Source organism: Cyprinus carpio, chromosome A2 (genome assembly GCF_018340385.1).
Source record: "Cyprinus carpio isolate SPL01 chromosome A2, ASM1834038v1, whole genome shotgun sequence".
Lineage (NCBI taxonomy): Eukaryota > Metazoa > Chordata > Actinopteri > Cypriniformes > Cyprinidae > Cyprinus > Cyprinus carpio.
In genome coordinates, this window is record NC_056573.1 from 20213857 (window position 1) to 20344908 (window position 131052).

General features: G+C 36.6%; 1 protein-coding gene across 1 annotated transcript; it reads left to right on the forward strand.

Moving 5' to 3' along the window:
• The first annotated feature begins 5804 nt into the window (after positions 1-5804).
• Positions 5805-115307, forward strand: LOC109112126 (ephrin type-A receptor 3-like). Its single transcript, XM_042777815.1, has 17 exons — positions 5805-5980; positions 17139-17203; positions 22315-22975; positions 61881-62036; positions 67906-68241; positions 71655-71767; positions 74182-74344; positions 75320-75428; positions 89978-90045; positions 90340-90465; positions 92850-93035; positions 103567-103628; positions 106298-106507; positions 108562-108711; positions 109685-109878; positions 111274-111411; positions 112381-115307. The coding sequence occupies exons 1-17, from the start codon at positions 5887-5889 to the stop codon at positions 112478-112480; spliced, it is 2931 nt and encodes a 976-aa protein (XP_042633749.1). The 5' UTR covers positions 5805-5886; the 3' UTR covers positions 112481-115307.
• The last annotated feature ends 15745 nt before the right edge of the window (positions 115308-131052 follow it).

The following is a 131052-nucleotide window of genomic DNA, read 5'->3' on the forward strand; positions in this document are numbered from 1 at the left end:
CTAAAATCACATTGTCTCGTAGCTGCTGTGGTGAATATTTTCTTAGAAGAAGCAGTGTCGAGACAGTAAAGTGACACAGAACTACAATAGAGCTTGTCTAGAAAAAAGATCAACAGATCAACCTTTAAAAGGAGGGCGCCATTTAAGGGGTTTTTGTCTTTAAATCTTATCAAATAATCACAGACTTGACAGCAACATCAGGTGCACAAAGAGAGAAATAGAAAGAAATAGTGAGAAATAGTGACTGGCAACTAGAGTGCACAAAGTTTTTCTTTATACCCTTTCTCTTGTTACTTGTTGGATGGGGATGAATGGCTGTCTGCTCTACAGTGTGGCAGGCGAAGTTCTGGACTCAGGGAGGGATTCCTTAGACATGGGAGAGGAGAACAGGGGGTGTTTATGGGGGGGGGGGATCTTGTAAGCTTTCATTGTTGTCCTGGGCTTTCCCACACACTCACTTTTGTGTGTGCAGTCTCTTGCAAACTCTAACATGATGAATTACCTGCTGCATGCTGCATTCCATGTGGTTCAGTTGCACGGTAGTTCCTAAAGTACCAAAGCCCTGCTCCCTTACTCTGTTATGTACAACTCCTCCCCCAACCCCACGCTCATCTCTCAGTTTGCTTCCTTCTGTTCATGAGCAGACTATCACTCTCCCTCCCTCCATTATGTTCCTCACACTCATACTATCTATCTTGGAAACCGAGGCACACGGCCACAGGCTGTTCAACTTTCTCTCTCTTTCTTTGCCCATTAGCCTCGTCCAGCCCTCCTCTCATTGGCACCCAATGATGTCTGGAGGGTCTCTGGATCAGTGCCCCACCTCCTCATAAAAAGCCTTTCTTTGCTTCTAAATGCGAGCACCAAACTACCAGCCATTAAATGTTTGGCCTGTCACAATAGAGACATTAGCACACGAGTGAGTGGCTCTGAAAAGCCTGTGAGAGTGTTAGGTGGATTCAGCATGGCAGACGACCCTTTCAGCGAGCCCTGTAGTACCACAAGCCCAGTGGTTTCAGCTAAAGATTCAAGATTGAAACCTAGGCTGAACTGTTTTGGAACAGGTGTAACTTGCTCTTAAGAGAATAGAGCTACAAGTGGAGTATACATACACACTACTGTTCAGAAGTTTAGAGTTTATTTATTTGATTGAAAATACAGTAAAACAGTAATATGTGAAATATTACAATTTAAAATAACTGTTTTGTATTATAATATATTTTATGTAATTTATTCCAGTAATAGGCAAGGCTGGATTTTCAGCAGCCATTACCTCAGTCTTTTATGTCACACGATCCTTCAGAAATCACTGTAAATCTGTGAGTTGAAAACAGTTGTGCTGCCTAATATTTTTGTGGAAACCGTGATAGATTATATATTATTTTCCAGATTCTCTGCTGAACTGAAAGTTCAAATTAACAGCAGTTTGAAATTGTAAACTTTTGTAACACTATAAATGTCTTTACTATCACTTTTGATCAATTAAGTACACCCTTGCTGGATAAATTTCTTATATACACACACACTCAAAATGTTACTGATCCCTAACTTTTGAACGATACCTCAGATTAAATTAATTTCAAATATAAATGTACATTTTATGAGTAAGGTAATAGGCAAAATGCACTTGCATTCCTCGCTGTGTTTTCGAGGTTTCAACAGATTACTTTTTTTTTTTTTTTGTGGTCCATGTGCATGTGGTTTCCAGCAGTGAACTTGCACAGTAGTGCAACCTGCCAAATAGAACAATCTGCAGTATGAGGAGTTGGATTTGGCCCTCAATCCAAGCCATTATAACTGACTGACCTTTCACAGGGTGAAGGGGGGAGAGAGCAGGTGACCAGAGTTCAATCCTTTTAGAAATGGGCTGAAAAAAAAGGGTAGAGACTGAAGCATTTCCTTTGGATTAAAAACAACCATTAAGCTTCGATGTGACTCAAAATGACACAGAATGGCAGAAATGCACAAATGGCATATGAATTAGTCTGAGAAAAAAGGTTATGTGTTTGTGTGTGTCTTAAGCACTGGCTAAAGCTAAATGTACACTGGACAGTGATTCTATGAAGGACTCTTTAACAGTAGCTCACTATCCTCCTCTAATGGACATTTGTGTTATGAAAGCGAAATGAATATCGCAGGCATATTCCATACACTCTGTCCTGACTTCCATGGTTTCTCTTGAAGAGCAGAAGCTGACACTGCTTTTTACTGTAGCAATCAGAGACAATCCACAGTGACGACAGTGAGGAGTTTGAGAGCCTTGTCATGTCATTAATAGTGTTGCAATGACAGAGGGTTGTTACTGGATGAATAAAGCCTTTTAAAAACCTTTTCTTATGTAACCCCACGGGGAAATTAGTTCATTGACATGCGGCCTGTACGGGGTGTAAATTGCTTAATTGTCTTAATTGGACACTTAGAAAATCCCAGTTGGAACAGAGAGAAAGTGGATAAAGTGATGCTGGATTCACTGGTCGGTGTTCAGCTGCGAATTCCAAATCTAGCAAAGATTACAAATCATATCTTGTAATTTTAATTCTACTGTAGTTCATTTAGCGTACCTTATTTCTAAAAGAATAGTTCCAGATCTAAAATCTTATTGGATAAGCTATGTTCAAGTCCACTAAAGAATAGCAGATAAATGGATATGTATGGGCACACTTAATCTGAATTCTGCATTAATGTGCCTACAAGCACTTTCTTGCGATTTTGTGTTTTTGTGTGTGTATGATTACTGCAAATGTGTTAAATGGGATAGTTCACCTAAAAAAGTTCTGTTATCATTTACTTGCCATCATGTGGGTCAAAAAAAGGGTGTTTTAAAAAATGTTGCTAACAACATTCTTTAAAAATAAGAACATTTTTGATTTGCTGTCCATTAACAGTTTTGCTAGTAACTGACTTTTATTGTAGACATTTCTTTAAAATATTATCTTGTATGTTTCACAGAAGACAGAAAAAGTTTGGGGCAACATGAGGGTGAGTAAAAGATGAGTTACCGTTATTTTTTGCTGTTATAAAAGCAGTAAGATGCTTATTGCTGTGTGTTACCGTAATTACTTATTCCATACTAATATGAGACATTTTCTTTTCTCTGCCTAATAATAGCTAATTTTGAAACGGTGGGTCACTACTGATAAGAATTAAGCAATAGGATTTCAAATGAGTTGTTTATTTAAATAATATTATAACATCTGCATGACAAACTACTTTTTGCTGTAACTGTTCCCACAAGTTACTCTGATTGTTTTTTTTTTGTTTGTTTGTTTGTTTTTTTGATCAGTTGTATCAGCAAGAATTGGAAGATAAAGCAAGAACTGCGCAAAAGCAGCAGCTCTTCTGGTGCACTTAATTGTCTGAAGTGGCTCACTCATTTTCATTCACTACTCTGGTCTATATTTGTCGACTTATGTAGGGAAGAGTGAATGAGGATATAGGGCGATTTTGGATACAGCCACAAATGTGAAAGAGAAAGCTGACCATAGAAAAAGAGTTCTTGCTTGTACTTGATATAGCGCCCTTTGGCAATGCTAAGAATTTAAGCAATAACATGTGCAACTTTACAAAATCGAACTTGCGTAGCTACTAAGGCTATAGATAAAAAAAAAAAAAAAAAGATGGTACACTCCTGTTATTTATAATTGGGAGAAATTGCAACGTGCAATATGGTAGAATATGTCCCGCCTTCAAAATGAAAGAGCCAGTCTTTGATTGGTAAAGTCATTGCATTACTGCATGCCCTATTAGCGGCTGTTTCTCTGAACTGCTATATGTAAGCCGTCCGCCATATTGGAACAATCAAAGCAGGTACGTGAACACTCAAGAGCAAGATGACTGTAGGTCTGCAACCATAGTTACCATCTGTATGTGAAATAGACTTCAGCAGATGATTTTGCTAAGCTAACACAAGAAGAAGCCGTTAGGTAACGTGATGTTTAAAAGGTATTATAGTTTTAAAAGCCTGTAATATTGAGTTAATACAGTACATATTAAAAACACAAACCAACACATTCTGAAAGATTATTCAGTTTCTTGAGGAATTAAAATTTCGGTGTCTTTTTTTACAACTGGAGGCTGTGCAATGTTGTGGCATCCTAAAACTGATTTTTATTGTGAGTGATGACACATTGACTCTTCCAAGATGGTGGACTCGTTGATGTGTCTGGAGTGGTCTAATGTCATTTTGGTCTAATGTCAATTTTTTTTTTTTTTGCTGATTTGAGATATGTAATTTAATTGTGAGTTCAGCAAGCAGTTTTTGAGATTTCAGGACACCCCCGTTTATTTAGATTGGACTTGGTCTTGGATGCCCAAAATAGCTGCCTGGAGGCGTTGCAAATATGGCCAGCCAAGTGAACAGACTTACCCAGGGCTGGAATTGAGTGGGGATGAAGGCCTGGTGGAAAAAAATGACAAAAAGCATCCACCCTGTGAAACCAACATCCCCCCAACCATCCCCTTTAGATTAATAATGTTGTGTATGTAAAATTAATCGTGCAAATTAAATGTTACAATTCTCTATTTATGATAATTCACAAACTGAATAACTGTGATTGGCCAATCAGAACGCATTACTGTAACAAGCTGCCACAAGCTGAATCCAATTTCCGTCATTTTTCATGCAAAATGGTTCAAGCTCAATTTTTGAAGTTCTTTAAAAAGAAGACAACAGAAGGTATGATTTTTCCTTGATTAGAATTAAAAAACATTCCCCTGACATAATGTCACTGTGCTGTATGTGTGACTCTGAGGGACTGAGAGATGATAGGAGAGCTGACGAGTATGTCACCAACTTTGCAAAAAAACAAACAAAAACACATCTTGAGAGTCCAGAAGCATTCACTATGGGATGAAGCCCATTAGAATGCAGTTAGAATGCCCTTATAGTTCAAGCAATGAAAGAAAAAATACCCATGTATGATTTTTTTAGGTTTTTATATTCATTGCACAAGCAATGTACTTTTCTGAATATCAGCACCATAAATATGCTAATAATTTTATACAACAGTGTAGAGCAACTTGGTGTTTCTTTCTTTGAATGAATCTGTTTATGAACGAATCATGTGAGCCAGTGATTCAACTGTTCATTCACTTGTTTCGTTTCTAATTGAATCAGCCGTTTCGAACGGATCGTTTGATTTGAATGATTCAATAAATCATTTATTAAAATGGGGACTTTCTGTCACCGACTAGTGGTTTTATTGTCATCTTTATTTATCCATGACAGTCCTAAACCAGCCAGGTGCCAGCACAAAAACACTTTCAGCAAAATATTGTTTAATTAGCAGTACTGACCACTGGACTTACCTTGAAAGTGACTTTGGTAGCTAGAAACATTAACATACCTTACACTGTACACTGCATGTTTTGTGAACATTAGTCCATTTTTTGACAGACCTAAACAGTATGTAAACGAAGAGCAAATTTACGGCTAAAATGAGAATGACTTAAATTATTGCAAGTTTGTTCATTTCGTCCTAATACAAGACGTTTTGACCCGCCTAATATAGCTTACTTCAGAAACTTATACCATCAAGCAAAGTGTCACTATCACTGAGGCCCTGTCCACATGAACGTGGGTATTTTTAAATTAGAAAATTAGAATTAAGCAGTATAAATCCAGTCTAAAATACATTTTGGCAACTGTTATCCTCCGCGCATCCTTCAGTTTCTGTGTGGCGGTTCGCGCCTTTTAAAGCACCCGCGCGCCTCCCGCCGTCCTCCGTTTCCCTGGCAACCCGGGATGATTGACACACCAGTCTATTCCCGGACCCTCCCTCTCCTCTGCTCTGCTCTCCTCTCCTCTCCTCACTTGAGCTCTGATCGCGAGCCTCAGTAACTTTCTACAGCGAGAGGGATGCAGCGCGCGCTCAGCGCAGCCTGAAAATGGCAACCCTTTGGATTTATCCGTCCCTTCTTTTCTTTCTTTTCCCCTCCCTCACACCGAGTCAAGCCTTACGGAATTATCCAGAGAATGAAGGTAAGAGGGTTTTGTGTTTAAAAACTAAAGAATAGGATTAATTAATTTCTATGGTTTGCGGGAGACACAGTTTTCTGAAGTGCGCTCTGGATACTGTGTTTCATATAAATCATGCATAAGGTGAATGAAGCAGGCAGAGAAAAAAATATGCATGTGCAAAGTGAATGTGTTTTTAACTAAGGTTTATTGAAATATTAGGGTACAACATGCTTGTCCTGTAGAACTCAGTGTCCGTCAAAAATCAGTTTACGAAGCTTTTATACTCTATTCGAAAGTCACTGTACAATAGTAAAGCAATATTTATTCTTTTTTTTTTTTTCTAAAAGTTAACTGGAAGAAACTTAAAAAATTTGGGTATCTATTAGAAAGTTATTTAATAATTTATTATTTAATAATGTGTAAAGTGTTAAAGTTATTTGAAAGTACATATATTTGCTAAGGATTAAAAATTGATCAAACAAAATTAAGAACTTGATGTGAGCAAGTAAAACTATTATATTTCCAGAAATCATGCAGTGTGTTGTGACCAGCTGGAACCAGAGAGAAGTCTCTATAAGCCTGATGATTTATCAGTGACCATAAGGTGATTTGTTAATGGTGACTGCATCTTGTCTATATAGCAGTCTCAATGCATAAAAATCTGTTCCACGGTCTGTTAAAAAAAAAAAAAAAAAAAAAAAATACTGAAATAGCTTACCAGTTCCCTGCCACAAGGATGAGAACACATGAAACTGACCAAGTGGTTTATCACTTTATTTTAAAATAAATCAATTTAGAATAGTAATTAATGCTTATATTAGTTAAGGTTTATATTTATCATCTCAAAAGTGCATGTTTTTCTGTGTGTGCCAGAGCTGTGAGTTGTCCAGTAAATATTTCGATATGGTTCGTTTTGAATTGTGAACTGTTTTTTAAATGATAAAGATAGTCAGACCATATGAATGAGTTTTTTTTTTTTTTTTTTTAATCAGTACAGACTAGTTCAAATGTTGGAATTTGAGTTGAGCAAAATGCGTCCTAGATAGACAATGAAGATGATGCTTCCATCAAGGCAGATAGCTTTTATAGTAATTTCCTATCCTGAGCAGAAAACTGAAATAACTTTTTTTCTTGTTACTTTTAGTGATTTCAGTCACATAATTTAAAAAAAAATAAAAATAAAAAATGAGTCACAGAAGCATTTAGATTACACCAATGCCAACCCTTAAAACCTGAGCAAAATTAATTTTGTTGAATGAAAAAATGCATCTGAGAGGATGATGAAACTGTGTTTAACCCGTGGAAATGGGAGACAAATCATTTTGTACCCAATAGAAGGACTAAACAGTGCTTTTCTGGTTGGTGCCTGCCATCTGGTTACTAGAAATTGCTTTTGCTCTCGATCGTTTTCCTGTGTTCCCTCCCAGCCGGGCTTGTTCTTCTAGCCTCTTCTTTATAATGTTTTCTGCTTTCTTCTGAACCTTCCATTCTGTTATCTGTCTAATTGGCTGACTTTAGTTGACTGCCCCTTGTCTTTGTATTTTTGCAGTAGCATGTACTTTTGTGCTTATGTGAGCAGAGTGCATAACATCTCATCCAGTGGCTTCCAACGGCAAAGCACAGTCTCTTCTGCTTTGTCTCTGCTATGTTCTCCCGTGCTCTATATGTGACTGTAAATAACGTCTTCTCATCTGGAGGACGCCCGCTGTGCTTGCTCACCGAGCCGTAGGACTGACCAGCGTTTGTTATTTTAAGCCGCAGTGGGAGTGCTGGTGCCATGTTACACTAGAGCAATGTGAACACAATGACACAGAGTCATTTGCCACATATGGACCAAAATGTGGAAGTTATCTAAGGAGGACTGAATTCAGAGGTCAGGGGACAGTGCAGTAGCTGATGTGAACAGCAGAGGGCGCATTGTTGCACCAGAATTCATTTGTCAAGGTTTTGGTTTGCGGTGGATCTCACAGTTTTGTGAATTTATGGTATGAAAAATTTGGGGCAGAAACTAAAATCTAGTTTTTGTTTTGACCAGGGTTGAGATTTTTAGCCCCACTCATGGAGATCTGAACACAATTATGCCAAGACATCACAAGCATGTTTTTCAGGCTCTTGCAGTTTCAACAAGCACACGACTAGATATTGATTCAAAACTAATTTTACAGTGAAATGAAGAAGAGTTCTGTTTAGTCTCTTGCAGTCTAACAGCAGAGGTTTCATACCACCTGCTTGAGAAAAGATTAGACTGAGTCTGATCCGGGTTGGTGAGCTTAATTCGGTTTAATGGCTTAAAAAGAACATTTAATCTTTTTGCTGAACCCCTGGCATGGTCATCGATTTTTAAGTTTTTTTTTTTGTTTGTTGGTTTTTGCTTTTCTTTTGCTCCAGATTAGTATTCTACCTCCACCATGGGCTGTTTTCACTGCTCTGACATTCCTCTCTCTTTTTCCTTCCTTCTAGCAAGTTGGTGACCTGTCCCTGTTGAATGCTTTCATTTACTGGGCAGTAGGATTAGTGGCTCAGCTTCCCCCCAGGGGAAGAGGGTCTGTTTTTAAAGGAGCCTCTGTTCTCTGCCTTTTCTCCAGGTTTAAACAGTCTGGATTAGGGTGCCCTCACATCCAAATGCCTAAGCTAAAACAAGCAAAAGAGTAGGACACACACACACACACACACACACACACACACACACACACACACACACACACTCTCTCTCTCAAAATCAGGTATTCATGCTCTTATGATATATTTGATTGTCAAGCTTACTGTAAGTCAAGGTATACTAAAATTTATCAGTCTGTCTGTCTGTCTAGGAACCTCTGCCGTGTATATAGATATATAGCTAGATAAATAGACATCAGTTGTATTTCTTGGAGTTTGCATTAACGTTTAGAAGACATAGTGAAGTTTTCAGTAATGTTTTAGGAGAAATAATAATAGAAACAAATGAGACATTGTGTGTGGATGGAATACCTTAATTTGGTCCTGGATAAAAATTTGATGGGCTAATATTCAAATGTTTGACTTTTGGTCATCATGTACTCTCGTTTTGTTGAAACAGTTTCTGTGGAACATAAAAGAATAATTATTTTAAAAATCATGTTTTTTTCTTCTTCTTCTGTTTGTTTCTTCATTGGTTGGACCCAGTGTTCTTTGGGACCCCATTTACTTTTAATGTTTGAACAGTTTTTGTCCAAACATTCTTTAAAGTATCATCTTTTATGTTCTGCAGTAGAAAGCCAGGCATATAAGTTTGGAACAATGTGGGGGTTTGTCATCATTTACTGCTGACAGAATATTCTTGATGAACTATAGCTTTGAGATCTCTTTGAAACTCGTGAGTAGATATTTGAGATTGCTCATCTTTCTTTTAGGAGAATAACTCTAGATCTATTTATTGATTACACTTGTTTAACTATCCTAATGAGAACAGGAATCATAATATAATTTTATGATTAATCACATCAGTGTAATTGGATTGCTTTTATCACAGTCATTATTTTGGTCATGACCTTGAGCTGATGTGGACATCGATTGGCTGCCTCACCGTACTGATTCACCTCTATTATTGGGATAACTGATGGCTTTGTGCTGTGGGTCGCACACCGATGTGCAATCATAAAAAAGACCTTAATTTCTCACCGTACACACCATTATTATTACTGCAGATAACCAAAGGCTGAGGGCAAATGATTTTCTGGACACATAGTGGCTCAAGCCAGATAACTGATTGCCAATATTATTTGCAATGAAATTAAAACAGGTGAAAGAGGGAAGGGTAGACATATAGCTATTGATTTTAGGACATCATCAGCCTTGAATGGTGCACAATGGTCTACAAACAGTGTGAATTGGCAGACTGCTGTAGTTTCTTTGTGAAAAAGGATCATTTTACATGATCGGTTATTTGTTTTGGTTGAGCTTGGGTCGTTGTTTGGGCTCTATCTATTGGTTTTGTAAAGGAATCCTTCCTGTGACATGCTGGGCTGGTGACCTGTATTCACTTGGATGCCCTCTGTTCTGTGGACCCAAAGCATTGCCCTGTCAGCTACAACTACTTCTGTCTTCAACAAATGAGCTGCTCTGTCCTCCCTTTTTAACTCTCTTACACTCTGGATTCTGTTTCTACAAATTAACGCCTCTGACACTCATATTTGGCTACCGGTTCTCTCACTGGAAGCTCATTAGCAGGCTAGTCAACACAATGGAGCCTGACTCTAAACGTCACGCTGTGCGCTCCGCTCTCCCTGCGGTCTTGCTGTGTCCCAGTCTTGACCTTTTATTTGTTTTAATTGAATTCATCTGTCTGCCTCCAGCCTTAGCTTCTCTCTTTTTTGCGTGGTTTGGAGAGGCGATTGTGCTCGGAGAATCGCCGCCTTACCGCAGTGCTAAACAAACAGCAGGGTTTTTCAATTTGCCCGGCTCTGTGTTATTGACTGGGTGAAATCTCTCAGTGCCTCCGTCCCACATGCTTAGAGTCTCTGTTTTCTGTTTGTCAGAGCTGATGGTGGGCTGTTTGCTCAGCTCATCTGCGCTGGCGCCTCCTGCGTGGTGGGTCAAACGACGGTTGGATTTACATTTCGACCTTGCCACTCGATGATCATCTCTTTTTCAAAAGCCAAAACCAACATCCTGCTCCGGATGGCCTGTCTCCTGGGTCACTCTGATATCATATGCTGTCTTTGTGACCTGATCCAGTCTTATGCGGTTCTTGAGATGGCACTTTAGATGGTCAACACACAGGGATAAAAGAGGTGTAATTTAAGTAATGCACCTCTTAACTGGAAAATAATACAGCCTGGTCATGTTATAAAGATCGGGCAGCATTTTTGGTTGGGAAAATAGTTAAAGTGATACAATAATGCACCACAAAACTATTGGTGGTCACAAGTAAGTGCACTGAAAATGGATGGAATGATGGTCTGTGAGATGATGATGATGATAATTAATTCTCGTTTTCCTTTGCAGATTTAGATTTCTGGTGTCATACAACCCACTTCTACAACCACAATGTGACAGAACTTCAGTGACACTGGTCAACTAAAAAATTTTATTTTAGTAACAGTGTTTCTAAAGTGAAGTAATATTTCTCAGTTTAATTTTTAATATTTCAATCATTTAATTATTTAACTTTATTTTTTAATTATCAATTGAGTTGATTTATTATTATTATTTAATTAAATACTTTTTAACAATTTTGGCTACATCAGTCATGTTAAATATTTATCTGAAATATTTATGAAATATTTACCTCACATGATTCACAAATCAGATATACTATTACTCAGGTTTGCGAACGGAATTAAACCATTTCCATCTAGCAGTCAAGAGATTGTTTTTTTTTTTTTTTGTGATCTTATTGTTCAGTCCATGTACAGTAGAGCCTGATGGCCAGTGGGAAATGGCAGAGGAAAATGAGAATGAAATACATGAAAAGAAGAGGAAAAGAGTGGTCATTGTCTGAGGGCTTCATTCTCCATGCACTCTCCAGACCGGGCTTGATGTTTTCACAACAAAATAACAGCGACACCTCACATCATATGGAAAAAAAAAAAACAGAAAGAATATATATTTGTTTGTGGGAAGGATTTGTATGCCAATGAGCTTTAGCCTGGACTGACTGAAAATCTCTCTTTTTCTCTCTTAGTCAATCACACTCTTTTCTTTTCCAGCTTTCTCTCATTCTTTCCCTCCTGTGGCCAATTTGGTGCCGAGGGACTTGAGGATGCTGTCATTCAAATATCTTGTCTTCTAAAGCTTTGTGTTCCCATGACTCCAAGCTTTGTCCTCCTGTGTGATTGTCAGAGTGCATGTGTGTGCGTAAGTGAGTGTATTCAGTTTTCCTTCTCTTCTGTCCTCAGTTTTGTGTGTGTCAGTGCTCTTCTGGCTTTGCAGTGCTCCAGATAAATTCTACTGTACTTTCACGGGGTTATCAAACACCACTATTTCAATTTATATTATTTTTCCTTAGTATTTAATAGAGCAAGACTGAGGAGATCCTATTTAAAATAAGAAAATTTATATTGAAAATATATATCTGACTGTTGCTGGTGGCTATATTTTCTGAATACAGCTAATATGTAAAAAAAAAAAAATATTGGAGTATGTTTTACAGGAAAATACTATTTCAGCCTTTCTACATAAAATGCCATGTTTAATTTAGTGTTACTTGCGGTTTCTTTGTAAATAATTGTAAAATTTACTTGCTATTTCTTTTTACAACATACATTGTTTCAAGTGAGCTTATGTAAAATAGAAAATTATATATTACATTGTATATAATTATGCACCGATTTTCTATTTTTATTTTATATATACACTAGATTTCCAAAGTTGATAATCTGCATTAAAAAAAAAAAATTGGTATAAATTAATAGCCAAGATTGCATTACATACAGTAGACCAAAACTGACAGTAAAGGCATTTGTAATGGTACAAAAGATTTCTGTTTCAAATAAATTCAGTTCTGTTAAGCTTTCTATTCATCAAAAATCCTAAAAACATATTAAGCAGCACAACTGTTTAATAAGAAATGAGCATAGAATTTGATGGCCAATATTATTTATTTTGATCTTCATACTAAAACACTGAACACATTTTATATGCGATTAATGTACAGTAATATGTGAAATCGGGAATCAGAATTATAAGTAGAAACTATGGGTTCTTATGAAAACTGTCATAGAAAAAAATAAATATATTTAATCAGAGAGATTTAAAAAAACACTAATAGTGATGTAGTCACTGAAATATGGCATCTCTATCTTATATGCTTTTATATACCTCATTCCGAGCAAGCTGTGAGTTTGGAAGAGGAAACCGTCTCTTCCATATGCTTTTTCTGATTACTTTGGCTTGTTATGGATGCAGCCCATGATGCTGGTAGCTGCCCGCAGGTACACTGACTCGGTCCTCAGCAGTGATTATGTGCTCACTAATGTGCCATTGGCTGCCAATTGACCCAGCGTGGAGAGGGCTGACCGAACTGCACTGGCTCCAGCGTTCCTTAATGTCTTACTGGATCGAGATCCACAAATCTTCAGTTTCCCCCTTGCCGTATCCCTGTACCTCCCTGTTACCACGACAACTCTCTGGCCCCTGCCACTGAGAGCGTAACGAAAGACCCTACGCACCATTGATGTCCTCATTCAGATGGAGAAATGCATCAGAGAAAATGAGAGGTGTGTGTGTGCATTTGTGTGCTTTATTATAAACTTTATGTTTTTAGACCTAATGTGTTTCATAGGTAGGCTGGTACAATACACCTTTTAATCTTCATTATCGATTCTGCTTTTCAGTAGGAAGTCTGTATATTCACACCTGTGACAAAGCGTGTGTTTTTTGGCTGCCGCTCTCATTGTGAAGTCGTGCAGCTCTGCCTAGGTATGGGAATTGCTGGCGGGGCATTTGATTGCTGGCAGGTAGATTAAAGCAGCTCTTCCGCCGTGATTAGAGAGCAAAAGGGGATGGAAGTGGAGATCACAGCCAGAGGAACACTGAGCTCTCCCCACTCAAAGTGTACGTAATCACCCCTGGCCTGGACTCAAGCTTCAACAGCAGGCGAGAGAGGGAGAGATAGCATCATGGGGGATCAAAAAAAAAAAAAAAAAGAACAGTTTTGATGTTGGTCTCAATTTCTGGATGTGTGGTGCTATGCTAGTGATTGAGTGAGTGAAATTGTGAAATTGCCAGAAGAATTTTCTTAGAAAGCATGTACTGTAGATTAATGAAGAATTCAAAGATATTGATTTTTTTTTTATTTATTTATATTCAAAAGTTTCAAAAGAGGTGTTTATCAAGGCTGCATTTACTTTATCAAGATACAGGAAAAATGGTAATATTAATTAAAGATTACAGTTTAAAAAATTTTTTTGTCTATTTTAATAAACATTTTATTTCTATGATGGAAAAGATGAATTTTTTAGCAGCCATTATTCTAGTTTTTAGTGTCACATGATCTGTCAGAAGTTGTTCTAATATGCTGATTTGGGGTTCAAGAAACGTTTCCTTTATTATTAACGTTGAAAAAAGTGTGCCTAAATTTTTTGTTGAAGTGTTTTTACTGTCATTTGATTACTTGAATGTATCCTTGCTGAATAAAATTTAGATGCTTTAGATGGCAGCCTTCACATTTATTAAAATGAACCATACTAATAGAGCAATCACACCAGACTCTGTTTTATTCTAAGGAAGCCTGCCCAAATGCCAGCTAGTTTGTCAGCCTGGCCACTAAAACTAATTTCATGTATGTCAGACAATAACAAACATTTTCCTCTGCTTATGCTTCCCGTAGAGATTCACTAATGCAAGAAACTGAAAGTGCAAAAGATCAATGGATTATGATAAAAGTCTCGTATTTAATGATTTATCACAATAAAATCCTGGAGTGGACTCTAGCTTGTCTCTGGGGCGGCCTGTTCCAGTAACACGGTCCCATAGTCTCTCTGCTTTTCTTGCCCATGTAAAATGCTGCCCGCTGATGATAATCGATACATGAGCATGTCTGTTTGAAACCAAACCCTGTGAAAAACCCATGCAGTCTGCTCCAGCAGACAACAGAGGCCATCATGGGAAAATCATTCTCATGTTATGTTGAGAGAAACTTTTATGTCTGCAGCAAATATGAATCCTCTACTTAAAGGACAGTGTAAAAATCCCTATGGTAAATTATCAGATCGGTTTTATGTAAGCTAGTGATAACAGGAAGTGTGAGATCAGGCAGTGTTGAATTTGTCATAAGTATGAGATAAGGCGAGATATGAATCTCACTGTAAAGTGTTTTGCTTGGTTTGATCTGGTATTGGTTGATTTGTGTCTGGTTTTATTGGATGATGAGCACTGTTGGGACACATCTATCTATCTATCTATCTATCTATCTATCTATCTATTGTTTTATCTTTTTTTAAAGAGTTTCTTTAAATTTCACTTCATGCTAATTCTAATTCCTTACATTTAAATTTGCAAGTGGTTTTCACTTAAAGCCTCTTTAGACATGAAGTTATGTTTGTGAAGCCTCAGAGTTGAAGTGTGATGTGTGGTGTTTAGTTAAAGTATCTCTTTTGTTTCACCACCACAGGCTTTATCAGCAGCTATGTGAGTAATTGATATAATCCTCTGTTATATGCATTATTGCTGGCTTCCTCTTTCCTCTGCCATTTCTGAATTGTTTATCTTGATTTAACGCATCTAAATTAGTGGTTCTCATCCGATACCGCAGTTGTATTGGGTCAGCTCCCTCCCTGCATTAGACGGTATGTTATTAAAGACATCAGTAATCACTAGGTTTAACCAAACAGAGACCACAGAAATGCTTTTTATCTGTTGTGTGCAGTTTTAAAGAGCGACCTTTCCTCGGCTAAAAGGGTACTTGTTCACTGAGCAAATGGCCTCAGCAAACACTCTGACACACTTTTTCCTGCAACTTTATTTATTTACAAATGTAGCCGTCACTGGGGCGTAATGTGTTGCATCAGGCGTAGAGCTCTTTGGAAAAGCACTCCTCATCAATCCAGAGGATTTAGATGGGGACAGAAGAGAGGAGGAGGAGGGGAGATGAATCTGGCTTCACTGAATCACTACATAAAAACACTTTTTGTTTAATTTTGTTATTTATATACATGTAATATTAGGCTGTATAGACAAATTAATTTTTATTAAAATACATTGTATTTAAATGGCCTCTTTTATGATTGGCTAACCACTTTAAATGTAAAATGAGCAATTGATATTCATAGCTCTGTGTCGCTGTAGTAGTTTGACAATTTTCTGTAGTGCACATGTGAGGTAGAGCAGATCCCTCTCACCGCTTAAGGATTACAGTCAGTCTGCGGGAAAATATTTATGAAACATGACTCCATTAATCTTACACCAACACTGCACTGTCACTATAAATCAAACACACATCCCACTACGCTCCATACATAACAGCTAAAGATACTGTGGTCATACACTCATTCTCTACTTTTTCTTTTTTTTTCTTTTTCCAGTTAAAACATTGACTTCCAAGAGGGTGAAAGACAAACAAGGCTATTAAACCACTTAAGATCTGCATGCCAATAACTTGCATTTGTGCCAATATATCAAACATGCTGTACTCAGCATTTCTTTATGTGGAGATCCCGAGTATTGACTAGAAGTTGTGATTGTCTCTCTGTGTGTGTGTGTAAGTGTATCAGTTAGTTCAGATTTGAGTTCAGTTTTAAGCCTGCATTATTTTTTCTAAAAATAATAATATAATGCTTGATAATTATGTGATAGTTTTATTTGAATTATAATTTAACACTATTTAATAACAGCATTAATATGTCATGTATTATTCAAATGTCTAATATATATAACATTTTAATAAAGATGTTTTAAGTTGATTTTGTTCAATTCATTTCTGAAATGTCACTGTGACGGCTGGTTACACCAAAAACAGTACCACCATATTTCTATGGTAATCAAATACATGTGAATCAGTGTTTTGATAATTTTGTCTTTTAATTCTGTTCATGAAATGTACATTAGTATTGAAATGTAGAACATGGTTTCCAACACTTTATCAAATAAGTGGTATGTGTATGTTTTCCTCAATGTGAAAGCACAACATCAAGGTGATTAAAAATTAATAGCTGTCGATGCCAAGACCTTATTTACCCTGGAATGTAGATCATAGCAGAAAAACAGTTTGCAACCTTCTATGCGAGGAAGATAAGAGAGACTAGCCTGAGAAATTAAATAGCCATTTAGATGTTTTTTTGACCCATTCCCCTTGGCATACACACACATACTCATGCATACTCCAGAAATGAAAATGAAAACCATCAATACTGCAATAGAGGACAAACTTTGTTTTGCCTGTAATGTCATGTAAGACATGATTGTGTTTTTATTGATATATCTGATTTACAAAACAGTCTTTCTCTCATAATGGGTTCCCAGCATTGGGTTTCGCCGCTGGATGAACGAGGGCATTGTTGGAATGATTTAAACCATGGGGCTAGACTCTCGTCCCTCAGGCTACAGACCTGATTGTCTTCAACTTCTCTGTGATTTACTCACCAAATATGCAATCTCATCAAACCAGCTTGTTTTGCTCACAATATGTCACGAGGTTGAGTGAACTTTAACAAATCATTACTTTTTTTTCTCTCTCCCCTGTGTGCTCTTTCTCTTTCTCTACCCCTTTTATTCTCTCTAGTTACATTGCTGGACACTATGTCTGCTCTGGGAGACCTTGGCTGGGAGGCCTACCCAGCTGAAGGGGTGAGTAACACGACCAATCAAAATCAAGACAAAAACACACAAGCCCCCCAAACGTCTTTAATCAATTCTGACTCTTGCAACCTGCCAAAATTATGGTGCGTTTTGTCTGTGCCTGTTTTACACACAATGATTTGAACCGCGCAGGGACAAACTTTTTAAAATGAAAATGAATCTATGCTCCTGGGCTTCGACACACTTTTGAACCCCTCTAGCAGATTTTTCCTTGCAAACAATCATCTGTAATCATGCCGTCGTGTTTCAGATGTGCTGGAATCGCATATGGTTAGACATGACCTGCACATGTATATTCATAAGAGTGGATACAGCATACATCGGGCTCATGGGAAAGGAAGCTGTAAGCGCTTTTTCAAGTTCTTATAAATAGTAGCCAATGTTTTTTTGCATGTGTAAATTGTAGGATGTGGTGTCAAGGTCATATGGAGTCTATTGAGCTTAGACCTGTTTCCAGCCAAGAGGGGTTCATGTTCGGCTTAACACCAACTTCCCCGGTCGCTTACTTCCAATTTATCTGAGGAAGATGTCAAGATTAAGTGTCTCTAAAGCTGGAACACAATCCCCTGTGCCAGAGAGCAAAAGAAGGAGCCTTTATTTTGAGTAGAGAAGGCCTGTTCTGTCTTTTTTGAGGCACCCAAAGTGGTCTAAAAATAATTGTATTTGCAAAAACCATGGTGAGCTTAAAAGAAAATCAATCTTTGGGATTTCACAGCTGCCTTTTAAATGATTTAATAGAGCTGTCAGAAGCTAGATCAGATTGTCTGTGCCCCACACGCATGTCTATGAGAAGTGTCGTTTAGCAGCTAAATCTGGAGACGAGCAGAATTTACAAATGATTTTTTGCTGAAAATAGTACGACAGACATGAAGTCTGTACCCCTTCTAAAACCGAGAAAAATTAGACTTGCATAACTGAGTATGGCATTGCATAACAGGCTGATATGTTGTCAATAACCCAAACTCGCTACTTCTCCAGAGGAGAGCGCATGCATGCTCAGTGACATTTAAAGGGGTCATATGACGTTGCTAAAAAATAACATTATTTTGTGTATGTGTAATGAAATGTGTTTATGCGGTTTAAGGTATATATATATAATGCACATACTGTACATTATTGTTTCTCCTCTATGCCCCGCCTTTCTTAAAGGCATCGATTTTTACAAAGCTCATCGGTCTGAAAAGCAAGGTGTATGCTGATTGGCCAGCTATCCAGTGTGTTGTGATTGGCCGAATACCTCAAACATGTGACAGAAATGTTGTAGATGTCCCAGTGCTGTTTTATTCAAAAGAGTGTAGTAGACATCAACAGCTTTTAAATAGATAGTATTCCCTTTTTACAGCAAACCACTGACCAAATATAACCATCAGTTTAAGAATTCAAACTAAGAGATTTTCGTTACTGGATTGGGTGACTCCCACATACTGTGAGAGTCTCTTCCAATTGGCCTGTTTCCACATGACGTCTGTTAAACTCTTCAGAGAACATTCCTCCCTGTCCTCGTGCTGTGTTTACCTTAGATTTAGTGATAGTAGGAGTCTCTTTGTTTTGCTGGTATGGCAGTTATTTAATGGGAGTGAACTGTAAGGCTAAATCAGATCTCACAGCTGCGGCTTGCATTTCATACTTGAGGATTATCGCAGCGACCTGTGACCCGCTAAACCCACAAATGGTGCACCGTTGTGGAGCAGCTCACAGGAAAGTCGGCGTGTTCCCAAAGTGGCTGCTTCACCTCCGCTGGATATTTACCTTACTGACTCAATCGACTGCCACTTGACCTTCGCAGGTCAAGACTAATAAAGCTTTCCCTGTCCCATATGTGGAAGGTTTGTTTTGGATCAGCTATCAAATGGCCACAGTCATTTAGGGTATGTGTGTGTGTCTGTTACTAAAATAGAAGGGAGTAATTCACCTGGAGTGATAGAAAACAGGTAACTCTAATAACATGTCCTCCAAAAGAGGCCTTCTGCCCAAAAAAACAGTGATTCTTTTAGGGATTTAAAGTCAATTGCACTTAAGTATCTTAAACTACCAGATGATTGTGGGCCAGCAATTAAATTAAGCCAATGAAGGGCTAAGCAGACCCCCTGAATTGACATATTTGCTTGGCTTCAAAGCGGTCAGACCCTGTGAAGGGTGACTGGGGAATGGAGTTAAGGTATTTCAGACGAGACTCTAGGGGAAGCGGCCAGCTGGAGACGCTAATTAGACGCCCACGTCACACTTGTGACTGCTACATTGATTGAGAGTGGCTAAGCTTTACCTCCTGTCCAAATAACCTGTTTTTCGCTTAACAATTGTGAATGTGTGTTGAACTGGCTTGCACGTAGGAGGATTTATGAACGTTTCAGTGTGTGCTTTTGCTAGAGGTTAGCTAGCTCCGTTCACAAATATATCAACTGCACATGGCCAATTTCCTTTCAGATGCCTGTGCCCTATCATGGCATACTAAAATGTGTAAATAAATTGTATTTACACATCTGGAGTGTGTAACACAACCCTCTAGACTTTTGTGTAACCACCCATCTGTGGTAAAATACTTCATGAATTCAGACAATGCATTCCCAAAGAAACTGTCCGTAGTGGTTGGGTTCAGACCAACTTTTGAAAATAAATAAACAGAATAGCATAAACTTGCCTTTATCCCTGTATAAATATTCCTTCAAATGTCATAATTATTGCACTCAAAGGGAAAGAACATACCCAAGACATTCAGTGGATGTGTCACTTTGATGTGTAATGCTTGCCCATTCCCACCAGTCAGCATCTGGCTCAGTTTAAAGCCAAACTGCACTAGCAATTGACCCCCGTGCCTCAATCACTTTTTTAAAGCTATAAGCTAATGGCAATGTGTCATAAATGCTCTCTGTGTTGCTATGACATCATAGCTAGAAAGTGATGTGCACTCCAGACTGTGCTGTGCATGGTATAAAATACTTCAAACGCTTGATTGCGCTGATGTGGAAAATGGCTCTTTTGGAGACATTCTGATGTACTCTGTCTCTTTGACCATTTGCTTAAATGTGCACCCATATTCAGCTGCCAATCATTTTAAGGGTTGTTAAAGGATTAGTTAAAATGCTATCATCTTTTTCTACCCTTGTTTCTTTCTAAACCCATTTGACTTTGCTTTTTCCTTGGAACACGAAGGGAGATATTTCATGTATTGGTTGCTCTTTGCCATTCCATTATAATTATTGAGGACTGGAGCTTTAAAGCTTCATAAAGGAAACAAAAGCACTATAAATCATACATGTCTAAATGATTTGCATGCTGTTTTTCAAGCCTTATGATAGTGATGTATGATGAACAGACTGATAGTTGTTATTTACTCCAGGGATCTGTTCACTGTGGTAAGTGGATCATTTAGTCAGTGGGTTTGATTTATGAACAAATCATTCAGATTAATTGTAAAAACCTATTCATTGAAAAGATTTGAATGAAAAGAAACATTTGTAGATGATTCTAACATTAGCTACTTCCCGTTTCTCAGACAAAGCTGTTGTATGGCTTCAAAAAAATTGCACTAGTCATTATTGATCACTTTTATTATACTTTTATGGTGTTTTTGCATCCTTTTTGAGGCTTGAAAGCTCCAGGCTACATTTACCTTAATTGGAAATTAATGAAAAAAAACAAGTCTTACAGGTTTGGAACAGCATGAGGTTGAGTAGAAAGATGACAGACTTTTTATTTTTGTGTGAACTAGTCCTTCAAAAGAACACAGTGCTCTTTAAAAGAACCAAATATAACTTTCCCTGTCTTCTTGCAGTCACAGTGGATTGCTCCCATCATGCACTGTTCAAGAAATCTTGAGCGAAAGTGATGAGGAATGTCTTCAAGGGGGAACTCAAGTGGTCAAGCAACAATTTCTGAGCTCTTAGTATTTGAAGTCTAGTATTTTACTCACTGATTGATCAGAAGCTCGAATGAATCCCTAAAATCACTTAGAACTGAGCCGGTGGTCCTTCAGCTCATTTCTGTTGCAAATTATACAGAGAAGGAATAGAATTTATTAAAGCAAATCAGAATCTTTTTTGAGAAGCAGCCGTTAAAAAAATTGCCCACCCCTCTAAGACTCCCTGGATGGTTTATTTTCTCTCCCTTTAAGGAGTGAAATGTTACTTATGCATGAAGTGTTCCAAGTGAAGGAACCTTAGACAAGTGGAAGCAGATGGCAAGAGATGATGGGAGACGAGTCCCTTAAACATACTCTTTCTACTGCTGTCTATACTAGAGACACACACACACACACACACACACACACACACACACACACACACACACACACACACACACACACAAGCAGCACTAGCTGAGGCTCACTATGTGTTCCATAAATGTACATGCGGTAGAAATAAGATATAACAAATATTTACATAATATGCATGCAATATTTAAGCCTTGAGTTCAGAATTGATTTTAAAAAAATGATTATGCTCATCAAGGCTGCATTTATTTAATAAAAAATATAGTAAAAAGGCAATATTGTGAAATTAGTTTAGTAATTATTAGTTTAAAGGAATTGTTTTTAATTTTAAATAATTTTCAAAAAGTAATTTATTCCTTTTGAAGACTTAATATTTGGCATTCATTACTCCAGTCTTCAGTGTCTTATGGTCCTTCAGAAATCATTCTAATATGCTGATTTAGTGCTCCAGAAACATTTCTTCTTATCAGTGTTGAAAACAGTTGTGCTGGTTAATATTTTTGTTAAAGCGTTAATGCATTGCATTTTTTTTAGGCTGCTTTGATGAATAGAAAGTTTAAAAGGTATAACACATCTGTAACACTAAAAAATCTTTGCTGTTTCTTTTAATCAATTTTTAAAAAATACATTTGAAAATAATTATAAAAAGCTATGTGTATATATAATACTCTCTCTCTCTCTCTCTCTCTCTCTCTCACACACACACACACACACACACACACACACACACACACACAAAAACAGAAAATAACACAAAAACATATACTCAACAAAAACAAAAATAAGTTTATACCACAAAACAAACATGAGACAGAAATGTCACAGTTCATAGTAAAATTGTGAAAAACTGCACATTTTTGCAACCATAACAGTTGTCTGTCTGTTGCAGTGGGAGGAAATCAGTGTGATGGATGAGAGGAACACCCCCATGCGCTCCTACCAGGTGTGTAATGTGATGGAGGCTAATCAGAACAACTGGCTACGCACACGCCACATCCCACGAGATGGAGCGCAGCGCATTTACATCGAGATTAAGTTCACCCTGCGTGACTGCAACAGTCTGCCTGGAGTCCCTGGCACCTGCAAAGAAACTTTCAATATGTACTACTATGAGTCCAACAACCCCAACCTATGGCTTATTAAGGAGAGCCAGTACATAAAGATCGACACTATTGCGGCCGACGAGAGCTTCACTCAGACTGACGTGGGTGATCGCGTTATGAAACTTAACACTGAAGTGAGGGACATCAGTAACTTGAGCAAGAAGGGTTTCTACTTGGCTTTCCAAGATGTTGGAGCCTGCATCGCCTTGGTGTCCCTGAGGGTCTTCTATAAGAAGTGTCCTCTTGCCGTTCTGAATTTGGCCCAGTTCCCCGACACGGTGACAGGAGGAGATTCAGCTTTGGTGGAGGTTAGGGGATCTTGTGTGAATAACTCAGAGGAGTTTGAGGCGCCGAGGATGTACTGCAGTGGAGATGGTGGATGGCTGGTGCCCATTGGACGCTGCGTCTGCAAGCCAGGCTTTGAGGAGAACAAGGACTACTGTCAGCGTGAGTTTTCTATGCAGCATTTTTTAATCCTGTATTGGCAACTTTTGATATACAGTGGACTTAATAATTATTTAGACACTTTATGTACTTTCAAGTTACACTTTTTATTGCTTGATATTATACTTAATATTTTATAAGATATTTAATTGTGCAAGCTCTTTCTGCATTTAACTCTCACAGAAAGTAGCCTTTAAAAACACTAATAATTTAAAAACAATGTTTAATGTAATCTGTAGCAAATCTCAAAACATATAGCCATTTTATATTATAATGTTGTGATGATTAAATTCACTTGCATTTAAAATAAATAACTTTAGTTTTAAGAATTTTTGTTTTTGATTTATTTAGACAAAATAGTATAGAATTTTAATATCTGCCATCAGCCATAATATGAAGACAATTTTCGCCTTATTGATATTGGACAGAATTTTAATATCACTGCATCCCTATTAAAAAGTCATTGCATTACATAGAAATATCATACCGAGTGGCATCTGCAAATGATGTTAGACCTATCAGAACTAACCTTTCTTTTCTTTTGCAAATACTTGCATGGTTTCAAGTTTTTTTTGTTTGTTTTTTTTTTTTTTTGAAAGTGTGAAGTCATCAAATGTGTGCCATCTTTCCTTGAAATTCATGCTGCTTGGCTTGATATTTTGTTACATAATGCAATGACATTTAATTGTGGCTAAAGTGTCCAAATGCTTTTTGGGGTCACAATATAATAAAATACATGTTTTTCTGGCTTTACTGGGCAATTTATTGGATAATATGACACATTCTGTAGTGATGAAACTCAGAAAATATGCGCAGTCTGTTTTTTAGCAGTTGCAGTCCCTTTGTTTGCTTCAGAAGTGAGCATGTATGTGTGTGTTTGTGAGCGAATGCAAATAAGTTTGCAATGAAAGTAGCTGAGGGCTTCAGTGACTCATTCAGATTCACTCTGTACCTCGTTTCCCTGTGTTGGGGAAGGTAGTTGTGCTCCAGGATACAAATTATTGAGACATAGCATTCCACAGACTTCAGCATCCCTTCAGCACACAATCTAACTTTTATTCAAGAGTGTGTGCTCATTGGATGAGTTTGTAAAAGTTGTCTGCAAAGAAGTCTAAGCCAGCTGTTGAATTCAATTATTTTTAAATCTGTTTGCTTTTTGCTTCATTTAAAGCTAGTGTAATAATACCTCAAACCTCAGATCTTTTTGATTTGTTGGGTTCATACTGAAGCAATAAGGTATGAGAGGCCATGCAGCTTAAGGGTGTTGTTTAGCACTGTATTCACAAGATAACCTTTTTTATGTTTACTACAAAATACAATAATACATTTTCAATAAAACATTATTTTATTAAGCAAATCCATTAATCAAATAGTTCTAGAGCCTTCAGTGTAGTCCCTGACGTAAGCTAATGTTAAAGGCCTTTTTGGTTAGGTGGCGAATAGATGTTTTGAGTCATAGCTGTTGCTAAGTTGCATACTGTTTTTATTTGATCTGCTGAGATCGTACTGGCTTCAATCGCTCCTAATTCATCTTATGTTGCTCTTTTGCTGTTTTGATTTGTGTGTTGTACCCTGCAAACATGTCGGAACATAAAAAAGGAAATATCTAGCAACCCACACAAGCTCTCACAGGCTCAAACCTCTTGTTGATTGAAACTACTACTTATTTTTATTTATTTGCATGTAGCATTGTTATGAAGTGCACATTTCTTTTATTAACTATGAGATCTCGGATGGCTGTGGAAGGTGGAGTGGAAGCGAGGAAAGCATGATGGGCTGAGTGTAATCGCAGGGCTGTTGTTCTCTTTCCTTGTGCATTTGGCTGTTTCTCATCTAATGGCTGCTGAGTGGCATCATGTTGTCTGCTAATGGGTAGGCTAGAGCGACACAGAGGGACCTGCTGAGGAGCTAATGACAGCACCTTCATGATGAAGCGTTAGCAGACTTCACACCACTTGCAAACAGATATCCTCACCATTTTTCTGTTAACTATATTGATTCTGTGTTTTTAGCTCTTTTGCTATGTATATTTTTTACGTTAGCTTGTGCTAATTTCATACTCTCAGTAGTTAGGTTGACTAGGGTGACCAAACGTGCCATTTACCCAGGACACATCATGGCCAGGATTTCTATATTGCCTAAAATATCCACGTTTTGGCTTTGTTTGTGCTGCGCAAAGTACCGTGATGCAAAGTACTTTAATGTCATACACCGATCGGTATGCTCAGTGCTGCTTCAAGTCGAACACTAATATGTACACATATTTGCATCGCTTTGACCATTCTCTGTAGATCCCACGATTGGTCGATTACGTACAATGTATGCATGTTATTGGTCAAACGATCATTACCTTCATTAAGTATGAAAACAGGAAACCAAAGCCAAAACATGGATATTTTAGGCAATGTAGAAATCCTGGCCAGGACGTGTCCTGGGAAAATGGCACGTTTGGTCACCCTAAGGTTGAGCATACTTCCTCTTTTACCAATACGTGTCCTGGCTGGGATTTCTAAAATAATTTTGGTTTTGTTTTCCTGTTGTTTTCATATTTGCTGAAGGTGATGACTGAAAAGTAATTTAACCAATGCAGACGTTGTAATTGACCGTGGCGTGCAAGAAAATGTGATATAAAAAAAAAATAAATAAATAATAATAAAAAAAATAATAATAATTTCACACCAATCTAATATAAAAAAAAATAAAAAAAATAAAAAAACAATCTCATTGGAAATCCAATAAAAAAAAAAAAAAAAAATAATAATAAAATAAATTTGAAATCACTGTTGATATTACATCCAGGGCATTTTTCACTCTAGAAATGGATGGTCAAATTGAGAACATTGTGAAATACAGTGTCTTACATAGCTTTTCTTTGTTGGATATTACAGAAATAGCAGTATGGTATTAAATTTCAAACCCTATCTATGCCTTTGAATTTCATGAAATGCGAGAAAACACAAAAATACTGTTTTGAAACCTTCCCTCTTTCACATGCAGCAGGTCGAGGAACGGTCACTCTTTGAGAAATAATCTTATCAGAACGTGCCAGTGTAATGAATTGCTCTCAGCCAGTCAATTAACCTTATTCAAGACAAAGCTAGCTGTATCTTTTCCGGTCCAATCACTCAATCAATCATGGGAGAGGTCAGTGGAAAAGAGAAATAAAACTCACTTGAAGGCCTTGCTAACAGAGTGCAAAACTCAATAAATAGCCTAGAGATTGACTGTGTTGAGCTATTTCTCAGTGTGGTGGTCCGCAGGCCAGCATGACAAAATGGCTAATCATGGAGGTCTATTGGCAGCGCAAGGCCAGAGGTCATCTAATATATAGCCTTGTCCTTCATCTCAGGCAGTGAATTATTGCTGTATGTGTGTGGGTATGTTTAAGCACAGGCTTTTTTTCGTTTTCACTATAACGACTGCATGACAAATAAGGCTGGCAGATGGTTTTTCATATTTAGTACATGAGTTATCCCTTTAAGCTCTGATTATATTGCGGATTTGCGAATGATCCTCCATCTGCATTAAGCTGACAGACTCTCTAGAAATGGATTTTGCTGGTAGTACAATAGCTGCCTTGGAGAGCAGCACATGGTTGTTTAATCGACAGGCAGACATCAAGCAGATATCGGAAAGCTTAGCGTGGTATTAGGAATCCTGGATCCATTGCTTTGTGCCGTAGTCCACTTTGGGTTAGCGTTGAGTCTTATCGTTGTGGTGGGAGATAGAAAAGCATTTCCAGTAATGAAGAAGTAAAGATGCTTCATAGCAACTACATTTAAGGCTTTAGTTCACTGAAAATGCAGTCATTGTTTACTCATTTTGATGTTGTTTAGCAAAAAGTAACAAAAGTAACTGATAAATTATGTGACAAAAGTAACTGATTAAGTGACTTTCGAACTCCAAAAATAAAAATGCACCAATAAAATAAAATAAAATAAAATAAAAAATAATAAAATAAAATAAAATAAACAAATAATTTATTAATAGTAGTCCCTATATTATTATAGTAGATATATTGGTATAAACTATGGTCAGCAAGATTTTTATTTCTTTTCTTTTTTTAGTTATAATAATTGCTATTTTAAATTGTAGTAATATTTCATAATTTTATTCCATTTTGATCAAATGAATGCAGCCTTCCTAAGCATAAGATACTTTTTTCAAAAACATAAAACAGTCTTGTAAATGTATAAATTCCCTCTGCAGCAGCTCTGAAATCTTCTTCAAAACTATTTTCAATTAGTGTATTTCACATGCATATCAGGTTTGAATATGCAGGTATTTAAATGGGATAAATTTAGACCATCATCTTATAATTTAATAACACTGTTAAATATATTTCAAAATGCGAATTTCAACCTGTATATCCATTGTTAACACTGTACATTATAATGCTGTGGTGCCTAAATTAACTTGTAACATTTAAAAAGATTGATTTTAGTTTTTAGTGTTGTATTTTTTAATTATTTTGCCAAATATAATTAGACATGAACGCCTCTCAAGTCGTATTTAATACTGGGAAATTCGAAAATAAGAGTTTCCGAGTTGGGCGGGTCATAATCTTTAAACATGGTTGAGGGGACAACAACTGTGCTGTCTATGCTATTCTTGCATATGGCGCATTGTTGGCGCGTAGCTATTTTGAGGAACTGAAAAAAGACTGCGCCATAGACCATCTCAAACCTTGTCTAAAGTCGGACACAATATTTTTTCTTTGTTATTTAAAGACCACGTTAGTAATATGCACCTATAAGCGCGTGCACAATGCGCGTACACTTTGCTTATTACACACACAGGGAAGCGCAGCAGCACACAAACATTTTTACAAATGAAAAATTACATTCTGCCATGTAAATAGCAATCCCGCCATTGCGCGAACACAACTGGCTTTTAAAGGGGATGGGAGATGAGACTTTGATTGGTTTATTGCACGTTACGCCCAAAAAACACCCATTACTCATTAGGCGAATAGGAACAACCCGTTTGGACCATGTGCCTGGGTGCACCGACTGTTTTCCCATCGTTAAATTAGCAAAAGTGGATTCGGACACGCCCTGAGTGCACCTGCGCCATGCGCTTTAGACCATGCGCTTAGATCATTAAAATAAGACCCTTAGAGTATTTAAAGAGAAGTGGGAGTGGAAGGAATTCTACATTTATCTGATGAAATTTCACAGCAGAGTGAAATTCAGGGGAATAAAAACAGCTTGTTGATTGAGAGCCAAGGTTAAATGAGTGTTCACTAAAATAGCAAGCTTTTCAAAGGTTTGGAGGACTTGAGTGCTGGCTAAATTTGGAAACATTGCTTGACTAATGCCCACATGGGCAGTTGTGTTACCTCTCCAGCACTGTTAATAACTAAAAAAAAAGCATCGAGCTGCTGACATTCTCAATGAGACAGTGAAGGCAAAAGGTGTTGGTTTCTCACACTTGCTCCAATGTTTATGCCCATGAGAGCTGAATCCACGCTCTCTTCGGAGCCCGTGCTCAGCAAACAAAAGGTCAGAGCCCTCGGAAAAGTGTGTCAGCTGCGCTGAATAGCCTCTGTGGTGAAACTATCAGCAGGCTAATATATTAAAATGAGGCATTTTTGCTTGTCTTCTTTATGCAAGGTAGGTGCTAATGGACTCATTAGCCAGGCCTGCTCTGACTCTGAAATGGCAGTCAGCTCTAATTACTGACATTTTCCATAGTGCTGTTTTTGTAATATCCGTGTTTTTCTTCAGCTGTTCCGTGGTCGAGTTTCGGTAATGGTCACCCCTCCTTCCCGACGAGGGCTCTAGCGACGCTCAGAGACCACTCAGGAGATGAGGCTGCTGGTCCCTGTTTAAATATTCATTAGGACTCATGAATCCAACTGTCTCTGAGAAACGTGAATAAAAAAGGATAAGTGCTTTCATTTAAAAAAAGGCAACAAATAATGGAAAATGACGACATTCAATTAGGCTTGGCTATGTATTGCCCATCAACACTTCTCATTTGGAAGTCAGCAAGGAAGTCCATTTGAATGCCGATCAGCGTATGTTTGTTCAAGACTGCGTTTTTTGACAGTCGTGCATAAATGTGTTGTCTTCTGTGCCGGGGCAGCGAGGCAGGGTAGAGTGCTGGTACATTTCCATAGGGACCTCTGGATGTAGCATGTTCTGTCTGTGGTTTTCTCAGATGACGCAGACGGTATCGTTCTGCTCATAAAATATTAAAATCCTCATAGTTACATCTTTTAAAGTTAGTTTTTCATTCACTTTTTGAGTATAACTGCATTTATCAGAAAGTTAACTTGTCTGTGTATGTGGCGGGTGAGTAGATTGTGATATAGTGCACTGCCAAACTTTCAACTTAACTACAAAGGACATCAAATTATACAGCCTTTTTTAGTTTTAAATAAAGATTAATATAATGGTTTATCACTTATACTGAACATATCTTTTTGTTTTAAAATTTCAGTTCACCCCAAAATTAAAATGTACACATTATTTTCTCACCCTGTTTTTAAACTGGTATAACTTACAGTTAGTAAGACTAACCAGTATGATACAATATTCCAAATATTCTGAAGTTATATGGTAGCTTTGAGTGATGGATAGAGCAAACTTTATGTTGTATAAATAAATAATGATCTTCCTCCTCAGATAAACTGTGACTGGATTTTTGAGTCAGTGAGTTGAACTGAATTAGTTTGATTTGTGAGCAGGTAGTTCAGACTGGTTTTGTGAAGTGGATCAGCTGATTAATTAAAAAGACTTGCTTTTTGCCCAATTTGTTTCCAGTTCATGATGAATGAAGTATGAAAGATTTTCAGTAAGTAATAAGTTTGCATTTTGTGCAAAGCTATAGAGTTGTTTGGACCACTTTCATGGTTTAAGGTGTTTTTTTGTTTTTTTTTGCTTGACAGCAGCGGTTATCATTCACTTTCATTGTATTGGAAAGGGTAGCCGGAATATTGTTCAGAAACTCACAAAAGGGTTATTTTGTATGACATAAGGTTGAATGAGAATTTAAACGTTTGGGTGAGCTATCCCTTTAAATAGGTGTTATGAGAATTCGTCAGCAGCTTCACAGCAATGCAACACAGAAGGCCATCATTTACTAAGTTTAGCTTAACACACATCTTGAATGCTGTTTTTATTATTGATTCCTTAATGTATATTTAATGCTGGATCGGATGTTGAATTTAGTGATTTGAATCGGTCTGAAACATACTAAGCTGCACTTAATGAGTTTACAGTAAATCTACAGTATCATCTGTCTTACCAGAATGGCCCATCTTCTGAAACTCTGATGAGTTCTTGTTAACCTCCATCGGCGGTGGTCCTTCCTGAGTGGTTCACCCTGCTGTGTGGCTTCTTTTTTTTAATTAACATGCTCAGGTTGTCTTCAATCTTAAGGGAGCTCTCATTAGCATAGTCCTCTTTCAGTGTTCTTTATTCACAGCGTTGGAGGCCTATCTGATAAGAGCCGTCTGTTCTCAGGTCAGTTATTGTGTTGCTGCGAGCTTCTCATATCAGCTGGATAAATAAGGCTGTTGCTCTCTTGGTTTGAAGTGTTCAGGACGGGTAAATAGAGCTTGTTTCTGTTGAGCTCATATCTCTTACCTGAATAGAAGAGTGCACATTTGTCTTTGCATATGTCATGTTGAAGGAAGTCTTGTAGAGCGAGACTTCTGAATATGAACAAAGCCTGGGCCTTCTGTCAGTACTAAATAGGTTGTAGCTGATTTTAATGTTTTACAATTTATTTGTATCAGTCAATATTGAATAATTAATTGTGCATTCTCGTGTCACCCAAAATTTACACATATATAACACCCTCCACAATTTAATAAAACTTAAAAACACATTTAAAAATATTTCAAAATGTGAATTTCAACATGAATATCCATTGTTTACACTGTACATTATAATGCTGTGTAAACTAAATTAAACCATACAAAATAAAAATTAAATTACCAAAACAAAATATAACAAATCAATTAATTAACAACCATACAAAAAAATAAAAGAAATAATAATAATAATAATAATAATAACAATAATAATAATAATAATAATAATAATAATTTTTGGCTTAACAGTAATGGCCAGAATTTTTAGTGATTCAATATTTAATTTAAACATAGAAATATATTTATAAATATTTATAGAACATTTGGATTAAAAATAGTAGTAAAAGAAAGATTATGATGCTAAAATTCTGCAGTGATTCCGTGCAACGAAGTTCCAGCAGAAAGATTTCAAGCTATACCGTGCAACAAACATCCAAAACAAATCACCCCAACTCCCAAAAATTGCATAAAACCAAAAACTCCTAACCAGGATTCCCAAAAATTGCATAAAACCAACAAGTCCGATTGAGGCTTGGCATTTTGAAAAACCTCTTGCTTCAGATGATCGGTGAAACTACTTTGCAGGAAACCACAATGATATGTTTTTAGGTGGGTAGATATTTATAATGAATGTTTTGGGTTGTTCCTGTACAATTTTTAGATTCTGCCAAATGTCACTTGTGTTGATTCTATTTTGACATGAGACTGTGTATTTATAAGATCCAGTCAGTGTGTTGTATTCAGACTTCCGTGGTACCCAAGGTACTGATGTTGGATAGTGTATGACTGATTAGACAGAATAACTGACTCTACGAGTCCCTGGGCGCTGTGTAGATTTCAGCCATCCTTTCTTTCTCTCTCAGAGTAACTCTACACGTCCATGGCAAAAAATAACCTGATGTGTACTGTCACAGGGATTATATCATTATGAAATTGAGATTTGCTGTCAAAACACACCACTGGATACATATCCTCAGTTGCACTCATTTCACAGTTTTGGGTCTGTCTCTTCCTCTCTTTCCATTTTCTATCACGGCTTTGAGTTGATGGATTTTTTTTTTCTTCGTCTTTCTCTATCTGACCCCTGGAGGCCTGAAGCAGACCATTCATGCTGTCTGCGTCTGCCACAACCAATTACAGTTCCAGCAGAGACCAGAGCAGCCCAGACACCTGTCATCTTCCACTCCTCTGTCCTGGAACCCAATATACTTTCTCTCTTGACTGACTCACTCTCACTCATCCTCTATGACATTGTCCGATCGCTCTACTTAGGTTCTTTCATTCCTTCTCTTCAGTTGGCGTATTTAATTTCTCTCTCTACCAGTCTTATGCCTTTCAGTAAGTCCTGCTGTCTTGCACTCTTTTGAACAGTATGGCATGCTTTATTTCTAGTGTAGGATCCAGGAAATTGTATAGGATCAGCGTGAAGGTTCAAATGGGTGAACGGGTTATACCGGTGAACAGGTCATTTTGTAATATCAGATTCAAAACACAATTTTTGTTTTTGATGTGATGATACAATGTGAAGTGTGACAAATAGTGTAATTCTCCCTTCATGTCATGTCAGAATAATCATATTTACAATATGTTTTATCTACCAGAGTTATGTTACCAAATAAGATGAATAAATTTAAATGTGTGATTATACAATTTTACTATACAATTTAGTTTGTGAGCATAGTGTGTACTTTTCGTGGAAAATAACTACTGTATAAAACCAGTCGTGTAACTGGTTTGCACATCCCATGCACTGCTAATGCACTCTTCTTTGTTTCAGTAGTGCTAAAAAGCCTTGTGTGTTTGATGTGATGAAAAAGAGAAAAATATGAAATTCCCTTGTGCATCCATCAATTTTATTCAGCGCGAAACCACTTGAACATGTGTCACATCATATTTACGATTTCTGAACTCAACTAGGCAGGATAAACTGTAAAAAAAAAAAAAAAAAAAAAAATGGAAATGTGGTACCTTCTAAAATACTGTAACTAGCCAAAATATTATTTAATATGATTAAATTAACTTTATTATGCCAATAAGCCATATTTAAGTGTCAGATTGGGCAGACCGTTTTAGTTTTTACAGTGTAGTGTTCCTCTGAGGTGGGCTCTTGGATATTTAGTGTCTAACATCTTTGGCTGGGTCCAGCAGCAGACACTGGGTCAGTTTGTTGAAGATGCCCAGAGCTTTCTGGGTCGTTGCAGTGACAGCAGAAAACAGATTCTGGCCACTGGTGAAAGTGCGTCCTGGCTGATTGCCTGTGGGTCCCTCTTAAAAGCGATTAAGACCAGGCTGATTTGATTCCACAATAGAGAAAGTGGGTCATGTCACCAATCAAAGAAATAGCAAATATGGCCAACCAACAACAATCATTTAACTAACTAAGTAATTCTATCTATCAAAAAAAAGATAAGAAAATCACAACACCAAACTAAAAAATATTGTTGTTCTTTTTATCATGGAGAAGAATGATTAATTCTTCAGCCTTCCCCCCCTTTTTTTTACACTTGTGTCACTGCTCTCTGTAGTGTATTTATACAGTGACCCCCAAAACTATTTGGACACTTTCTGGTTGTCAGACAGTAGTGGAACTGAGCATTCACTTAAAATTGTAGTTAGTTAAAAGTTAGAAATGACTGAGAAAGAGTTATGAGAAATACTTTAGGTCTAGAATAATTTGTTTGCAGATTGTTATGCTAAATCAATCAATCAATCAATCACAGACATCTTTTCACAAAAAAATGAAATAAATTAACAATTGCCGAAAAAGGTGTAATTCAATGACATTTATACTAATTTATACTTTTTTTTGTCCATGGCTAAGTGTCTAAACTTCTTGTACAAAAGTCTTAGACCACATTGACATTGACTGAATTTTAATCTAATTTAATCAAGGAAAAATGTAATGCAAACTGAATAAAAAAATAAAAGTTTTCACACTATTACTAAAATAAAAAAATACATATATATAATATATATTAACCAACAATTTATCCATCGTTTATTTTAAATGACCATAAAAATAATATATATTAACATATAACTTTATATATATATATATATATATATATATATATATATATATATATATTATCCAACAATTTATCCATCATTTATTTTAAATGACCTTAAAAAGAAATCAAATATAACTCAAAAAATCCATTAATCTATAACAAAAATAATATTCTAAAATGTCAAAATGGTTTATGGATTTTTTTTTCCTCCTGCAAAGAACTCAAATTTGTCTAATTAAATGTCTGTAGCTGTCTTAAAAGTAATACAGAGGCTTATCAAATCTTTGTCTCAGATATGTGCTCAATGAAGTTTTGACTGAATCTCTCAGAGGAGAATGACTCTTTGTAGCTCATAAGAAAACCAGACTTCATCTTTTAAAAGAGAGCTGTGTGTGATATATGAACTCATAGTGATATTTGAACGTGTTAGAAGTTAAAACAGATGTTATGAAAGGTTATTCTTTATTCCTGCAAAACGCATTTTAATCTTTTGGGGGGCATTTTTAATTGTCTTTTGGCAGATCATGTTCAAATAACCCCTCTTCCTCTCACCAGAGTGTCCTGTCATATATCAGAGGAGGTGTGTGTGTGTGTGTTAAACCTTTATGTGGCAGCAGTGTGAAGCTGCAGTCAGTCAAGACCCACCTGATCCCTGTTAAGTTCATCTGAAACAGCGGAGGATCTTTGAAGGTCAAGTGCTCCCTGAGCAGTTACATTATTCCTGAGCCTTTTCTCATTCTATCTTTCTTTCCTGCGGTAGAGGGTCAGTCAGAAGCTGAAGACCTCTGTCTGAAAGAGAGCTCTTGAAGCTCTGTGTGTGTAGGGGCAATTTTACCTCTTGCCAGATGTTTTGTGAGGGGGACTGATGGGTGATATGGAATGACTCTTTGAATAACAATCTGGGGCCGTTTCCAGCCCCCCTTTGCTCACTTTCTCACAAAGCTTCAGTGTTACTCACTGCTGGCCTCATATACACAGCTGCACCTCATTTTCAGACTACATCACCCTCTCGTCCTCCTCCTCCCTCCTCCTCTTTCACCTCCTCTCATTCTCTCAGACTCTGAGCAAGTGAAATGAATAACATTTATTCCCCAGTATTTCAAGTATAGCGGAAAAACCAGGCCAAAGAATGTGCGTAGCAATAAATGCATGTACAGTTTGAAAATCTAAGGTCCAAATATAGATCTTCTTTTCCCCCAGGGGACGATGCAGCCTTAATAGTTGTGCAGAACACCATGGTTATAATCATAGCTCAATACATATTTTTTGCTGTAATTGGGGACATCAGAGCTCATCTTTGCTTGGATGGTGTACTATTGCAGATTGTTATGATCCAGTGTTGTGCACCCACCTGAAGGTTGAAAAAAAACCTGAAAGGTGAAACAACACAGCAAATGTAAACTGTCATAATATGATGTATTTTCATATGAAACATGACATACATCAAGAAAAAAATGCAGGATGGGGCTTGATTTTATCCATTGGGAACAGATTGGATTTTGAATGTGGACGTTATTTACTGTTGGAGGAGGAGAAAAGTAAGAAGAAATCACCTGAACAGGAAAGTCATTTCAGAGGAGGAGCAAGTACATTTTGAGAGTACATTATAATTTTTTTTGAATAACTGATGAATCATCCACAATAAGATAAAGGCCTATTGCATAATTTTTTAAGGCTTTTCATCTATTTTTTTTTGAAAACCTTGGTACAATTTGAAAATGAAAATTAAGGCTGGTCCTTTAGCTAACTAGTTCTTAAGAAATATATTTATTTATTTTTACCTATTAACATTTAGATTACCCTAGCCATTACCCACACTTAAAATTATTATTTTAAAACACTAGTAATTAATAACACTGTTAAATTTACCTTTTTTGTGGGAAAATAAAATAAAATAAAATTACTTTCAGCCAGAATAACAGTCACTAAGTTAAGTGGTCTAAATGTATTTTTATGTATTTATATAATCTGTGGAAGGTGTAGGACTATAAAATATTTGTCCAATCATATTCCTCGGTCCGAGGGCTACGATAGGCTGTCCTACCGGCCTGTCAACATATGTATCTGCAAAACTCTGATATGCCATCAGCGGGTTCCATTATGTTATTGCAGACCAAGCGAGAATGGAAGGCTAAGTAACATTGTTACACGGCTCTGTGGAATACTTGATTCTGATTGGTCAGTTGCAACATTCTGAGGTATGTTATCCTTGGATAACAACCTGTAAAAGCTAATAACACAGGCTCATCCGGGTAACAGCAGTCGGCGCTGTACTCTTGCTTGAACTATTTTTGTTCTTGGTGAAAGCTTTGCATTTGTTTAGCTAATAAAATATTAAAACTCGATTCAAAATGGTGTACAGTTGTTTAATTATGTCATCCTGGTATCGCGGACTTGCTCTCATTTCATACAAACCCAGCTGCTGCCATTTTGCTATGATTGTTTTGTACGCTATAATGGATTATAAGAGAACTAACAAACTGTTAAGGTTTTAAAACATTTTCGTCTTAATTATTTTATTGCCTTAATTATTTTGTGGTGAAATGTTGTGTAATACGTGGTTTGACTGCACCGTTTCCCTTAAATGTCCGCTTAGTTTGAATCCGCTTCGCGTCCGGGTCCTGATCACCCTGTCTGGGTTTATTCTGCGAAAACAACCGGCTGGATGTACATTATCCCTTGCTTAACTAATGGGATGTTATTGTAAAGTGTGGGATATAGGAGAGCTGGAGTTATACATAAATTGGGTGGCATGTTGGGAGGCAGCTGTCTTATTCATGGAGGAAATGAAGAATTGACTCCTCTGATCCATGGCGATAAATTCCAGATGTGTTTGAATGTTGTCAGACCGACGGCCTTGTCTGCGTTGACCTCTGTGCTGACAACACCAATCACAGCTCTGAGAATTGGCGGCCGCTGTACGAACGAGGCCTGCTGTGTTGCTATGTTATCAATAATGCAAAAGCTCCGGTGCTTCCTCCTGCAGTCCATGTCTCTTATAACCCAATTTGCACCTCAGATCCCTGCTTTGCCTTCCTGGAGACTGCAGCCTGTAAAGTGTGGCTCCTCTCTGTCTGCTCAAACATCGTCACTTTGGCATTTGAGTTCAAGGACACAGTGTCACAAAAGGAAATGCTACTTTAAGCCACACATGCTGAGTTTAATGCCATTTTTGTCTTTCTTAGTCATCTTTAGACAGTTTTTCTGTGCTTTTGAGACTCTGACTGCTGGCGTGTAGTATTTTGAACAGACTGTAGGTCTGTTATCAGATCAACATCACATATATATATATAACACACGTGAAAAATTTTTTGTGTTTCCTTAATAAAAGGAAGGAACAGAGGGTGTGGTATGAGATATGTGCATGTGTGATGTATTGGCGAGTGCAAGCAGGTGATGAGTATCGCTCTGAATTGATTATTCTGTCAGAGGAGGTAAAGATCTGTGCCTGCTTCATCAAACAACACTTCACCCCCACAGATTTATTACAGCCAGCCCTCTGCCCACCACCACACTGCAGGATCCAGCTCAGCAACCCTGCTGGAAACAACAGCTTACATGACCATTTACTATATGAGAAGTATATTTTTGTATTTTTTCATGCTGGTCACCTAGTCTTACAGGGCCAGACTTTTGATTATTGGTACAAAGCCACTTTTCAGCTTGTTCTAGTCCGGAAACATCTGTTTTGAGACCTTCTGACCAGCATGTATATTGCCTTTTTTTTCTTTCAAAGCTGAGTTTTAAGCAGCCAATACTTTAGTAAACAGTGTCACATGATCCTTCAGAAATCATTCTAATATGCTGAATTAGTGCTTTAAGAAACATTATTTATTATTACCAGTGTTGAAAACAGAAAACATTTCTAGTTTATTGAAACTGAAATGAAGTGTTATGTTAGAGCAGTAATGTAACCAGCAGAAGAATTTAGAAGATATACACATGTACACACAAATGCAATGCGTGTGGACGCTTCAAACTCGTAATAAAGCAGCGAATGATCTATCCAGAAATGCTGCTGATTGGCAGGACAAGTTTGTATTTAGAATGGATTACAATCCCTCCAAAATAGATGATGACCACTCACACACCTGCATTAGGAGCTGTATTTTTTTGCGTGCATATTTAGCCTTTTGCTTCAGCACCTGAAGGATGTGTTCATTAAACCAAACATTCAGTAGGCAGCACCCGCTTTGAAACGGCAAAATTAATTGGTTTAATTGCAGGTGAGTGACAATTCAACTATATCTAATGAACAAAGAGTCTAGTATTTTGCCACCCTTCCTGACGGGTGGTGGACTAGCGTATAGCAGATGTTACATTAGGGAAGCCCCGCCTCAAAGCCCAAGGCCCTAGCCAATTGTCTGTTCTGCCTATAGTTAGCACCGGCCCTTAATTAGTTATTCATTAAAAATTATAATTGTGATAGTTGTAGAAGCCCATGTAGCTCATCCATGACTTTCCAAGTAGACTGGTAGAAACCTATTCACTCTGATTCTTGGGAGTTGTGTTTTAGACAATCTCTTTGGAGTTTGCAATCTTTTTATTCAGTAGGCCTTTAAACTAGCATCATGCTAGTATACAAATGATGCATATGCTAGTCAGTCAGCTCTACCTGAAGCAATACCAACTAAACCATTATATTACTAAATTTAAATTAAGTTAGACCATTTTCAGGATGATCTGAACTGGCGTAAGCTGTTTGTTTGTTTGTTTTCCCCAGCAAGAAAATCATCACAACCCAATCCCTTCTTACTAAGTGGAAAATATCACTAAACAATGTGACATTTGGGGCCTCTGTGATGAAATTGAGCTTTTCATGATGGACAAGTTCCAAATGTTAGAATCTGAAAGATTCGCTCTGAATCCCTGTGGGGAGATTCAGTTTTACGCCCTGGATGGAAAAAAAAGTGAAAACAAATCAATCCACCTAACCATTGTGAAATATCACCAAGCCAGCAGTTGTAACCAAAGCATTTAATGTCCTAAATCTGATGTACCCTTTTACTTCATTAGCCCAAAAATACCAGTTGTAACATCAAAGGGTGTTTTCTGTCATTACTGACTGCTAAGTGATTTGAGATCTCTGTAAACCGGGTTAGTATTAGCAGTTATAAGCGAGTGGCATTTGAGAATCATTGAGCTAATCAGTACTAATCGTAGCGGAGCAGCGTCTGTGCTCGCTGTTGCGATCTGTGGTCATACTGTGAGTGGAGCGTGTTAGCTGTAGTGTTGAACAGTTTCATTACACAAGCTTTGAGCTGGACATCGCTGTAATTATAGAGAGAGCGGTTTTATACGCCTAGCTTCATTATTTTGTCAGCCGAAGTAGACTATTACTGTTATTCTGCTGCTCTACACATGGGTTTCGAGTATCACCTTTTTGCCATTTTTACTGGAAATGATAGAGAAATGTTAAAACAGATGTTACTGCCTTCATTCACAGCGTTCTTTTCACCTCATTTGCCTCACGTATTTCTTAACGTTCTCATGCTCTTACCACTTTCTATGTGCCATTCAAATGGATGCATAAAGTTAAATAGAGGTGAGGTGGGAACGTGGCACAGAAAGAGTGAGAACATCTTTAGTTTTCAAGCCACCTCCAGTCCCGTTTTATTTTAAGTTCGTCTCTCTCAATAATTCATAACCTCTGTCCCAAGAGCGCACAGTAACACGTCCACAAGTCTCATAGCCCCTTTATCAACTGCACCAAGCTGTTCATTCTAATCACCCTCCGTCCTGTTGACCACTATTTACTTATCTAGTTACTGAGCTACAAGGTCACTGTGGTTGAAAATAGGACTGGGCCTATATATCTAAGTTATTTTATGTATTTGTGTCATTTTTTTTTTTTTTTTTCCATTTATCAGGTGACATTTCTTCACATTGTCGTTCATGAGTTTGTAGTCAATACAATTTTTTTGTTTCTGCATCTACATCTATATCTATATCTACATCAGCATCTATATATGGAGGCAAATATTAGCTTTGAAGAACCAGCTCCTGTTAAATATTAGTATGGTAAGCCCATTAGATGTGCTTAGATAGTGTGAAGACCATTTACAGTGGTTTTCATTTTTGAAGGTGTATTTATATATGTGTGAATCCCTGAATAACCTGGTATCAGAAGCCTAGCTAAATGAATTTGATTCCACCTTTTAACAAGTATTCAGATGGGAAGCCTGGACACTGTACAGTATATACTCCTTTATATTAATGTCTGTCTGCATAAGTGATCAGGATTCTCTGGAGGATCACTAGTACCCGCTAATACAGTACCATTGGCTAATTGGATGGGTTTGAAGGTTTCATGACATTTGAGTCAAGAGGAGACAGGCGTTTTTAGGCTTGACTTCTAGATCATTCCTAGCTTGTGATGATATGGCTAGACGGTTTGCCAGTAAGTATAGTAGTCGTATCAGACAGCATGACTGCTTTACATCATTTACATGTGATTTAAACTCTTATAAGGTGGTTTCTGTAGCTAATTGGACATAAATAGTCACTAACTAATGAATCAGTGTCACAAATTACTTTGCAGTTAATGATTGAACATCTGACTGGATGTTAATGGTGAAAAAAATTCAGATTTCTGTTATTTTGTTTAGATACTAAGTTTGCATATGAAGTTTTTGTCATTATTATTTTGGTTGTATTTAATTACTTTTTTGGTATTGAATCTCTGAATCATAAATTTCTCTAACTTACATAAAGGTTTTATAGAAATACCTATTCTTTTCTTGAAAATATGGATAGAAAGCACTGCCATTACAGCTCTTCTTATATCAGACACTGCCGAATAGTTAAACTCGATGACCAGTTTTATTTGTGCAATATAGTAACAGGACTCAAACAGGCTAGACATGACAAGCAGAGGTGTCATCTTTTTTTTTTCTGGAATTAGTGAACTGAGCTCATAAAGAATCCACCTGGAAAGCTTCCTGGAGAGTCCATGACTCAAATCAGTCAAGGACAATAGAAAGCAGCGGGCTGCCACGGAGGGCGAAACCCGGATATTACTGCGCTTATCAACGAGGAAGAGCTCATCAGGGTTCATTTTTACTCTCAAAGAAACGGACACTAAAATCCTTATCAGCCAGACTGAAAGGCGTGAGCTTTTCCTATTAATTCTGACAGAGGGAGCATATGCTTTATCTGAATCAGTATGCCGTTTTCAATCTGAAATCCATAACCTCCCATCTGAAGATGAAAGGAACAATGGCCCGCGGACAATCTGCCAGCTTTCTCGCAGGAGTTTGGCGGTGTGTAAATGAGTGAATAGGGATGAGATATTGTGTCAGGTCAGGCCTGTTGTCAGTGTTTGATAGTGTGTTCTCTCACACAGTGTGTGCATGTGTGTGTTTCTGTGTGCATGTTGGCAAGAGGAAGCATCACTTACCATGTGGGCCGGGGGTCAGGTGAACGGAGCCTGGATGTCATTTGCTAATTCAGTTCTATCGACTTTAATAAAACAATAAAGGGGAAAAAGGAAGGTCTAGTTTTAAATTTTAAATTAAATTAAATTTATGCATTTAGCAGACGCTTTTATCCAAAGCGACTTACAGTACACTCAGGCTATCATTTTTTACCTATCATGTGTTCCCGGGTAATCGAACCCCCAACCTTGCGCTTCGTAACGCAATGCTCTACCACTTGAGCTACAGGAGCACTGATTTCAGTTCTATCGACTTTAATAAAACAATAAAGGGGAAAAAGGAAGGTCTAGTTTCTCTCCCTTATATTTATTTCAGTAAACACCCTAGTTTGCAAATGCTTTCCTTTTGGAAATTAATCATCATTAAAAGGTATAGTAAAATAATAATAATAATAATAATAATAATACATAAATAAATAAAAACTGTCATCATTCATGTTGTTACAGACTCTTATGACTTTCTGTCCTAATGTAGTCCATATGGCATATGCTTTAAATAACATGTCTTCTGAAGCACATAATATTGTTTGAGGAACAGAATATATTTATTTATTATTAGAATTTTTTATTTATTAAGTATACTTGTGATTATTTATTATTGTTGCTATTTTAATTAAATTATTTCAATTTTTAAACATAATTAAACGTTAATAATTAATTCAAATATGAACAAATTTTGTCATATTTTTCATTCTTATGTCGTTCCAAACTCTTTCAAACGACTTTCTAACGAATAAGTATTATTCTGATTATTTCATTTATTACAAAGTTATAATAACTTTGACAACAATAGTCTTTGTTAATAGATAAATGTCATCATTTTAATTGTTATTGTTTATATATATATATATATATACACTGTGTGCAGAATTATTAGGCAAATGAGTATTTTTGACCACATCATCCTCTTTATGCATGTTGTCTTACTCCAAGCTGTATAGGCTCGAAAGCCTACTACCAATTAAGCATATTAGGTGATGTGCATCTCAGTAATGAGAAGGGGTGTGGTTTAATGACATCAACACCCTATATCAGGTGTGCATAATTATTAGGCAACTTCCTTTCCTTTGGCAAAATGGGTCAAAAGAAGGACTTGACAGGCTCCGAAAAGTCAAAAAATAGTGAGATATCTTGCAGAGGGATGCAGCACTCTTAAAATTGCCAAGCTTCTGAAGCGTGATCATCGAACAATCAAGCGTTTCATTCAAAATAGCCAACAGGGTCGCAAGAAGCGTGTGGAAAAACCAAGGCGCAAAATAAACTGCCCGTGAACTGAGAAAAGTCAAGCGTACAGCTGCCAAGATGCCACTTGCCACCAGTTTTTGCCATATTTCAGAGCTGCAACATCACTGGAGTGCCCAAAGGCACAAGGTGTGCAATACTCAGAGACATGGCCAAGGTAAGAAAGGCTGAAAAAAACGACCACCACTGAACAAGACACACATGCTGAAACGTCAAGACTGGGCAAAGAAATATCTCAAGACTGATTTTTCTAAGGTTTTATGGACTGATGAAATGAGAGTGAGTCTTGATGGGCCAGATGGATGGGCCCGTGGCTGGATCGGTAAAGGGCAGAGAGCTCCAGTCCGACTCAGACGCCAGCAAGGTGGAGGTAGAGTACTGGTTTGGGCTGCTATCATCAAAGATGAGCTTGTGGGGCCTTTTCGGGTTGAGGATGGAGTCAAGCTCAACTCCCAGTCCTACTGCCAGTTTCTGGAAGACACCTTCTTCAAGCAGTGGTACAGGAAGAAGTCTGCATCCTTCAAGAAAAACATGATTTTCATGCAGGACAATGCTCCATCACACGCGTCCAAGTACTCCACAGCGTGGCTGGCAAGAAAGGGTCTAAAAGAAGAAAACTAATGACTTGGCCTCCTTGTTCACCTGATCTGAACCCCATAGAGAACCTGTGGTCCATCATGAAATGTGAGATTTACAAGGAGGGAAAACAGTACACCTCTCTGAACAGTGTCTGGGAGGCTGTGGTTGCTGCTGCATGCAATGTTGATGGTGAACAGATCAAAACACTGACAGAATCCATGGATGGCAGGCTTTTGAGTGTCCTTGCAAAGAAAGGTGGCTATAATGGTCACTGATTTGTTTTTGTTTTGTTTTTGAATGTCAGAAATGTATTTGTGAATGCTGAGATGTTATATTGGTTTCACTGCTGAAAATAAATAATTGAAATGGGTATATATTTGTTTTTTGTTAAGTTGCCTAATAATTATGCACAGTAATAGTCATCTGCACACACAGATATCCTCCTAAAATAGCTACAACTAAAAACAAACTAAAAAACTACTTCCAAAAATATTCAGCTTTGATATTAATTTGTTTTTGGAATCATTGAGAACATGGTTGTTGTTCAATAATAAAATTATTCCTCAAAAATACAACTTGCCTAATAATTCTGCACTCCCTGTATATATATATATACATATATATATATATATATATTCAGTTTTGTTTTGTTTTTCCAGACACTTTCTACTCTTTGTTTCTTGAATCTAGATTAATAAAAGCACTACATACTGTTTGGGACATTGAATGATACTTTAAAACATTTGATCAGACCAAATGGATGTGTTTCTCCTGGTTCCTGCTGAGTAGAGAATAAAATTAGGCTAGTTCTTCAGAGTTGAGAAACACAGTTTAGTTTGACTCTGGTCTCCCAGTGAGAGATGTGAGGTTTGGAGAGCAGGGGGTTGTCTGTATTTCTTCATGTCAGATATTTCACGCACAGAAGAGCTCAGATGGAGGTTTCAGGGTGGTGTGGTTGCAGAAAACTGGGCCGCAGTTTTATAGACCTTTATTTAACTGCTGCTCAGTTTATCCTGTAAATGGCACAGAGCAGGATGTAGTCTTGGCGTTCCTGCATCTGAGAAAAAGTACATGGAGAGAGAACTTCTAATGCCTTCAAAAACTAACTTGGCACTAGGGATGTGCAAGACTACATACATCTGTCTGTGTGTGTATATGGCTGTAGCGATGTCTTGTTTACCATGCACCCTGTCTAACGGCTAAAATACAGTTCGCTGTTAGAATTTTAATTTTAAAGCACGGGCATTCAAATAGAAAAACCTAAAGAGGACTACATTTGTGTGTGTGATTTGCATTTTGCGCTAGTTGCCGAAGACTGAGTGTCACTACATATTATGTGCATGTTTACTTTGATAAGAACGAATCTGGTGGGGAGAAAGAGAGCGGTCTCCAGACAGCAGGCACAGGGCTGTAGCACCTGCCGCAGCAACGTGAGTCTCAGCCTGCAGCGTTAAATATTTACTGCTCATCCTCACACATGACAACACAGATCACACAGTGAGCTCCCATCACTCGCTCCGCATCCCTCACTCCTGAATCAGCCCTATCCTCGCTCTTCTTTTATCACTCCTTTTCTCTAGTAAGCCATTTTGTCGTTTTCCTGTTTCTAATCCCTGTGCTCTTCTATCTAGTGTAAGGTAAACAGCAAAAAGCAAGACATGATGATTCTTCTCCAACACTGTTGTTGAATTGCCGCTTGCTACTACAAGCCTTTCAACTGAAACAATTTACTTTCAACTTAAACTGCTATATATTCAAATTAAACCAAAATTATTTAAAATAACAAAAAACAAAAATACAAAATAATAAAAAAAAAAAAAAAAAATATAAAAAAAATGAAATAGTTAATTAATATAAATAATCTTAAATTATATTAATTTAAAATAATTTTTTTTTTTGAGTTAAACATTTTCCTCCTAAATTATCATGACAAATTATTATTTTTTAAAAGTATTTTTATTTTTAATAATTTTACAGCATTTAATTTTATTATTATTAATAATTTTTGTGGAGCCTGAGGAAATTCTGTAATTACTTGAGGTGAATTTTTGGCAGTGCACAAAAATGTGAGCCATTGCTCCTGTTTTGCATGGACTTGAAATGCTTCTAGAATGCTTGTGACATTACATAGCAGAACCAGCACATGCTGCCAAAACACACTCTTTATTCCTCGTCCTCTCTCTCATTTCTTTAGGCTCAGTTCCTGAACACATGCTGTGTCCAGCTATACTCACATAAGCAGAAATGCAGCTGGGATCGATTTAGGTTTTGTTGTGTGTTTGGGTGATTACAGTGTCTGTAGGCATGCATGAAATTAGTGAGTGATTAGTGTGACTCACTGCTGAGTATCTGGAACAAAACTTTACTGAGAGAGCGGTAAGACTGAGATGCCCAGCTGGGATTTACCTCACTCAATTCTTTTTCTGTTTCTCTGGAGATTTTTTTTTCCTCATCTTCCATATTTCTCTCTTGCTGTCTTTTAAATGTTGTCCCATCTCCTTTCGAACAGTTGGATGCTCGTTCTCTTTTTCCAGTGCTCTTTGCAGGGAGTGTTCAGTAAAAAGAGGAATGAAATGGCAGGCCTCACGCCAAGCTTTTTTTTTTCTTTTTTCTGTACCCATTTAGCATTCACATCAACATTTACGGGTAGTTTTGGGGATGGGAATGTCTTCAAAGATGGTTTGTGTGTGTGTGTGTGTGTGTGTGTGTGTGTGTGTGTGTGTGTGTGTTTGCCTCCTGCTGTGGCTGTCTGTCAGACGCTGACCCTGACCCCTCCAGAGCTCCTGCACTAATATTTATTTAATTTCAAATGGCCAGCACAATGTCAAGAGGTCAGAGAGGAATAACAATCACAAACTGGCAGACGGAGACCAAAGCTTGAGCCCTGACTTCCTGTCTATCTCTCCGTCTACATATCTGAAGGTATCTCTCCTGACATTATCTTTTCCATTACTACATTTATTTCTTATCAGTTAAACTAACATAAACCTTCACACAAAGTAAACATTTTTCCATGTTTTATGGGGACATTCCATAGACACACACACACACACACACACACACACACACACACACACACACACACACACACAAAAACAAAAACACACAAACTGTATTCACACACATATACAGGTTTCCATGTTTTATGGGGACATTCCATAGACGAATACTGTGCAAACTGTATTTTTCCTTACCCTAACCCTACCCCTAAACCTACCCCTCACACAAAACATTCAGCATTTTTTAGATTTTCTAAATATTTTTTTAATGTATATATTTTTATGTATTTGTAAGCTTGTTTCCTCATAGGGACCAAAAATAAATAAAATATAAAATAACCCCACAATGTCAACATTTACTGGTATTACAATCCTTGTGAAGACATTTGGTCCCCATAATGTAGGGAATACAAACACACACACACACACACACACACACACACACACACACACACACACACACACACACACACACACACACACATGATTAGCACTGTAGATATGCATGTTTAGACCCTGATGAATGGTAGTATACTGTACACTAAAACATATTCTAGTTTTAATAAACCAAAAATATTATTTAACATGAATGAATCAACCTGAATACATTAAGTAGATACTGTTTTATGTCACAAAGAAATGTCTCATATTCAACTCTCAAAAATAAAACAATATAAAATATTAAATGATAAAATAAAATAAAATAAAATATTATAAAATAAAATAGTGAACATTAATCCTCTGTCTGACCATGCCGGTTGGACCTTTTGGCATTGTGACATTATTTTCATGGCAGCTACACACATTTTCCTTCCAAATTATCATTATGTATTATCATAATTTTTTTTATTTGTTATTATTATTATATAGCAATGATAATAAGATGTTTCCAAATTACAGTAGATTACTGAGAATTAGCCGATTGGATTAATATTTTGTACATTTTTGTAAAAAATAATGTCACCATTCCTGAATATCTTAATCTTTAGATATTGTGATTTTGGGATGAAATATGACTATTCTTTACTTTTTTATTCACTCACATATACTAACATATAATAATTATATAATAAGAAAATAATTCAGCAAATTCAATGAAACTAGAATTAAGGATGACATGAAATTAGAATGAAATATCATGTTTCTAAATACACATGTTCTACAACAATTTGTACTTTAGTGCAACACGTCAAAGCAGCAATGCCTCATCCCACACACTGCTGTCCCGGTGATTGATGGGAAATGAAGTTTTGTGGTGGAATGGCCTAAGTCAGTGAGCCAGGAGAAACATGCTGTTCTCCATCACTGATCTAAATAATTGGAAAGGGTTTATTCAGTTTTTGAATGGTGCTGTGCTAACATGGGGCAATGTGGGCTGGCTAGGGTTTATTATTTATTTATTTATTTTTTTATGTGTGTCTGTGCATTCAATATCCTTGTGTGCATGTTTGTTTGTTCATATGTGAGAGTGTTAAGACTTGACCTGGGAAGTCTGGGATGTTTCCATTCACCCACTTTGTCTATGTCTATGCAAAATCTCTATAGAAAAATAAATTTTTAGTATGGCAAAATATATGCCAATATATAGACTAATATATTTGCGTATAATATATAATTATAATATTTTTGTGTAACATTTTTTAAGAATATATTAGAATTTGTTTTAATAATACAAAAACTGCTGGATTGAGGTGTTTTTGAAACCTAGCAAAGTAATTATTTAACATTACCTACCTACCAAATGTTAGCTAAAATGGGATCAATAGCATAAATTACTTGTAAAAGTATGCGGTCACTTCTCTCCTTTGCTACAACTGTTTTAGGTCTTCACTTTTTTTGTACTTCAAATCGTAGCTGTTATTTTCCCTTTAAATCTTTCTTTTACCAGCAATCTTTCCATTGACAGAGATAATTATTCAGTGACCCGTTTAGCTCAGAAAACAGCAGCCGACGAGATAAATGCATTTTGTTGAGGCAACTCCCGGGTGAATAGCTGCCCCGTGCATGATTGTGGGTTGGCTGTAGCTATTACAGAGAAAAGCCCTTAGTGCAGCTCATCTGGAGCTCTGTTCAGCCCGGAATAGTGACATGTTGATTTTCTATTGATGCACTGCTGCGCTCAGGCTTAGCATGAAGAGGAGAGAGAAGAGTTTAAAGATCATTTTCAGAGAGTCTGCTTTCTCTTGGATGACACAAAATCAATATCGTTGAGCGGACCGGCCCGGCCCACTGCCCATCAGGTGAATGAAAATGGTGAGAGAGGAAGAATCTCGGGTTTTTGTGAGGCCGTCAGCAGAGTTTCAGGTTGAATGATGCTGCTCTCCATTAAAGTATCCTGTTTAGTGTATTTAAGTGCTATTTCACCATACCTGACTGTTTTTGTGTGTGTTTATGTGGGGATTCACAAGGATACAAACACATACACAATCTGAATGTACATTCACACAATTTTATTTCACCAAGGTTGAATCTTTTCAGAAATGTGTCCCTTATGAAGGATAATGAGAAGACCCTGACACAAAATAAGTAATATAAAGCAGAATAATGATAAAAAAATAAAAATAAAAAAAACATATAGCTGATGTATTAGAAATCATGCTTGCGAGCATTTAGTTAAATTATTTTTATTTATAATTTTTCATAATGCCTTATAAAACTACTCATAATCAGGGGTGTGCGTGTGTCTGTAAAGTGATTTGTTTTTGAGGCGTTATGCATAATTATTTGTTCATTATATTACTTTTATTAACATTTTATATTATAAATTATGATTTTTATATTAGTATTTATTTCAAATATTTAAAATAAAAACCTATAGTATTAATAATAATAATAATAATAATAACAATAATTTGTATTATTTTAAAAAGTTAAATTATTTTTTATATTTATATTTATGAGAAGGCCCCAACACATATGAACAAATTATATATGTATGTATGTATTTATTTATTTAAATTAATAATATTTTCTAAATTGTAAAAGTATTTAAAAGATTAAAAAAAACTATTATTATTAGTAGTAGTATTATCATTGATGATGATGATGATAATAATAATAATAATAATTTTGAAAATGTATATTTATATTTGTGTGTGTGTGTGTGTGTGTGTGTTTGTGGACCCCTCATCTGAGGTTAGATGAGTCATGTTGTCTGAGCTGTCCCCTTCACAGCTGATTGGCAGCCTGCTGTCTGTCTCTCTCTTCCTCCGAGAGAAGCTGGAGGACCGAGGAGGAGCGGCACAGGGATTTGGTTTGCTTCAGTGCTTATTAGGATTTAGCCCTGATTTGGGCTCTTTTGGGGAAAGAAGGCACTCAGGTTGCATTTAGCCAAGCTGTGAATGTCTCCATTTGGCCTCCAGAGCTTTAGCTTGCTAGCCAGGCAAAACATTTCAGGTCACAGTTTTCTTTTATGTAACCCCTGAGGAGAGCTTATAACCCTGGCGAGGTAACAGCTGTAGACAATATACAGCTCAGAAGTTTCCAGAAGGCACAATAAGAGCTGGTTAGAGCCAGAGTGATTTTAGAAATTAATTGAGGGCCTGACTAGGGATGCATGCTGTTAAATAAAGGAGGAAGAGTTCATACCCAACCTGGAACCATTACCCAACTGGGAATTCTTTAATCTGATTTTATTTTATGTTTTATTTTATGTTTTATTTTATTTTATTTATTTATTTATTTTATTTTTATTCACAAAGAATCACAATCATACCCGAATGGAACATTTTTGACGTTTAAAATATAGCTATTTGGAGCACCAATATAGTTATTCGAAGCAGGATAGGCCAAAGAGATTTCAAAATAATGTGATTAAATGTCTTTTTACATGGTTTGAGAGAGGTTTTATCATTTTGCTACAGGTTCAGAAATGGAATTCATATATTAGAGAAGATTTATCTATTACTACAATTTCCTGGTGATTGGTGAACCTTTTTAACATAAAAAATATTTAACATAAAACATACTGTAAAAAAAACATAAAAACTACATGTTTTTTATAGACAATCCATTCTACTGCACTGTAGTATTGTCAGCTCTGTTTCAGCATTTTCTCAGTAAAGAACGACATTTTGGCAGACGTGTCCAGATCTCGCTGGCCTCAAGGACATGAGTAACTGCTTTTTGATATCATGATCTCCGTCAATGACTCTCACTCTCTTCTTGTATTTTTTTTCTCTCTGTCCCTTTTAGTTGATGCATGTATTTTTCAATGCCTTAAAACGTTCAGTCAGAATTTTAAAAGCATACCTATTTGTTTTATGAATCCCCATTAAAGGGCCAGTTTCCCCAAAAATGGAAATTCTTTCATAATTTACTCACTCTCATTTTGTGCCACACTTTCCTTCTTTCTTCCTTCTTCCCACTGGCTTTCCTTGTATGAAATCAAAACACTGAGACATTTTACAAAATGTCTTATTTTGTGTATACATGATTACATAATTTTCCTTTTTATGTGAATTATCCCATTAATACACTAAGGTACAAAATCTGTCACTGGGACAGTACCATTTAGGCACTGGTATATACACTTTAGGTAAGAATATGTACCTTTATAGTACTAATATACACCTTTTAGTGGCAAATAAGGTACAAAGGTGTCCCTTCTGAAAAGGTACTGCACAAGTGACAGATTCCCCCAGAGTGCTGGTGTTTATAAAATAGGTGTGTTTCTGAATTCTGATTGAATGAGCAATGTTTGAAGGCTCTAACACAGGGGTCTCAAACTCAAATTGGCTGGGGGCCATTGCTGTGATTGACACCTCATAGGAGGGCCATTTTAACATTCAAGCCCAACAAGAAAATAATATTTTTCTCAAACTTAAAAAATGTTAACAGCAGTGTCTCTATCGTTGTTATAACAGTATATATTAGTTTTTTAACAGGTAGTGCAAATATTTTTCCCTTTCTTTATTTTAACTTAAATAACTCAAAAAAAAAAAAAAAAAAAACTAGCACTCAACTAACAACATTGCACTGAACAAATGCAAACCCTGAATGCATTTATACACTGTTCTATTTCTTGCCAGACACCTGGCAGCGCTTCTGCTCACACAACTGAGACACTTTTGCCCTGATGGAGGTCACAGTTGAAACTCTGAATACAGCTTCAAGATGGGTATCACTAAGCCTGGACCTGTACTTGCATATATTGAAGTTCATAGTTGAGAAAAGTTTCTCACACAGATATGTGCTTCCAAAAAGGCACATTACCCGACTGAACACTTTGGACAACTCTGGGAAGCATGGAGGTAATTCTCTCAAAAACTGTCCAGTCTTATCTGCTTGTCCCTGTGCCTCTCTGAATTTAGTTTTTAGTTCACTGTTGCACTGCAAGTCAATAAGTTCCATTTGCAACAAACTTGGGACACTCCACATCAGCCGAGAAGGGGTCTGCAAACAGCTGGAAAGTGTCACGATGTGCCTTGAAGTCAGCAAAACGCTGATCAAATTCTTGCAGTAGGTTTTCAATAGCAGAGGCATATCCATCACTGCTGAATGCTGTGCCCTCCTCCACAAGAGATCTGCATGTTGGGAAATGACTGAGTTTTTTTGCAGAAAGCTGAGTTTTCCACAATTTTAGTTGAAAAATGAATCTGCATCTGCATTTTCCTCTTCTAACTTTCTTTATACTAGTGCTACCAGTCCATTTTTTTTTCTTGTCATAGACGGGGCGTCATCAGTGGTAATGCCGACCAGCCTGTTCCATGGCAAAACAACACGCTCAATTGCGTCACACAGCTGCTGAAATATATCTTTGGCTGTGGTACGGCCGTGCATTGGACGCAAACTCTGCAACTCTTCTATTACTTCAGATTGGTCATTAATACCCCTGATGAAAATTGCTAGCTGAGCACTGACGGTTATGTGTGTGCTTTCGTCATGCACCACAGAGTATGCAGTGAAAACTTTAGATTTGCTGCGTAACTGATCATAAATGTCACTCGATAACTCGCTGATCCGCCTTGCCACTGTGTTTGCCGACAAAGATATATTGTTGAACAAGTTTTTATTGTCTGGACAAAGAATATCAGCGACTTTCTGGATGCAATCCTTTATAAACTGCCCTTCTGTAAATGGCTTTCCCGCTTTAGCGATCAACTCACTCACCACATAACTTGCTTCAACTGCAGTATCAGCATCCTTTTTGGCTTTATGGAAAAGGTTTTGCTGGTGACGTTAGTTTTCTCTGCAACTGCATGGCTCGTCTTTTTCTCTTGTCTTCCTGGTACATCTCATAATGTTCTCCATGTTTAGTCGAGTAATGACGCTTGAGATTATATTCCTTTAGAACGGCGACTTTTTCTTTGCATATTAGACAGGTAGCGTTTCCATTAAACTCCACAAAAAATACTAGAAAATAATAATAATAGTAATAATAATAGTAATTTAGCGGGCCAGATTAGGAGGGGGCGTAAATGGCCAGCTCACTCCCAGATTGAGAACCCTCCTCAAAAGGCCAGCGGGCCGGCAGTTTGAGACCCCTGCTCTAAAAGTGGAGGTATGCACATTAATGTTGGCATATTTCCTGAATTTGGTTTGATAGTTTTTTTTTTTGTTTTTTTTTTTTGTTTTGTTTTTTGGTGACCTACCTACGCCGTAGCCTTTACGCCGTACGCAATCCATCAGTCATAATTAATACATATGTATCTTAAGGCTGATTTATACTTCTGCGTCGGACCTACGCCGTAGCCTTTACGCCGTAGGCTATGCGTCAGTTTTAATTTATACTTCTGCGTCGTTGTCCGCGTCGACGTGCAGTACACATGCAAACCGCTAGTCTGCGGTGTCCACGGGCATGTTGCTGGTGTAACCCGCAGTACCATGACAAAAGCCGAAGAAGAAGCGGCTCGGCGGAGAAGCATTATTATAGCCATGACGGCGACAAATAAATATTAAATCAGTATTTAAAACTACAAAAGGAGACAACAACGGAACAAGAGAAGATGGCATTCTTTCAATCTTCACAAGGACTTGTACCACGGCAGATCAACATTGCTTTATCGCGGACAAATACTGATGTATAATGCTATGTAGTATAATAAATGATAAGACACTTGTTCTTTGCTTTGTTTTATATAAGAAGGTGTAACATTAAAATATATTAAAGTGCACATTATAAACACACACCAAACTCAAGTACATACAGAGGAAGGGGTTCTAGCAGACCAATCACAGTGCTTGCGGTCCGCGTAGAATTGACGCGCTGTTAGATTTTTGGAGAGGTGCACGTCAGGTCACGGCGTTGGCTACGGCGTAGGGTGTGTGTGTCTATGCGTAGGCTACGGCGTAAGCACAACTCATAAACATAACATTGTATTTATATGTAGCACCCTATAAGCATCATTTGTGAACTGCAAATTGTGTTTGTTCTAGGTTATTAGATTCTATATTCCTGCCCAGAAAGTGTAGCTAATTATGTCGTTGTTACAGCGGTCCTCAACATGCGCAGTATTGTTCTGAAACGTTAACGGCACATCTGTCATAGACATCAAAATCCATGAGGAAAACAACAAGCTTCGGTTTTACATCTCACTCACCTAGGCCACCCTCATTCCTGCAGAGATATCCGTCTGCTCCTTTGTCTGCCAGATACACTCTACTCTCTCATGACAAATGAGGCCTGTCATTGTTTAGAGCCCTTCAGGAACAGCTCCTTATGTCAATGTCCAACTCTAAGACATTCGGGGAATGGTTTTATGAGATCATAAACAGTAAATGGAGATACAGGTAGAGGCCCTGCAGTGAAGGCAACTGCCAGCGAATGACAAAAAAGAGTTCCTGTAAATCTAACACTGGGCATTGAAATTGAATCCCTTATCTCGCCGACGTTTATTAGAGGCAGGAACAATCGTCTGCCATGTTTTTCATATCCTGAGATTTGAATGTGATTTGCACCGAGCCTGGCTGATACAGTCCAGTTGTTTTTTCTTAAATAACATTAGCACCTTTGTTGCATTCCCTTGTGAAAGATATCAGGGAATAAGCCATCCTTTCATCAGAGCTCCGAGGTTATGTGCTCAAGTGCATTTCGCACCCTGATCAGATAGTTGTAATGGCCTGACCCAGGCATCCTCTGCATACGATATTGCAAAATGTGGAGGAAGTTATGAGGAAGTGTTTGTGTTTATATGCTGGATGTCCTTGACCCCTGCGGCTGCCCCTCAGGCTTTAAGACAAGTCAAATCCTATTATCTCCCACCCTGTGTCTGTTGATGCTTTCCGTATTGAAGTTCAATAGAGAGGCCGTGCGTAATCCCATAGAAACATTCTGCTTAAGGGAGGGGATTATTAAATGAAAGCGTTATCTTTAAATGACATTGCCCTGATGACCACAGGGTCCAATCACATGTCTCTCTTCAGGCTATGGTGAAATTCAAAGTTACATACTAGATTTTTTTTATTTATAATTAGTATGCAGTGTATATACTATGCGCAGTTTAATTATGCATGTAATGGACGGGTGACCTACAACATTTGCCAGACTGTGAAATATACAGCCAAAGCACACTATATGAGATTCTGTATCCCACAATGCAATACTGTAAAAGTTCCAGTGTGATTAATGAACCTGAAACAATATCAAAGTGATTATTAACATTGTCTTTAACGTTTTGTTATTTTGCCTTATCGTTTAATTGATTAATATGTTGAACTGAACTAATTGGATGACATCAAATTCAGTTTCAGGGTTCCCGCAGTTATGCAAGTCCTGTAAATATTTAGATTCCAATATTAGGGAAATGTTTCAAAATTGTAATTTGGCAAACATACACATGTACAGTTATTAAAATTATTATTATACATCTCAAAAAAATCTACAAAATTAAATCCTTAACAAATAATCATCAATTAATAAATAAAATGCCTATATAAACTTTATTTTAATTAACAAAATTTTATTTAATCATTTTAGTTGGCAGTAACTACAATGATGTAAGCATGCCTGTTACTCTGTAGACTGGTAAATAGAGACAAAATACTATCAAAGATATCACACGTAAAGAATATTTCAGATGTGACTTTTTGATTACATTGAATTTGTCATTTTCAGTGTGTTTAGAGGAAGGCTTATCTTAAGACCCATCTAGAGTGTCTTCTTCCATTTTCTTTCCCTGTGAGTTTGTGGGCAATCAGATGGACCCTCACCCTCCACCATGAGGGTGATGGGCACATCCTGATCGTCCATTTCCTGATATCATATGATGCAGTAACACCAGCTCTTAGAGCTCCATCTGTGAGTCTCCACACAGCCTTATCACACAGAGACCAGGAAGCAACTCACTGCTGGTGATTGCCTACCTTTTGTGTGTGTGTGTGTGTGTGTGTGTGTGTGTGTGTGTGTGTGTGTGTGTGTGTGTGTGTGTGTGTGTGTGTGTGTGTGTGTGTGTACTCCAGTAATGATGTCATCCTCCAGGATGTAATTCACAGTTATCTAGGAGTGTGTGATTTCTATTTCTCTTCCTGAGGTAGCGAGAGACACCAAGACTATATTCTCTCGCACAGACACTTATTTAGCCCGGGGACTATGTATTACTCTCTCAGGATGTGATTGTATTTCATATGAATTTCACGCTTTTTGGGAAAAAGCCCTAGCATATCCTAGACTGTTCTGGAAAGAGTTTGATTGACACATTCATATTCTACAGCGGTTTTAGGCCCATTTGCTCAACCCGCCATCGGATTGCTGCAGGTTTTTTCCATGTTTACCTTTCAGCAGCAATTCACTTGTTATCAAAAATCAGTGAATTAGCAGCTATGTCCATTTTTTTATTTGAAACAAGGTACATGTCATATATTGTTAATCTCAGGTAAACTCATACGAGTTTAGCACTTAGTGATTAGCTTTAGCAGAAAAATTGGGGAAAGCAGAGGCCAAAAAGTTGGCATTGCCTGCATTTGTCGTCCCCATGCAAATAACATTGTCCTTATTGATGCTGATGCAAGGTAGGTTTTGAGAACAAAGTTATTGAGGAGGTGTAGCTTGAGCTCTTCACCAGAGCACTGTTTGCTTACTGTCATTTCTTTAAAAAGACAAACGCCGACTGATGCATTATGTATGAGCACGATGACGGCTGTGGCATTGGTAATTTTCTGTCTTGCGAATTTGTTCTCTAGCTGAACAAAGGCCAGTAATTGAAAAATGCACACCTTTGCTTTGACGTCTGATTGAATAAAGTGGTATGTTGTTGAAATCTGTTCTGGCTGTTTACTGCTGTGATAGCCAATTAGCATGGGGAAAATGTGTTTAGATTATAATCAGTGATACATCGATGCAATGTGACAGCATTCAGGGTATGTAGATGAAAAGTGAACTCATAAATGAAGAATTATTCATACTGTATTTGATTACTTACTTTACCGTTATCTATAGTATCAGTACTGCTGAGATCAGACATTTCATGTGCATTAAATGGATGCATATCTTCAACATAAATCCTACTTTATTTCTTTTCAAGCTCTTGTCCACCAAAGCATTGTTATAGTACGGCACACAATTATTGAACATCATAAAATGCTCTCGCCATAAAATATTTGAGCAATACCATAATCAAATTCCACAGATGACCGCTAATCTGTAAATTAAAATGACAATTAAGTTTGTCTCATAAACAACGTTGTCTCACGAGTGGATCGTTTTCATCATCTCTCGCCTCCCTGAAGCGTTGTGTTTTCCCTTTTCTTATGTTCAGGAATCATATCTAAAAGTTATTGATTGCCATAAACAAAGAGCTGGAGTCAGATGGGTATGAATTTTTAATGGGGCAAACCTCCTGGAGATATCCGAGATGTAGATTTCTGTAGAGTTCGCTTCCCCTTGTCTTTTGATTTACTATCTGAGTAAGAGCACATGCTGTTGGGAGGAACGTACGCAGAGCTTTACGATTCCTCAGACGTACTGCTGTAGTCAGAACACTGAAGTATTGAAAAATCTTTCTCTTGTGATGTATGAAGTTTACGCTGTCTTATACAAGAAGCATAGACATAGATTTGGGGGTCCCAAGTGTATTATCTCCATTCCATGGATGTTTGTAAGGTAGCATCTCAAGTAATGTGGACTGAACTTTTAGTTGTCATTAAAGGTTAAACACAAGTATGTCCAAACTGTAACTTATTTCACTGCAAATAGTGTGAGAAACTTTCATTTATGCCTCATCATTAGTGTTTGGCCTCAGTAGATTCAGGCAGTGGTTCTGGTTTCTTCCTGGTATTGCAATGTGGACGTCTGTTTGGGTCTTTCAGCCTCTCTTGCGATAATTATTTTTTATTTTTTTTATTTACCTCTGGCCCACTAGATTCTCGCTCTCTCTCTCTCTCTCACACACACACACACACACACACACACACACACACACACACACACACACACACACACACACACACACACACACACACACACACACACTTTCTCTTTCTTACACTTCCAAAAAGAACACATTGGCACAAAGAAATCACCTCCTGAAATCTATCTTTACTGCAGTCCAAACCTATATTAAATTCAGATGTGTCTTTAATCTAGATTAAACAGAGAGAGTTCAAAGTATTGGATAACTAGTCAGCCATCCTGACCTTTCACTTTTCCTGACATGAAAATTATGCTGTTGGCAAGAATTTTACTCACATAGTACTTAAGTCTGAGTCTTTGAAAGTCATCTAAACAGATGCTGGAGGTCATAGACTTCTTTTCTCAGAAACACTTTGAAAGACTTTCAAAAATTGTTACGCAGAAGGGAATTTCCTGTGGCTATAAGGGCCTATGTGTGTTTGCTCCAGATTGTGTGTGTATTTTTGATGTGTGTGTGTGTGTGGTCAGGCTGCTTGGGAGTTCTGATATACCGCTGTGGACCAGTGCCAGGAAGGAACAGCCAGGCAACCCTCATCAGCAGGCCAAACCTCTCCACTACAGCGGCACGGTGCCCAGCCTTCACCCCAGACGCTCCACTTCTGATTAGGCTTTCTAAGAGCAGAGCCATACTCATCTCTTTTTCTATCTCTCTCCTACTCTTTCCAACCGCTACAACCCAACAAAAGGCCCACCACACTTAAGACTAACACACTCTTGAACCTCATTTGAATTTATTTGTTTACTAATGGCAATTTAGGAGGCCATGAAATGTGTCCCAATTGGCTGACTTTTCATTTGAATTAGAACAATGAAATGGGATAGTGTGGTGTCATGGTAAAGGCTCTGGTAATTAGATGGTTGCTGGTTCAGTTCATCCATTCCCATCCAAAAGGTACTATGTATTTAGTTCTAGTCTAATGAAATTAATAGGTTTTGTAGCTCAGCAGGTAAAGCATGGCTTTATCAATGCTACGGTTTGATAGTGCCTTGCTAACAGATGAAGTTTCCCAACCACAACATCATATCTATGAACATGTTCAATGACAAGTATTGATCCAAGTTACTGAGATCACAGCTCTGGAAGGCATGTGTTCCTCCAGGGAGAATGGAGCTGTTTGAACCAGTGCTGGGGAAACTACTTTTGCTTTTCAAACTACTAGTTTAAAATTATAATCTAAAGTCGGCAAGACTTTTTAATTATTATTTTTTAAATTCTTAATCAAAATGTCATAATTCATTCTACCGGTGAAATGACTTCTCTCTGGTTACATATGCCGGACTTCTCCAATCATTTCATTAGCATAAACCCCACCCCTTTTTTAAAAAGGACTTGCATTTAGAAAATGCAACTCTTAAAAAGCTTGCATTTAGATCTGTCTCCATCCAATCAACAGCTGATGGACTAAACCAAGTCCCCACCTTACATTTTTGGTAACTATTTTGAAAGTCCACTTTAGACATTCTGCTAACTAAAAGTAACTTTGCAAATACATATTAACTACCAGTCATTAGAATATTAGTAGACAGTCTGTTTAATACCTGCTAACACTTTATTTTGATGGTCCCCCAACAGAAATTCTCCTGAGGGAAAAAAATATATATATATTTTAAATACACTGTATAACTAGTTTTTTTTAGTTTAATTTTGTATTGTGTAATCAAGAGCATGGTACAATAATATTAAAGGGGTCATATGATGCAATTTCAAATTTTCCTTTCTCTTTGGAGTGTTACAAGCTCTTGGTGAATAAAGAAGATCTGTGAAGTTGCAAAGACTAAAGTCTCAAATCCAAAGAGATATTCCTTATAAAAGTTAACACTCGTCCACGCCCCCCTGAAACAGCGCGATCTAACACGCCCCCACATATCTACGTCAGTATGTGGGAAGATTTGCATAATTGTTGTTGCCACCACCGCCATGTCGTATAGACGCTGTGTGTTTCACTGTGAAAGCGAAACTACTTTGTTTGGCCTTCCAAAAGAGGACAATATCCGCTTTGTCATGCCTGGGGCTGATCCGTGCTGGTCGCTGAGGAAATATATCAACTTTGCACTGTGGATCGCTGAATCGGCTTTCACCATGGAAGTCCAGCCCGGGGTCATCACATGTGGTTGCTGCAAGCCCAAGATACGGTCCTTCGTAGAATCTGCCTGCCGTACCATTCTCAAGCCGTCCGCCTCTGCTCATTCAAGCCGGCCGCGGCTCACTATAGACCGCGGCTCACTCTAGGCCTCCGGCCTCTGCTCACTCAAGGCCGCGGTGTGTAACGCTGTTTCGTTGAGAAAGCGAAACTACTTTGTTTTTGCCTTCCTAAAGAAGACACGTCTAGAAATCATATTTATATCACGTTTATAATGGATTTTATGTTTTTGTCTAGTCGCTCCGGTCGGACAAGGCATCACAATATGTTAAGAGGCGTAACATTTCCGTCACATGCTTGAGCCATTCGGCCAATCACAACACACTGGATAGCTGGCCAATCACAGCACACCTCATTTTTTAGACCAATGAGCCTTGAAAAAATCGACGCATTTCAGAAGGCGGGGCATAGAGGAGAAACAATAATGTACAGTATGTGGAAAATACTGTTTTTTTTAACCTTAAGCTGCATAAACACATTTCATTACACCAAATAATGCTCTTTTTAGCAGCATCATATGACCCCTTTAAGGAAGAAAAGTAAACTTGTTTTCGCTTTGAATTGAGTAATACATTACACTTAGATATACGTCACAATACAAAAGAAAAGATTATCAAAATTTCCATTTCATGCCAACCTTAAAGTCACTTTCTAAAATAATGTTTATATATTTATACTGGGAAAACAACACAAATAAAAAAAAATACTCCCATGGTAAATCAAAGAAACACTAGATGTTTATGAAGTTTACACATTGCATTTCTATTCAGATAGCAGCAAATGATGTGAAAATGTATTGGAACTGAGGTTGAGATTGGATCTTGACGTTGCAGGGTTAGCATGCCGCTCTCTGCTGGGTGTGGATTTATGGGCAACAGAGGAGCTGAAGGCCTTGATTAAATCCATGACCTTCACCACTCACACAGGCAATCAAGTCGAGAATAAATTCATCATTGCATTTATCCATCAATTGAATTGCGTTTCCGACACTAGCTATGGCTTGACCTCAGCGGCCAGCAGGATTGTCTAATTTGCTCGCAGTGCAAATTGCTAACGCTCTTGCCTTAACTGCGCCGTGAATTTACGTCTCTACCCCTGAGATGCGCCATCATGAACCACCTCCCTCCCACCAACATCCCCTCAACGAGTGCCAAGCAGCAAAGCAATCAAATAAATATGCCCTTTCCAATTCATTAACATTCACACAGCCTCCGAATTTACATACATTAGAATATGCAGAAGCCCTGTGTGGTGTTTTTTTATTGGCGCCTTGAGCTAAAGTGATGCTAAAGTCGTACTTGCCACCTTCATCTACTCCTCTATGCACTCCTTCTCTCAGGCCTGTGTTTGTGAAGACACTTCGCATTTGTAAATGGGTAAAAGTCTGAATTCCTCCTCACGTATTTCACACGGTTCCTAAGAGGGGCCAGGAAATCGGGTCATCGATTGGGGCTTTGAGGCAAACAAATGAATGTGAGAGGCAGATGTGAAAAAGATGGGAAAGAGAAAGAGAGATGGTTAGAAAAGAGAAAGTGAGATGTTTTCCCTTTCAGAAATATCCACATTTTGAGAGGAGAGTCAGGTTGCTGGTGTCTGGTTTGTAAACATAATCATGGTGTACTCTGAGGCAGGGAAATGTTGGAATTTGAATCCAGGTTTCAAGGATGTGTTTTGGTTTTGCAAAGTCCTTTAGGGACGCTCTGCTACAAGAAACTATTTGTAATTCCGGCACTCAGGCTCGTTTTTCTCCACTGGTTATTTAAGTCCGTGTTGACTGACCCAGTTTTACAGAATACAGGATGCTGTAACAACTCTGAATGAGGAAAAAAGAATGTGTATTTACATTTGAAATGTGTACTTTCTGTGCCTTTAAAAAAAATAACATGACTGTTTATAAACAGGTTACTCAAATGCAGTCTATCATTGGTCATAAAAACAGTTAGTCGTCCCAAACTCATCCTATTCGCTCCTGATGACAGCTGGTTTTACATGTTTTTCTGTTGGCTAAGCTGTTCATTTATGGCCATTAGTCTGGAGATCACCTCAGACAATCTGGTAGATATTCTTTAAAACCGGTCTGTTTTAAGATCGTATGACTTGTTTTGTTTTGTTTTGTTTGGTTTTGTTGTGGTTTAATTTAGTTTAGTGGTTTTTTTTTTCTTGTTTTGCTTTGTTTAGTTTATTTTCGTTTAGTTCAATTTACTTTTGTTTCGGTTTCTTTTTTTTTCATGATGTGTTTTGTTTTCTCTTTACATTTTTTTTTCCAGGAGTGCTCTGTAAAGCTTTACAGTATGTCTAACATTTCAGTCTTCACGTTTCTGTTTTGCAGCCTGCAGGCCGGGTACCTACAAGGCCTCTTCCATGGATGCCTACTGCACCAAGTGTCCTCCTCACAGTTTCTCCCATCAGGAGAAAGCCTCTGAGTGCTCTTGCGAGAAGGGATTTTACAGAGCCGACATGGACCCGCGGTCAATGGCCTGTACCCGTGAGTGATCTAGCACTACACCAATAAATCTATGTAAGATAGATTATGCATGAATATTGATGTGTAGAGAGATCCATGGATGGATGAACTGATGGAAAGAGGGATGAATGGATAGATGGAGGTAATTCAGATTGCATAAATGTACAGGATAAGTGTATGAATAAATAGATGGATGAGTGGGTGGCTGGATTAGTGGATTGGGTAGGTGGATGGATGAACTGATGGAAAGAGGGATAAATAGATAGGTGGATGCATGGATGGATAAAATGATGGAATAGTTGATTGAATTGATAGTTCTAATTATGCATGGAAGGACAGACAGCAGATGCATAGAAAAACAGATGGATGGAGGACAAGTTGTTAATAAGAGAAGGCTGGAGGCTGTTTTCCTTATTTATTCTTATAGACTGGGCTCAGTACATTTTCACCTTCATCACTGTCTCATCATCATACATCACATCAGATTGGATGTTTAGGGCTGCGTTAACAAGGCTGGTGTGGTCACCTTATATAGACCAGGATAGTGAGTCATTGCCTATATATATATGTGCGTGTATGTGTGTGTGTGTGTGTGTGTGTGTGTACATCTGCTCTTCATAGCACTTAAAAGATCTAGTAACAAAAGAAAGAAAGGAATGAGAAAGAAAGAACCAAAAATGACAAATCCTAATTAAAGGACTCATTCATCTGATAAGGCAAATCACGCGTGCAGCTAAACATATGGATGTACTTAATGACCTTCAGTTGTAGTATAACACACACACACACACACACACACACACACACACACACACACACACACACACACACACACACACACACACTCTCTCTCTTAAAAATCATGTGCCAGCAAATAAAAATGAAATTAGGGCAACAGCAGTGAAATGAGACTGTTTATACTGAATATGAAAATCATGTGCCAGCAAATAAAAATGATGTTCTAATGTGATTACTTAGAAACCAGCTGTAAATCACAGACATGCGTGTCAACATCATCACATTCAGTTGATGTGCATGTCTTAACTTTTACACCTCAAACGAGACTATGTATTTTTTTATGCCCAATTTGGAAATTATTTTTACATCTTAGTGTTTTCATCCAGCATTTTTTATGCAGTGTCCCACAATGTTTGGAAAATCTGCTTGAAAACAGCCATTTTGCTCTTATGCTCATCAAGGTTGCATTTATTTGATCAAAAATACAATATTAACAGTAAAAATGTTGAATATTATTAAAATTTAAAGTGACAGTTCTCTATTTTAACATAATGTAATTTATAACGGAATTTTTAGAAGCCATTACTTTTTCAGAAATCATTCCAGTCTTCACTGTCACGTGATTTTTCAGAAATCATTCTAATATGCTGATTTGGTGCTCAAGACCCATTTCTTATCAAAGGTAAAACAGTTGTGCTGTGAATATTTTTTGTGTGAACTGGGATATATTGCTTTAGATGAACAGAAATTTCAAAAGAATAGCATGTTATAGAAATAGGAATATTTTAATGCATCCTTGCTAAACAAAATTATTAATTTCTTTGTTTAAATCATACACTTCACCTTTAAATAACGGAAAATAAATATGTTCTAATCATTATTCTAAATCTGTTTGTACACAATTTGATCAGACCCTTTTTTGACCCTGTAAAGAACACACTCTCTTTTATCTCAGTGGCTGATATGATCTTTAGGTTTTGCAGCATATAGACTTCTTCATCCGCAGGTGACCGCAAACACACTGGGCCCGGTTCCCCGATAACACTCACTCTTAGCGCGGTAAGAAGACTCGAAAGATATATCTTACCAAAGTTGTTTATGTTCCTAAGTGTGTTCCCCGAAGTGTCCCTTAGGAAGCTTCTTAACACGCTGCCTCTTACGTCCGACGTTACAAAGGCGCTGTCCCAAGTGAAGGTGCAGAATAAGTTGGCATCGATTGCTCAGGAATCGATTTTCAACTTCATGCGAAGGTGCATTACAGCGTTAAGAAAGACAACACGTTCTATGCAAATGAAACATTCCTCAAATTATTCCAGTAACATTAACATTTTTTTAACATAGTTATCCGTAAAATATAGACTATTAATTAAATTATCAAATTGTCAGTAATATGTTCACACGATATGTTGTGACGGGTAGACGAACCGGGTATCCCTCGCTCATCATCCACCCTCCTTATCCCATTGTGCCACTTGTGCAGCTTCTTGACATGGGTTTAACGACTTCTAAAAAATATGTAATACACTTTTATATTAATGGTAAGGTACTTTACAATCTGAATTCCCCTGCATGGCGCAGAAGGGCGTTGGTGACAGTGTGGACGCACCTCCACAACGAGGTCTTGCTTAGGCCGTAGCCCTCTCCCACGACCTCGATGAAGCTCCCTGTAGCAAAAAACCTTAGCGCTGCAAGCAGCTGGACTTTAGAGCTTAAAGCGAAATTCCGCCGCGTTACCCTGGCAAGCGCAGGTCTGAGAAGGTCCAGCAGCTCCATAATGAGGTGTCTTGGGAGGCAATTTTTTTTTAATATAGCACGTCAGGCAAAATCTCAAAAGGGCTTAAGTTTTCCCGAATAAAAAAATTGACATGGACTGAACAGCTCCGTTGCCGGCGCCGTCTTTGATTCAATATAAGGACATGTTGGATCGCTGCCATAGTTGGTCGCTTACTGGACACCACCATGCTTACCCATTTATAGATCTTAGCCATTTAGAGCCAAATTGTTTGCCAGATTTTAATTATCAAAAGTGATTGCCAATTTAAACGCTTTAGTGACATTACGAAATAGCCTAGGCTAATTACCACCATATTAGTTCTGATACCAAATAAAGTCAACTTCATAAATACCTGTACAGAGCCGCGTCTACGTGGTGGGCAGGGGTGGCACCGGCCCCCCCTGAAATTTGGCTGGCCACCCCGGGTGCCCACCCCACCCCCACCAGATGTCTTGCGATAGACTTGTTTTAAGTAAATTTCTAACTGCATCTGGCAGTGGCGGATCCTGGCATGTGTAGCTGCCTACGGCCGATTTCTTCTCCTCTTTATACTTAATTTTAGGCTGTTTCTATAGCGTGATATTTGACATATCGAGAGCGCATAATGTTACGTGATCCATGTAATGCGCGAGCACGAATCTCCACTCGCAAGTGGATTCCCTTCACTCACACAAAACTGCATGTGTGCTTTTACATTGTTCTTTTATGAATTGGCTCTGCTTGTGCTCAAAGATTACGTGTATGCTCAAACGTTCTTGCATCACTGAAGACTAGAAGCGCCTTTTTTCTAATTCAGATGAGGAATAGGCTTATCTCATTAAATGGAAGCAAGCTGATTATAGTCAGCCTCAGTTATTTATTTTATTAATAGCCTTCTTATTTTAGTTAAGTGCTTAACTTATAAATGTGCATTTATTCAATTGTTTTATTAAGTGCATTTGTATTTTGTTGTTTTTGTATATAGTTTTGCAATAAAAAAGCGTATTAACCAGGTTCCAGAAATAATTACTGATGGTGCTTCTAAAATTAGTGAGGGTGCTCTAGTCTTAATGCCCATTTTCACATATTTTCTCCCGTCTATTGCTTTGGTCATCATTGTGTCAATCACTGCTACTTTGAGAGTGAATCCCACATAAATATGCAGATGTCCCCCCCGCCAACCTCTTTTGAGCCAGTGCCCCAGACTGGCCACCCCATTTAAAATGCTCTAGACACGCCCCTGGGCCTGTATCCATTGCGAACATATTTTATTATAGTCTTAAAATGTCCATAACATAAAATCATTGTTGAGCCACAACATTGTTAACATACCATAGTTTGACTTGTACTGCACTGCGCTGATTTCTAAAGACTGCTACAGTGGCGGCAACTAGCATCTTGAGCTCAAACAACGCTAAGAGAGAGCTTACGAATGGTCCAGACCAACTTACGAAAGTGTGACTTACAGAAGATATACTTAGCGTACGAACTTGTCGGGAATCGTGCCATAACATTAAGAGATATCCCAATCAACAAACAAATAACAAACAAGCAATAAAAACATTACAAAAAACACCCAACTGGTCTGTGTCCCGGAGGAACTCTCCCTTTCCACCAACAGCTAGTAAAGCTGGTGAAATGTCATCACCACAGACATTTAAACTCCTCCACACTGATCCCCCGTTTCCTCTGCTTCATTTGCTCTCTCTATCCTAAAGCTCTCTCACAGACTCTTCAAACCCTTTGAGCAGTGAAAGCAACCATCACTCTCTAGGAATAGAGATGAGTGTGTTTGATTACTTTGGCTTTGCAAAACAATTTGTGTCTGTGTGCAATATGTGCAATGGCGGATCTTCCTATCTTATTCTCTTTCCTTTTGGCTGTATTTTCCTGTTTTCATCCTGCACACTCATATGGGAACTTATTTCAATGAGCAGACACCCTGCTGAACGGAGTAGTGTTAAAAGACCTTTACTGTAGTTGTGCGTAGTTGCAGGTTTAGCAGACTATTAAAAAAAATTCCCCATGGCAGCACTATCCAGCACCCCACAACCTGTTCAGACCTCTCATTATCATGCCCTTCTTCGAACGAATGTTTCCCTTGATGCACTGCATCAAGGCAATATGGGAAGCATTTAGTGTTAAAGTTCCAGCTAAACAGCACAGGAAAACCTCTAGGTTTTTCTTCATATTTATTTTTTCCTCGTTGTCTCAGTGTGCTTGCTTTAGTGAGGGCTCCACAGTATGTGTGTCTGTAGCAAAAATGAAAAGAAAGTGCAGGAGAAGTTGCTTAAGTGTAAGGGTTGTATTATGAGCATTGTTTGCTAGTTTTTACATTGACATTAAGATTTACATTTTACACCACATGGTCACCCAAAGGAACCCCTTTAGGTATTTATTACAATAAATATAAATATATTTAAATAAACATCTTATTTGTGTATGCAGATTTAAGTTCATGGGGATTTATATGTCAATTTCTATGGGGAAATTGAATAAAAATAATATTTAATACATTTAATAAATTATATATATATATATATTCATGCACGATTGTTTAAGATTCTAGGGATTTACCTGTCAGTTTTTAAAGAGAATATATATATATATATATATATATATATATATATATATATATATATATATATATATATATATATATATATATATATATTCATGCACATGATTGTTTAAGATTCTAGGGATTTACCTGTCAGTTTTTAAAGAGAAATTGAGTGATATTAACTGAATGATACTAATTAATTTGATGTTTTTTTTTTTATTACAATAACTGTAATATATATATATATATATATATATATATATATATATATATATATATATATATATATATATATATATATATATATATATATATATATATATATATATAAATATATATATATATATATATGAAAATATATATGCACAAATAATAAGTTTAAAATTGTAGAGATTTATTTATTAATTACATATTTCTTTGGAAAAATTGTATGGGAATTTTACATCTAGATCCCAGCTGTTGTTGCTTCTCTATAAGAAAATTGACTTTATTTTATAAATCCATAAATTAATGTGCATTTATTTGCCAAAGATGTGTAATCAATCACTCTAAGATATGAAACAAACACTGGACTAAATATTGTGATAGTCTGAATCATAATTACCAAGTGAATACACCAAAAATATACGGAAGGTGTTTTATCCTCCTTTTAAAATGTAATAAACCTATTATTTATTTAAATCTTTATTTAAACATACCTTTGTGGGGTTGCAACCCAACCAGCAGAGACCCACCGGTGCAGATTCATAAAGAACAAACACAAACTGGATTTACAAACAAACTGAACAAATTAAAAGCACACTATTTCTGTATTTTCTCTCTTTTTTTGCTCCCAGGACCTCCGTCTGCAGCCGAGAACCCCATCTCCACACTCAATGACACCTCTGTGACTTTAGAGTGGAGTCCTCCCAGAGACAGCGGCGGCCGAGGGGACGTCACCTACAACGTCCACTGCAGGAAGTGTGCCAATGACGGCAAGACATGCAACCCCTGCAGCAACAGCGTCCACTTTGTACCTAGACAGTTTGGTCTTTCAATACCTAAAGTGTTGATCACGGACCTGCTGTCCAACACCAACTACACCTTCAGCATAGAGGCGGTGAACGGAGTGTCTGATCTGAGCCCGACCCCTAAACAACAAGTCACTGTCAACATCACCACCAGTCAGACAGGTACATTGGGTCTTTTCTTCCATGATAATGTTTAAATGTTGCTTGGTATAAGGGATGTGCGATATTGACAAAAAATAATATCTGGCATTTTATCGATAATGATAATTAGACTATTTTGCTGAGTGTGTTATTGTGCTGGTATCTTAAGGACTGCCGTGGTCAGCTGACTCCTAAAGTTTTTGATATTCTTCATATTCTGTGTGATGGTCATTTCACACTGATAGAAATTAATATTTCCCAGTAAGTTTTAACTGATTTTTACATTTTATGGGTATTTTTACCTTTATAAAGCCTTTTTTTTTTTTTTTTTTTTTTTAAGTGTCCATTATCTTTTGCATACTGATATTTGATAATTATTTAAATAATAACAGATTCTCTGAATGTGAAATTAAAACCGCCAGTAGGTGGCAGCAAGTCTCTGTTAATAAGTGAGTCATTGCAATTGAACCAAATCATTTAATCAGTTGATTCATTCAGGAACGAATCACCGTCATGTTGCTCAGAGACACAAAACAGCGTTGTGGTAGGAATTATTTTTTGTTGTCGAAATAGCGCAAAAACAGGAAATATGGTGTCTAAAACGTTAGTCTCTTAATTAACTTCACATTTGTAATCATGGTCATTTTTGGAGAGAAAAAAAAATGTCATTCTTCATGTGAAATTGATTAACTATATGAAGTGGTATAAATATATACATTTTCTACCCGATGTCTTGAATTTGTGATCACACTAAATGTATTTTAATAGACTGAATCGTGCAATGAAAGACACACTCTAAATGCGCACGCGCACTAGTCTAGACTTCACGTAATGTATGTGTGTTTTACAAAATACTCGATAATGTCAAATCACACATCATTAAAACAACAATTACGATATTATCGCAGACAATATATATTGCACACCCCTACTTGGTATATATTTTAGTTGCATTGTGCCTGCAGTGAAATCTGATGGTTTAAAACCTAACATCATCTGACTGGCTGAAATTTTGTCACTTCATGCAGCATTTTGCTAGACTGATAAATTATTCAGTGTTCAAATGTTGCATCCTGTTGGAACTGGTTAGGATGCAATGTTACACTTTGAATGCCAAAGCCTGCACAACGCTACCTGTTGATAAACTGAAAAGCAGCATGCCTGAGGTAATTGTTTTTCTGTGAAGAGGTCCTCATTAGATTTCCATAAACATAACACACTTCAAATGATTGTTGTAGTCGATGTTGGTGTGTCTCTGTTTCAAAAGAGGTAAATAATGTCTCTCTTTTCAGTTTTTCTCCCTTTCTCATTCAAAATGTTATACATCCCAAACCTTTACTCTGACAGTAAAGGTTATCTTTTTTATTCAGTGAGATCTCTCATAAGCCTCCGGTGTTTGACAGCCCTTGAGTGTGGTGTGTGTTTGCGATTGTGAGCTGGTCTTTGTGATGCGGCGTATTGAGAATTCTCCCCAGTGATGCTCAAGGTCCCAGCATTCGATATCAGACAAAGTTGAGGTTTGGTACAGCCAGAGGGTTGTTGTTCGACCAGAACATTTGGCATTTGCAGATTCCCATTTCTCTCTCACACACACACAACCTCTGTGGAAGTTCATAAGTTCATAGTAATCCAAATGCTCTAAATAATACATGTCATCGAATATGTTATCTAAAGTCAGGACTCATGCGAAAATGTGCTGAAGACACAACTGCCCTCACAACTTCCTGTCTCACACATCTGATGGGCTGACAAGGGTCATCAGTGCAGGCATGTTCTCATTAAATGTGTGTTTGTGAGTGTGTATATGGTGGTTTGGGGCCTTGTGTAAGGCTGCGGTTGAGGTATTAAATATGTATGAAGGTGTTCGGGCTGCAGAGGGAAGCTCTTTAGCAGAACGGGCACATGCTGAGAGAGAAGCGCTTAGTGTCGGAACAGGGTCAAAGATCCCAGTGATTTATACATTCAGCCACGTCAAAGCAGGAACCAGCACAAATCCAAATATTATATAGTTTAGAGCAATTTAGGAATTAATGCTTCTCATAAAAATATACTCTTCAGAATAAAACTTCCACAAAAGTTTTTCTTTTTTTTTCAGCCTTTTGCAGTAGGAGATGAATTTTAAATTACCACAAGTATGTTTTATTTATTTTGTTTATTTATTTCATAATTTGTTACTTTCTAGTTCTTTAGACAGCAAAGTATTTTATATGTAGTAGTGTTTTAAAACACAGCAAGCAAGAGCAAATCAAGAACCTTATATAAAAAATAAAAGATAATAAAAATGTAGCTGTAAAGGGGAAAACTTATTTAAAATTAATAATCAAATTAATTTTCTTTTTTTGCATTTATGTTTTTAATGAATTAATGAAATAATTTATTTTTGTGAAGACCAATACAATCATAAATTCTAGGCCATCAGATTTTGCATTATTAATTTTTAATTTAAGTATTAACTATTTTTGTAAGTATAATAAGTATTTATTGTTTCTACATAAGTATTATTAAGTAAGATATTTTGGAAATCAAATGTAGATACAGTATTGTTTCAAATTTTGAGTGGTAGAAAAATGCAGTAAAATCAGTAATATTGCAGATATCATTCTAAAAAAACAATTCACATCATAATAAACATATAAATTTTATATATGTAATTAATTTATTATAATTTCTTTACTTTAGTCTCACGTTACTTCAGATATCATTCTAAAATGCTGATTTAGTGCTTAAGAAACATTTCTCATTATTATCAATCTAGAAAACAGTTGTGCCGCTCAATAAATAAAAAAAAAACATTATTCAATAAATATAAATATACATTCTTCAATGAGCTTCCGTTATTTCTTACCTCAGAGCACAGAATTCGTGAATGACAAAAGCTGTGTGTGTGTGTGTGCGTGCGTGCGTGTGTGTGTGTGTGTGTCATTTTTGTAATTTTGAAAGCTGTTCACAGATCTCAGAGCACAGAAGTGGTGAAGGACACCAGGTGAATTTCCCTCCAAACCATCTGACCAAATATCAAACCCGCTGTCTCTACTGCCATCTCCCTCCCCCCTTCTCATTTTCTTTCTGTGTCTGTCATGCTGTAGTGAAACAGATGAAGGAACAGATGAGAGCGACAGAGAAGGTGTTAGACTGTGTTTCAGGAGTGTAATTACCTGCTGTTGTGTGGCCCCCCTTTGTCTCTCTTTAGACAAAGGTTTCACTTGTGTGTCTGTGTGTAAAGCACTCTCAAGTCTGTAAGGGATTGTGAGCTCTCTGGCTTTATTTTGTATCAATAGAGGTGTACCTGGAATAAAACCATGTGGGTCAAGAAGCTGTGACTGAACTTAGGTGGTCTTGAATACTTATAGATATTATCTTACTGTTTTGTGTGCATATCATCACATTGTGGCTCTTCTCTCTCTCATTGTGCCTATGTCTTATTCTATTTGCAGTGAATGTGATCCTGAAGGAGAGAAAGAGTAAAGACAGTATCACACTGGCCTGGCAGGGACCCGACAGACCAAACGGAGTCATAGTGGAATATGAAGTCGTTTATTATGAGAAGGTACATCTAATCTCATCTCCTCTCCTCTTTTCTTTTTCTCTCCTGTCTTATTTGCATCTGCACTACTCTAACAAGCAGAGTTATCATCCTCACACACAGATTACAAACATGCTTCTTTGACCTCCATTAAAAGCTGTAACGATTGCAGTTGTCCAGGCAGCCATGGCATGTGTAATTGAGGGCTGAAGCATCATCGTGCCTTTGGGAATGAAAGCAATCAGTAGACCCTGTACACCACAGCCGGCTGCTCACACATATACACACAGCTCTTTAATTATAACGGGAGAATGAAACCAGGGTTGACGTCACTGATCAAAGAGAATACCTTCACTGTAACACACCTGTATACACAGACTCTCACACACGTCCAGACTAAAGGAGAACTTGCACACACACAGTTGTTAATACAGTAAGTAATGAAATCAAGTCAAGTCTGTGTGGGTTAAAGATATAGTCCATACAGAAAATAATGTCCAGTATTTTTTTTATTGTTGTTGTTTTGTTTAGAAACTGTTGTACACATTCACAGGCTGAATAATATCCAAAATGTAAAAGTTTTATTTTATTTTATTGAACATGTTGTACACATTGAATGGGCTGAACTTGGTTATATCCAATATTTAATTTTATGCTTATTTATTTATTTATTTATTTTACATTTCAGATCAGAGAGAATTTTATTAATTGATGGATGGATGAATTTTGTTTATTGAACCTGTTGTACACATTGAACAAGCTACACCTCTTTATATCTAATATTTTATCTTAGTTTATTTTATGTTTTAAAATATTGACATTTCTGGTCAGAGAGAACACCTCCACTGTAATAGACCTGTATACACACACACACACACACACACACACTCACACACAGACACACACACCTCCAGATTAAAAGGGAACATGCTGACACAGTTGTTTATGAATAATGCAACCAAGGCTGTGAGGCAAAGAAATATACAGTACATCCAAAAATTGCTATTATATTTTATTCAGTACATAATAATAATACATTAATTTCATTGCCATCAATTTAAATATGACATCTCCTCTAAGATTTATTCTTAACCTTTCAAAGCATACTGTCTGGTCACAGGAAGAAGGATTTTTTTTTTATATTATTTATTTTTTATTATTTATTTATTTTTTTACATCAATCCTGCACAGATGCAATCGTCTGACCCAGTCTAGTCTGGCACACATACTGGTTGCTGTGTGATAATGGGATGTCAGCTCAGACTGAATGCCCAGATGGGTGTCTGGCATTGGAGATCATGTGGTTCCTGCTGTGTTTGTTGGAACTGGAACGATCCCATGCCCTCAGAAACAAACCTGCTCTGCCCTCCTACATTCTGGCTGTGGTGGACAGAGACCAAGTCTTTCCCAGAACCCATTTGGTTATGAGATGCTCTTTAATATTTGGAAGAGATTTATTCATTTTGAATGGGGTTTTGGCTTCATTGCTGGACTGATTCAGTGACTGGTAGCTAGTGGCTGATTCCTTTTGTCCATTCTAGGTTTATGTAATCAGTTTATAAGATCATATTGCAAGATTTTGTTAGACCTATTTTTAGACTTGTATACATTGAATACAAGTCGCTTTGTGTAAAAGCTTCAGTCAAATGTGTGAATGTAAGTGTAATACATAGCCAGTCTGCTGACTATAAGTCAGTATCAGTCGGCCATATCCAAACTAGCGCTTTCAGCCAGCTCTTGCCATTTTTGTGTACAATATGCATCACAGAATACGTGAATCTGCCATGTTAAGTGTTAGCTGGCAGTCTTGGTAATTACTATGAAATTAATTAACACACAATATTCATAGACTCACATTTACACACCACTGCAGATGTCTGACTCATGTAACAATAATCACACCAATAATCATGTCAAACAGTGTAAATGAAAGCCTTTGCCTGGTCTGTTAGCACCCCAGCATCTGCCTCTGTGAAGTCTACTGGCTACAGTGTTAACGTGCTGCTGAAATAATATCCTTCATTAATCCTCTTATGTCATATTCTATGGCACAGCCTCGAAATTCTGCTGCTCTACATAATGCACATCAATGCTGCCACCCTGCCGTTTACTTGAAGCAGCTTAAACAAGATTGAATGGTTAACATTGTTAGCATAGCATTGCAGCAAGACTCAACAGAAGGCTTGTTAACTTTTATAATTTCATACAGAAATAAATCCAGGTTTGGTAAGCATAAGAACATTTTCCTTTAGAAGCATTAACTGTATACCAACTCCAAACTTTTGAATGGTAGTATAAGTTCAAATCCACAATAACATCTGACAGGAATGCTATGCAAGTCAAAATTTTCCAGCATTGTCTGACCTCAATCTCTAAATCCTATTAAACAAATCATTGTGAAAGTGAAAGTGAATGTTGCTGTATTTTTTCCATTCCAGAACCAAAGAGACCAGAACTACACAGTTCTGAAGACCAAAGCCCACACAATGACAGTGGAAGGACTGAAGCCGGGCACCACCTATGTGTTCAGAGTGAGGGCGCGCACTGATGGAGGCTACGGCAACTATGGTGGAGAGATAGAGCTGGAGACCAGTCATGAGGGTAATGATTTTTAACCTTTCTTAGCAGTTTTCTTTTTCATTTACTTCCTCCCTAAGACTTTTTTTCTTTCTTTGTTCCACTTAATTGATGGTTCATCAGTAGCATACCGCAAATCTTCCGTGGGCCCACCACAAACCAGCTCAAATAGAATTACTGTGAGGAGATAGTGATGTTATTTTGGGCATTTTAACCTCTGTTTTTGTATGTTTTCTTTATTATACATTTTCTGTGTTTCCATGCAGTAGTTTCAGTTATTTCTAGATTGTTAGACACGAACAATTACAGCATTAAAAAGTTTGGGTACAAATTCTGTTCTACCATTCAAAAGTTTGGGGTCAGTAAGATTTAATAAAAAATATATTTGAAAAAGGCATTTTTTTGTAAATTCAATAAATGTATCAATTTGATCAGAAATACAGTAAAGGAGCAATATTGTGAAATGTAATTATCATTTAAAAATTTAACTGTTATAAATTTCTAAAATGTAATTTATTCCTGTAATGGCAAAGTTGAATTTTCAGCAGCCATTACTCCAGTCTGCTTCAGTGTCACATGATCTTTCAGAAATCATTCTAATATGCTGATTTGGTGCTAAAGAAACATTTTTATTAATGTTGATAAAAATTGTGCATCTTTTATAAATAAAAAAACAATATTATTAAAAAAAAAAAAAAAAAATTCTTAATAAAATTATATATTATTTTACATAACAATAGTATTATTATAATAGTAATATGTTTCTTTATTAATTTGTTTAATATTTGTCATTTAAATAATAAAATAATGAATATCAATAATAATAATAGTATTATTATTATTATAATTATAGATGGGATCTTTCTTGTGGGTTTTGATTAAGTCAGAGGAACTCGTTGGGGACTTTGAGGCCTAACAGAAAGAGAGTCAATCTCAAAAACAGAACATCAGGGTTAACACTGATGCAAATGTGTCTCTTTTCTCTTTCTCCCTCTTTAGATATGCTGGCCATTGGGGACCCTAACCAGTCCACAATCCTTGCGGTGTCCATAGCCGGTGGCATTGTGCTCCTTATCTTCCTGGTGGCGTGTTTTGTGGTGAGCGGACGGTAAGAATAGTCTTCCTTTTAAGACCATCTGACCTTTGCTTCAGTTGTTCTGTCCTTCTAAACCATCTTGGAGGAAGGTGTACTGGTCCCAAGGGCTGGATTTACAGAGCAAAATAAAACGCTTCTATTCGTTAGATCTGAGAGCTGCTGTCAAATGACGATTTTACAAGAAATTGAACCTTGAATTAGAAAATGAAGTGTGGATTCTTCCATGCCGAAGCATTTAAAAGAACTAGAACAACCCATACAGGCACTCGGTGAGGTGTGTCTTATAGGCTCCTTAAAACCAAGAAGAAAGTGTTTGAAATTGAAGTCTGAGGAGACATTTTTCACAGCATCTTTGCTGTTCAAACAATAGCTGAAGCAGAAAAGACGGTGCAGTCAGTTGGATGAGACTTACTGAGCCTATAAATTAATGCTGATAATAAATATACTCTGACTGAATTAAATAGCGGTTTCTTTCTTGAATAAAGCTCGCCTGAAGTCTCTAAAAACATTAGTATTGATCGGAGGTGATTGCCTATCATGCTGAGTGCCCTATTCAGTATTGACTAGAAAAGACCCATGTTTGCCTGCTGAGAGTATGTAGAAATGCATGTAATGGATTCATGTGCAGCAAATAATTAATCTCAAACCACTCAACTATAAACCAAAACAATAAATATGTAAGACTGGAATACACAAGACCAGAAAGAAGTGGTGTACTAGAGGGATTCTCGGCAGGTTTTACTCACAAGCCAGTGCAGCTTCATGCATTTTCAGTTAGAGCTCTATGTGATAGCTGGAAAAACAGAATGTGTTGATTGGTGCTCCTTAGATAACTGTAAAAGAGGAAGACAAAAGTGGTGAAGAACAGAGAAAGAGAAGGATGGGCAATTTGTTTTTAGCTCTAATATTTTTAGGGGCAGTGTTTGAATTTGAAAAATGAATGTTCCTGGCAATGCTCATACGTATGGCTGATGTTTTTTTGTGCAGACTATGATTTGTTTTGTTCAGTAGTTATTTAGTGTAAGTGCTAAATATTTGTCGTCTTGCATTCAGCATTCAGTGTGATTTATTTATTTGTAAGAAATTAATTCTTTAATTCAGCAAAGATGCAACGAAATGGTTCTTGAGCACCAAATCAGCAGCATTAGAATAATTTCTCAAGAATCAGAATTAATCGCAGTTGAATTAAAATAAATAAATAAATAAATAAATTATATTAAAATAGAAAGCAGTTATTTAATTTGTAATAATAATTCTCAATATATATTTACTGTACTTCTAAACAAATAAATGCAGCCTTGGTGAGCATAAAAAACTTCTTTCAGAAACACTAAAAAATCTTACTGAATTTTGAACGCTGTTTTGTTGCATCTTGTGCTGTTTTTATGAATCTTGTACATTTATTACATTTAAATTGCCATGTCATGCTAAAATAGCTCAACTTAAATGGCAGACATGACCATAAAATCTCTAATTAGGCCTAATTAAATAGGGCTTACATAAATCATTCAGACGTACTGTAGTAATGTGTTAGAAAAGCTATACTGTAGACTCTCTAACATGCTGCAGATATACAGTCTTTCCCACAAATTTTGTGGCCCCAAAATGTATTTTTATTATTCTACCGTGTGCAGGTTTGCCAGAAGATTATTCCTTTGGCTACAGGCCTCAGGCGTAAGTCTCCACTGTAACACAGCTGTCTGACATATTATAGAAGGTTATGCAAACTGTATCGTTCTTCAGAGAGAAGTCAGACCTCAATAACCACTGCCAGCCAGCTATATGTCCTCAAGCTGAACCGTTGGCTTACTTTCAAACATTGAGAATAGTTTCATTTCATGCAGCTCAGGATTTCGGGGCGAGAGATCAAACAACATAATCACCTCACTGCTCCTCATGTCTTGGTCTGCTAAAATCCCACTTGACCTGTTGAGTCCGTTTTGTTTCCTCTTGCCATTAGGTCTTTATAGCTGCCAAGTATATCAATCTTTTTTATAAGAATCACATCAGGGAGAAATAAAGAATAAGGAAACAAATGATGAGTGAATGAATGAGTGAACGAACACATGCATAAACAAGTGAACAATTAAATGAAAGAATGAGCAAAATAATAAACAAACATTAAAAAAACAAACAAGGGAACAAACTGTAGCAGAGTGGCTGGTTAGACTTGCAGTATTCAGCTTGTTTTGCTTCATTATTTTCTGTCTCTTTTCCCCATACTCCTTTTCTCTCGCTCTCTCTCTCCCCCTTCCTCTTTCTCCCTTTTCTGTCTGTAAGAACACCGCTAGCACCGTTAGCATATTTTTGTACTTCACCTGGCTCACAGAGATAATGCATAATTTAGATATTTTAACATCAGCACTGCCTGCTCCACCGCAATAATACATGTAGCCTACAAGAAAGACTGAGGCTGGGATCTATGCTTTAATATAATCGCTTGAAATACAGCTAATTAGGGTCATTCCCCTTGTTGAATTAAATTAGGCAAGAATGATTAGCATACCATAAAAATGCTTTTTTTTTTTTAAAACAGTCATACATTCAAATTCTCAATAATAAAACTATAAGTGCACTGGTTAATAGAAATTAAGTTTTAGTTTGAGCCATTAGCGCACAAGTTATTTCTTTCTCTTTTTTGCATTCGCTGTGATCTCTTTATTTTTTTCTGTGAATAAAATAGCACCTGATATCAAAATAAGTAAATAATTAAATAATGCTATTTTAATTTGCTTCTTCGGTGCACCAGGGACTTGCATTGGCTGACAGAATATTTGTGGTCTTGTACAGTATATGGACAACAGGAGAAACTGGCGTGTGTTACAGCAGGCAGATGGTGTTCAGTCATCAAATTCTGACAACTTTTTACATTTTTTATTAACTCTGTTTGCCTAAAAAGCAATTAAAACATAGCAGGTGGGTGCTAACGGCTGGGAAACTCCTGCAAGTTTAGCTCTTCAACGTATCAAACATCACAGCTGCTCTCATCATTGCCAGACAATTATTTTTGTTTTCAACTCAAGAAAGAAAGTTGGAAAATCAATTTTACTCTAATGTAATGTACTCTAAACTCTGTCTATCCTTTAGGATAATCTCTTTTAAGCCGTATCCTCAGTGGAGCACTTAATTATTTGGCGTGCATGCTACACATGCCAATATTTGTCTTTTAATTACATTTTTAATATTTTCAAGCAAGCACATTATTTTTTAAATAATTATCAAACATTATAATTTCTTTAATATTCAATAAATTATTAATATGAATTGCACTATTATTCATCTCAAATGTGGACTCATTGATTTTCCATCATTTAAATATTTGAGGAATAGTTCAGGCAATAATTAAAAACTCTGGCCATCCAAGATGTAGAGTTTGTTTCTTCATCTGAACAGATTTGGAGATATTAAGCATTGCATCAATTGCTCACCAGTGGATCCTCTGCAGTGAATGGTTGCCGTCAGAATGAGTGCTCAAACAGCTGATAAAAACATCACAATAAAGCAAAAGGAATCCACAAATTTCCAATAAATTAATTGAGGAAAATAAAGCATTCCTACAATGGCATAAGTAACTGTAACCATTGAAAAGTATTTAAATGATGATAATTTCCCAGGGATGTCTAAATGTGCATGCTTGTTCTAGAGAAAACATGTTGGGATTTTAATTTCTAGAGCTGTATTGTGCATGATGATTTTTCTCATTTGTTTTTTTTTTTCCCCTCCTTATAGTGCCTCTGGTCCACCTTTAAGTGTATACTGTGTGTTTAAACCACTCTACCTCCTTTTTCAGATATAGTCTGTCATGACGGTGGAAATAATTTGAGATTCTACAAGAGATCATTTACTTATCTCCTTGATGATGCTAGTATGGCACAGATGGATTTGTCTCTGTAATGAAAGATGAAGTGCACAGGAAGATTTTCAAGTCGATCTAATCAGAGAGAGACAGCACCTCTTTGTTATCTTCGAAGCATCTGCTACAGGCCTTGGGTTATTCTTAAAACTTGATGACAGGAAAGTGTGCTTCATACACTTACTCACTCTCATGCAAGTAGAACGTTTCTCCCAAGAACCTAAAGCTGAGAGCACTTCATTCTCTCAGACATGTTTTCGATAATTTTCATCCTCCTATTATCTGTCCAACAGGTTGTTGCGCTGCCATGTTCATAATGGATTTCTGCATGAAATGTTCAGTTTTACCTCAAGTGTGCTTCTGTATGGTAACATCGCATGACATATTTGATTGGCCAAATGGCACCAATTTAACAATTTAACATTTGGCTCTTTGTTTTTCTGCCCTGGTACAAATGCATCTGTGCTGCTAGTAGACTCACCAAAGCGCCTCTCTGTGCCTGAAATTGTAGCACAACAGACATAATGACATTTTAGAGCCAAAACTGCTTTGAAGAGCTGTCCCATTATAAAAGCTGGAATGGTGAACACAGAGCTTCATAGGAGCTCAGTTTCCAAGTCTATAGCCAGCGGGCCCTTCTCAATGCATTCTAATTTACACACACATGTGCAAACACATGCACACACATACTTCTCACGTTTATCAAGAGGTGTAATGGTTCTTCCATCCTCTTAAACTGATGGACTGGCCTCTCACTGCAATATACTCTCTGTGTTTAAAAGCACTCTTTGGCAGCGGTGCCGCTACTAATAATTATTTCTATAGGATGGACGGCACTATAGCTCAGTTCATTTTGAGCGGTGTGATTTCAGTAGAGACTGAAATATTGTACAGTCAGCATAAAAGAAAAGTAAACACTGATATAATGAAAGGAGAGCAAGAAGGGAATCTTAAACCTCTTGCTAGGAAAGAGGTGACAGGCCTGTTTGTGTGTTGGGAGCTTTAAAGGTGCTGTATGTAAGATTTTGACTCTACTAAAGCACAAAAATACCATAATATTTTTGCAGATATTTAAGAAACATGCTAAGTTAACATACTTGTTTATCTGAAAAACAATGCTACAGTCAGTTATTCTCCTTTGTGTTCCAAAATGTGCGTTCCAGCCCGGAATGTCCGTGTTTGTTTTGGTTTGTGAAACCCGCCCACTGCCAGTTTACCCAATTGTATTTCGGCACCCGGGTTGCCAGTTGGCAGAAAACACAGCATATTTCATTTCTTTCATCGTCAAGTATGCGCGTTCTTGTTTGTGTCGTCAACCTGGCAACCTGTGTGTGCATCAATTCTGAGGAGGAGTAGCCAGGTGAAAAAACCCTCTCCGATATTTTGAATTTGGACTGCAATACCTAGTTCAACCACTCTGTGTCAATCCTACATACAGCACCTTTAAGTCTTTGGGGAGGAAGTGTAAATTTCCATGTACTGTAGTACTTTCCTCAGAAAACTTTTATGAGACCAACAAAAGAAAATTAGGTGTAGGTTATGGCATTAGAAATGCGAATGGTTATGATTGGTTTTCATAGCTATTGTTTATAATAATAATAATCATAATCATCATTTTTATTATTAAAGAAAAATAATTGTTATAATATTTTTATTTATAAAAATAGCATTATAATGAATTATAAAAATATTTATTATTATTATTTGTGATATAAAAAAAAAAAAAAAAAAAAAAAAAAATATATATATATATATATATATATATATATATCTTAATACATATAATATATGCAGTTTTATATAGTACGTTTGTTAATATTCTTTTTTTTTTTCAATTTGGCTTAAGACATATAATAGTAATAGCTAGTAATAATAGTAATAGTACCTTTCACGAATTGTATTTTTTTTAAAACGAATTAACTATTTCAAAGATTGTTTTCATACTTGAATGAATGAATAACCTTTCACGAATTGTATCCTTAGTATTTATTATTTCTAATTAAAATTCAACCAAAATGAACTTGCTATCACGTCTAATTTACACTGTCGTTTTTCACCAAAACAAAGGCATGCACTTTCATTTTCTTTTGGCCGATTAGCAAATGAGAGTTTTATTACATGCGTGGCCCCTGCATAGATTAGGGCGACACTAGTCATCATGTCAGAGGTCAGACTCCTTAATTAATTGGATTCTGACTGCTGTACTGAATCAAACTAATAAAAAAAGTGGCTCTCAAAAATAGGATCATTATCACTGCAATTTTCTCTCCTGCATTCTCAATTACTATAATGAATCGTTAACAAATGAGATGTTTCTCCACACCAATCAGAAACACATCCTGGAATTTAGCACATATCTCAATTTAATCTCTTCTCTTTGCTAATAATGACTTGGGCTGAAGTAAATTTTTATTTTTTTTATTTTTTTTTAAATAGCAAGCACAGGCCTTGGAGGTCTGCCAGGTCTCCTCTTACATAGAATGGAGCCAAACGAAAGTAGCTGAAAGAAATGAGGGATCAAGAGACGAGGGACAAGCATTTTGTTTCACATTCATTCTGGCTATCTGTTATTGCTTGATAATGTAATGACCGTACGGTTCAGCATCGACGGCTCCCGTGCTGGAGCTGGAGACGTGGGTGACGCTGATTGCCATTAATCTGAATAGCCACTCCGCATGATGAAAGCATTAGGGAGGCATTTCTCTGTCCGTCTCCATCCTATTAGCACACCGAATGATTAGAAATCGTCTGATCTTTGAAGAAAAGCCTGTCGTTTATGCTAATCAGCCCTGCTGACAGCCACTGCAGGCCAAAACGTTCCCTCAGCAAAAATATGGAGCACTATGGAGAGCCTCTCTGTGAATCTCTCTCGGCTTCATTTTCAATTTTTTGAGTCTAATCTTGTACAGACACTGTGTTGCTGTAACTTCTCTTTTGTTCTGCATTGTGTGTGGTTTAGATGTTCTGAAGCCCAGAAACACATCCGATATTTCTCTCCCTCTCTCTTTCTTGGCGTGGCAGTAGTGAACAAAGGGTTCAGAACAAAGTGCTGTCATTTGTAGAATCTCTTCATTACTGAATGTTGACGAGATCATTTGCGTAATTTTCCTTTTTGTTCATCAGTAATAGAGGCCTCTCAAAAGCATTTACTATGTTTTTAACTTCATACACGGACACTGCTGTCTAATCTGAATTATACCAAAAGCACTTTGCTTCAGATGTTAACAATGTATAAATGCAGCTTATTATGCAGCTGTCTTCAAAATTAAAGTTCAGCGGTATTCTTTGCAGTTAGGTTCAAATCTTCTTGTTAAGCATTATTTTTCATTGTACCTTTGAGTTGTATGGGTTGTATAGAACTTTAGAGAGTAATTGATGTGAAATTATAGGTTCTTTAGAACAACATGCAGTATCCACCCCAAACACAAAAGTCTGTTATTATTTACTCACTCTCATGTCACTGCAAACCTGAAAGTCAAAACATCACCCGACCAACACAAAAAACAAATAAAATAAAATAATAAATATATAAATAAACAGTGGAAGTCAGTGGTGTCCGGTGTAGCTTTGGACCCCAGTAACTTCAACTGTATGGGCAAAAGCAGCTGAAACATTTTTCAAAATATCATCTTTTGTGTTTTGCTGAACGAAATTAAGTCGTACAGGTTTGGAATGACATAAGGGTGAGAAAGTAATGACAAGTGATGATTAAAGAATGACAGGATATTTATTTTGGGGTAAAATACCTCTTTAAGAGACCCAGAAACCATCTTAAGAAATCCAGAAACCAGATTTTTAAATCTCTAAAAATATCTATATAGCCATAACTCAATACAATGAAAAGCTATTGTTTATAAGAAGGGTTAAACCTAAGATGCTGCAAAAAAATAAAAATAAATAAATAAATAAATAAATAAATAAATAAATAAAAAACTTTATTTTGAAGTTGCATTTTATACCTTGTTAATATCTGAAACACTATCTTTCAGGAATCATGACAATATTTGAAATACTGTCTGTAAAATCTGGGTGGGTGAACTAACAATTTTAAGCAGCAGAACTTCATTATTTCTAAACGCTTTTAAAATAGGTTCTTTATTGGCATTTGTGGTTCATGAAGAACCTTTTTAACAACCATGGAAGCTTTCCATTCCACAAATGTTTTTGTTTGTTTTGTTTTTTTTTTAGTGGAAAATAGTTAGTGGAAAATGGTTCTTCTGTGCCATTGCTGCGAGAACTCCCTTTTGGAACTTTTATTTAAGAGAATAAAAAGTCCTTTGTGGAACATTAAAAAAATATTCTACAGCATCAGGCTGTGAAAATTGTAGTTCAAATTAATATATTTTATAAGAGTGTTAATTTCCCAGAATATGCTAAAACCTTTTTAGAATTCCAGCATAAGCTGCATGAATTGGCTATAGATATATTACAGACCTGAGAAGGTCACTCTGTCTCCTACGCTTCTTTAGTTCTCCCATTAATAAAAAGTAAAATCCACATATTAGCTTGAGCGTGGCTGTTTTGTGACATCAGCATGGGTGGTTATCTCAAGGTCACATGCTTATTGTCAAATGAAAGGCTAAGGTTGGTCACCTCCCGTTTTAATGCTGTGAAAAACACAAGGTAATCAAACAAGCAATTAAGCATTATGGGATGAAATAACTTCATGCTGTGCCCTTTGCAGGCTCCTTTCAGGTTTTACAGCTCTTCCTTAGCTTAGACACGCTCCAAACAGGAAGTCAACATTTAAGACCACCTGCCATTCATCACTCTGAGATGCGGAGAATGTTTTAAAGGTGCAGTAGAGAGGGACAGCATGGAGATCAGATGTGTGTATTTTGCAGAAGCCTACAATAAACATCCATGTTCGTTTGAATAAATCAAATCAAGGTTAAAAAGGATATTTTAATGTCAAGTTCATAATAAACTGACTAATATTTCAACGGGTCATCACTTTAACAAACAGTCACTGATTACTCTTTAGCAGAATCTCATGCTCCCGTTTTTAAGGTGGCCCACTTTGTGTTAGTGAAATAATATGCTGTGATCGTAATTCAACACACTGCTGGAGCGCGAGGGTAAGGGCAGTGGCAGTCATGGGAATATCTGAACCATTTTTTTCACCTAATTGCAAGCCAGTTAGAAACAGTTGGCAAGGACATGTGGCTTGGGAGGCTTTAATGGAGATGAATGGAATGCCAGGAGGATAGAGGAGAACCCTGACCCATCCTCCTATTTCTGGTGTGCTCTTCTGAATATCAAGAAAGCCTGCTTGTCATAGGAAATATTTCTCACTATACAGCTTGTTTGTCATCATTTGTCTAAAGTTAGAATTTTGGGAAGGTTCGGTCGAGGTTAAGAAGTTCCTTTGTGTCTTTCCAGCCTTTGAACTTCCGTTAGATTCACATTTAAATTTGAGACTGTTTGGTTTCAAAGCCTTCTCTGTACATCCATATTTACTCAGTTTAAAGGTATCAAAACTCTCTTCTAAAGGCATCCATCCATCTGAGCTCACGCAGAAGTGAAAGTTCCCTTCCATTTGATCACACTGACATCTTTGTCTGACCAGTTTTCTTGATCCTAAAGAAATTCTATTTTGGGGAGAGCCGTTTTTACACCAGACACCTCGCAGAGATGGGGGAATCAAAAAGTGCCTTAGTCAGCTCAGCTCTCAGGGCAGAGGCTGATGGGAATGGGCTCTACAGCTCTAGGGTTCCTGTTACAGTGGATCACTTTCTCCCCAAGTCTCATTTCAATAGTGTTAGTATGCTGCAGCCCAACTGAGCGCTCCGAGCAGAAAGCACACTGTCAGCACAATCATCAGCCCTGCCCCAACTCAAACCCACAAAGAGTGTCAAGATGTAGATGTGAAAATATAGCGAGAGAGATGAAGGCAGAGGAGAAACGATGGAGATGCAAGTTCCAAAAAGTGAAAAGGTCAAATAAGAGAGAAGGAAAGAACAAAAATAAATATACATAAAATGTAATAACAAGCTATTGTATTCCTACTTGCATTTGTATTAAATGTTTGGGTTCAGTTTTAATTTGTTTTTGTTTGTTTGTTGTTGTTTTTTTGCAAGAAGTTGCTTATGTTACCAAGGCTGCATTTATTTGATCAAAAATGCAGTTATATTGTTAAATATTATTACAATTTAAAATGATGTTTTCTGTTTTCATATTATATATCTAATTCCTGACATTCTTTTGATGACAAAGCCAAATGTTGTTTCATGATCCTTAAGAAATCATTACAATATGCATTATTATTATTATTATTATTATTATCAATATTAAAAACAATTGTGCTGCTTAAATCTAAATAAGAATAAAAGTGATAAAATATGATGAATAGTGATAGTTGATAGTCAAAAAAAAAGTTTGTCATTATTTCATTATTTAGTTATTAGTTGCAAATACTTAGGGTTTTCTTTCACTTAGGATTTTTCTTATAAAGGTTAATTTTTGAAAATGTTTTCTGTATAGTTAAAGTGATTAAAGGTCGGATGCAGTGAAGCTCCAAAATGACCAAAAAAATCCAAATAAAAAATTGGTCCATATGATTCATGCATTATATTCCAGGTTTTCTGAAGCAATGCGATAGCTTTTTGTAATAAGAATTAAAAGAAAAAAATGAACAAATCATTCAGATGGTTCTGTGAAGAATCAATTCATTGGAAATATTAGACTCAGAATGATTAGTTGATGAATCAGATATCCTTACTTCTGATATGAAATCTCATGAACATGTCAGCAAGAGCTATGTTGGATGTCAAGATTTTGACAACTTAAATATCTGTCTTTTCATCACACAAAGCTATTTCTATGGCTTCAGATGACTGATTTGAATGGACTTATTTTATTATACTTTTGTGATGCATCTTGGCAAAAGAGTGGCTAGGAGGATATTGTTTAAAAATTAAAATCATGGAAGAAAGTAAGTCATACAGAATGACATGAAGATGTATAAATGATGACAGAATTTGCATTTTTAGGTGAACTATTCTTCATAGAAGCAATGGTATATGGTCTGCAGGACAGAAAGCTGAAAGCCGTCATGAAGAACGGCGCTCATGTGACAGCATATTAGACCAGGAAGGTAAATTGATATGTAAATTGAGTGTGCGACTCAGAGAACGAGGAAATATGAACCTGAAATGTACCAGACCTTCACATAGAGCGGGAACATCTTTTTTTCTCCCGTCAGCAAAGTACAATAGCAGACCCTGGTGTAGCGAACATCTCAGAATGTGGCAGAATGTTCTGGAGAAAGTGAGTGAGAGTGCATTAGGCAGCACAAAGTGATTTGTCCTCATGGTGTCCAGGTTGTACTGAAAGAGCAGAGGCCTTGCTGAACAAAAGCAAGCAGTGTTCACTCATTTATTGGAGGAACACTGGAAGATTAGAGTCGTTCATCAGGATGATGCTCGCTGCTTTGTTCTTCAAGGAGAGACATTTTGTCAATATAAGATGCTCTTTTTCTCATTAGTTTCCTGAGAGGCCTGTCATACATACAGTGAGAACAGCTTCATAAGATTTGTGGTGCTCAATATCCGCATACACACTCTGTGTAATGGAAATGTATGATAGCTATTGACATATGCAGCATAGAATGCTCATGTTTTCATTTCAAAGCAGAAACTGATTGTAGAAACAGTTGGATTGTATAAATTATGGGAAAAATCCTATTATTTTAACATGACTCTGACTTTATTGGCTTTCTACGACACATAACTCATAATAGAGTTATATTGTGTGTCATACAATAGGATGCCTGTACAACTAGTTGCTTACAACCAACTAATTTTATTTATTTATTTATTTATTTATTTACTCAGAAAAGTTACAAATGTGCAAGTTTTCTGTTTGATATAGCATTAATTTGATGCTCCAATAAACACATTATTTGATAATAGCCATAATTGATCTTAATAGGATGGTTTTGGTTAGAGTTCAAAATTTAAACATGAAGATTTGGCTCCGTTTCAATTCATGAAATTGTATTGAATTTGTAAATTGAACACAGGTCTGTCTGTCTGTCTATATATCATACATTTGTTTTGTTCACTCATTTGTTTGCTTGTTCATTCTGCCGTTTGTTTTATCTATCTTTTGTTTGTTCTGTCTTTCTGTTGTTTGTTCTTTTGTTCATTTTGTCATTCTTTCGTTCATTCTATTTACTGAGCTACTGTTCTATTGTTTGTTCTGTCTATTTAGCTGTTGTCCTGTCATAATACAGTTATGTCATTCTATTTATTGTTTTATCAGTTGGGTATATCTGCCTATCGTTCTGTCTGTCGTTCTGTCTATGCATCTAGTTGTAACGCTTGTAACCTTTTTCCAAACACAAGTCTCAAACATGACTAACAATGCCATCTGACACACTAACAGTGATGTTAGAGTGCTGCAAATGTAATTGTTGTGCTTTTAAGCATCTCTATAAATGGATGATGTTATTGAATTCAGCCCTAACAAAACATTGGAAAAATGAATGCAAAATTTTTCTCACAGTACACACATACACAGTAATTTGGTGTGCTCTTGTGTCATTTTCCTGACAGCATAGCTGAGTGCTTTCATAATAAACAGCTGTTATATTTGCTGATATTTTCCCATTTGTCAGATTGCATTCAAGAAAGAATATAAAGTTAAGATTTTAACGAATGGCTTGTTTGCTAGTTTTGATGACCTTCAGCCATTCATCTTGTTATTTGCCACATTTTTCTTCATTCTCCTTGACATCAATGACAAAATGAGTCGAGGTTTCCGCAGTCAGATACACACACACACACACACACACACATACACACACACACAGGGGGATCCATCCGTCCAGCCAATTAGTGGCGTTTACATGATAACAAGCTTGTGTTTGATTCAGCCAAATAAGATCAGCATCTAACTGAAGTGATGGAGCATGATGAACACTGGCAATCAGTTCCACTATGTGGTGTACACACACGTGTGTGTGAGTGAGGTGCGTTGCCAAAGACAGAATCATTCTCACTCTTCTCTACCACGCAATCACAGCTCCAGTCTGCCAACTCACCATGGCTGGGCTCCTGTGACCCTGGCATGGGCGGCCCCTCTCCTCATCATTACTGCCAAATTAAAAGCCAGAAGCCTCCAGCTCATCTGTCTCTCTGCTGCTGACTCTTATCGCGAGCTCGGCCTCTCCCTCGCCGTGCCGAACGGAGAGCACGCTTATTACGGACACTTTGGAACTCACCCCAAACCAATTATAATCAAAAGATGATTTTAAAATGTACTAGTCCTTGATTGTAATGAGAGAGTTCTACATTTTCTTCTCAGATTAGCTGTCATGAGTGATTCTTACTTTGAGACAAATTACCGAAGGGAGTTTAGGCACAGGAACAGGGGAAAGAAGAACCTGAAGAAGGGAAATGTAATTCTCTCATTAAAGCGTAATGCTGTTCGCAAGGGAGCATGAAAGATTAGGCAGTTACATGTGGGAAGCTGCAGAGGCTGATTCAGTTCAAGAAGATCTTCAGTCAAGCATCCTCATGACTTGCTCTAAGGTGCAAAGGTAAAGATATGGGTTTCTAGGCACACTCAAAGGCAGGTCAGTTAATTCGGCATCCATCTCAAAATCACTTTTCCAGTCATGCTAGTATTGTTCCTATATAATTTAATAGATAAAGAATTTTATATTGTCTCTGACACATGGCACCAGGGCTGAAGGTGTACAAATAATGCTATGTTGAATGGTGTTGGTTTTGTTTATTCAAGTAAATTTTGAATGTTTATTTTTGAATGTTTATTTTATGTTATTTTAATTGCTGGCACTTATTTATTTATTTATTTATTTATTTATTTTGCTGGCACTATTTGTTCATTCAACTGTTTGATTTATTCAAATTTTAAACCATTTATTTTATTATTTTAATTACCGGCACCTTGTTTTGTTTGTTTGTTTGTTTGTTTGTTTGTTTGTTTATTCAACTTTGTTGGATGTTATTATGTTATTTTGATTATTGGCACTTTTCATTTATTTATTGACTTACTACATCAGTCCTGTAACAACTCAAAGGTGAACTTGTTCAATTGAAATGTGAAACAGCTATTATTTAATTTCATTAAATGAAATGCCTTTAGGAGATACACTTCAGGGGTCTTTTATGCATAAACTGCAACTGCATTTAGTTGACAAATGACTGTGAGGGGGGCTGTTGTTATGCAGTGATGTTTAAAATGTTGCTAAGCCTCTGGGAGCTTTTATACTGGGTGTGTTGCACTATATTGCTGCAGGCGAAGGCAGACGGTTTCAGAATCGTACCCACGGAGACCCAGAACGCCAATGGGTATTTTATTTTTAGGCATTCCAATGTGCCCTTGGAGACTAACTCACAGATGTGCTAGTGCGCTCAACTCACACACATACACATGCAAAGACAAACTTTTATCAGGGCATACACTTACTCAAACTCTCATTTGAACACTTGTATTCATGTTTTAGGTGGCATACTCATTCAGACGTGTTCAGACTCAATTAAGGCTGTATATATGGACTGGAAAACAGTGATTGATGTTACAACTGATTCTAAAATGTGAAGGAAACTTTATCTCTTCAACAGCATGGAAAGAATCTTTTCCTTACTCTCATACAGACTTGAATGACAATTTTATGCCTGGTTTATAAAAATATACATTTTTATAGGTGATGTTTTTATTTTTGTTTTATGTGTTGCAGACATTGTGGCTACATTAAAGCGAAACAAGAACCAGATGAAGAAAAAATGCAGTTTCAGAACGGGAGAGGTACAGTGGCCAAAATAGCACACACAAACACACACTAAACACTTATACATAATGGACTGTCAAAACAAACGTTTTTTTCGAGGTAACATAAATGTAAAAGGTCTCTCTTCCAGTCTCAGCTGTGAGAGTGCAATATAAATCAAAAACCCTCATACTTAACCTCACCATATAGTTTATCTTTTCCAACTATTTTAGGAGGTTGTTTGGTTTTATTGTGCAGTCATGTCTTGGCAATTCATTTGGACTCAAAATCCCAGTGTGACAATCATATGTGGTCTTTTTTTTTTACTGCAGTGAAATTGCCAGGAAGCAGAACATACATACACCCCCACACTTACGAGGACCCAAATCAAGCCGTCCGAGACTTTGCCAAGGAAATCGATGCCTCCACTATACATATAGAGAGAGTTATAGGTGCAGGTGAGAGTCTTATTCTTCTATAGATCAAATTGTGGAAAGAAAATGAAAATAAAACAGTATTGAAACAAAAATGTACATTATGCAAATCGTGTCAGTGTAGCTCCTTAAATATTGAGGTTTGTTCACTTCATGAAACGTTTTTCAGTGTTTTCAGTGTGTAAACATAGTTGTGTGCTAATGTACCTCAAAGAACAGTGGTTTCTATTTGAGCCCTAATCATAGAATGTTTGCCGATTGTAAGCCTCACACACAAAGCTGTTGTTTGAAATACTGAGCAGTTCATATCGCATATCTCTGTGTCTGAACTTGGCTTTGAAATCTCATTTTCCTCAGCGTATGCTTTCTCTGTCCGTGAATGTCTGTTTCTCCATTTTTCAGACTTTTTTGTCTTTTATCCTGGTTCTTTATTTCTCTGTTTCATTTCCTATTTCTCTTCAACTAGTTGCAATAGTGTGCAATAGAGTTCTTTAGGGCTTTAGGAGCTCTGAATTAAATGATGCCATGGAAAAATATTGTTAGATTCTTTGCGTGAGAATAGGAAACACGTTTAACTCACACCTGCTTGGCTGAGATGTTTCCCCAAACAATATACTGTATATATATATAGGCTGCTAAACTATATAATTGTTCTTTGTTCCTGGTTATTAGTTTTCTACAAAGCTGTTCTAGGTTTATGTTTCTCGTATCACTTCACAGCCCCTTTCTATGGAAGCAGATTAGTCTCAAATATAATTCACGCAAAAAACACGATTCACACATGCGTAGACAATTTCACATGCATGAAACCTAATTCACGTACACACAAAAAAAATTCACGTGCGTGAAAAAAAATATATATTCACAAAAGCAATTCACATGCGCAAAATAAAATTATATATTCATAAAATACATTTTACAATGCAAAACACAATTCGTAGATATACAACCTGTGCACAAAAACCTTTGAATGTTTAAAATGTACGAGTGTCTGAATGTACAAATCGTCATTTACTACGTATCCACTCGGATTTGTGTGTGTGTGTTTTTGAGACTTTCCTGGCAGAGCTCTCTTCCCACGTGGGTCTGTCATACTCTCGTATTCAAGGAGAGTAGTTTTGCACATGTTCAGATGAAGTCACAATAATGGCAGAAGCTTCCTTTGTTTGAGTCTGCGCGTCAGAAACAGAAGTGCTAAAAATCGCTAAAAATGGGCTTCACTTGTCTCAATTGAGTTCCAATTGGGTCGCTGTGTCCATTTCTTTTACTGTCTATGGGATTACTGATGTAAAGGCTTAATTTCCGTTCTAATGAATCCATATTGCGCAAAAGGTGCGCAGAATCGTGCTCCTTGAATGCACTCTCAGTTTCTTATGATATGATTGGTTGACTGGTAAGCTCGCATCTGATTGGCTAAAGAGTACGACAGACCCACGTGGGAAGAGAGGTCTGCCAGGAAAGTCTCAAAAAACACACACACACAAAATCCGAGTGGATTCGTAGTAAATGACGATTTGTACATTCAGACACTCGTACATTTTAAACATTCAAAGGTTTTTGTGCACAGTGTATATCTACGAATTGTGTTTTGGATTGTGAAATGTATTTTATGATATATAATTTTAGTTTGCGCATGTGAATTGCTTTTTGTGAATATATATTTTTTTTCACGCACGTGAATTTTTTTTGTGTGTACGTGAATTAGGTTTCATGCATGTGAAATTGTCTACGCATGTGTGAATCGTGTTTTTTGCGTGAATTATATTTGAGACTAATCTGCTTCCATACCTTTCTTCTAACATAATAACATTTCAACAAATATCAGTAACAATTTTTGTCTTGTTTCATGGAAACAAATATCTAAACATCCTTAAATCATGTACTTGTATAAATTATTTTCTTACCACACTGGCAAAATGCTTTTTTCAATAAAAAAACCTTAACAAATTTTGTATTTATGATTTAAAAAACAATTCTGATGTGATCAGAAAAGGAACTAAAATAAAGAAATATTCAATTATAATCTCGAATGTCTTAATATGTCTTAATAAGTTGTAATATGATATGGAGAAAAGATATCTAGTTTTAAGGATGTTTTTATATTTTCACTAGAAAACAAGAAAAAGATATGATTGATTGATTTTATGCAGTATAAGATGGATAATGTATCTGGACATTATCGCAAAATTAACCCCTTCAGGATGATAACACGTTTACCATTTCAACAAAAGAAAGTCAGCTCAGTATTTTCTCCTTATACATCTCAATAGCAGCAGTATTTTTCCCCGAAGACATTTTTCCTAAAGAAATCTTAAACTTGGAATTTTATACACTAAAATGAGTCTATTCACATGCATATTTTCTTTCATAAATCTGCTGTAGTCTGATGCTGTGTGTCTCTTTGCCAGGTGAGTTTGGTGAGGTTTGCAGTGGCCGTCTGAAGCTCCCCAGCAAGAGAGAAATCTACGTGGCCATTAAAAGTCTTAAGGCAGGATACTCAGAGAAGCAGAGGCGGGACTTCCTGAGCGAGGCCAGCATCATGGGCCAATTTGACCACCCCAACATCATCAGACTGGAGGGAGTCGTTACCAGATGTAAGTGGCTGACATGTACTCTCGTCTTCACCTTTACCCTCACCCAATGGCTTTTAAATGACGGATTGAAGCGTTTAAGTAAGTAAACATACACTGCATTGTAAGCACTGAGGAAAAAATAAGCTGTTCTCAAAAGTGCTTTCAGAAATCATTTTGCTGGGATTCAATTCCGCAACAGCGGTCACAAAGTGTTTTCATGGCGTTGTGATTAAGAGCCAAATGGAGGTGTGCTGTACTCACTGACAATGCTCAGCCTTTGGGAGGACAGAAACAGAGCTCAACTGTTCCACCTGAATGGTTCTGTTGAGTTGGATCCAACCACTCAAGAGGGTTGGAAGACAAAGACTAGCTACAGCAGATGTATTACAGAGCAACCCAAGATTCCTGTTTTAAACATTACTAAACAAATTGTCTCTAGAATTAAGTTTTTATTTGGAAATGTTTGGCTACTTGGGAACTTTTCATTAGGGAATGTTATGCAAAAGTAAACACAATAACAAAATTAAATTAAACTTAACCCCACCCCCACTGCTTATTCACAAAGGTATATAATAGACATAATCAGTATATTACACAAATTCAGCAACATGAAGAACATTACAGGTCAATCTTAGAAGATGATAAATATGCAATTAAAAAAAAAAAAAACATGTAACTCCTAAAAACTGCCCAAAAAAACATAGCAAACATATAAATCTTGCCAGAAACCGCTCAGAACACCCTAGCATTGCAGTAGCGACAATGATGTGTGAAAAATAGCCTGACTTTGTCCTTTTTAAGTCTTTTGCAAAGTTTTACAAAGGTATATATTAGGTGTAATCAGTATTTTATACAAATTCACCAACATTACAGGTCAATCTTCTTAGAAACTTTTAAATGTTATGCTAACCTTTAAATAATGTTCTGTTCAGATTAAGTCAACTAGACCATTTTAGCATTCTTACAAGCAAAATGAAATGTTTAGAAACTTGAAGGACATATATTTGTTTGTGTATGTTTTCCTGCCGTTTTGCACTTATTTGATTGTGGCCTGATGGCGTTCTCTAAATTGGACCTTAATCGCATACAGAGATAGACTTACACTGTGTTATGTGTGTTAGAAACCTTTCAGAGACTCATTATCTCATCAGTAATGGGGGAGAGCTTATCAGAGAACTTCAGCTTTCACCAGATGCCAAACAATAACCCTTTCTTTCGAGCGTCATTATGACTGAACAAACGTCTGTGGCTTCGCACTACCTATAGAGCACAACAATGAGAGTATGCATATTTATGACTGCATGAATATTAATAATTTAAATAGTTAATTGGATGTGTTTTAAGTGTCATAAATATTCAGCAGCGCACATATGAACAGCGACGTCTCGACATTTCTCGCTCTGTTCTCTCTAATGCGGAATGCTAATTTTGACCTTTTGTTCGCATTGGTTTGTGGAGTTTACAGAACTATTTTCTCCGTAAATCGAGTTTGCTTTTCATTTTGAAAAGGCAGACGCTGCCTAATTGCCTGTCCTTCAGTTATAAGTGGTGTATTTATGTTCTGAGCAAATATCAGGGGCTCAGGGTTAAAGCTCAGTTCAGTATCCCTCAGAGTACGCAAATTCTTTGGAAGAACAAAGTAGCGGTTTAAGTGAGAGTAATGCATTCAACATTGGGCTGCACTCTGACCTCTGTCTTCGTGGAATAGACCAGTCCTTTGTTGGAATCTAAAATAAGCCCACTTTTGACACGGTGAAAGAGAGTTTAGGGGAAGATGCAGAGAGGAAATATCTGACATTCTTAGAAAAAGAAAAAAAAACCTTATAATTGTACAATTCTGCTCCAGTGTAATTATAGTTACTAAAATTTAAACTAAAACCATTAAAAATCATTTTCATTACCTGAAATAAAATATTTTAAAAAGGTTTTTTTATTATTATTTTTTAGCTAGTTTCCAAGGCCACCTTTTTCATTGTTATTTACTCAAACTTGATGTACTAAAATAACTAAAACTAAAACTGAAATGAAAATTAATAAAACTGTATAGACATTGGGGGGAGGCAAAACTGCTACAAATTACAAAACCACACAAAAAAACTAAAACTTTATCTAAAATTAAAACGAGAATGGAAAATAAAATAAATAAAAAATAGGTTAAAAATATTCAAAATCTCAGTGTATCTCAATGCTAAAATAACACTGTTCTGCTCATATGTTTACTAATTTTAGAATCTGCAATATGCTTGTCATTTAAAAAAAAAAAATAGATCATAAAACATTTTTATTTAGAGCTCTGATGAAGCTATTTTATAAAAACTGAATTTGCACAATTTGTGTTTTGTGATTTTAACATTGTCTTGTGGAATATGCTTAATTATCTTAATTTTAACAAAGAATATATATATAATATATATATATATATATATGACCTTACAGATTCTGAAAGTCCAAATTGATACACATATCACAACCCATATGTTCTCTCATGCACTAAGCATCTTACAGATTCTGAAAGGGTAAAGTGATAGTCATGTCACTGTCCATATGGCTGCATGTATTCTGGCCTTGGGGGTTGTGAATAGTCACACGTATGACAGCGGAGAGGCAATTTCACACATCACTGCTCAGCGGGTCAGTGGCCGAGGAGAGGGCGAGGGAACATCAGGGACAGCTATCTAACCTTTCACTCCTAACAGTTATTCAAAACATCCATTTCTAACAGCTCCCAGCATTAAAATCCTTCCATTGTAATTGCCACTCACTGTAGCACCAAAAAAACAACCTTTGGGATACTTAAAATCTTTTAAATATGAAGGGTGGTGTGTCGCTGTCTATTATTGTTTGATGAGCTGTATAATTCATAAACAGTCATTCTTTTGAACAGATTCTTTTAAATGTTTTAGTCAAACTGATTTGCAAAGTGTTGGTAATTTACCCTGTATTTAACACAGCAGGCTTCTAAAAGTTATGAAAAACGTGCAAATATCAGTGAATGTTAAAAACTGGAAATATCTGTGAATTTGCAGGGATGAATGGACTTAGCTTTAATATATTTTATTGGTGTTCATTGCTTTTTGTGTGTGCAGTCTCTATAAACTCATTTTAAAACATTATTAAATTATCCAGTAATCCTGAACAACTGCAAAAGTAATGGAATAAATCATAGAAATCCATTTGTAAACACTGGCACAGTTCTGTGATAAACGGTGATGAACAGCAGCATTTCATAGACTACGAAAGTATATCAAAAGAAATTGAAAATGCTGCTGGAAACACTTTTGAATGATGACTCAAATGAGATGGTAAACCAAGTGGTTAACTGGTTCTTTGAATAAACCCGCTTACCAAAATGAAACTGACCTCCCAATGCTATCCTTCAGGGCTCTTTTTAATAATGTACACTTTTCTAAATGCCGTTTTTATTGTGTTTTTTCTTTACGCTTGTGGCCTCAACAAATCCAAAACAGAGCTCTAATCAGCAGTGCTTTATCAGAATAATGTTCCAAAATCTCCCTCTCACTTTGATTGCTTCCATTGTTATGATAGTAGGTCTGGTGTGACTAAAAAAAAGCTTTGGAAATAGCCCTTTTAATTGCTATCTCGTCATTTGTGAGAAAAGTTCTCAACTCTCCGTATCTCTCATTTCCTCCTTTATGTGCCAACAATCGCCTAAAATCTAAAAACACAAAATTTAGAAGACTATAACATCCCCTCACATCACCCTTTCCACCGCAAAGGTTTTTCCTCTTAACAAAGTGGTTGCTATTTCGAGAAAGCATTCATTAAAACCGACGCTCCTTTGTTTAGGGAACAATGAAAGTTTAAAGTCTCGCAGAAACTCGTGAGTTAAATTATGCAAATTCTTTTGGTAGATGTAGGGTTGCGACGTACTGGGTCTACGATTCTTGCCAACAGCAAGGACTTGGAAAGCAACTTCATGTGTCATTTAGTTAAAACACCATTTGGGAAATCAATAAGATTGTAAAGTTGAAGAACAGCTACTTTTGTTCATAATCATAGCAAATTGGACCATGAGGTCATCAACCTGACCAATATCTCTTTAATCCTATAAGTTGGATATCAAAGCTGAATATATGGAGATATGAGTTCTGCTTTTACCATGGTAACTGCTGCTGAAATAAACTGCTTTAATGTGGGGTATAGAGGCTGCAATAGATGTTCTCGCTCTATGGATGAGCCAGCATTGAGAATGGAACAGTCTGCTTGCCTGATTTAAGCTTGTTAAGGGTAGTCACTGCTAGGGTCCTGATGGGACTACTACAGGCCAAATGTAAAGGCTCTGGTGTGCACACAAACATATCTTTATACACACACGCTCAAGATGCTGTGCCTCTCTCCCCATACATAATTACACAATCTGCCTCATATCTGATGTCACAAAGCATTTTTATAATGTACATGCACTCTAAATGTCAAATCACCTGCATCAAAGGTCCATTTCCTTTAATGATTATTCTACAATGCCAGTGAGAACTAAATCACGGGGGTGTTGCTTTACACAGATGAGGTGTTATGTGATATTGATTTCTTGAGTTTGTTGGAGGTATTCTTTTTTTTTCCCGAATGTGCGATACAAACATGTAGGTCAGAGGGACTCCGCTGGGAATAGATTTATCCAGCGATTTTCCCCGGAAAGTGCGTATAGGGTTCAAGAGATTCTGTGCAAAATGCCTTTGACAGCAGTGTGCTGTGATGGCTTTATTTAAGTGGATATGGTTTTGAAGTCTCTGTCCTAGATATTACAACACAAGCAGACCTGGATCCATGCTGTTATTTTCACCAGAGAAAATGAGAGCTTAATCTTTATTTCTGTACTTTTATAGTAGCAGTTGCATTTTACATTTATGCATATATATATATATATATATATATATATATATATATATATATATATATATATATATATATATATATATAATTTTATTTTATTTCAAACATTTTTTGGGTGGGTAAGATTTTTTTAGTGTTTCGAAGAAAGTCTCAGGCTGCATTTATTTGATAAAAATGGAGTAAAAACAGTAAAATTATGAGAAATTATTACAATTTAAAACAACTTTTCTATTTTAATATATTCAAAAATTTCATTTATTCATGGCAAAGTCTTTAGTGTCACATTCTTCAGAAATCATCCTTTATGCTGATTATGCTGAATTTAATGCAACCAAGCTTATTTCTAGACTGCAAGTATAAAAAAGTATTAAGTATATAAGTATGTAATAAAAAAATTAAATAAAGAAATCAAACATTTTATAAGTTCTGTTATTTCTCTGAGTTTGTTTTTAACCCATAACAGCACCATGTATCACTGTAAGAAAAAAAAAAATTGTGGACATTTCTTTTAATCCTAAAACACAACACAATTTATTGCGTAATTCAAAATAAAAGGAAAAAAATTTTAAAAAATCACGAGGACAGTTCCTTTATATTAACAGAACGTTGTGCCAGAGAGTTGCATTGTCTTCTGAAGAATGATTTGCAAACCTGCCTGCCTGAACCACATTTAGTGTCACCCTATCCCTCTGCTGAAGCTCTGTACCTGAGGCAACACTTAGTAAGCCACCAGTGTCATATATATATATATCTTCTCCATATGTACATCTATAACCTATCCCTCTGCTGAAGCTCTGTACCTGAGGCAACACTTAGCAAGCCACCAGTGTCATTAACTGCTAATTCACTCCCGCACACACAGAGCTCATTGTAGACCGCTGCTATTCCAGCCATGCAGGGTTCACGAAGGGTTAAGCATATTCGTCTCCTTGTAGAAACAAAGCAAAAAGCGGCACCAGGTTTTGAGGGTGAAGTCACAGAGATATGCCTGCCCTCTGTTCACAAGACATGTGATGCTAAATGCACGAAGCCCTCAATGAGCTCCATTGTGCGCTTTTGAGATAGCGAACACCATCTGCACTGGATGGAGCTGCTTGTGTGTGCTGTAACTTCTTTGGTATCTCATCAGGAAAATTGCCACATCAGATGTCCAGATGATCACTTGATAATTAAAAAAAAACCTTTTAAGGTTGGCAGAGATTAATTTCAAGAGTAAATCTTTCAGTGTTGTTTTCTGAATCGATCATGATAAGGACTGTTTTATTAGTTAAACTTCTACTGTAATCATGGCTTATGGTTGTTTTAACACTTAAACCCATGTACAAAAAAAAAAATATACCACATCTCAAAAATAATTACAATAAATACAACGTTAAGACAATTAATAATATATTTATACAAACACTTAGTATGAAATTAATTTCCTTTGTAAATTCCATCTTTTGAAACCAATTCCGTTCTGGAGGACACCCACATTAGAGAGTTGCTTTGATAGAGGCGTGTACGTGATCCTGTTAAATCCTCACATCTGCCCTCACAGTGTTTTCAGCTCATGTTTTTTTCTCTCTGGGCTCGGCAATAGGGTGTTCCTCTGAGGTCAGGGCCCCGGGAGGCTGCCGTAAACTTCTCTGATCGGATCCACTGCCTTGGCCACCCGCTCTTTCAGGATCAATGCCAGTCGCCACTTCACCTCACTTTCTGATAAAGCAGTCACACACACACACACATAGTGACATCAGATGGCCACCCATTGCTGTTTCATTCCCAGAACACAGTGCACCACTGTCCATTCTCACTCAACATCCAACCAAGTATGGTGACCCATACTCAGAATTTGTGCTCAAAGTGACAGTGAAAGTGACGTGACATTCAGCCAAGTATGGTGACCCATACTCAGAATTTGTGCTCTGCATTTAACCCATCCGAAGTGCACACACACAGAGCAGTGAACACACACACACACATGAACACACACCCGGAGCAGTGGGCAGCCATTTATGCTGCGGCGCTGCTCGGGGAGCAGTTGGGGGTTCAGTGCCTTTGCTCAAGGGCACCTAAGTCATGGTATTGAGGGTGGAGAGAGCGCTGTTACATTCACTCCCCCCCACCCACAATTCCTGCCGGCCCGAGACTCGAACTCACAACCCTTCGATTGGGAGTCCGACTCTCTAACCATTAGGCCACGACTTCCCCTACAGGTGATGGTCAGGTTCGCTGCCTCCAATGTCTGGGCATCAAGCATGCTGAGGTGGCCTTCGTGGATGAATCATGTTCCCACTGCGGGAAGATGACCATCTTGGAGCTGCGAACCAGGCTCCGCTACCTTCAGGGGGGTGGAGTCCTGTTACCGTTGCCGCGATCTGGGGCTCACCAGGTCGTGGACACCAGTGTTGGTGGAGCAGCTGTTGGACATGAATTTCCCCAGTCTCACTAGCTGTTGCCTATCTGTCAGAAAGCTGGTGATCCACTGGACATGAATTTCCCCAGTCTCACTAGCTGTTGCCTATCTGTCAGAAAGCTGGTGATCCACTGACAGATAGAACTAGGAACAGAGAGCTGGGTCAGTTTGGTCTGGAGGACTGTTGGGATGTTGGGAAAAGTAAAAGGAATTGCATTTTTTCCTTCTTCCTTTTTTCGGATGAGACATGGGGGTTTGGGGGTGTCGTGGTAGGCATTTATCTTGGTGAGATAGTGGTTTAATTTTAGGTGATGTATAACCAGCCTGTTGCCGAGGTGATGCTCGGAGGGGGGTGATCAAACCTGGTTTTCACAAAATCATAGAGACATATTATACATATACATATACATATACATATATATATATATATATCTATATATATATATATATATATATATATATATATTTATATACACACATCGACCTCACGTCCCATGACTCAAGCACATATATCTGTATTCCAGAATGGAAATGTCCAGAATGTAAGTCATTTATCATCACTGATATGGCTGGTGTTTACATGTCCCTGAGAGAGACAGGGACAACAGCCCACAACTGAGCACTAATAAACACTGATACACTGGCACACATTATGAGTGCTCATATTTTTGGGAGTAGTAACCAAGGCCTTTATTTATATATATATTTATTTATTTATTTATTCTATTTATGCATTATTTGCATCCTCATTTACTCCTGTGCCCATTTTGCATCAATGTTGTTATTGGTAACTGAAACTAAAATGTTTTTGGTAAATAAAATTAAACACGTTTTGATGCATTATGTCAAATACTAGTACTAAAAATACTAAAACTAAAACCAAAATAAAAAATTAAGTTATATAGAAATATTAAAATAAAAATGAAAATATAAAAAAGTACTTCAAAATATTAATAAATATTTTAATAGTATATACATTTTATTTTTATTTTTTATTTTTTTGCATGTCAAAAATAGCTGAAGCCGAGTTTATTGCCCTTTGCTAAGCTCCACCTCCTTTGGTTATTGTTGCTATAACAGAAACCAGAATGAACAGATTATTTATTTTTAACTTGTTAAATTGCACATAATTGCTTAAAATACAGCTTGTATTGTTTCTTGGAACCTTGTTACGCATTTCTACACACACACACACACACACATATATTTATGAAACCTTAAAATTGTATCCAGAACTAGAAAAAAAACACATCCCCCACATACACACACATTAAAAAAGTAAAAAATAATAATGTTGAAATTACAGACAGCATAAATGATGTGATGCAATTCTAACATTTGTTTTGCAGGTGTACAGTTATCGAGAAAGAAGATAATTTAGACCCTTTTCTGAAATTGTTGCTAAACTGTTTTCAATAGTGTTTATTTGCATTTCATTTGTTTAAACATGAATGTTTATCATTAACACAACATCTCTCTGATTGCTAACATGATGGCCTGTTTCCTGCTATCTGAGGCACTGGAAGCCTGCTTAGCATTCAGCGTCTGTACATGAAACTATAAGACTCCGCTCTGGAGACCTACTTATGCTTGGCGTAGGATCATACACACTCTGATATGCCCCTTTAACAAGGGCAAACATGGTGTACACCACATTTGACATAGTAATTTTACCCCAGTGGTCACGTTTGGATTTGTTCCGTCAAATCTGCGCTTAGATGTTCTGTCAAATGAAGCAAGGGTCGCTAAATTGTTGAACTCTCGGTGACCTGTGAGTGATGTATTTAGGTCAGAAGATTGAGAGGGATATGACAGATCTTGTCAACCGAGACTCAACAAGGCACTGGAACATTTTTCTGTTTATTTCAATCTGTCACTACATTTCAGATATCGGTTTGCATATGATGTCCTGCGGTAGATTGGTGGCAGCAGTAGTATAACTTATGGCTATTAGTCTGTTTGTAAGACTAAAATTCTCTTTCAAAACCCGGTTGCTGCATTGTTGCCGATTATCTACATTAGGAGCAAAGGTACAGTGTACTTAACAGCTTTAATGAGGAAAAGAACTACAAAAAAAAAAAAAAAAAATGAAAAAGTATACATAAATACAAAATTGTTGATTTAAAGATGTTATTTGCATATGTAGAAACAACATTTTGTATAAATGTAAAAATGTGCATATTTGTACAAATGTACATGTAGTTTGAAAGTGTAGGGAGAATCATGCAGAATCATGGGTAATGTAGTTTTTTTTTTACCAGGATTTTTTTTTTTTTTTTTTGTGGACTAGAAGCTTTATCAAAAGCAATCAATTAAAAACCTTGTTGCTCACAATTGGTCTATTTTTAAAGTTTCACAAGATATTGCTAAAAATCTATTCACCAGTTGAGAAAATGAATGGGATTTTTACTTCCAGAACCAGAATGTTGTACTCTATACAGTTTGGCATTAGCACACTGCTAAGCTAACATGTTAGTCTAATAAAAATAAAAATCACCAACAACAAATTTCAAACGAAAATATTGAGTGAAACAGTGAAAAAACTAATGAAATGTATGTCCACTTTTTTTTGTAAAGGATATTGACGATGCTATATTAGCATTTGGCTATAATAAGACAGCATAATTTTCTGACCTCCATTTTGGGAACTTTGTGTCAGAAATGTTGAAATGAAGAAAACTAATGTTTACATGTGAGTTTCTTCGGTTAATCAGTAGATTGATACTTGTCTGACTTGATCATGCTTGTAGCGAGAGGACAGATGTGGTGTACTCAGGTGACTGATACTTTGTTTTCTCAGTTTGGGTTCTAGAGTCATTTGTAAGACAAACTACGTAAGTGCACTTTTAGACGTTAAAGATTACAGTAGATCTTCCTCTCACTACCTGCCACCCATCACAACAGGTGCTGTGCCCTCCCATCGGTTCTCACAGACTGTCCTGTCCGCCCATCATTGCAACAAAGCTCTGTAGTTGGTTCTCAGTGGATTAGCCAGGGTTAATTAACTGCTGTCTTTGATGGTGGAAGGCTCTGATGAAGGTCTGTCATGTTGAATAATGGGGCTGCCCGGGAGAGAGGCTGAGAGTGTGGCCAGGGTTTAGACTCCTCTTTTCTCTCCTTCATTCCTGTGTTTCAGCATCTCAGCTATAAAGGATTAATGACACCATTACCATGATTTATTTCTTTGTGGATTTGTGTAGAATCATCAATCTGTTAGGACATTTTTGTGTTTTTTTTTTCCCTTCCATCTAGGGTAATGGTAAATCTTGTGTTTTTGTCTCTTTTTTTTCTTTATATCTACAGGCAAGCCCGTGATGATTATTACAGAGTACATGGAGAATGGATCGTTGGATACTTTCCTGAAGGTGAGGAAGGCAAAACGCCTGTGGCACAAGTCCACACCGATGTTCGCATGCCATTTAAGATGCTGCCTTACATTTAATTACCAACAGCCAATAAACGAGCATCGCTCAAGGGTATAAGCCATGGATACCTCCCTGAAAGTCTATTACTTGAGGGAAATTAAGCATGGAATGAATGCCTGGTTCAGGCAGTGTGACTCAGTTGCCCACTGTCCTCACATCCTGTCTGTTGTACAGCAAACATGCCAAGGTTATAATAGTCTGACTTTTGCGAATTTGCAATACTTTCTGGAAATTCTGTATTGTTTTAGTTGGTTTCAATACAGTTTTTGTTTCATTAAATATTTTTTTTTTCTTTTTTATATACTTATTTTTAGTTAAATATTTTCTCCAGCTCAACAGAATATTTCCAGAAATATGTTTTTGGAGTTATATTTGTTTAAGTATTCAATAAAACAGCTGGAACGAGTATTCAAGTGAACGTGTTGCAAATGTGTCTTGTATAGAGACAGAAAGTGAGTAAATGAACTCGGTAGATTTATAATAAAGGTGCACTCTCTCCACCAAGCTGTCATAATGTCTCCTTCGCAATCCTCTCTTATTTATTGCCTCCTTTGTCACCCAGCGGATCGGGCCACAAAGTTTTATTACACGCAGCACAGACACATACTCCTTCAATTAAGTAATCACTCTAATTAACTACACACACTATGAAAAAAAAAAAATGAAATCTAACACCCCCAACCCTAAAAAAAGGGCCTGTCTGAGACGTTCGATCTTTCTGCAGGGTACATAATGAATCCCATAAATACCCCCTTAGCCCACATAAAAGCTAATATAATTATGAGGTCAGTTTTATGGCTAATAGCTCATGGTTCGGCCACCCAGCTACATGTGTTTAATTAGAGGACAGATCAGTTAAGCATCACTTACTAGTACAAAAACAAATGATTTTTCTCTGTCTCTATTTCTGTCTCTTTCTGCTCTTCCTGTAAGTAGTGTGGCTTCTGACACTAGATTGATAACAACCAGTTGATCAGGCCAGACGATCAATCAGCAGCCACATTTCACAAAACACAGCGTAATTAACTTACCCACATTATGATGCATGAAATACTATACGAGCACATGTTTCAGATTGATATTGCTCAGAGGGACAAAAGTGGGGGTTTTAACAAGATTAGTGTATTGCCCAGATATGGAGATTAAGACATTGGGCTAATTGCTCATTTTGAAGATTGTTTTTGAGGCAAAATGGGTGTCCGGGCTCTTTTGTTTAGCTAACAGAAGCACCAAATCCAGATGATTTTACATTAATAAAGGCCTGTAAACATATGAGCAATTATGGCAGAAAGAGCTGTAAAACCAGAGGTCAGAGTCTTTTACATAATGAATCAGAACTCAGGGCAAAACCATTGGAATTGTGAAAATGGAGTGTTTAAAAAATGCATGAATGCTGAATAATGTAATGTAACAATTTGAACACACACAAAAAAAAAGTCTTAAAATAGTACAGAGGAAATTTCACATACCAACTACAAAATATAATACTAAAGATATATAAATATAATAATTTAATATAAATTATTTTCTGAGTAATGTCAATTTTTAACAGAAAATCTTCAGATATTGATAAACTAATGTAATCTATTAAAACATAATTGAAACATATATAGTGTGTGTATATATAGATATATATATATATATATATATATATATATATATACATACACATATATACATATACTTTATTAGGTACACCTATTCAATTGCTTGGTGTGGTGAAGACGACTTGCTGAAGTTAAAACCGAGCATCAGAATGGGAAAGAAAGGGATTTAAGTGACTTTGAACGTGGAATGGTTGTTGGTGCCAGACGGGCTGGTCTGAGTATTTCAAAAACTGCTGATTTACTGGGATTTTCACGCACAACCATCAGGGTTTACAGAGAATGGTCTGAAAAAGAGAAAATTTCCAGTGAGCGGCAGTTGTGTGGAAAAAAATGCCTTGTTGATGTCAGAGGTCAGAGGAGAATTGGCAGACTGGTTAGAGATAATAGAAAGGCAACAGTAATTCAAATAACCACTCATTGCAACCAAGGCATGCAGAATATCATCTCTGAACGCACAACACGTCGAACCCTGAAGCAGATGGGCTACAGCAGCAGAGGACCACACTGGGTGCCGCTCCTGTCAGCAAAAAATAAATAAAAAATGTACAGCCTGAATGCACTGTAATCACTTTGGATAAAAGTGTCTGCTTAATGCGTAAATGTAATGTAAATGTAGCTAAGAACAGGAAACGGAGGCTACAATTCACACAGGCTCACCAAAATTGGACAATAGAAGACTGGAAAAATGCTGCCTGGTCTGATGAGTCTCGATTTCTGCAGAGACATTCAGATGGTAGGGTCAGAATTTGGCGCAAAGAACATGAAAGCATGGATCAATCCTGCCTTGTCTCAATGGTTCAGGCTGGTGGTGTAATGGTGTGGGGGATATTTTATTGGCACACTTTGGCCCCTTAGTGACAATTGAGCATCATTTAAATGACACAGCCTACCTGAATATTGTTGCTGACCATGTCTATCCTCTTAGTTTTTAATCTTTGTTTTAAGTGTAAACCACCTGTGCAATCTATTGAAAATAATAGATGCCTTTTCTTTCTCTTGTAGAAACATGATGGGCAGTTCACGGTCATTCAGCTGGTGGGGATGATGCGTGGAATCGCTTCAGGAATGAAGTATCTGTCTGACATGAGCTACGTCCACCGTGACCTGGCGGCACGTAACATCCTGGTGAACAGCAACCTGGTATGCAAAGTGTCTGACTTTGGCCTGTCCAGAGTGCTAGAGGACGACCCTGAAGCTGCGTACACCACACGGGTAAAGCACCTTTCATCCATCAAGATTTTATACGATCCTAGAGTGAGTCGTCATCAATTTTACAGAACCTGGGAATGAAGGAAGAACTAAACGGATTAAATTTTTTTAGTTTTTTTTGTTTTGTAACATCTTGTTTGCAGTATAAATTTCAGTACCACTTTAGTGGTTTATTTAATGAGCTAGCTTTCATCATTGTCTCAGTTTTTTTCTAAAACGGTAAATCTGACTCATTCCATAAGAACTCAGTTGAGAAATAATGATTGAAATGACTCTGATCTCCTTGAAAATGTCTCTCATGTCTTTTAAAGTGTTTGATTGTGTGAAAGAACTTCACAGAGGCACCGAGAGAAAGAGACAGAGGAGGGATGTTTGAGAAGCGAGTTGGCTTTCTCAGGGGTCAGTTTCTCTGTCAAGCCAGCATGTATTAATTACATCCGTTTCTGACAGGACAGCCGCCTTCAAACCCCCTACACTCGTTCCTCTCTCTCCTTCTCAGCTCAGTAATTGGTGAGCACCCTGTGGATGCGTATGAAGGCCAAGGGCAAGAAAGGGGCATATGTGTGTGTGTAGCCGTCGGTGTCCACTCGGGTGGACAAAGCATAAACTCAGCAGGCGAATCTGTTGTCACATGCAAACAGGGGAGAAAAGTGCTCGTACAACCCTGAACAGACCCCCGCAGATTGCCTTTTGATGTCCGTGTGTGCGCATCTAAGGTAAAATGTGTTTCTCACAGGGAGGAACTCTTAAAATATAAGTGGCTCTGACATTCAGTGCCCTGTGCCCCATTGCTTCAAGTGCTGAAATCACGAAGAGACAGAACCCTCCAGGCCACGCGAAGCAGCCGTTTATGTGCCGTGACTTTATATAATTAAAAAAAAAATTGTAAAGATCACTTTTTGAAATTCTCTTTAAATGATTTTACCCCATGGGCCCCGCTGCCGTTCTTTGGCACTCTTGTCACGTACTGTATGTCTATACAGAGTACAGCCGGTTTGTCTTTTGTTTGACTTTGACTGTTGAGATTAACTACAAAACACTGCCGCTTTTTAAAAAAACATTTAGGAAAATACAGACCCTGCCATAGTGCTGGAATAGGAAAAGACACATATTGTCTCTATTCTGCTGTTTGTTTATGGGTGTTTCTTTCACTTTCAGAAAATAAAGTCTATTGAAACACACTTTTTACACTCTCATCAATTTTATCAGTCTACTAACAATGTCCCACAGTGGAGAATTCGTTTTTTTTTTTTTTTTTTTTTTTTATCATGGAAAATACACCACAATGTAATTTCCTCCACATCTCAGAATATATATTTGTGTTAAATAACATTTTATGGTGGAAATGACAATGATAGAAATTACATTTTTTGGAATATCTTTTCTGTCTTAAATCCAGGCAATTAAACCATAGACAACCATTCAAACGTTTGGGGTAAAAATATATATATATGTATGTGTATATATATATATATATATATATTATATATATATATGCTAAATAAAAATATAAATTTCTTCCAAAAGAAATTAATCTTGCTGACCACAAACTTTTAAACAATGTGTACGCTTACAGCTTGAATGGAGATGATGCACAGTAAAAATGTTTTCTTTATATGTCATGTGTTTCATATTTAATCTCAAACTCTTCACTGACGGTATTATCTCTTTCGTAACCAAATACACAAATTTTTGAGAAAAAATGTGGGATGACTGTATTGTCGTAAAAGTGTTAAAAAATGGTAGATTTTTTTTTTATTTTTACACAATAAATAATAGAATGGTTTCACTCTTTGTTTAGATGATCATAGTTTTAACTGGTTCTAATTTATATTTTTATGATGGATTATCATATTTTAAAATGGAAAATCTGAGTTTGGGGTAAAACAATAAAATCTACAAAAGGTAGTGACCTTCATATACTATAACAAAAAGAAAAGAAATTAAATCGGTTAGTTTAAAATAATAATAATAATAATCTGCCCATGGGACACAAAATTACCTGAAGTTAAAAAAATAAATAAATAATAACTCTTTTTATTTTTTGTATTATTTAGGGCGGAAAGATTCCCATTCGATGGACGGCCCCTGAGGCTATAGCGTACAGGAAGTTCACCTCAGCAAGTGACGTCTGGAGTTACGGCATCGTCATGTGGGAGGTGATCTCATATGGAGAGCGGCCTTATTGGGAGATGTCTAATCAAGACGTAAGTGTCCTTGAGAAACTGGAAACACGTGTTCTCATGTGTATTGTTTAAATTGAAATCTGCTCCACTAATATCTAATATCTCCACTAATATCATTTCTGCTGAAGCCTCTGGGGGTGTGTGTGGGGGGGGGGGGGTCAGAGTCTCCGAGCAGTGTGTCCTTGCAAATGTTCAGAGAGTAACATCTTCCTGCGGTGATGTCTCTATAGAAACAGTGGTTTTTAGGAGCCTCATAAACGAGAGCTGTCCAGCTGCTCCTGTCTTTAATACAAGCCAGTTAAACACACTTCATCCCTCACTGCTGTATTATTCTAACACATTCTGACTTCTTCTTTTATTACCATCAGAGGAAATGTCAAAGAAATCTTGAAGACCTTCAGGGCACCGCAGATAATGATTTAGATCTGGGCTCCCCTAAAACTAAGAAATGAACGTTAGAATGTTTCCTGTCTAAAAGAAAATAGCTCCTTTGATTTAAGAACAGGAAGTGGCAGAGAACAGGAGCAATGAGTTATAGTCATATAGGACATGTTTCGAACCAATGAGTTATAGTCTGGTATATTAATGAAAAATTTTACTTGCATGAATATACCATGGAAGCACCATAATGATATACCAGGAGCTTGATATTAGACCATTTACATTGTGCTCAAGTGCTACAAAAAAAAAAAAAAAAGAATTCCAACAAAAGGACAGAAAATTTGAGAAAGCTGTTTGAAGAAGATTCTATATTAATGTATTATTGTTTTGTAGCTGTTCACACATTAATATCTATATATAACCAATTTACTGAAGTCAAAGGTATTTTTTATTAATCTGAATGAGGTTTCAGCTACTAAAGTAGTAGTTTTATAGCTAGTAAAGTAGTTTTATATGAAAATTGAAATGTCGAATTTGTCCTTGAATATACAGTTGCACATTTTTACTTTGTACATTGTATTGTACAGTATTTTGATGCATGTGTGTCTTGCAGGTGATTAAAGCTATAGATGAAGGTTACAGGCTGCCTGCTCCGATGGACTGTCCCGTAGTCCTCCACCAGCTGATGCTGGACTGCTGGGAGAAGAGCAGAAGCGAACGGCCCAAATTTGGGCAGATCGTCAACACTCTTGACAAACTGATCCGCAACCCCAACAGTCTGAAAGAGCTTGTCAACAGCTCAGTCTGGTGAGAGCCTCATATGAACCCTCATTTCATTCAAATTCAGCTGATATTTGTGCATATATAAGCTTTCCACACTGTTTTTAACCCTGCATTAAGGCCTCTTTTTGACCCTGGATTAGGTAATGCTCACACTGCAATAAATCATGTTAAGTCCTGCTTTCCTGTACAAATATCTGAACATCCTTGAAATTAGATAAATTAAAGAGAAGTTAATATATACTAGCATTCAAACATTTGTGGTCAGCACAATTTTTATTTATTTATTTAAATAACTTTTTATGAAAGAAATTACTTAAAATACTTTTGTTCAGCAAGGATGCATTAAATTGATCAAAAGTGACCGTAAAGACATTTATAATGTTGGAAAAAGGTTTCTATTTTAGTCAAATTCTGTTCTTTTGAACTTTCTATTCTGGAAAAAAAGGTATCGTGTTTCAACAAAAAATATTAAGCAGTACTGTTTTCAACATTGATGAGTTTCTTGAGCAGCAAATCAGCATATTAGAATGATTTCTAAAGGATCATGTGACTCTGAAAACTGGAGTAATGATGCTGAAAATTCAGCTTTGCCATCATATGAATAAATAACATTTTAAAATATATTTAAATGGAAAAGTTATATTATAAAAAAAATAAATGCAGCCTTGGTGAGCAACAAAAAAACTCCGTATTGTCTAATATAACCAAGCTAGTGTCACTGATCCTTTTCCAGCAGACATTCATCTCACAGCTTTGTAAAAAGACATAGTTGTATAGATAGTCTGAACCCTCATTGTAAAACCTGACATGAGACAGAGCACAGACTCTCCCTCCACCTGCGGTTTATCAGGAGCGCTGGAGACGGAGAGGCAGAGTTCACATTACAGCCGTAAAGCCAGTGACTCAGAGCCCTTCATGAGATATCCGCTTCCTCAAGCCCATCACAGTCTCTCTGATTACAGCCCAACCTGCCAGTCATTTTATCCCTCTGTGTCCAAAGAGGACAAAGAAGAACGAGGGTGTTAAATACATCCCAGGTCTGAGATTGAATTGACCCCCGGTTTTCACTCAAATGCTGCTGTCACTCAGCAGCGTGAACCTAACCCGTCTGTCATGAAGAACGGAAAGGCATCACAATAGGTTTTAACCTCAACTGCAACTTCTTAACTTTATCCTCACCTTATGAAATTGCTTAAGCTATCGACTCTCAGAAGAAATTGCTATCATTAAACTATCATGAATTGCGAAACAAGTGACAGTTTGATTAGATATTTCTTAACTGTAGGCCTGAAGCCAAAGCCTTAATACTATATCTAACTCTAAAGGCAATTATAATGGAAGACCAGGTTTCCAGCTTTGTTTTCAATGTTTTAGCAATGAACAAAACCACAAATGATTCAAATTCAATTTCCTTTCCAGGGAAGACCCCACCACCCCAGAGTTCAGTGTGAGTACGGTGGATGAATGGCTGGATGCCATCAATATGGGTCAATATAAAGACAACTTCGCCAGATTGGGCTACGTTTCTCTAGATTCCATACTGTACATCAGCTTGTGGTAAGTTTGTTTACCTATAAATACAAATACTGTATACCACACTAGTGTAAGTGCAGTGTTATTTAATGAACACACTCATATTTTGGCTAGTAGACCATTTTATTTTATTTTACCTTTCACAAGTTTGGGGTCAGTAAGATATTTTAATACTATTACTTTTATTATAATTTTTTTTATTATTTATTTTATTTCAAATAAAAGCTGTTCTTCTGAACTTTCTATTCATCACAGAATCTTAAAAAAAAGTATCATGGTTTAAGAAATATTAAACAGCAAAACTGATTGCACCATTGATGATATAAAATTTGACATTATTAATAATGGCTGAAAAAAACAGCTTTGTCATCACAGGAATAAATTATATGTATTAAAAAAAAAAAAAAACATTTAAAATAAATAATTATTTTACAATACAACATTACTTACTTTTACTTTATAACAAAAAAAATAAACGCATCAGCCTTGGTGAGAAAAAGAGTGGATAACGTTCAAACCCATTAAGAATCTTACTGACACCAAATGTTTGAAAGGTAGTGTATTGTTTTGTTTTTGTTTTTCACTTTTCTAAGGTTTCTTGGTTTGCTTTAACACAGTGTTCTAACCAGTATACACAGGATAAAGTGATAAATCCTGTTATTCAAAATTTTAATTTGTGTCCTAACCAGCTGCAGTAAGTGTCATGGAAAAAGATTGCTTGGTTTGTATTTTTATAACGTAGTGCTCGGTAGCTCCGCCCACAAAGAAATCTCTTCAGTTCTAAAATCATGCTCCTTATTGCAGTATATCAATCTGATTACTGTACTATTTCACTTTCAGTAAGGGCAAAACAATTATTTAGAAACATCAGAGAAATGATACTACTATAAATCTATTGTTCTTTAATCTACAACCAAACAACTAATAAACGGAATCCAATATTAAATGATTTCCTGAACGTTTTTTTTTCTTTTTCTATCCCTCCTTCCTCAGTGAGTTAAGCAAGATGGGCTTGACTCTGGTTGGGCACCAAAAGAAGATTCTCTCGGCCGTCCAGAGTTTGCATGCACAGGGGACTCGTGTGCAAGTATAACAAGCCTTCTCCACTGCCTGAGAGCGTACAGACTGAGAGAGTTACCAACTGCTCCCACCACACTCCCTATCAGCAGCTTCACCGTACAGTTCCCACCCTGGATGTTTCTGCATACAACCCCTTTGTCAGCGCTCTGGCTTCCGTCCATGCACGTCCGAGCTTCCTACAAGCAGAGAGACACACTGAGACTGATCTACAATCGCTTGACAAGGCCACGGCAAATCAGATATGAAGTATGGTTATTAAACAAAAGTGAAACAAAAAAATACATTAGGGAGAATTCACAGCTTGTGTTTTACAGTTTCAACATTTGTATTTCATATTTGGCGTTTTGCATATCAGAGGTCGGACTGTTATTCTTAAAAGGGGGGTTGTTGTTTCTTTTTCTCACATCCATGTTTGGAATACCAGTCTGTCCTCCTACATCACTTATAAGCCACAGTAAAATATCAAATGATGTTTACAATATATTTATTTTGCCATAATTGAGGCAGCGTTTGAGCACAGATGGATTCAGGTCACAGCATCCAGTATTCAGGCGAAAAGGCAACAGAGGTTTGCATTCCACCAGCAAAGATGGCCGGAAACATCTGCAATGACAAAAGAGGCGTCTAAGGCCGTGCCGTGCACAGAACAACAAGATAAGCTGAGAAATAATTGCTCTCCACTCATCGCCGTGTTGCTTATGCAAACAGTGCAAGCATTTAAATAAGAAACTGTCTGACTTCTCAAACACACTTCCAGATGTCTTAAATAAAATTGAAATGTCATTTCTGTCCATTCGCCGCACAGATATGCCAACGTGTTGTATCACTGCAAGGTTTGTACACATCAGATCAAGCAAAGACAACTTTGAAAGGTCATTATGAAGTGTGCGTGCACCACGTTTGCATTGTCTTTACGTTTACACTCGTAGTGCGTGACGACTATTGTACTATAGTGTATAAAATGTACAGTGTTGATTTAAAAAAAAAAAGAAGACGAAAAACACTAAAAACTAGAATGTTTGTAATGATGTACTTTTATTTAGTATGAAGAGGAGGAAGTGGCCGTGTGGTGGCGTTATCACCGTCGTTTGCCGATGTGCGATAATAACTCATCTCTGGAATGTAGCATGGATCCTAAGCTTCATCTTTGATTGACAGGTGACAGTGACTGCAGTTTTTCACTCAAGTGGTGCCCTTAGCTGCTTGACTTTAGATGCCTTATTAACTGTGCAGTTCTCTCTTTTTTTCCTCATCCTCCCATTAGAAACGATATCATGAAGTATAATGTATATAGTATTTATCATTGCGTCACTGTTAAGCTGGAGCTCGATGTTAAAGCCAGACTTGACGCGATTACCGCTGTTTTAGTCTGCTGTTTGTGGAAACGTGTTCGATCTGCACAAGTGCATATAGGGAAGGAGAGATTTTCACGACTCTACTGGGCTGAACTAAATTCCTCATGCTAACTTTAATGAGACTGATTTGCTGCACTGTATATTTTTGTACTAGTGAGGTTGTTCTGTAAAGTAGAAGTCTACCTGTTTTATTTAAATATATACGAGACATAATTACAGGAACAGATGGAAATGAGAGATACAGTAATCATACTTCAAATCATGATTCCCTGACGTCATTTCACATTTTGATTCCTTTTATGTCATTGATTGTTTCAGTGCTTCAGCACAACACTGTAACTAATCGCAAGACATACTTAGAATCTGTAGGGTTTTTCTTTCACATTTCCTGCACTTATTTTATGGGAAAATCTGTGGAATTTTGCTGAAATGATTTGAATATGATAATAATATTATCAGAATGGAAATATGAGTATTTTTTTTTTTTCCACAGATTCCATGTGGGTTTAACTAAGCACACATAACCACAGTTCCTTTTGTCAATTTTTAAGGAAAATCCATCATCATCTGTTATTAGAATATGTTTAACTGGATACTTTTCAAGTCATATTTAAGCCATATTTAAAATGGTGACGTATTTAGTTCCCCTAATTAAAATGGCATACACAACAATACAAATCATCAATCAAAAATATAAATCATACTGATAAATGCAAGGATCACTACTATTGCACTTTTCTTTAGTTTTTTCCCTTGCATATTTTAATGAGAGAGAAAAAAACACTTCCTTCAACAAGTGATTGTGCATTTAGATTAATTCTTTTTTCTATCCTGAGATTGTTAATGAACATTATAAACTAAATCTGAGATTTCAATATGTAAAATAATTGCAGAAGGCCTGAAACTCATCCATTTTTATGCTCATTTTTCAGTCCAAAATTAAATACGTTCATCTCTGTTTTGGGAGGCAATATGCTGATGTGGCTAAATTGGCTGCAGATAATTGCATTGAAATAATAAAAACATGATAACGATGATAGTGATAGTGATGGTGATGATAATAACAAAATTAATGACCATTAATAAAACATAAGCTCCAGTTTTTACTACTGCAACATAAACTTTCCAGTTTTGCAAATACAGCTGTCAAAATTTTATATATCTGCTCACCAAAACAGGTGGTTGTGTGACTGAACAGTGTTACTGGCAGGATGTGGAATGTTGTTAATATGATAGAAGATGATAGATGAATCTTGCTTATAAATTGTCTATCGAGTTGTTGTCTTTTGTTTTGCCCTGGCTCTGTACATGTGTTTGGGGTGATCCTTTTGTGAATGAACTCTGTTTTTTTTTGTTTGTTTGTTTTTGTAGGCTATATGCCCATCTCTCCACACGCTGCAGATTTCTATGAGCTCGCAAAAAAAGGGTGTACGCATTGAGATTCTTCATGTCGCTGTAATAAAAGCTAATATTTTTAATTTCTCACCTGAAGCTTTGGCATCTCTTTTCCTTTTTTAAATTGCACTAAACTGTTCGTCATACACACACAAAAATGGTGTAGAAACAATTTTTGCTAAGAAATTTCTAGTAAATTTCACAAACAATTGCAAAGAAATGGCAAGAAACACATTGAATTTAACATATTTTGAAACAGAAAAACTAAAATAGATTTTTTTTTTTTCTTGTAAAATGTACTCTGATAATCTTTGCACTATTTACAATCGGATGACGGATGTCATATTCTCCGGAGAGAGAACGGGTCAGAGGAGGTCAGCTTTAAAAAGCACTCCTGCCTCTCTTCTCACTCTATGTTATGGCCATTACAACCAATCCCCACTCTCTCTTTCTCTCCTTTGTCTTGCTGTGCATTATACAACACACACACACACATCATATGGAACACACAATCATTTTTCAGCCATCATTAGTATGGCAGTCGGACAGATTTATGGGCAGCCTGTAGGGCCACAATAATACAATCAGCAGGCAAGACAGTACAGATGAACATTGCGGACGGTTTTTCAAACAAATCATATTGCGTTACAGAAGTTCAAACAGTACACAAATCATAACTAACAGTTCGCTTTTGCCATAGCAGGTTCGTTACATGTCAGAACGGGCCTCTTTGTCGGAGTGCCTCGGCTGAGAACAGAAAATATGAAAGTAGTTTCTCCATTTAATGAGTATTACATGGTCTTTTGTGTTCCCATTACACAATAATAAAACATGGAGTGTTTATAGAGTAAAGAAATCACAGGTGGGACGTCTTCTTGTTAAGCAAAGAAGTAAAATAAAATAGGTATTATCAACGTTTATTGTGAGCTTGTGAATTGTGTGTGTGGGGTGATCATTCAGGGCCATTTTTACAAGAGGCAGGGTTTTCCGACGCTGCTGTCCGAAGCCTCTGGAGATCTGAGTGGATCTATATCGCACCATCCAGGCTCAGGCTCCTGTGTTCTTTTAATGCCTTCTGCGCTCACATTAAGAGACACCTAAGCCCCTGTCTGACAGCATGACTGAGCGCGGTAATTAGACTAAACACCCTCGGGACTTGCTACCGTGTGTGTGTTACATAGAGAGTGAGTAAAAGTGAATTTGTTTGCTTTGTGTGTTTCTGCATTTGTTCAGAGTGAATCTGTCTGCAAAGTTTGTGCACATGCCCGACAACCCTATCCGTCATGTTTTGGCCTTTCGAGCCTTCTTCGCCTCACCATATAACCTTTTCAAATTATGTCGATGTGTATTTCAAAATGAATCAATATGTCCTACTGTGGCCGATTGTTCGCATCTGCTAATTTATGGACTTGAGCCTAATTTGTGGTTTTGTAAAATAACACATTATCACGGGGTGATCCATCACGCTGTCCTAAATGACAGCCGGTCATCCTTTCTGCCCTGCTTACTGGTGTCATATGATTGCTTAATATGGTGAACATGACAAAGGGAGATTGAAGAGGTTTCAATTTGGGTCACGTGACTGGATGGCATGACTGTCCAGGAACCAATCCGTTCCCACTGTGCTCTCTCTTGGATGTGTTTAACTGGGAAGCACTTTATACATTAATCTTGGACACATATTTCTTGAATGCTAATTCAAAGCCACTCCAATCCAACCTGAAAATTAAATATATTTAGATAAATGCACAAATAAATTTGAATTACTTAATACTCTTAGTTGTGGCCTCATGTAATCCTAGTTGATTAGCGGTGATGTTTAGCGTTAGCTCCCAGTGCGTCCGGCCTTTACTTTCATTACTTTCATTAAACAAAACGTTCAGAGCACAAGAAGTGCCATCCTCACATGATACTGAATAGAAAAAAGGTACCGTAGCACATCGTCGTCACATGTTTATTTTTTATGTCACTTCCTCTGTAAACCAAATCATATTTGTTGCTCGGAGAGAGAAAAAAAAAAACAGCTGGTTTGACACTTATTGAGATACTGGGGGAACATGTGATTGCACGCAGTCCTCTGTGTTTAATATGATCTGGCTCCTCACTGAGCTATTGTTTGACTGTGGTAGAAGATGAGCCACAGGAAGTGTGGGAGAATTTCAAAAGGGGATCTTCACATTTAACTAGATTAGTCCAGCCGTCGGAAAACACATCTATAGGGACGGCTTACTTACAAACAACACTGTCATGGCTGTTGTAGACATGTTCAGAGAGGGCTCTGTGAATGGTGTTTCTGAAGATTGTACAGTTAGAACATTGTAAGCAGCTTTATTAAAATTAACATCAGCCACACTAGGACACAATGAACAATTTGCATTATCAATAGAGGATTTCCTGTAGCTCCTGAACATTTTTTTTTTTCATGTTACGCCCCCAAAGAAAAAATTGAATGGTTGAATGGTAGAGAGAGAGAGAGAGAGAGAGAGAGAGAGAGAGAGTTTCACAATAAACTGTTCTGATTATAATCCACTAAGATGTATATGCTGCAAGTGACACAACATCTAAACAACAGAATATTTAGTATAATGCTATGTTGGAGAGTCAATTCACTTGTCCACAGTAATGTAATAAAATAAAATAAAATAAAACACTACAAACAAATAGAACTTTATTACAAAAACAATCAATCTGCAGGCCAAGCAAGGTGCTACTGACAGTAGGAAAAAAAAATAATTATAAAAAGCTGTAAATTGATTAGAATTAAAACACACTTTCTGAAAAAAAGAAAGAAAATAAAAAAAAGATACAAAAGCTGTCAATTTAGTTTATACATATTAAAAGGTACAAAAGTGTACTGCCCCAGCTTTTTTTTTTCTTCTGAGAGTGCAACAGTAGAATGTTTCAGTAACATTATTCAATGTTATTGTTTTTATAAATTTACCAAAAATAAAAAGCACCATCCTTTCACTAAAAAAAAAAACAGTCCCTAACTTAACAGAATTTAGTTATTTAACAAAAATAATAATTCACTAAAAGAGCTATTCAGTGATATCATGAACAAAGTTGTGATTACATAGTAGGAATATGGCAAGGCTGTAATTGACCATTCAACATCCAGAATTTAAAACTACAGTATAAATTTTTATAATGTCTAATATCAGTATCATTACATTTACATTTATGCATATAGTAGACACTTTTATCCAAAGCGACTTACAAAAACGGAACAAAAAAGAAGATTTTATGGAATACAAATATCAGTACTTGACATATCTATCAGACTTTTCCATGCACGATCAGCTGTAGCGTTTGACAGTAGAGATGTAACTTCACAGACGGCGGATATTAATTAGAGCCTGTAGGAACAGATGCCCGTCTATCAGCCTGCTAGAAAACCATCCTACCAGCATAACTCACCAAAAAATCTAACTGCTCCTCTGACTTGTGTACTGATGAGTCTGCACCTCTCAATCTACAACCACACTTATTTCAATCAGGAAGTCTTTAAAGCATTTGACCTTGACTCGTACACTAAAAGCAGTTTTTGAGATACCATAGCTGACGTTGTTGCTGCCTCTTTCTGTGCTTGTTTTCATTCCAAGTTATTTTTTTTTCATGGAATTTTTATTTGTCTATCAAAGCACTTCCGGTCTCAAATTTTCATTAGCTATCAAAGTTCCTAATTTAAAAAGTGAATATGGCGCTTTAAATTGTGTTACATGCATTGGCCATATCGCGCCTGCTTTGATCAGCGCGCTACAGTGAGCTCAATACTGTTGACCCATGCAGGAAAGAATGCGCCCATTGTATTCTGCCACGCCAGAGAAAGAAAAAGAGAAGAAAGGGGAGAGCTGTCACCATCTAACTCTACATGTTTTGACGGCTGTCCTTGCTTTCCACCAGCACCGGGCAGGTCGCCAGTGTTCACATTGTGAGTGGTATATTGAACCGCTCAATAACATTTGGTTGACTTTCCTCTTTCAAAAAGAGCATTATTTTGGGCTTTTGTGGGGAGTTGGTGGATCGTACAGGATATTTCTCAGTGGAGGTCTAGATTTTCTCTAACCCTCTGCAGATGTGCTGCTTTTTGGTGTGCAGCTGGCACTCGTTTCAGCTGGTTGCAGTAGATTGTGGGATAAAAATGAGCGTTGGTTCTGTCTTTTTTGTGGTGTGTTCCAGAAACATTGTGCCACATCTTGCAAACGTTAGATCGCAGAATGCCCTGTCTGAGCACTGGAAAAGAGTGGATGATGCCATTGTGTGAGCTCAGGGAAATCTAGATTTACTTGCTGATGGGCTTTTTTGGCCATGATGAATTACCACACACAGACACTGCTCTGATCTACTTATATTGCAGTCTCGCAGTCTGGTACTCATTTCAACTTATTTTTTTTATTTAATTTTTTTATGAGGAAAAACTGTGAAAATGCTACAGTAAAAACCTGCTAATTGGTTAATGGTAATTTCCCTTACTAGAGTGTGATGAAAAACTGTAATAGAGCTAATGAGACAATTTATGTAATTTTACAGTAAACTACTGTTAAATGTACAGCATTTGGAAGTAAAAAATGTAACAGTCATCTTAATAAAAAAATAAAACTGACATTCCCACAATTTCCTGTGTGACACTTTTCATTCAATGACAACTATTACTAATAATTTTTATTATTAATTACAATTTTGTTTTATTTATTTATTTATATATATATATAATTAGGTAACACTTTAGTTTAGGGACCAATTCTCACTATTAACTAGTTGCTTATTAGCATGCATATTACTAGCATATTGGCTGTTTATTCATACTTATAAAGCACATATTAATGCTTTATTCTGCATGACCATATTTTAAATCTCTTAATCCTACCCCATACCTAAACCTTACTAACTACTGTAATAAGCAGCAAATTAGAAATTTATTGAGGCAAAAGTCATAGTGAATTAGACCTTATAATAAAGTGTGACCTAAAATGATAAAATTGGGCAACTACAGCTGCCCTTTTTTATACCATAAATTTCCTCTTTTTAATATAATAGTGTACTTAATACGGTATGTATCAGATATTTTTTGCAGCAATTATTAAATAAGAATAAAGTTCATTAAAAATATACTATTGCATATTTTTTAATAATGCCTTTTAATGATTTTTCATATATACCACCATTTAAGATTTATTTGTTTATTTATATGTCAGAAATACTGCTTTAAAAAAAAGTAATATTGAAAATTTTCTATTTCAGTACATTTTTACAATTTAATTTATTTTTGTAATGGTAAAGATATTCAGCAGCCATTACCTTGCAGTGATCCTTCAGAAATCATTAAAAAATGTAGATTTGGAGCTAATATATATATATATATAATATATTAATAATGTTACAAACAGTTGTGCACCTTAATACCTTTTTTTTTTGTAAATGACAAACTAAATGCCATAATGACATAAATCTTTACATTTACATTATAAATGTCTTTACTGTCACTTTTGATCAACTAAATACCATTCTATTAAAAATATAAATAAATAATAATAAAATCATACTGATCCCAAACACTGTATAATTTGTATACAGACTGGCCATCCATCCAGGGATATATTTCAGCATCCTGAAACCCTACCTAGGACAAGCAGTTTGAAAAATGTGTGCACTGAGATAACATTAAGAACTCAACTCACTAAATATTCAGTGTGTATTTATATATACTGTATAAGTTTCTGCGTTCTTAAAGAGAATTGGTCAGTGCAATATCTTATATCCTGTTTCTAAGCAACATATGTCTACAATTAGATTACTTATAAGTATGAGATGAGTATACAACACATTTATGAAGAATTCCCTTTATCATTTGTTTGCATTAACATTCCATTACACTTATGTATTTGGCAGATGCTCTTCAATCAAAATGCATTTAAGGTATACATTTTTCAGTTCCATGACATATAGTAGGTGTTGCTGATGCTCTATCATCTGAGCTACAGCTACAGAGTTTGTCACAAAAAGAGTTTATTTCCAACATAAAATCCCTCAAACTATCTTTATGAACATTTTAAGCAGGGCAAAAATCCCAACTGCAATCACAGAATTTAGCTCAGTGGAGATCAAGCCAGAGAGAGCGAGAGAGAGAGAATGAGGAAGAGGAGTCCCACGCTTCTAGTACTCTGGTACTGTAATGATGAGTGATTGGAGGAAAAGATGATCTGGTATGTTAGACGAGAAGAAGTGGAAAGATGAGTATACTCATGGACGGAGATGAAAGATGATGACGGAGGGCTGTCTCACACACCTCACAGCAAAGAAAATAACTGCACCGCTACATTAAGCTCAATTCAGCACTGATGATTTGATCTGATACATTATAGAACATACAGCATACATTCTGTATTCCATTCTGATACATAGTACATGAAGCTAGAGCTGTGTCACAGCTGAAGTGGAAAAATGTCCAAAAGATTATATATATTATTAGATCTAATTATTAGATTATTAGATCAGTGAGTTTACTTTTTTCCTCTCAGCATGCAAATATATGCTTATGATTCTGTATTATTTTTAATTTTCATAGAATTAATTATTTAGAAGAATGTTAACATTTTCAGGTTAGTTAAAAAAAATAATAATAATTAAAAAGTTCTAGATATTGATAAGTAATGGAAAAACTAATTTTCGGGTGAGTTGTTATTGTAACCCTTAATTCAAATGAAAACTGACTTTCTTCTCAATATCTTTTTCGGCTAGTCAACTGCAAATCCAGAGCATTTTAAATCAATGAGGTCAACTCCATTTTGAAAAGTGGGGATGAGAGCATTGCCAGTGAAATGCAAACTTCCCCACCTCAGTTCACTCCCAATCCAATCCTATTTCCAGAAGACTGCAGTCCATTCACAGCCCATTTCTACCTGCCATGAGGCAGGATATAGGAACAGGCACTGGGGGCTTGATCAATTTCCCTCAGCCACGCCCACTGTGGAATGGAGTAATCTCTGAACAACTGTGCAATCGAACAGCACTGTCAGTCAAACCAGCCTCTGACACTTACAAAAGTAGTTCAGTTAATGAAAAATCCTCCCCCCACCAACTGAAATAGTCCCAAACACAGACAACAGCGTGTGAAAATGGCAGTGAGGGGGAAAAACATCTTGAACAATGCAATTATTGGAACAAAACAAACATAAATACATTTTTACACAAAGTGCTTCAGTTTTCAGAGGCATCCAGTCGCAAAGGAGAATAAAACACTTCAGAAGGCTTCAGGGCTAAGAGTTGAAAGACTGTAGATACTTGGGAGAGATCAGACTAGAAGACGGCAAAATGTTGTGGATTTCCATTCACTGCCCCTAATTACACAATTTATGATTCTCCAGAGGACCTCAAGGGCTCCTAAATAAAAGAAACAATTACAAACATCCAAACAGAAAAGGCATAATTGCGGCTGTGACTATGCCATGCTGCCTGGAGACGTTTCATTTGACTAAAATCTGTTCTCAAGTGACTGACTCTAAAGTGACCGCTTTAGATTAGTCTTCTGAAGTACTGTTTGCTGAAATTACACTGGTTTAGATTGCTTGAAAACAACCAATTGAGAAAAAGTGATGTGTTAGATGTGTGTGTGTTTATATATATATATATATATATATATATATACACTGTATATACACTGTATATATGCACAAATGAACAGTATTGCTATGCAAGTCCACCATGTATATACCACTGTAATGTACTTTTTTTTAGTAGGGCAGCTGAAATCAGAAATGACCCTCAGAAAAGTTCAGATGGGCAAGATCCAAGACTTTATAACTTTAATTTATCTTGTTTGTGAAATGTAAAAATTGTAGTATGGCACCAGATTGCGACAATTAACATGCTTTGTTCCAGTGCTAGAAACTATAAAACATTTTACACTTATAATGAATTAATATACCAAGACTCGCTCTTCTCCTGCTATGAGATATTTTTTGTTTTTGGTTAAAGACTGTTTTATTGCTCTTGATCTGGATAATGCCTGTCATACCTACCGTTTTTCCCGGGTTTCTCCTGTATTTTACCATTCTATCCCTGTTTAAATTTTTTCCCGTTTTTCTCCCGTATTTTAAATTTTTCTATAAAAAAAATCCCACTGGGCGAATTTTATATGTTTGCTACATTCGCCTCTGGTAAAACTCCCGTAATTTGTATGGTCCAAACGTCATACAAATACATACAAATTTCAACCCATTTGTCCCCTCAACTTGGCAACCAACAACAGTGATGACTACCACAGTAAGGCAAGGATCACTTGTAGAAATGGGATGGGAGGAGAAGACTTATGATTAATTGATTAAATATGAACACTGCAATTTGCAAAATCAGGAACATGTACAGCACGTGAATTCATCAATTTCTCCCACAATAGCCTATATGCAAGTAAGTGGCCGGTGAACTGGGAGAAGAATAGTTTACACTTTATAGTTACTTACACTGTATTTGAAATGAATAAAATACTTTGGTAAATTATATTTGAATTGATTGTTAATTATTGCTTCCTTAGACATCTGTGTGTATTTTACAAGTGGTAAATGTACTGTTTTACTAGTACTTATGTGTATTTAAAAATCCCACATGTGGGACCGTACCACTCAAAGGGTTAAGAGTGAATCAGCTCAGATTCTGTTTCAGATCAGCTAGTTTAAAATTCAAACATATACAGTAACTAGAAATCCTCTAATAGATTACTGAGAATGGCATAATTCGGGACTAAATTACCTGTTCAGTTTCCTGCACAAAAAAACTTGTTTTCAGATTAAAAAAAGCCAAATCAATATCTTCTGACCATATGGCTGTGAGTGGTCACATGCACAGTGAGCAGACCCCAAAGTGAGGCGCTGGATCGTGGAGGCATGAAATTGTAGCATCTGTAAGACAATGTCGGCAATGGTTAGACTTGCAATAAAAGACAATCACATGCCCTCTGGAGAAGAAAAGCAGATCGAAGATGTAGGCAAACCAGAGTAGACCACTTCAGTCAAGCCCTCCATGGGACCTACTCATTAATTTTAGTACTTAAGCATTTTGTTTTCCCAGCACTGCTGTTTCAGCTTATGTATTTACTTTCCCTCCAAATGAAGGGGTCTGAGAATAGACAAGCGCACCAGCTAAGAGAAATACAGTACATGTTCATTTTGTGTGCTCATTTGAGTGTGTATGCTTGCTGACAGGGTTTTGGAACCCGGTGGTTTCTCTGATTTCACTTGTTGTCTGAATGAGAAATGTTTGTATGTATCGCTGAGATTAACAGCTCTCCATTGTCACGGTAAACAGGAAAATTGCTGTGTGTTGTTTGTTATGTCTGAGGAAACATGAGAGAGGAAGTGGTTGTGCTGGTATGATAACATCAGCTTCACGACTGTAACATACTGAAACTATTCAACAAGAAATGTCCCCCAATTCTGTCCTTTTATGCTAACCAGGGTAGAGTTATACAACAGAGAATGTTTTCAAGATATGTAGGTCACTAACACAGGCACACAAACACAAACATAAATCTGTCCCTCTCGCCCTCACTATTATTCTACACTCTGCATCTTATCCTGAGTCAGCTCTCTCTTCTCCATTATATTCTCCACTGAGTCCTGTATTGCCTGGAGCCAGAGTGCCTTCCCATGAAGAACTGTACAGCCTCCCCAAAAACAATCTCCTCTTAGGGTCCAGAGGTCTCCGGCAGCCCTGAGCATGCCTGAGGTCACTGTGTGCCCTTAAGATTTCCAATTAAGACTCGTACCTTAAAACCTGCTCATTGTGATAAAAGACAGCTAACACATTTAAAAGTCAATGACTAACAGTTATAACGCACAATATGTCTTAAAGATTTTATCCTCTCCAGTTACCAACAGAATATTTATTGTCTGCAAATCAATACGAAAGATATTTCACAGTTTATGAGAATACAGTATGGAGGCCTCACGTCTTCCAAATACTTTAATAGTTTTGGATCGTGCACAACACACATTAGCCTCACAGATGGACATTTACTTTATACAAAGAAAATACAATAATGTGCATTGCAGTGTTGAAACCGGAGATTTAAAAAAAAAAAAAAAATTATTTATTTTTTTAATATGAAACACACGTGTCAGGCCCAGAGATCACAGTGCTGTTAAATTACAGGAAATGCTAAGCAAAAGCACAGAGGAAATGAATTGAGCGTGCTGCGCTGCTGTAAAATCACATGTGTTTGCCATTATTGAGAGCTGTGATTGTATCAGATCTGAACAAGCTCTCAGATTGACTATTTCCTGCTTATTTTAGAGTGTATGGTCGTTATTATCTTTTTTTAGGTCACATTTTTGGCCGTTTTATTTTTTTAATGATTTCACTTATCACTGCTGCGAACACAAATGTCACAAGCCGTTGACTAAAGCAGATGCACTGTTGCTTTTTGAAAAATCAAAATCAATAACCAATTTAAGGCAGTTTGGGAGCACTGCATTAAGTGTGTTTTTGCGAGTTAGGGATGTTCCTGCTGCCCTCATACTGGAAATGTCACGTACCTTTGAATTTCATTACTGTTCACACTGCAGCTGACAAAAAATGTAGCTTTCTTGCTTCAGGTGTGTTTGCAAGTTTGCATGAATAGCATAAATATTATAAAACCCAATAAGAAACTACAATTTTTCAACCCAATAAATACGAAAAGTTAAGTTTTATTGTTGCCTTTTCATATGTAATTTGGTGATTAAACCATTTTGAATGAAATTACTGATGAAGAAAATTGAGCTAAAAGAAATCATAAAACAGACTGAAAATCCTACACATTATTGAGACAAGTTAAATGGATGGAAATCAAAACTATCATTATTTAAACATGGCATTCAAGTACATTATTCAGCTAAAAGGTCATTCTGAAAGAGTTATTTAACCATATAAATGAATGAATCATCTGACTATTCAAATGAGTCATCAAGGTAACACAAGACATTTTTACACCATGCAAAGTGGAGGTCTGAAAAAGAGAATATCCATCACTGAATGTAGAAATAAAAACAAATCAAAGCTTTTCGTGATCCCTGGATTCATTTCAGGTGGAAAAACCTTGCAAGTTAAAAATGTCAGACATACGAAATTTTCTTTCCAGGCACACCTAGTGTAAAAATCTGCTAAATAGTGTTTTGTGACCTGCAGCATCCATTTGATGAAACTTCAAGGACCACAGGGCTCGAATAGCAGTGTTTGACAAATTCTGTCTAATTCAGGAAATTAAATGAACCCTTAATTAATGCCTCTCTGGGCTAAAGGCAAACTAACAGAGCAGTAAAAGGTTCAGGCCCAAGGACAGTCTGAATTTCCACATGCCACTCTTCACACATTCCCTCCCTGCTCATTTTTTTCCCAGCGCCATCTTAATAGATGCAAACTGCTTTGATTATTTCTGATAATGCAATCAAGTCACAAAGACAACAACTCTGACTATTAAAACAATGACTACCATTCAAAGTTCAAACTTCACATCAATGCAAAACTTTGCATTCTTGCACTCCTAAGCAAAAGCTTCATCATATCAAACTATAAATACACAAGGCCTGTCTAGGTACAGTCAGTCAGTGTAGACAGCAGACGTATCCTCTTCTGCCCCCAATATGTCAACAGTAAGTACCCCGTCTGAATGCTGTGTCAGTTCGGGCTAACACATCTGTCACATCAAACATATCTTGATATTCTGGCATCTCTGAGGCTTGGCTGCTCAATTTTCCAAATGTTTGCATGGTTTCTGAAGCTGAAACACAGGGAAGATACAGTACTGTATGAAGATGAACACATTATGATATACAGACTCACGCTTACAGTTTTGTGACAACATTATGTAACATTGCACTTATAATATCACATAATCAGAAACCCTCCTGCAGTTTTAAAGAGAGAGCCAGAGCATTGGTCAGAGCGATAATGGTTTTTACCAGTCTTTAAACTCATTTAACCTTTGACCTTTTCCCAATGATGTGATTATCATAATCAATTCTATTGATCTACGACTAAAGGGTCAAATTAATTTGAGCCATCAATGGATTACAGTTAGTGGCATGTTTATATCTGCTGTGCTTGGTCTTCCAGTGGGCTGAACCTAACCTTTAACCTTCATTTGGTTTATTTAAATAGCAATTTTTATAAATAAAAAGCTTTATTTAAAGCAGGCTGACTAACAAATCATTAACCCTGTAAAGTCTGACATACGAAACAAAAAGATGATAAAAGATGACTGCTTCAGTCCAGTAAGTGTTCATATTAAAATATAAAAAACAATATAATAGTTATTCTTATGTTTACTTTACAAAAATCAGTAAAGATTTCACAGCAAAAAGAGGTGTTCCATGACCTGAAGGTTATTTAAATTTGCTTATTAGGCAGACAGACAGACACATACATACATACATACATACAGTACGTACATACATACATACATCATAAATGAATGAATGAATGAATGAATGAATGAATGAATGAATGTGAAAATGATGGTAATACCATTTTCATTAGAAGCGTTTTTAATTAAGTGCAGGGAGCTGTTTGCTCCACTGAGTTGCTGTGTGTTTGGAGCACCACGTCAATGTCAATTAAATAAGAGGACACCTCACAGCTGTGATGCAGATGGGTAGCCAGATTCACACGTCTGCCGAAATATGGCAAGCACAGCAGAGAGTAACACTGTGGAAGGAATGAGTGTTTATACAGCAAGTCGTTTTTACACAAACAAAGACACTGTCAGGCACTCGCTTTTATATGAGATTATAAACAAACTCATCATATAATGCAGTTCAACCTTGAATCCACAATAACATCGGCTTCAGTATAAGAAGACCTGGAGCTTATAGATCCAACCTTACATTTCATGTTAGTTTACATTAAAATACTATTAAATATTGAAAGTAAAAATATAACAAGTCATCTTTGTAAACTGACATTCCCAGAATTCCCTAGGTGACACTAGAACTGTATTCTGTATTTTTACAGAATTATTCTTGCAACCATAGCTGCTTTTATTTTCTTTAAAAACAACTGGATTTTTCTACAGTGTACATTTGAAAATGCATTATTAAAATATGAATTACAGTTTAAAATGTGACAAGTGTGAAATAAAATATATTGATATTATATAAATGATCTGTATTTATCAATTTAAATCTAAATTATATGTTTTTACGCAAAATTCCAATTTGTCAAATTATGCAAAAACTGACAAATTATTATTTAATTGGGTGCATTTAGAAAACATAAAATATAATGAAATTAGCCTTATCAAGACAGCAAGTCAACCACTTTATGTAAAAAAAAATTATGAATACAATTTCCACCAGAAAATGATCTTTATAAAACATGAAATATTCATGACCTTCAGAAAACAAAAATGACAGAACATTGTAAGTGGAAAAATAAAGCTAAAGTAATGAGAGTGTTTCATTTCTAAAAGTTTGCATTGCTTAAGAAACACAAATGTAGGTCCACTACACAGGTGTGTAATCACGTGAACTTAACTACACAATGATTTTCTGATTGTCCATGTCCAGTCCCATGTGGCCATCCTACACTGCCCTAAAAGGAAATATTTAAATGCTGAGTCTATTTTTATTCAGTTATTTGTGCACAGGTCCATTTTCATGGCTAAGCTTTAAGGTCGAAAATCAATAATGATATCCAAGAGATTCCACAGAAAGAGGGCTAAAATTCGATCAGGTATCCTCAAAAGTGCGCTTCAGACGTGAAGCCTTGAAATCTGTTTCAGCCATCCATCATGCTTTGCGCTACATAAGACATTACAGCGTGACTAAAGGAGAAAGACAAAGATGAAAGGAGGGGGGAAAGTAAAAAGAAAGCCCAGCAGCCTTTTATAATCAATATCCATTTCCAACAGCTGTCACCTTGTTCTTTGGAGCAACTCTCCAAAGTTTTGCATTAGCAAATTGATAGGCTAATACCAAATAAAATATCACCCACATGCCTGCATTAATCTTCATTTAGAAACCTGCGCTCAGAACAGTCTATTTCTCCACATTCACTCCAAGATAAAAGCGTCATATACTTTAAGCTCAGCAGAGCCAGTGACAGGCATGTCAGTATAAAAGTGAAAGAAAAGTGTCCTAAAATTTAGATTTTAATTTACATAATAAAATTGAATTGTACCGTCTTTCAGTGCTTTAATTTATTGATGATGACAAGACGTTGGTGGAATTGAAGTCAACACAGATTTGACCCATTTTACTTACTATACTGTGATTTATTTCTGGAATAAATAAACAAAGAATTAATAAATAAGTATTGTTTTAAAAAAATTATTTTCAGCAGAAACTGAATGCATCATGCAAAATCGAAGATTACATTCCACAATGAAGCCAGACTGAATGCATTATTTGATCGCCCGCATCACTTAAGTCAATGTTGTTTCAGAGGAATAGTAAGGTATTACATTTAAATTAAAGATTACAAAGTCAAACCATGTTCTTCTTTGGAATAATATGCATAGATGAATCATTCACAATAAGACCAGGAACAAGCATTAAGAAAATAATTTTCAAATCAGGTCGAAATCAAACTAAAAATGTGACTCTAAGATTGTGAATGCGACTGCAGTGTCAAGAAAAAATGAACACGTTCACTGGCCTAATGAACATTTCAAAAGTCTTGTACAGAGGCTTGTATGATTATAATCATCGAAACACATCTTGTCCAGCTATGAGGTCATAAAGCACTATGCTGAATGCCCACACACTCCAATACACTCAGCCATTAGCAAGTGCCTTCCTACTCTCACAAAACAAATTATTTTTCCATCTATGACTGAGAGCTAACAGGGGAATAAACACATCAATAGATGGTGGAGCTATCTTTCAGTCGGCCCCTACAGCTTGACAGAGTGGAGTCAGGGTACAGAGGCAATAATGGCATCTTAATGAAATACATGACAGGCCAGACCACAGAGGAATTATGCTTAAATTTCAGAATACTTTTTACAATCAGGTTCTAATAATGCTCTCGAGTTTCATATTATCTAACAGATTTTGTATCATCTCAAACCAATGAACTTGTGAACTTGAGCATTCTTAAAGGAACACAAACAGAATAGGAAAATAAATAAATAAATAAATAAATAAATAAATAAATAAATAAATAATATAAAAATAAAAAAATAAATAAATAAGTAAATACAATAAAGTACAGGGAGGGTTTAAAAGAAAATTTGTGTTTGGTCATTTATGATTTAAATATGAAAACAGAACTTTGAATAGGTACACTATCATTCAAAAGTTTGGGGTTGGTAACATTTTTTTTTTTTTTATTTCAAAGAAGTCTCTTATGTTCATAATGGCTTCATTTTTTATCAAAATACAGTAAAAAAATAATAATATTGTGAAATATTACTACAATTTAATTTAAGCTGTTTTCTCAGTTAATATATTTTAAAATGTAATTTATTCCTCTGAGGATAAAGTTAATTTTCAGCAGTCATTACTCTAGTCTTCAGTCACAATTCCAAAGAAATCATTCTAATATTCACAGTCACATACATTTAGTATGTCTTTCAGAATGATTTCAGAATAGTATGTCTTTCAGAAAAAGAAAATAAAAAATAAAAATCTTAATGATTCTTCAATTAGCAGAACTTCTCTGTCCTTTTAGAATATTTTAATAAAAAAAAGTATAAAAAAAACCTTATAGTTACTAGCCTTCATATGATTACCTTCACCCTCAGGAAAAAAATTACAAAAGTTGTCACTGGCGAGGTACCTTTTCAAAAGGTACACTTTTGTACCTTTTAGGTACTAATATGTGCATTTAAAGTACCAGTATAAAGACCCTTTAGGTAAAA

Coding starts and splice junctions, on each gene's coding strand:
- LOC109112126 (XM_042777815.1), top strand. CDS start 5,887: ATGGCAACCCTTTGGATTTATCCGTCCCTTCTTTTCTTTCTTTTCCCC. Junction 90,466..92,849: donor AGAGAGAGTTATAGGTGCAG/GTGAGAGTCTTA, acceptor TCTCTTTGCCAG/GTGAGTTTGGTGAGGTTTGC. Junction 106,508..108,561: donor AAGCTGCGTACACCACACGG/GTAAAGCACCTT, acceptor TGTATTATTTAG/GGCGGAAAGATTCCCATTCG.